This window comes from Puntigrus tetrazona, chromosome 11 (assembly GCF_018831695.1).
Source record: "Puntigrus tetrazona isolate hp1 chromosome 11, ASM1883169v1, whole genome shotgun sequence".
NCBI lineage: Eukaryota > Metazoa > Chordata > Actinopteri > Cypriniformes > Cyprinidae > Puntigrus > Puntigrus tetrazona.
This window is the reverse complement of record NC_056709.1, coordinates 7,332,619-7,460,680: the sequence shown is the minus strand read 5'-3', so window position 1 is coordinate 7,460,680 and position 128,062 is coordinate 7,332,619. Positions and strand designations below refer to the sequence as shown.

The 128,062-nt window shown below is 35.8% G+C and overlaps 1 protein-coding gene across 5 annotated transcripts; it reads left to right on the top strand.

Annotated features, from left to right (window-relative positions):
• The first annotated feature begins 24,209 nt into the window (after positions 1–24,209).
• On the top strand, positions 24,210–92,309 carry LOC122354401 (ephrin type-A receptor 8-like). Of its 5 annotated transcripts, none has more exons than XM_043252562.1 (17): positions 24,210–24,346; positions 44,021–44,085; positions 62,627–63,290; positions 78,593–78,748; positions 79,761–80,225; positions 80,725–80,849; positions 81,631–81,793; positions 83,002–83,098; positions 84,252–84,319; positions 84,503–84,628; positions 85,012–85,197; positions 86,101–86,162; positions 86,275–86,484; positions 86,569–86,718; positions 87,587–87,777; positions 88,307–88,462; positions 90,639–92,309. In XM_043252562.1, the coding sequence occupies exons 1-17, from the start codon at positions 24,259–24,261 to the stop codon at positions 90,751–90,753; spliced, it is 3,087 nt and encodes a 1,028-aa protein (XP_043108497.1). In that variant the 5' UTR covers positions 24,210–24,258; the 3' UTR covers positions 90,754–92,309. The 5 variants fall into 5 exon arrangements, 3 of the variants coding, with proteins under 3 accessions (XP_043108497.1, XP_043108496.1, XP_043108495.1); XM_043252561.1 differs by having other exon boundaries at positions 83,002–83,107; XM_043252560.1 differs by having other exon boundaries at positions 83,002–83,119.
• The last annotated feature ends 35,753 nt before the right edge of the window (positions 92,310–128,062 follow it).

The following is a 128,062-nucleotide window of genomic DNA, read 5'->3' as shown; positions in this document are numbered from 1 at the left end:
TTACACCTCTCTTTATCTCCCAGCTCAGCTCACAATTCCATTCGCATCAAGTTCCAAGACACTGGGTGCACTTATCGAACTCAGCCTGGGCTCAGCACCTGCCTACTTCACTCATTTTTAGAATCACCATCCACCTCCAGAAGCCTGAGATCTACTTCTTGCTTATGAATGATCGACGCCTTGTAGTACCATCTGAGAAGGTCAATCACTTTCCAGAACGTTTTCATTCCACAGCTCTGCCTCAATTTTTTTGAGGAATGCTGCCAGTTAAATAGGGCTGCTCCTTATAACTAACACAATAGCAGAGGTATTGGTATTTTCCTCACTTTTTCAAATACTATTTTTTTAATGCTTTGCTTCAAAATACACATTTTAATGTATGATTGTGCTTAAAAAAACCTACCTATTATGATAACTTCAAATATGACTAGACATTGACCTTGGAAATTAATAATATATACCAAGTATGAAACAAACTTTTTGAGTATTTTTCATAGCCCTTCGCATTTTTACCTTTAATTCAGTGTTTCAATGCGTTGTTTGCCATTTGGCACAGTTTATCTCTGTGGTAATAAACTTTTTGTAAGTGTGTAAATACTGTGCAGGATCTCATTTTTTTGTTTTATTTTGTTTTATACTCTTCTTCTCACACACCTATGTTTCATTTCAAGGTGTATTTGAGTTTCAATAAATTTACTAGTTTATATGAATGAAAAAAGTGTTTAAAATAAATCCTTCACCCATTTTTCAATGCTTGTATATGAATTAATAATAAATGATAATATACAATATATATGTATTTTAGACAAACTTTTTTCTGTAGTTGAAATACCAGGAATAAGACAGTAAACTGAGTTCATTTTGATTTAACGATTGACCTAATAATGGCGTTGGAGTTTGTCCTCTTCTATCTAAACAGAAACGCAGTTTTAGCATATCATCTACGTCTAACTTCCTTCTCCAGCCTTCAAGCGTGTGCAGTAACATCGTCACCTATTCAATTTCCAGTCGGTTACTTTTGGCGTGTAGCACACCTCACTGAGGTTTTGTGTTGCTTCTCCTTTGGTAGAAAGCCCGGCCCGGACTCCTATCTTCCCAGCATTAGAGCTGGGAACAGAGATAAGCTGCTCTAAAGCAAGCCTTGAGACAGATCGTCAGAGCTGCTCGTTATTGTGTGAAAGATTAAGACACCCATCCTCAGATTCAACACAGAAGCTTTCCATTTGCAATAACTCTGCTGCGACCAGGGCCCCCTTTCTCACTTTACCATTTCAGCATTTGAGAAAAGTTCTGATTATAGCTGCCCGGGTTTTCTTTATCTTTTTATTTCTGCAGCATGGGATAGAGGAAAGAAAGGTCCTAATAATTGCAACTGGGCCGCTTTAATTATATACCAGGACGTTTGGTAGAGAATTCATAACATGCCTCGGTCTTTTCAAAGTTTTCAACCCAATAAAAACAAGGATTCCTGTTTAATTGTTTTCCGAGTGTGAGAAAGCGTGTTCAGCTAACCATCAGTTCGCTATATCCTTCTACAGCGCAAAATGCAATTTGAACCTCAAGATACAGAACAGATATTCCAGAAATGGTCAATTTTATTCCTTTCAACCTCGAATGTCTTGATCTCTCACTGCATTTAGAAATCATAAGATGATGATATCCAAGCTCTCTTAACTTTCCCACCTGAGTACGCCATACAATTACTCAACCACGAGTACTGCATCTAAGCTTCCTTCTCTCCACAACAGACCGTAATCTAATGTTCGCGTACACCAGCTTATGGGCCAGCAATGGCTGATCATATCCTGCTGCTCCATCTGCCAAATGATGCTGTGCATCGACATTCCTGCCCCAAAGATTGTGGGGCATTATTCTGTCTTTCAATGTTTACATTGCATAGCAGTATTTATGGTAGCAGCGCGGCGTCTCAGATCAGCGATTTTGTATTTGACTCCCATTCAGTTGCTTTGCTAAGATGTTTCGTCAGCTTCTGTGTTTTGGAAGATTGTACTTAAGTTACTTTGCTCCACAGAAGTTATAGGTGATTTTTGAGACAATTAAAATGATTATTATTTAGCATGTATTTAATAAGTCTTCTGGTTTCTTTTACAGGTCATAATAGTTCATATAAAGCAGTTTAGTGATGTTACGTTATTATGCATCATCACAACACTGGTTCTTGGATGTTTCGTAACATGTACCAAGTTTTAATACTTGATATTTTAAAGAGTTTGAGTAAATCCAGAAGAACATAGTTTGTTCTATTCTTTTAGTATTCATTTATTTTAGAATGTGTGCTTGTTAAAAGTGGCATGTTTCCATGGTATCTTTATTTTGTGCTGTTATCATTTGCATGTAAAAAAAAAAAAATCAATAGAGATTCTTGAATCAAGATTCTTATATTTAAAGCATCTCCTTTGAGGTCCAAGGAAGATATAGCAACAATGGTTTGGAACAAAATAATAATTTATTGATAATAATTTGGAATAATTGATTTTGCATTATTTTAGTCATTTCTCAAACATATCTTGAATCGAGTCAATATCTGGATACATTATTGTTTTTAATCCTGCATTTAACTCTAATTTTAATTGATATTTTTAAATGAGAATATACAAAATTAAGTGCAAAAGGTTACAGTATTCAGTATTTTCAAAATCTTCTCGCTTTTTATGAGAATGTTTTACATTTTGTCAAATTAACTTCTCATGCTGTTTTTCATACTAATTATTCATATTTGTATGAAACTTTTGTACTTTTCATGAAATATTAACAAATATTAACAATATGAACATGAAAATACAAAAACTTTTGTTGAATTTAATGTCTGTTATGCAGTGTATTCTATTTACATATGCTGTTGTCAGCAATATTAAAAATTATTTCTATTTTTTTGTTTTATCTTCTGCCATATTCATTTTATTTTAGTCTATAGTCTAATTTCAGTCGGTGAACATAAGCGTAATCACAAGGGTGAAATATATAAAGCTAATACTCCAAATACAGTAATATATAATATTAATATTTGCCTGTAAATCCTGTAACCGCTGTCTGTGTTTCAGTATTTTTTCTCTCTCTCACCCTTCATAGACAAACATTTTTGCCAATTTATTTTTGTCGCTGAGATTCTACAGATCCCTCCCTTCCTGGTTTGAACCTGCGGCGTTTGAATTCTGAGTCCTGAGGTTTTAACCAATAAGCCTCACTTGACCGCAGCGTCCGTTGAGGCTACGCCTCTTACGACAACCCCAGTTGGAGTCTAATGAGTATTAACCGCGGCAATGCAAATAATTGAGAATGATGGGCCATCTAGGGCATGCTTCAAAGGCTTTTCGCGTGTGATTTTGGAGGATGGCGCTTTAGGGCGCTCGAGATGGATATCACACGGATGAGTCTACGCATCTGTCTCAGCTCGCCAGCTAGCGCCAACCGTGTTTCTCAGAAAATCGCCCTGCAACAAGCTCAGCTGCATCCCGACCTGCATTATTGCCACCGAGGAGGAGAAACAATGTTTTCTCAACCAGCGTATTGTTTTTGGACTGGTGTGCATGCTAAAGATCGAACTACGCGTGCGTCAGAGACCAGATTTGAAGGAAACAAATATAAGCAAAGTGTTCTTTCCCGAAGTTCCTCTAGCATGGTGCTCCGACCCGTCCGGCATAAACACGTGAAATCTTTCCATTGGACCCTTCAGACGCGTTCCACTAGACCTGTCATGTGAAAGACTCCTCAAATATTCCCGTAACCGAGAAAGGGGTTGTCTTGCTCCGGTGCTGAGGCTATTCTACAGTTCATGGGCACGTCATGACACTGTATCTGAGGTTCTCATTTCCCTCTCACATAAAAGCAAGCGCTGCGGTAGCGTCAATAGTAGGTCAGTCAGGGAAAGCTGTCTGCTCGAGGCGAAAGTCGGCAGCTCCTTCAGACCACAGCTGCCCAGAGCGCCGGCGAGGAAATGGCAGCCCCCAGGCAGCAGCGCCTGAAACTGAATCACGCCAATGAAGGCGGCTGTAGAGAAGAAGACATATATATCAGACGACCGAGGATGTTTAAAGAAACAAGCCCGGATAAGATATGACCCGATTACGCCTGTATCGGACGTGGCGAGATTTTACTTAACACTGAAAAATCCTTTGAGTCGGTGATGGTCAAGGAAGTAGAATTAAGAACTCAGATTCACACCATGACTAAAAGAAAAAAAAAGCAGGATCCTAGAGAAGGAAAGATGTATGGCATGAAGTTGCGAGGAAAGTTAACTTGGAGAGAAATGGCATTACTGCCAGAGTTGCTCAAAGGAAGTTTTATTTTAAAGAGTAGATGCTGAGATTTAATAATAGGCACGATAAAGCTACCAAAGTGACAGGTTAGATCTTAATGCGGAGTTGTTAGTACGTATTTTTGTTTATGTGGATAGAAACGAGGCTGTGAGAGCACGGACTGCATAAATCCATAAATGTATGGAGTTTTTGTCTGCTAATAGACTTAGAAGAGATGCTTGAACTGAGCGATCTGTTGGCTAAGAATCAGTAGAAGTCATTGAACACATTTACTTCTATCCATCAAAGCCTCATTTTTAGTATTAAAACACACTAACATATAAATTATGCGAACAGTTCTCACTATTAACTTATTAGCATGTCTATTATTAATATATTGTCCTATATTCTATATGGCCATATTTAACCTCCCTAATCCTGCCCTAGAGTGGCAAATTAGGAGGTTGAGATTTTAAAGATTTTAAAATAATTTGATTTTAAAGTAAAGTGTGACCAATCTTATTGCGAAGACAAAGGTCTATAGCATAGGTTCAATGTAAAAAAAGGTTTTGCCTGGAAATTTAATTGTAGGTTTTACAGATTTAACATAGCGTGCAAAAGAAAAAGAAAGACTGAAATAATATACTGAAGTCAGTTTGATCACCTTAAAACACAGACTGGAATCAGATAGAAAGAAGGCAAGCCTACACATAATATGGAAATTTTATATAAATAAATAAATATTACAATGCATTTCTGTAGCCATGGCTGATTTAAAAAAAAAAAATAGAAATCGTCAGCTCTTGAAATGGGTTAGTTCAGACATTACCTGAGAATAAGGAGTGCACTCATTTAAAGGCGTAGATTCACCTAAAATGAATGCGTAGATTCAGTGGAGTAATGCCGTTGAACTACATTTATGGAAGATAAACTATTTGCTAAAATAATCATGGCGTTAACAACAATGCTGAAACACAATGTGCTACTGTTAGGAAACACTCGTTTTCTTGGAGAATCATCCATTGTCAATCATTTTGTGAGGAAAATAAAACCTTATGATAACTGTTGTGCGTCTCTGATCAACATACTGAGGTGTTTTGTTACTGAATCCACGTTTTAAAATAAATTAAAGTAAATCGTTGATTTAGTGAGATCATTCATACACGGACAGTTGCTTCATTTCTGAATGAATCAGCCCGTTTGAAGAATCGATTGAATCAATGATTCACTTATTAAGATAAGGGATTTGCCACCACCTCACAGACACGTTTAGTTTTATAATTAGAGTATCTCTACTTTTTAATATAATTCATAGAAATTACATAGAAATTGTTGATATAACCACCTCTTAAAATATATGCGAATTCCTGTGAGGATTGGGCGGATATTTCCAGCTGCTTTTAATGTATTAATTTTTATCTAAACAAACACAGCGATAACTATTATCTTTAAAGATATCTTTGTCTTTAATCAGCGCGTGATGTGCATAATAATTGATTAAATTAATTTGAGATTCATTTGATTAATCAGCACATTGAGTAACTAAATAATAAAAAAATCGGCAGCAACAGCCCTATTTAAAAACATTAAAAATACCCTACCTGATGGTCACAGCAAAGACATAACATCAACAAATAGGGCATAACAAATGCTATTTAAAAAAAGGGTCAAAATACAAAAAAATAAATAAATGTTTGTCATATTCTTTTTGGGATCCAAAATATTTAAAAGCTAACCAATCAGAGCTACATTTCCCAAAAAGCATCATAAGCCTAAGTACATCATAGCCTTTAAAAACCAATGGAGCTTGCAATGCTACTTTTGGGAAACGCAGCCCAGAGACTCCCTGTTCTCTTTGCCCACCAGCAGACCCAACTTTTTGTATGAAGGGGAGCTCAATCACCCCTAGCCGAATCCGAAAGCGTTTTTGCCTCTAGTTGCCATGGCAGCATCGCATCAAAACCATTTTGTGTTCAGCTGACCACGAAAATCAATGTGAAAAGTTGCTTCTCTAGCTCCTTCCCTACCCGACAGTGCATCATATCGCCGCCTCCATAAAAAGTTCTTTTCATTTACAGGTGATGAAGCGAAGGGAAAAATAAAGAACGGCGACAGCTCTAAATCCGATTGCAGCAGACGTCAAATCTCAGCCTTAAGTATTTATCACCACAAATACCGATGCCAAGTGATTTCAACAAATAGCTCTTTGTCATATGCCCACATTATCCTTGCCAGCGTTGTAAAATCCTGGCGTACTACATCATGGATTCCCCTTTACTCAACTCAAGCCACTTTTACTCCCTTTATTCACCTCCTGTACCCATTTTTATATATAAATTTCCCTCTCCTCTTTAGTTTTATATATTTCCCCATCTTTTCCTCCACGTTAATAGCCTTTAACATGGTACAGTGCTGCCCTGGTAACAAAGAGAAGCTTCCTCAAGCCATTAATCACGATGACAAGTCCTTTGTTGTCAGTTAGCAGCTGTGCGCGGAGAACATTACTCTTCTATTCTGGCCCGCGGTGCCGAGTCAGCCCGCTCTGCTCTTCTTTTCATGAGGAATCAGGAAACTGGAGGGTCCAACCCCTGCTCGCTTATCAGCTGCTAATTGAACTCCCAGCTGTTAAGAAAATGGTCCCTGTGTGTATTTTCAGCCGAGTTTTGGCAGATATGGCAGCCTGGAGTGAACTCGGGAATGTCTGCCAGCCGCGCTAGTTTCTAAAGGTTAATAATTTGTTTTGATGAAGGATGATGGCAAACTTTGAGTCGTGTGAAACAGTGTTTTAAATGACCGGCCCTCTGAGAATTCCCTGCGTGTCAACATCTCAACTTCATTTTTAGCTCTGGGGCTGTTTAGCAAAGCTCTTTGCCACGATAGTTATAGCTGTAGGCGTTAAAAACGCTGGTCTGTGTAACAGCTGTTATTTACTCGCCTGTTGGCTGGTGATTTTATTTGAGGTAGCGAGCATTGCAGGTTTTAATTGCCAATTTTTGTATCTATACCTAATTTAGTTCCCCCTTCTACAAAATTGCATGTGTGGGATATTCGTTGCATTAAGCCACCAAAAGACCAAAAATTATTTTATGTCCTAATATTAGACATTTTATGTCCATGAAATTTATTTATTTACTTAAAGAAATTAAGTAATTAAGGAGCCATTATAGAGTTATTTCACCCAAAATTTAATTTCTGTCATAAATGATTCCCCTTAAGTTTTTTCAAACCGATAAAACCTTCGTTCATATTCAGAACACAAAAGAAGATGTTTTTATGAAATCCAAGAGCCTGACCCGCATTGACACCAACGCACCTGAGGCGTTCTGTTCTTGTAAATTTAAAGTTGAATTTAAGGTTTTAATAACGTTCCTACTAACTTTCTGGGCCTATAATGTGTCAGTTGCATTGCTGTCTATACAGCGACAGAAAGCTGAACAAAGTAAAAAAAAAAAAAAACTATACTTTCAAATAATCAAAAGTGACAGTGGAGACATTTATTCTCATAAATAAATTTTCTGACACTGTGCTAATGGAAAAACTGATAGCATTTTAGTCTGTTCTGTTTAGTGAAATTGTTGCTTTTGTATGCATTGTGAATTATTGGTAAAAAAAAATTAAATTATAAAATATTTCTTTTACAATTTTTTTGTAAGGCCATGATAATCACAGTGAATGTCATTTGTGTAATGACATTTCCTTAAAGCACTGCCTATTGTATATTATTTAACAGAAAACATTTTCTATATACACTTGATGATTTTTGAATGGACATTTTTCTCAATTTACCCCCATCCGGAAGGGTAAATTAATTTCCGACTCTAGCTGAGGAACGAACAACCACCTTACTGTGTTGTAAAAGCGAAAGCAAATTCTAGCTAGTTTGCAGTGAACTCAAATTGACCGCCGAGTGTTTCACCACCCAAAGTGCAGCGCTCTAATTGGCGTGACATGCGGTTAGCGCTCAGGTTTCCTCCTACCCGCCATCAAACAGGCATGAAAAATAACCCCTAATGTGCAACAGAGCAACAAAACCAGCACGGCTATGTATAAACATGACTCACATTGCTGTTGTTTTTGTCCTAACCACTGTTGTTGTGAAGATTAGGTCTGTGAAAAGCACCGCGCGGCATTAGCCCGCTACGCGCTAACTGTTGTCGTACTGCCAAAAGCCTGGAGTCAACGCGTGTCTCTGGAGCTGTGTTTGGAGCCGAGCGCCTCCAGATGAACTTTCCCTCACCCTGCCTCCCACAACTGCTGCGACTGCCACTAGCTCGCTTACAGGCCTCCTCTGAAAGTGACAAAAAGCCTCTGCTGTGCCGTGACGGGCCTTGTTCTGTCTGTCTCCTTGTCCACCCCCATTTCCCATTCCCACTGTTTCCCTCACAAGATGGGAAGCATAAGTGTGTGCGCGTGTGTGTGTTTAAGACAGCGAGAGAGAGAATGAGAGAGAGCAGGGTGTCTCTGTCAGCTCAGCAGAAATCCCTCCCTAATGAAGTCCTTCCTGTCACCTATAGTGTCTGTTTACTTTGTTCTTCCTTTATTTTGCATAATATATGTGCATATAGGCTTGTTTGAGCGTGCATTTGAGTGTGTCTCGGCTCCAGCCATATGTGACTGAGATAACAAGTTCCACAAATTAATGATGCTGTCGTAAACAGATTTTTGGAGCCATGCTAAGTTCATATCATATAGTCTGCGTGTTTGGCTTCCTGAATATTGCATTATGTTAAGAAATATTTTGTGAATTTTTAGGCTGATGCTTGATCAGGTTTTTGTACCCCAAGAGGAAATCCTGGCGGTGCACCCTGTGGTTATGGTCACGAATGACACCTGATGATTTTTTTACTTTCGTTGGGGGAGGGACAGAGTTATAGTGAAAAAAATGTCATGGAGATTGACTTGGAACCCACTAGAACACTCTAGCACCTGCATATCAACACCCTAAAAACACTCAGAACACATTAGCAACCACTTAGTATTGACATGAAATCATCATAGAAATAGCAAAACTGCACACAGAAACCACTCTGAACACATTAGCAACTGCATAATAATTGTCTTAAAAACACTCAGTTAAGCATATTAATTACACGGAAATGCATCAGTGACCTCAGAACAGCACCCAGGAATGTTTAGAACATCTTAGCAACTGCACAGCAACACCCTAATAGACACTTAGCACCTTAGCAACCACATAGCAATGACATGAAAACTATTTAGAACACCTTAGCAACTGCATAGCAACATCCTAATAGACCCTTAGCACCTTAGCAACCACATAGCAATGACATGAAAAAACTATTTAGAACACCTTAGCAACTGCATAGCAACACACCTAATAGACCCTTAGCACCTTAGCAACCACATAGCAATGACATGAAAACTATTTAGAATACCTTAGCAACTGCATAGCAGCATCCTGATAAACACTCAGATCAATGTTTTCATTCCATTTGGAACACTTTAGCAACTGTTATAGCAACACATTAATAAACATTTAGAACACCTTAGTAACCACATAGAAATACCATGAAAACATTCCGAATAATTGAATGCCTCAGAACCCATTTTGAACATCTTAGCAACTGCATAGCATCGCCATGATATCCATTTAGAACACATTTGCAACTGCATAGCAACATTCTAATAAACACTCAATTTTTTTTTCATAGCAACACCTTGGAAACCATTTGGAACACCTTAGCAACTGCATAGCAACCACACTTGAGTATTGTGGTTGGCAACTTTTTGCGTGGCAAACATCACTGACATTTCCATCAGAAATTGCAAAGCTGTTCTTGTGGAGGCTACCGCTGCTAACGACATAGGCAACAAGTGACTAATTAACTCAGACAACACAAACATCATGCCTCCCTGTCTGCTTCATTAGCTTGACTCATTATTGAAGAGTTCACATGCTTAAGATCCTCTCTTGGGCTTTGGAGAGCCGTAATCGATAGGAAACAAGTCGGATAACCTCACATACCCCCTTGAACGGCTGAAACATGAACTGTGTTTCAGAACATGTTGATGCTTCTAATATCTCTGATATATAAGTAAATTTCTCAATTTTGACTCATGAGTCAAAATGGCAAGATATGAATCTGTCGTGACCTTTTTTCTCATTTAAACCTTTTTAGTTCAAACCTTCACGAGGTTGCCAGATTGAGGACGTGCAAAATGAATAAGCGCAGGTCACAGAAAAAGTGATGAGCCTTAAATTGTAAGTTGATGGGTTGATTTATTAATATTTCAATGTTTTTTCTTGTTTGTTTTGTTTTTAGATACGCTGTAAAAAAATATATAACGTTCTGGTAAAAAAAAAAAAAAAAAAAAAAAAGGCAGCTGTGTTCTACCTTAAAATATAACATTTTAGGCTTTACAATTTTAACTTAAATTTACAGTTAAATACCGTAATTTCATTGACTGATATAATCTGTTTTGTACTATTGAAATACACTGGTACTGATAACTGCCAAATACAGGTGGTCATGAGAAAGTCACATGATCAACCAAAGCCCATTAAAACAGTTTTTAATGAGTAACATGCATAGAAGGTGCTCATTTCATTAAACTGAAATATGCAATAAACTTTAATTTAACAACATTACATGCAACATACAACCCTAATAAACGTAACTGACCAGAAAAACTATGAAAAACAATGATTTTAAAACCAAATTTTAAATGCAATGCAGGGTATTAAATTTTTTCCCCAGTACATTTTACAGGAATTTACGGTTAACGATTAAACAGGTTTTTATATACCATTACAGTTTTTTTCTGTTAAAATCGCTGTAATTTTTTTACAGTGCAGTCATGCAGTCTTTAGGTCCTTTACGATCTGCTATCTCTGATCTCTAGTTTACACTGTTTCCCGATAACTGGCAACCCAGGGCCACAACGCACTATTGAAGTGGATCAATCCGATTAGATAAACTGACACTAGGCGTATAGACCAAAACAAAAACAGACATTTCGAAACGTATCGCTCGTTTTAAAGTCGAATAACTGTCTGTAGCGTAGTTTTTTCACAGAAACCAGCATGTGCGCTAAGCATGTTTCCAAAATAATCCTTTCATACAAATACGCACATCACAAGTTAGCTTTTTTTGAGAAGAATATATATCTGGCCTCGGAGTTAACTCTTTGCTCACTGGTTACGGGCTTTAGCATGCAGCGCTAGTTCTTCTTTATTCCCAAAAGAACCGAAAGTTTCCAAGTTAACTTAATCTGAATAACTAGTTAAACTATAAGTGTGGTTCTGTCCTAAAAAAGCTAATTGAAACTGTCTTTCTTAACCTGGATGAATGAATATGAAAGCTGTGTGTCATCTCGGAGTGATTAATCATAATTAGGAAGCTATTTAGTGGTCATACTTCAAGTCTCTGCCTCTGATAAAGTGATAATTAACCCCTAATCATCTTCTCTCTCAAGGAGCATCACCTTTATTATGACAAATATGAGGAAGTGGACAACTGGGATTACATCCAAAAAACAAAACATAAAAAAAACAAACAGCAGAAGGTAAGAGAATTAATAGTACCATATGAGCAGAGTCCGAAATGATATTTTAACTGCAAAATATAGTTTTGTCAGCATTGCCGCCACATTAGTGCCTAATAGAGCAGGTTAACCATATATCACATAAATATATAAAAATGTTATTATAAAAAGTAGTGTTGCTAAACAGTTCATTGCAATTGTGTCAAAAATTAAAGTTTTTGTTCACATAATGTGTGTGTACTCTGTATATTTTAAATACATACACATGCCTGTATATTTAAGAAAAATATTGTTTATATATTAAATGCATTCATTTATAAATAATAATAAAAAATAATTCTATGAATATAAATATATTTATGTAAATACTGTACTGTTTATATACACACACAGTATAATTTATATTTTGTGATTAATTGCGATTAATTGTTTGACAGCACTAAAAAGTTGTAAAGTACTTCATATTTATATAATATAATATTGACAGTAAATGCAAAAAGGTTATTAAAATGTTAATTGTTAAATGCGTGTATATGTGCTTCATTAGCAATGAATAAGCACTATTAATCACATCCAAAATAAATGTTTTTGTACTGTGCATATTTATTATGAATATATAAATACACACAAAGAAAGAAAAATATATTACGTTTATATATTTAATCAATTTATATATTATAAAAATCACATGTACATTTTTATTTTATTTTTAAAAATATACTGCATATGTGGGTCTTTATATACATATAGGTGCACACACATATATAAACGTAAACTTTTATTTTGAAAGCGATTAATCACGATTATTATTAATAATTAATCATATCTTATATTATCTTTAAATTACAAGCCGTTTTAAAATACATACACCTGCATTCGTCAAAACACCGTATCCTTTTTGAACAAAGATTGATTTGTGACAAAAAAATATATACTACATTAATCTGAACCTGTTTATAAATTGTTCAAACTCATGGAGTAAAAAGAAATATGCTTTTGTAGACGCGTTAGGCTCTTGGGTGTTAATTTTGAACCCCTTGCCTGAAAGTCTTCAGCGGCTCCGAATATTCAATTCCCAGGTGTGTCAGCCGAATCCAGGAGGGAGCAGACGAGCACACATGACTACACCGTATTTACAGTTTGTGAGGATTCTTCCCGAGTGCAGTGTCACGTTCAATAGAGCCGCCAGCTAATTTTCACAGTCTATGAGGAGGACGACCACATTAATCACTACTTTGAATTTTGAATCTGGCACTTTCACGCAAGGCGGCTTTCCATGCCTTTGAGGGAGATAAGGCAATCTTTCACCATCTCTAATAGATGGGGGGAAAAAAAAAAAAAAAAAAGAGAGAGGATGAAGCGGATCGAAAAAAGAGGGCGAGGAGTTTGTTCACCCTTGATTTGATCCAATCAGCCTAGCGGACCATTCATTTACAAAATAGCCAAAAATGTATATTACCCATAAAAGCAACCTTAAGTGCTTCGACGGACTCGCCGGAGAACGACTCTATGCAAATGTGCAAGACAATAAGATAAAAAAAAAAAAATTACATAAGAGAAAATCTCTGAACTCGGAGAGATAAGCCACTTTCTGACTTTCCCACTGACGGCTTATAGCCGAAAAGAGAGAGAGGGACTCATTTGCTGTGATGTTTATTCTCATTTCAGCAACAAAAAGTTTCTCTTTTATAACCGGAACGTACAGTGAGAATACTCATTAATATGCATCAAAGAGAAAACGTAATAAAGCCGCGGAATAAATTCAGCTTATTTTCATAGACAGGTACGAGCAAGCCTTCTGCAAACAGTTTAGGTGGAATTAAAGCGGCGTGCATTGTGTTTTTTAATAATCTGGTTTTAAAAAGATAGATCATGTAGCATTTTTGGGGCCTTTTAATTGCTTTTTGAAATAAAAGACTGGTAAAAGGTTATTTGCCATGCACGGAATAAAAATTAACCACAGTGAATCATGTGGTGGATCTTTTTCAGATGAAGCGAAGTTTGAAGAAGTTCTGAAGCGTTAAAGAATTCATTCTTTATCGAAAAACAAAGACTCGGGCCAAGATTCGTTTCTGACTGAAATGAGCTGAAGACAACATAATAAGATCGGCGGGCGGTAACCTGTCATAACCGTCGACGCACTTCATGCTTGGCCTCTAATGTGAGATGCTAGAGGTGTGTGATTTTTGCACAGGGCTAAACTTTGAATGTCACATTGATCGCGCTTGCTGATTCGGCTGTCAGGGTTGTAATTAATGTCGTTTTAGATGTTCTCAAACTGTCATCGCCGGTAAAAGTACAGATGTTCTGCATTGGATCTGTGACTTGCGGTGTATTTTTTACCACAGCGCCATTTATCTTTTAAAGGGCAGTTGACAGTCATATTAGCATTTTATGTTACGCACGTTGATGCTTGAGTTATGAAAAGTGGAGAATTGAGGTTTTGTAAATGGGGATTAAAAGATACTGCTTATGTAGAGCATATCATTAAAGAAACAATATAAATCAGATAGATTAAACTAAGCAGTATAAAAAAGAATAACAAGAAAAAGTACTTTTTTAACATGTCTTTTGCTGTAAATACTCGCATTGAAGAGTATATTGGTATTGCTTATGTATAGCAAATTATATAAAATTACTCATTGATAAGTAAAAAACGTAAAAATATATTACAAATATAGTGATAACAGAAAATATAGTGACCTTTTTTTTCTTGTAAATACACAAATAATATATTTTAATAGTAAAATTTCGTATTCAGCAGTGTATTAATGTCTTTGAAATATTGCTCATGTTCAGCAAATTATAAAAAACAGATTAAACAAATATTTTTATTAAACAATAATGACTTCTAGTTACATAATTTAAAATATGACATTTTTAAATGCATTATATTGTAAATACAAATGTTGAAGAGTATATTAATACTGCTTATATATAGCAAAAAAGAAAATGAATGACTAGTAAATAAATATCTAAAAATATATAAAATATATACTGATGAAATAATAATGACTTCTCTTATAATGGGTTACATCGGTTTTTATTTTTAACGCACAAATTCAATATTTTAATAGGAAATTAACAAATTGTGTCTTTAAAATATTGATATATACAGGAAAGTATAAAACTTACATAAACGCTGTAATTAAATAAATTATTTAAAAAGTAATGTAGCAAAATTAAACAATAATGACGCTCTAATCAATTCAATATTTTAAAGCATGACTGTATTTTCGTGTTTATCTGAGCAGGATCTTAGGGCCGTGCACAGATCTTTTGAGGGGCATGTGCTGTAACTGAAAACTGCTTTCAAGTGCTTAATGCCACAAATAATAGTCTCTTAAAAAAACCTTGAAAAAACCTTTTTATTTCATATCAATAACAATCATAATAACAATACAGATAATGTACAGAAGATTTCCAGGGTTTCTTTAAACCTAATTACAACAGCTATCTTCTGTGAGCCGTGTTTATGACTTCACTGTGATCCACTGCTCTCTATCTAAAGTTCAATAACTATATTACGTTGCAAGTTAAAGCACTGGGTTGAGTATTTGTGAAATATAATTTTAATAACTACGTCCAGCACAGTTCCAGTCAAAATAGAAGATTATGAGAAACTACAGCATACCTGGCAAAAACTCGATTCTGGACATTCTGGAGGACCATGAATGTTTTGTTTTGTTTTGTTTTACTTCAGTTCATTCTGTCGAGATAAAGGGGGTGGAGTTATGAGGTTTGCTGACAGTCTGAGCGGATTCAATTTTTAGTCAAGATTCAAGATTTTAGTCGTAAACTCCATGTAATATGTTTCATTGGCTAAATGTTTGGAGATCGAAAACAGAAAGACAGACACAAAAGGTGATTAATAGCATTGATTTGAAGGAGAAAAAAACACCACCAGCAAAAAGGGCCCCATCTGTGCACGTTCCTCCATCTTTGTTGGTTTTAGCTGGTTTAATCTGGTCTCCAGCTTGATCATTTGAGAACTGTGAAACCCTTGGAGAAACTTTAGCTAACAAACATCCTTGACCAGTTCAGGAGATCACACAGGACCAGCTTAAACCAGCCTAGGTTTACGTGATAATATAAACTAAAGAGCGCTTTTTTGAAATATGTGGTTTTCTCATGTTTTCAACAAACAATCTGTCTTTTCCCAGCACTGAAATGAACTAAACTAAGAGACTCACACAGTAAACCAACTTATTCATTTCTTTGTTAAAGCCATTTTGCAAAAACGTGACTGAGCTTTCGTTATTTTTCCCCTAACATTGCATGTCTAGCACTAGCTTGTTTTGTGTGTCGTAGCGAATTCTGGTGATTTTTGTACCTTCGTCATGGTTAGCAGAGCTGCAGGGTTTCCCAATGTGATTAGCTTAAAATTGGCTCTGAATCCCGGCATGGAGAAAGTGATTTGCTGGTGCGTTTGAAGTTGGCGGCAATTTTAGGAAGCCTTTGAGTGGCTGTTTGAACTGCATTTGACCCGTCCGTTCCATCCTTTCAGTGTTTGGTCTGGCGTTCGGGTGGTGTTTGATTAAAACTTCACATTAGCCTTTGATGAGAACAGGCTTCTTCTTTGTTGCGCACGCTCCATCTGGAGCTCCGGCAACCATACGGCTGCCATCTTCATTGTGACATGCTCACATGCCCTCCAGCCACTATAAGAGGGAGAGTTCGGCCAAAAATGACAAAAACTTACTCTAATTCTAAACCCTTGTGAAGTGTCATTTTTTTTACTTTTTTTTGCATTATTGTTGTCATTACATCTTTTTTAAGGAAAGGAATGTTTCAGAATATGCCCCGCCTCTCCTCTTTACTTTATATTTACTATTTTGTTTTTTACATTTTGCAATACTACTACTACTGTTAATATATATAATAATAATCATTTTATTTTATATTGAGTTTAGTATCAGATTTATCCTGGACCAGCTCTAAATATAATATATGGTTTGTATATATGGTTAAATATTTTACTTACCCCCACTTTAAGTCACTATATTAATAATAATAATAATAATAATAATAATAATATAATAATAGTTTAGATAATGTATTTTCATATTTAATATATAGTATTTTTTTGTAATATATAGTATCTTTTGTTTCAAGACATTTTAAAGATTACGATTATTACATATAATATAATACAGTAATCTATTTTTTGTATTAAAAAAGTATATGAATGCTCTTTTATGTGCAGTTATGACTGGAACTTTCAAACTTCAAAAAAGCTGAATAAAAGTCCATATAAGTCTTATGGTTATATGGTGGTTATAATAATTTAATTTAATTTAATTTAATTTAATTTAATTTAATTTAATTTAATTTTATTTAATTTTATTTAATTTTATTTTATTTTATTTTATTTTATTTTGTATATTCATTTTCAAGTTTACAAACCTAGGATAGTCCTTTTCAAGTTTACAAACACCAGAAAAATCTTTGAAAAGTGTTTGCCTGCAAGGTTGTTTCAGAAAAAAGAGCTAAGAGATGATGTAATGGCAAATAAAAGAGAACAACAAGTCCTGCCAAAAACAGATGACGTAAGACAACAACGCATGCCATGATGCGTTAACACACAGCAGCATTTTGTTAATACAATATTTTTTCGTAAACTGCATTAATCATATCTGTTTTCTAGACATGAGCGTGATTCATCGCAATACTAATGACATTTATTAGGTTTTCTCCATAAAGAGGTGAATCCATTAAACTACAGGCGCGTGCTGCTGCAGGTTTATATATAGCTCCGTGTAGTGACCCGCGCCATCTGCCGCCACACAGTGCCACAAAATGGCAGGCCGCGGGGAAGCCAGGCATCCGCCCGAGCGTCCATCACTCTCCCCGGCAGTGCCTCTCGTGCTGCAGCGTGCTGGAGTTTATCAGACGTCCCGAATCACAGCGCATCAGGAGGCGGGACGTTTGACTGCTTGCTGCTTGAAACAAAGTCTTCATTTTAGTGGGTGAATTTTGCCAAGTCTACAGTAGGAGTTGCTAGAGTAGGCCCGTGTGAAACGATACACCAACCATGTAAATAAGATATTAGATTCTCTTTAGTAAAGAATTTTCATTTTCAAGTTCATTTCTTAAGTTCATTACAGTCGGCATAAAATGTAAAGTCACCCTTCCTCTTTTCTCACTGCATGCTGTTGATCTTTCTGTGAAATGTCCGTTTAACAAACATTTTTTGGCCTTGTCATTTTTAATCAGCCTGTCATAAATTGATCTTCTGGTTAAATTATCGTCCATTCAAGCAACAACCTGCCCTACATTGTTTTTATTATCATCTATTGGTGCATCACAGATTTTTCACGTAAAATGATTTTTTTTTCACCCTCGCTCCAAACCTGTCTTATGTTGAATGTCATAAAAGAAGACATTTTGCTGGTAATCAAACAGTTTCTGGTCCCCTTTGCACTTCCATAGTATTTTTTCTCTACTATGGAAGTCAATGGGACCAAAAACTTTTTGGTTCTTTGACATATTATTAATATATAAGTTAATGAGTTATGGAAAACTTAATATTAAAATATACGTATATGTGCTGTGAAAATCTTTTTGTATTTTGTATATGTATAACACACATGCCTGTATACATTTCAGAAAAATTAAGTATATATTTTAAATATATTTATTTATAATATAAATTATATTAATAGAAATATATATGTGTAAATGCATTTTTATATATTATGCAAACAGAAACTTTCATTTTGTACGCGATGAATCATTTAACAGCGCTGCATACATACGTATATACAGTATATATTATACAGACGTTAGTTTTGAAGATTTATTATCTGACAAGGAAACTGCAGTAGCCTTATGAAGAAGAAGAAACTCCATGTTGTGGCGGTGTGTTGATGAGAGACGTTTCTCCACACGATCCGTCAGCGTGTGATCGCTTTCTTCTTTCTCTGTTCTCCTCAGTTCCTTCTCACAGAAGCACAGTGTTTCTTCCACAAAATACCACTTGTCGTATGTTATTTTGATCATGCCTTAATGATGTCCCATTGACAATTTCTCAGGGAACAAAACGCTGCACTCAAGAGAAATTAAATATTCTTGATTTTAATGAGAGGTTTTGCTTATGAGCTGTGAGACGTATGGTTTACGCTGATTGCGAGCTCTATCGCATTATCTCTCGCTCCCTCTCTCTTTCTCTCCGAGAATCCCTGTCACATGTGCCTTGTTTATGTTCAGCAGCTGAAATGGAACAAAATGGCGGTTTTATTTTTAACTTTATTTGCTTTGAACATGAAATGGCAATGAACCGGCATATGTGCACATCTGTGTTTTTATTAAAAATGTTTCCTGCCTGGTCTCATGGCATAAATGTACCTGGGTACATTTATTTCCCAGTATCCAAAATAAACGAACACTGGAGACAGTAAAACTCTGATGCCTTTTTGCACGAATGTGCAGGGTTTCAATAAAGCACGGTTACTTGAAGGTTATCACGTTATGGCTACAAAACAATATTAACATGCTTGGATTTGAAAAGCGATGTTTTTGACGGTTAGTCTGAGCGCAGAGATGTACTCGAGAGTCGAGGAGCTTTGGTTCGAATCCCGTGTAACGACGGTTCGACAAAACGGAAGTTGAAAAGACACGGCTGCATCGACAAATGCCTGCTATGGGGTTGGTTTAGGGTCGGGTTTGATGCAGCGGTCCACGGATATTTCAATTCCGACCAGCCGCGATACATAAAAACGTGCCGGGGTTCACGTATTGAAAAGAGTTGCTTGTTTTTTTGACACTCGGAAGTCATGCAAATGATGTTTAACCTCAGTTATCGCTCACGTAAGCATTGGCGTAGGAAAATACGTATTTATATATCAAACGACCGCTGAACTCATTCATAATGCGGTGAACGTTAAAGCAGCTTTGATGTTGAAATGTAGTTATAAGCTTTAACCGTGGGATTGTTCTTGTGGCATGCCTTAAGTTTTTAGGGAGCATCATTTGCGTGGGTGTTTCTCCGCGTCTGGTGAAAGGCGAACAGCTGTAAAGCTCAGATGCCGGGCCGCTCTCGTCTCCTCCTGAGGATTAGTAACTGAAGTGCTAAAGAAGCCTCTGCTGGTAAAAACGCTAACACCAGTGCGTCTGAAAGCACACCGCTGAGGAAATGAAATCATTTTGCGCGCCTCTGTTAATCTGAACACTATCTGGATATTCTAGGTGCTAAACGCATGAAGGAATGCATTTGAAAGTATGAAATCAATCCGTATGGTTTAGTCACCCGTCCTTAAAACGTTCTAGCCTCTTTTCCACGCCGTGGAGACACAATAGATGTTTTTGGCCTTAAAATAGGCATGTATAGAGGAAGAAGCCATAAACACTGCAAAAAGGATTGTTCCTTGTTAGAGCTTTGGCTCGGAAGATAGCGCATTATGTAATAATGTTGTTCGCAATTTTTTTTTTTATTTTGGTCACAATACGCAGTTTTAAATGGAAGCATGCACCCATTTAAAAGCTCGGGGTCGGTAATATTTATAAAAAGGAAGTCACTTATGTTCACCAAGTCTGCATTCATTCGAACAAGAATATTGTTAAATATTTTATAATGTAAAATAATAGTTTTCTATTTTACTGTATTTTAAATTGTATTTATTCCTGTGATGAAAAGCTGCATTTACAGCATCATAACTCCAGTCTTCCTTGTCACAGGATCCTTCAGAAATCGCTCTACTATGATGATCTGCTGCTCGAGAAGCCTTTTCTTTGTTTAAAAAACAGCATTTGTCAGTTTTTCTATTAAAGTAAAAAAGTCGCTTTTGATCAAATTGCATCCTTGTTAAATAAAATGTTTTTCTTTCAAAGCTTTTAACTGATACTGTACATCGAAAAACGTGCTTTCTGTAAATCCATATTTTGTAACAACAATAACAATTACCACCTCGACTCATGTATATTAATTACCTTATGTGACATTTCCTCGGTAGTTGTACTGCGTTTTGCTACAGAACTACTTAACCGGTGCCGCTCACTGCATATCGCAGACATAACCATCTGCTTTAAAGTTGATGTTTTACACGCTCAGCTATTTTTCCTTGTTTCCAAGCAACACAACACTTTTATAATGTATTTGCGAAGGTTTATTGTCTGCCAGGCAAAGATATTTGAAGCCAGATTGCTAAAAATTAACGTCAAACCACACCTTAAAACAACATGATTTGAGAAATCTCGATCTCTGCAGCACAGATGTTTAATACTTTGAGTTACATATTTATTCGAATAATTCTGGAATAGTTAATGCACATTTGAACAAAATTGACTCATCCTCGGGCGATCCAAGATCGATGAGTTTGTTTGCTGTTGAGAAATTGAGCGTCATATCACTCGCTCACCGACGGATCCTCTGCAGTCAATGGCTGCCGTCGGAATGAGAATCTGTTTTAACTATTAAAAACATCTAAATTATGAGTTTGTTTATAGCAGACACGGCTTTTCACAAGTCGTGTGGATCACTGCTGTGTTTTTGTCAGCCATCTGGACTCTCATTCTGACGGCACCCATTCACTTCGGAGGATCCATTGGTGAGCGAGTGATATGATGCTGCTTTCTGCAAATCTGTTTCAATGAAGAGACTTACTTACGTACATTTTTAGCGATTTTTGGGTAAACGATTCAATAACTGAGCAGTAATAGCATTTGAACAACATATAAGCTCTAAATTGGCCTGCAGTTATAAACAGAGGCTCATAGACTCATCCAAATGTCTTGGCCCTCTTGCACGTAGGCATCTTGCTCACAGGAGGGGCTGAACAGCGCTAGCTGTGACCCAGCACAACATCTTCCCTGTGTTCTCAGCCCGAGCAGGAAAGACATTGGCAGGCAAAACGCAGACCCTCGCTTTGACTCCGAATCCCCCCAGTGTCTCTCCTTCCCTCTTCCTCTCATCTTCTGTCAGTTTCTCCCGCCCAGCTGCAGAGCCAGAGATGGAGCTAGACAGATTTGCGGTAGCAATGTTTTACTTCAAACTTTTGTTAATGGCATTTGACAAACATGTTATAACGCTTATTATATAGCAAATCGTTCCAGTTCGGGGTAGAAGAGCTGTATAGTTCTCTATGGAATACCTGAGCATTCATTGGTCGCATATTTTTATATGATGACTGCTGGTCCGGTGAAAGATTTTTAAGCTTCATATCTCTCATGTGACTCATGCGCTTTCTTTTTTCGTAGTGAAATAATTTGGTAACACTTTACAATAGGGCAAAAACCGATTCCCAAATGATAAAGCGTGCAAGGAGAGATGACCGATAGGACGATGGCGAATCTTTTGCAGATCCTAATTTATTAATATTAACATTATTATTATTTTTTTTATATGCTTTTCAAAGCAAAAGCTTTATAAAAATAGTTAACGCGCTGTAAACACAAACAAACAATGAAGGATTGTGTTTTGCTAACTAATATTAACAAATAGTGTGTACAAATGAAGTCGGTATGCAATGCATGCTGATCCAATAACACTGCTAATAACTCAAATCAATATGTATGTTTTTTGTAGTGGAGTCAGCAGGTTGTTACTGCAAAAAAAAGCTATCATATTGATTCCAACATATGCAAAATATTCTATAAAAGTGTGTGGTAACACTTTGTTTCTGGTTACACCTGTTAGTTGCCGATTAGCAATTTATTAGTGCTAATTAATCATTTATTCTAAAGTGTTCTACATCTCTAATCCTACCCAATAACTAAACTTAATAACTACCTTACTAACTGTTAATAAGCAGCAAATTAGTCAACAAGTTAACAAACGCTACCAAATGTGTCCAAATTTGTCATAATTAATATATTTCGACAATTCAATAAATCGTGAAACCATGATTTTTGGGGTTTTAATGACTTAATCAAAAAAGATACCAATTTTCTGTACAATCCATACTGCGTATAAACAATCAAACTTATTTGTTGACTTTTCCTTTGCATTTAAGAAAGTCAGCTACATGCATGACGTGACGTATACTGCAACTTAGCATAATGTGTGAAAATATCTTTCTACGGCTAAAAGGTTTGTGCATTTCGGCAGAAATCGTTTACCGCAAAATGCGATGCAGTTTCGGCTGAGTGATACTAGCAGAAAAGAAGTGTTCTGTAGTGAGAAATTGAGATTTTTTTTATGGATTAAGTTGAATCAATGTCAGCAAAGCAAATGGTGACTCCAGTTTGGAGGTTGAGGTCTAACTGAATCAGATATTGCCTTGAGAAATGCTCTGAGAAGAGATGAAGCTGCAAGCCAATACGCAGACATCATTTTATCTGCACCTGAAGCACTTAATCAGAAAATCCATCAGACGACGGCGACGGAGGTGGCCTCTTGTTCATAAATAATAACACTCTGATTCGAAATTAAACGTCCTGCTTTTTTATTTGAGGGAGGAAGGATATGTTTATAAACACGTCCGATACGCGGCTTCAGTTTGAGATTGTAAAGATTCTGATAAAGTTGTACCATTATTTGCAGCGCTATCACTTAGTAATCCAGTACTGTTGAGCATTAAATAAATATAATAGCACTGTGTTTTAGGAGATTTTTTTAGAAAGAGTTGTACAGAAGATCCCATTTGAGAGAAATATTACACAGGAAATAATCCAGATATTGGAAATACTGATAAATAATAAATGTGTGTGTGTGTGTGTGCGTGTGTGTATGTGTGTGTGTGTGTGTGTATATATATATATATATATATATATATATATATATATATATATATATATATATATATATATAATACTAAATAGTATTTGGTTCTATCATTTGCTCCTTTATAATCAGATTAGATTGTAAAATGTGTTTTAGAAGTGGGTCTAACTGAATTATTTAGCATTATTGACAGTGCTATGTTTCAAGGAAAACATATGCGAGGACACAAAATAAAGCAAAATAAAGGTAAAAAAATGCCCCTTAGTACGGAAATTATTATTATTTTTTTTTTTGTAAACGATTTTTTTAAGCATTAAAAAGAAAACAACCCTATATATATATATATATATATATATATATATATATATATATATATATATATATATATATATATGTGTGTGTGTGTGTGTGTGTGTGTGTGTGTGTGTGTGTGTGTGATTTAATTATATTTAAATCATATTTAAATATAAATAAATAAATAAAACATATGTCAATTGGGAAATGTGGCCAGAGATGAGACATCGGAGGTATGCTGGATGCAAAGCTCCCTATTTGTATATTCCAAAGCCTGCCTTCCGATTGGCTGCTCTCTTTGACAGGCAGCGCTGGACACGCCCCCACGCTGCGCCTGGTAGTGTTGCATGTGCACAAGTGCGGGCAGGCAGTTTTGAAAGCAGTTCCTGATAGAGACTGCCGCTCCGATTCTACACTGGCAGAGAACGAGAGAGAGAGAGAGAGCGAGCGAGGGGAGAGGGGAGAGCGAGCGAGAGAGAGACAGAGGGGAGAGAGAGGGAGAGAGAGAGCTTTCTCCCCGTGCGCCGGGTCCACATTTGCACGATGGCATCAGATCCAGGGCTGCTGCCCCTCTTAGTGTGGACTATATCAATGCAGGTTCTGAGCTCCAGAGGAACGTCTAATAACGAAGGTGAGTGTGGATGCGCGGGCGCGCGCGCGCGCGTGTGTGTGTGTGTGAGCATTCATGATATGGATGGAATTGATGTTGCCTTGCTTTCAGGTGACAGGGTGATGCACGTAGGGAGACCGGGGCTCGGGGAAGTTGTCACAAGCCAACTATGTGATTTTGAGCGTAAAGTTAACCAAATGTGCTCCATCTAGCAAGGAGGTCTTGGATTGTGACAGTTTGCAATCTGCGCTTTAAAACGAAATTCATTTTTCGTCATATTCTCACAAATGCTGTAAAAACAACACAAACGCGCGTTAAAATAAAAGCCAGCTATAAAACAAACATAGATTTGAATTGTGCTTTTTAGGACCAGGCTATTTGTCATAAGTATCTTAATTGGGGCAGGTTGTCCTAAGTTGGTGAAAAATGTTGCAATAGTTTAATACACTCAAGTTTTGCACAATATGCATCGAATTCCACTGGTAAGGTAGATTTTCATCGTGACAATATGGTCTGCACGGTGTGACAACATGCCCCGCTATCACCAAAGGTGAATCTGTGTCCGGCAAAGTGCTTTTCGTGCGTAAAAACATTGACTGAATTGAATCAAAGCGTGACAACTAGCCCCGGTCTCTTTTTTTCCTAGCGATACTCGGCGATCAGGTATTCGTATGCATCGGCGCAAAAGCTAGGAAAACTTTATTCTGGTCCTTGCGAAGCGCGCGGTGGCGCGGAGGTGAGCCGTGTGTGGGCTCGAGCTGTTGCTGCGCCTGCTCGGGTCTGTCGTCGTGCCGGGCTCGTCGGGGCGATAACGTGCTCAAAGAGAGCGTTTCTGATCCTTGTTAGGGTTGCTGACAGAAGTCTGCCGTCGCGTCGCGCGCTACGCGTCATTCTCAATGGCAGTAACCTGGACTTTTGAGCGTTCAAATGCCCGAAAGAGCCTGTATATTAGATTGTGGGTTAATGATGCGCAGCGCATCATATCTAAGATTGGATCATCGCTTGAATTGTTCTCTTGCACGCGCACGCACACACACACACACACACACACACACACACACACACACAGTTGTGCGGTTGTTACCTCATTAACTAGTTTCTTTTAAAAATGAACAATCCCGTGTGTTTGTCTAGAGCTGAGGTTACTTCAGTAATTCATTATATTAACGAGCATCACAGTGTGCTAATCGAGCGTTACTCTCATTTTCTGGTTTCATACAGTTACTTTTTAAATGATTTAACAATGGCTTTACAGTCTGATGATGTCATCATGTTAATCTCGTGCGTAATTGTCGGTGTTTGTTCATAAAATGCGCATTTACCTTAACCTTATCAGCATACTGACAGTATCCATGTGTACATATTGACATTGATCTATTTAATGAATCTAATTTATCATAACATATATATATATATATATATATATATATATATATATATATATATATATATATATATATATATATATTCCAAGTAATATTTTGAATACATTAATATTAGCTTTTTATATTATATAAATATAATATATGTATATAATTACAAATATTACAAATATAATATATCCTATAAATTCTATGGAATTAATTTTCTGTGAACCTGTCTCTGAATCAGATTCATCTTCAAGTTTCATCAAACGAAACCAATTATTTTACTTAAAACAGATTATTTCTGCTTATTTCTATTAATTCTTATTATTTCTTTATTTGATTTCTTTACAAATGTACGTTTACATATTTATTTGGTTTATTATGAAATAAAATACATTATATATATATATATATATATATATATATATATATATATATATATATATATATATATATAAATATATCCAAAATATAGCATAATATAGCAAATATAGCCAAGTAATCTTACAAATCCTTATGTTCTATTCTATTCTATTCTATTCTATTCTATTCTATTCTATTTTTGTTTACTCAGATTCAGATTCATTAATAGCAGTATATATCTAAATTAGTTCAATTAATATATAAAGTGTTTTAGTTGTTGGTAATAATAATGTATTTAATGAATTTTATTTATTATGAAACATATTAAAAAATAAAATGCACTACAAATATATGAGTAATTCTATTCTATTCTATTCTATTCTATTCTATTCTATTCTATTCTATTCTATTCTATTCTGTAGAATATAATGAGAGATCTCAAAGTCTCAAAGAATCAGAAGCAGTTATACCTCTCCAGATATTTTGTTGTGATCAGAAAATACATCTTTTTTTTTCCAAACTAATAACTATGTTTTAAATATCCATCCACAGCCTCGCTGTCTACCATTATCAAAAACCCCAGGCTGCGGAATAATGCACTCGTCAGCGGTCAGTTTCTGTTTTATTCGTCGCATCGTATTTGTTTACTACGAGGACAGGAGAGCGTTTTGACCTCGTGACCTTATCCAGCCTGTGGATACGTGACTGTTTTCCCCTGTTTCCAGCCGTAGCATGTTTTTCGATCTCGGGGAGATGGGTTCGCGTGCGGCGGAGGCTGCAGCTTGACACGGATGTTCCGCTCAGACACACTAAGTGAACACACGGTTTGCGTGATATTTCTGCCTCTCCAGTCACTGTCACAAACGGTTCAATACAGCGTAAAGACCGCTGAGGTGAAAGAGAGCTAGAGAGGCGGGCTGAAAAACACTCCTGACGAGAGAATGGAGGAGAACGGGGGGCCGGCTGGCACGCAGGAAAATTCTCACAGACATGAATCCAACGCATAAAGGATATTTAATATCAAGGTTTTGGGTCTTTAAAGGAACTGGCTTCCAAAACGAACCCTCCTTGAGGAATCACCGTCGAAGTAGTCGCGTGACAACCAGCCCCGGTCTTCCCTGTGCAGCACAAAAACAAATAAACCTTTCAATTTCACCTTTAATTTAACACCCCGTGCTTTCAAAGAAATGTAAGTCTGAACGAGTCGCGGTGACAAAAGAAAACAAGGCGCCTATTTTGAGCTCTCAATTGATGAGACGCATGTTTGAAATTCAAAATAACTGTGTTGTTTAATGCTATGCTGCTCGGTGCATTACCGCTGATGTATTTGGTGTTTTGCCGAATTGTTCCATTAACCTGCACAAAAGTCCTTTGAAAATCCCTGTCGAGAAGCATTTTTGCCTGCCCTATAAAGCACTGTAGCCTTTGTGGAGTGCATAAAGCATCCAAGTGATTTTTCTCCGTCGTGATTGCTGTGCATATTCTTATTAAAGACCAATCGCTAAAACCCAATGCATGTTTTGTCATTATTTAAAAGGGCGTAAGAAAATATTGACATCGAATGCACCGAGAGGGATTATAAAAGAGTCATTTTACTTTTACTTTTTATTCCTTTTTGTTGTCATCCAATGAAAGATGCCTATAATAGATTTGAATCATTTTATAGTTTCAGCTTAGATCCGGGGGTTTGACTGATGAACCGACCGGTTTAAACTTATGTGGAAAGACATTAACGGAGTAAGATATACTCAATTAATTTCATGCTTCTGTTGATCGGACGAAAAATAACGGTTTGACAAAAACTTTCGTTAAGTGCCTTCTTGTCTGGAGTTTGGTTCTCCGCTGTGTAATTTTCTAGATTGGCCCTTAATCCAGAACATCATTGGAATACTTATCAGTGGATCTGTGCAATCCATATTAGAAACCAAATCAATTTTACTCAGACAGTTTCTCCGAGACCCTTTGCATGGTGATAAATGAATGAAATCTTATTTGAAGATTGACTTTTTCCCCCTACGTGATTGGCACCTTTCTGATTAGAAAAGATTAGCGTGAATGTTGTTTTGTCAAATATTCGTGCTCCGCTCCGCTCTGATGATTTTACAGCACACTCCGGTGTTCAACATCCACCTTTTCGGGTTTCTGGGGCTTTGCAGACGTAGGGAAACCTCAAGATCTGCATCGGAAACGCTTTAGTGTAGAATCTACTCTTAAATGCGTTAAAGAAAGTTTCATGAAATGGAATTATTGCTTCGTTCATCCGAGTCCATACCCTGAGACGATTAGAATCTTAATAAAAGATTATTTCAATATTATATGTTTAACTGTTTACTTTTTTCAGTGCACATGAGCTACTCTTTTTTTCTAACTCCTGCTCTAGAAAATAGTTGCATTTATTTTGGTTGGAACTGCGTCCAATCATATATTTAAGAGAACATTATCAGCAAACATAACAGATTCATTTACATTTTTCATTTTGCATGCATATACACAAATGCATATATAACAAGTAATTCAACATAAAGAGAAAAATAAAAATAAGTGCTCAAACGTCATTGAAATAGTTCTATCATGTTGTTTTAGCAGCATCGAGATACTATTATTATTCATATTAATATATTCAGTCTGTTCATATTTTCAAAATAGTAAAAAAAAGATATAAAGTAAAAATATAATCTATCGATAAATAACTGCTTCATGCTTCAGAGTTTGTAGAGCGATTAATTAGAAGATGAGCCGTGGTCATGCAATTATGAGCTCGAACCCAGAGAAAGTATGTTCTCGTAAAACGTATATGCCCTATAAATCATATTTTTTGCACGATTTTTGTAACAGGTAGGTTTAGGGGTGAGTGAGGTGTCATTTGTATGAATGAATGTGTTTTAATCACAGTGAGATCGGTGTAAAAAGTCCACACTCTACATTCTGATTGGTAATGATCTGTAATTTCACGACACTGTGATTATCTTTACGCCTGCTAGAGGTCGCTTACCTTTAAAACGTGCAAGTCTTACTTAGGTTGTTTTTCGTAGGACGACAGGCTCGTGTATACATTAATGTGGATCAAAACCTTTCATCAAAGTTGTCCTAAAACCAAAACAATACCTGTTCTTGTCTTAGAACAACTTTGAACAAAAACTAAAAAAAAAAAAAAAAAAAAAAAAATATATATATATATATATATATATATATATATATATATATATATATATATATATATATATATATATATATATTTTTTTTAGTTATATAATAACATTGAATATATTATAGTTGGCTAAATATCATATTTCAGAAGTTATAGTCATGTTTTTTTATTGTAATAAAACTAATTTGACAATTTTGTAGAACAAAAAAAACCCCAAATAGTGTACAGTGTATTAGTTGCACTCAGTTGTAGTTGCACTTAGATTTAAGTATGATTGACTTAAGCGAAAAGCCTTCAAGTGCGGCAAACAAAACTGCTGATTTCCCAGAATTCAACAGAGCATTCTGCTTTATATTTTGTACTTGTGCGGCATGCGATCTAAATTCTACACGCTTGCATTTCTGCATGTAAGTTACATCAAAGCTTCCATTCCTTTAAAAGAAGGAAGAAAAGCCACTGTTGAAGTGTGACAGTGGAAAAAAAAGAAGATCCCAAAGCAAATCCTTATCTTCCCACGAAGGAAACAATAATTCCTGAACAAGACTGTCAAATCCCTTTGGTCTCTTTATATCCACGCGGGAGGCCGAGGAAAGAGACGGCAGTCCTGCTCTGTAATTGGGGTCTCAGCATCACAGGGTTCATGCACGATTTCAGGTGGGTTACGCACAATTTCCCCGATGCGTCCTGCTGTTTTGAGGCCTTCGCTTTTGCAGGACGCGTTCGCTCTGATCTGTTTAGCGTTTTTTCACAGAGCATCTTGCGTTGATAAAATGACAGGAATGCAGCGTGTGAGACGCATTATGATTTCTTACATGTCCGTCCTCGGCGTCGAGACGGAAAAACCTGCGTGTGGCTCTCTCCGTCTTGGGACTCTGATATCGATTGCGGGCCGTTTGTGACTTTGATAAGTGGGAATTCGGCAATGGGTGAGAGACACCGGGCTTTTCATGGGAGGCTGTAGTGCCTCAGCGTCTGACTGATAACACAAAAGGCTGTGGGTTCAGTTCCCAGAGGAGCACAAGAGGGACACTGAGATCCTGTACAGATTTTCACTGCGTATCTTTTTCTTGCTCAGCCTTGGTTTTGGTTGCTGCTGCACCAAAGTTTGGGGACAGGCATTTTAAAGCAGTGAATTGTAATTGTAAAAAAAAAAGTATTTCAAGTATCGTGGCTTGTAAAAGAAAAAAATATCTCAATTGTTTTAACTTTAATAATACTTCTCAACTGTTTTAACTTGATGATTCTTGAACAGCAAATCAGAATATTAGAATGATTTCTGAAGGATCATGTGACACTGAAGAGTAATGATGCTAAAAAATTATTTTATTTTAACAATATATTACAATAGAAAACCATTATTTTATGCTTTAATATCATTTTAAAAAAATACTGCTTTGACTGTATTTTGATCATATCCTTGGTTAGAATATATTTAATGTTATATATGTATATATATATATATATATATATATATATATATATAGATTATTCCTGATTTATTGATTTGTCATTTCTACCTCACCATCAGTATTACTTTTTGTGGAGAGTTTTTCCCGATTCCTCATGAAAATACATTTTAACACGAGATATAAAAAGAGACATATTATAGAATTGAGCAAAAGAAAATAAATGCATAAAAAAATAAAGCTATATTTATATGTACCAAAGGGACACCGTCATGTTATTATTTTACAAATTTGCGCACATCTATTATCATTTGTTATTATTAATATTTTTAATACAATAAGTCATAAAACTACGACAAACATGAAGTTAAGGAAATTATAAAGATTCTCATGATGTTTTATAGATTGCCTTTTATTCTGTACACTTTCTCATTGTCCATCGTGCTACAGGATTCTGGGATGCTTTTTAGTCAACACTTTTTATTTTAAAGGTAATTATGCAGCTGGTTGCCGGGAACTCACTGTATGTTTACATTTATCAAATTTATTGGCAGCAATTTGTTCAAATATAAATGAACATTAAACAAACAAATCTTTATCTTTACAGCCTCATGCAATGCGTTCTGGAAATCAGACATTTTCTCCTTTTCCAAGAAACCCTGTGGTTGTTATCTTATTTATTTTTTCCTGAAATATTTAAAAAATATATATTTATGTTTGTGCAAATTGTTGCCAGTAAATAACACACATTTAAATTTACAGTAAGTTACTGGCAACCAGCTTCCAGTAATACCGTAATTTCTACAGGCAGCTTTTTCTTCAATATTCACCCCGGCCTTTTCGCTTTACATTTATAACGATTAGGCAGTTTACGCTTATCCACAACATTTGTGAAGACCAGCTTTTAAGCATAGTTTAATTTCACAAGTAACCGAAGTGTAACTCAACCCCTGGCTGGTAATGTATGTTAGTTCTCTTTATGTGACTTGTACGTATGTTACTGTATATTGTGTATTGTACAGTACATACTGACTTAAAGTTCACCATCCATTCAGGATCTTGCTTTTGCTGAAACGTTTGTCTAAGGCTCAATGTTATCTGTGCCCCGTCAAACAATAGAGCATCTTTATCAGACTGTCTGGGTTTGCAGTTGCTGAACTTGTGCTACAAGGATTTCCAGATCAATACGGCGCTCGTGTTTAGCAGCAGCCAGGGCTCCAGTTCGCCAAACAACGAGACGACTCCAGTTCGTAGACTCGATTCACAGAAACAAGTTGCTGATTGTGATTTTGCATTCGTCCCCGACCCTGTAATGAAATGAGGTCCGTCAGATTTTGTACAAGCCCGAAAGAGACCAACATGCCTGACGGGAGAAAGAAAGAGCCCACTTTGCTGCTGTTTTTTAGCAGGAAGGGAAGGCGATAGAGCGCGTGAGAACGAAAAGGAGATAGATGGCGTTTCGGCGCGGTGGAAAATGGAGTGGCCCACAGCAGACATAAACGAATGCCCGTGTTGAACTTTATGGCAGTGCTTGTGCCGTGACAATCTACGGCCCCCAGCCGGAGGGCCCGTTTCTGTCACGCTGACCAGATGCACCTCGGCCTCTCCGCGTGATGGAGAGCCCAAACTCCTCGGAGTGCCTGTGCCGCAGGAGCCCTCAAACAGCGATTCTTCACCCTGCAGAGACGCTTCCTCGAACGAGAGATCAGCCCGCTCTTCGATGAAGGAACTAATCTGGTTTGAAGTAATTGGATTAGTTTGAGTCCCAAACATTTATTAAACCGACAGTCGCCATTAATTGTGCCAAACCAGGATTAGGCTTTATCTGAGCAGACACCTTTTAAAGTTTTGTGGGGTTTTTTTGGCCAGAATCTCATTGTTACACGTTTTTATTTTGATTTTAGTTTTAATTATTGCTTGAAGAATGCATTTCGTGTGATGTACAGTGTAGAGTTTACAGAATGTGCAGTGACTTACAAATAACACGAATGCAGTATTAGTGCACGTGTTTTATTTTGTTTGTTGCGTTACATTTATTGTACGATCAAGGTTTTATGCAAGAAAAGTCAGAGAGAGAAAAAACAAGACAATAACGCACACACATATACAGTATATGAAGAATCTGTTTGCAAAAATGTTTTTTTGATTGTGCATTTCATTGTTTAAAAAGCAGCTACATAAAATATTACTATTATTGTTAAAATATTATTGTTATATATACGAGCTCATGATAGTGTTAAAATTGGTATGTCACAAACACCACACAGACAAACATATATAATATATATATATATATATATATATATATATATATATATATATATATATATATATATATATATATATATATATATATATACAAAGAGAGAGAGAAAGTAAAATAGATAAAGATAAATACAAAGTATATAGAAAATAGTATGACCTCAAGAAAACAATGGTGAATAAAATGTTGCTGATTGTTGTTTAAAATGATAATATTCTGTAACTTTTTCTTTTTGACATTTACAATGTTGACATTATCTTATATTTTAATTCCAAAAGTGTATCATACCACGAGAGATCAACATGAATACAAATATTTAACTTCTAAAAACTAATTTCTAAGCAAATTTTTCTTTTCTTTTCATCATCTCTGACGCATCTATACAGATTTGCAGATGCACAAAATGAGATTTGAGTATAAATGCGGATTTATTGTGACATCGGGACCCAGTTAGTCTTTTTTGGGGGGCTCTTCAGGTGCTCTCTGCTGTCTGAGATTGAATTGGGGAATATTTTCAGTCGGGAAGATTGGTCTGTGTTCCACCTCGCTCCGCGTCACGACGCCAAACAGTGTGATGCAGCGTTCCTGAAACTCTCTCTGATCCTCGGTGATGGATTTCTCCCTCTCTTTTCACGGTGGAAATGTATTTTAAACCTCATAATCTGCACATAAATCAAAGGTTTAACCTAATTCAGCGATGGGGTGAACGCGGTGGAAGTCTACGGTGAGACCTCCGCAACCGACGCTCTGCGCTCCGCAATATCGACGCCTCGCGCGTTCATCACGTTAAAAAGTGACGAATAAATTCATCATTTAAGGCGAGCGCAGATGCTACAGAAGGTAGAAAAATTAATAAAGATTATTTGAAGGAGAGAAGAGCCGCAAACGGAGCTCATTCTGAGGGAAAAGATTTATTTAATATCTCTTTCAACCCGTTGCATCAGCACACAACAAGTTTTTTAGGCTGCGGCCCAGATTATTGGAGAAATTATGTAGCTTGTGCTCTAAAGGTTTAATAGAGGTCTGAGTGAGGCTCGAGATTTCTCACGTTAAATCATCTGTTTTCGGAAACCACGCGTTTTTTCCGAGGCCTTACACTTACGGAAAATCAAGTTATAGTTCGGTGATGAAGGAAACAATGTCTTCTTGCCGAGCGCGTGTCGTTTATTTTTAGACGTTTTATTATTACGTCGTAATGTCATATCGGTGGTTTCGAAATCCATTGGCCATTTTCAGTCGAGCGTGTCTTGTCATTTCACACACAGACGTGTCGCTCTATCAGCGAGCGATCATTTAGTATCTGCTCTATTGTACTGGACTTATTTCCATTAAATGCTATCAGAGTGTATAGATTCACCTCAGTGCTTCCGATGAATGGCAGCCCGGCGCTAAAGCCTTTTACATGGATTAAAATATGTCTATCTGTGACTGTCAAAAAAGACTTATCGCTGTTCATCTGAGAAAGACTCGTGTCGCGACTTATCCTGACGTAATGCTATATGAGAACGCATCGCTGTGAAGGATTTACTGATTTAGTCAAATTATTTTGTCTGAGGTGTTGAATGCGAACCCGAATCGGGCTTGTGTTTGGAAGTTTGGAGTTTGAAGACATTTATGAGCGGTGAGACGCCACAGGCCCGTGAAAGAGCGTAAAGATGATCTTTCTGTGACTTTGAGGCGTATCTTTTAGAAACAGAAGCTATAACCGAACTCTCCCTCATAGTTTTACCGTTTTTGAATCCATTCAGGCGATCTCCTGGTCATTGGATCACTGAAACCATATAGATCAGTAGCGTTACGTTCAAAAATGACCAAAGAGTTTCAATATTTTTCCTATTTAAAACTTGACTCTTCTGGAATGAGGGTATAGTTCCTAGTCATATCAGCCTAGATCTGGTCTTGTTACACGATGCAACTACAGAAGAGTGCCGCTTTTAAATTAAACTGTAGTTGTTTTCACAAGTCAAGCACATGTGTAACGGAAGTGTGATTTATTTATATAATACAGTATAAAGCTGATGAAACTGTAAAAAGTTGGTACTGTGATATTTCCATAAAATCGAAGACTTGACTTTATCCTCAGTTTGTGATTTTTGCTGCTTGTTGTTCTGTTACTTGAAGCCATTTTATTTTATTTACATGTAAAAAGCTTTTTTCTGTCTTTTATCATTTATTTGGTTTTGTTTCATTTGTAATTTTAATTTAAATAAAAAAAGGTCTTCTAGTTTTTTATCACAAGAACCTCTATTTATTTCTATCTTCCATAGTTACCGTTTTAATTTATTTTACATTTACTAAGATTGTATTTTTTATTTTTTTTTATTTTAAGATATTTATTTCAAAATTTAACTATGTTTTTATTGGTTATATGTTATAATGCTACAGTAAAAAAAAAACCCCTGTGAATTCCATGCATTAACTTTTCAGATTGGACGTTTTTTCTTTGAAATGACTGTTTCTTCTTAGTTAGTCTCAGAGCTATGGTGTTTAGTGCTTGTGTAAATGACACTGAGCACCTTCTATATATATATTAATGTGTGAAAGCTGCTTGTGATGGGCTTTGGTTCATCATGTGACTTTCTCATCATCACCTGCGTTTGGTTATCAGTGTATTTTAAAGGTACAAAACGTTTCAGTACGCCAGTAGGTTGGTATATGAGCAACATGTCAGTTACGGTATTTAACTGTCAATTTAATTTACAACCCTAAAACCGAAAATGTTGCTGCCATGTTTTTTATGGTAGAATTTTATAGAAGATAAAATAAATAGAGGTTCTTCAGAGTAAAATTATAGAATAACGATAGCATCATTTTTTACTGCCATTGTTATAGAAATGTGTAGTATAAATAGTATGCTGAATAAAAATGAAAAATGAAAAAATTGGCGTGTTTATGCTATGCGGTGGGTAGGGTTTTAGGGGTATCATATGCTAAAACTGCATTATATGCATGCCAATAATTTATTATCACATGCATCTTTCATCTGTAGATTATATACACTCCAAAAATGTGGAATTTAGACTATACATATATACTAAAATAATTGTTTTCCATAAAAATACCACAAGTTCTAATTTTTATTTGGCGTACTATTTATACCCGTTTTCATGAGACCGTGCTCGTCTGTACCATTAAAACCCCTTTAAACCACAGTGAACATTAATCCCCAGCTCATCACCGCTACTAACTAACTGGAGTGATACCGACTGAACTGTGCTCCACATAATAGCTCTGCTGTGCTTTACCTCGTCCCAAAATAGCTTTGCAGGTCTTTCCGTCCCTCCAGCAAACAAGTGCGCAAACACTCCTCAGGGACCGTCCGGTTTTGACGCCGCACGGCCGTTTGTGGCACCGTGTCCTCCGGGGAGAGCGACGGAGCCTGCGCTAGTGCATCTTCAGGTCTGCCTTCACCTCAGGCCGAGGAGAACACGAAGAACATGCTGGCATAAACCGATCCGTCAGATTAATTGAAGTGTGAGGAGAACAGACTGACTTGTGTCGTACAGCGGGGGAATTTATCTCAGTTTCTGAACACAATCAACAATTCATCACAGTTCACCGAAGTAGCGCTGCGACTAAAACCTGACAAATAGCAGCGCTCTAATGACCGCTTCCTCAATGGTTTTCGGCTGAGGGCCTCTTCGGGAAAGATCACGAAACGGGTTCTCGGCGATTTCTCGGCTTCAGATGATTCGCAGAAAGCGGCGCTGCTTTAAATGCGCGCGCGTCGCGTCGCTCGCAGACTCCCCGCAGCAGGCCTGCGTCAAGTGCGAGGGTGTTTAGACGTCCTACCTTTGTTGTTTTCCTTCTGAAGTGTTGAAAGGATGTGTCATTTCAAACGGAGCGAGATGGCCAGTTTTCCGGCTGAGAAACAAAAGCGCTGGCACATAGTCGCTGTGTGAAATTCGAAGTCAACTTAATTATAATGGAAAACAATATTTGTCAGATCGGCTTCCTGGTGCTAACGTGAAATTTGCCTTAATCATCATGCTGAGAGGATAGATGAAAGCAGCGGCCCGCTTAAGATGGGTACGTCCGTTTAGTTCGGGTACAAATCGGGTTTTTCTCCAGCTTCTGAATGCTTACTTTAGGCTATTTGATATTTCATCCCTGATTGATAATTAGATACCCGATGAACGGTTTATATTTTTATGATCTTTAGTGTTTTATTCATGGAGAAATATGTACCGTTTTATTTTTATGCTTTTATTTTATTGATCAGCTGAACCAGTTTGGTAAGTAGTCAGGGTTTCCTGAACACCGTAAACAAACAAACAAACAAACAAACAGAACTTACATTTAGTTGTTGTCTTAAATTTGTAAGTGTAGTAAACTTGGTTGTAGTCATTTCAACTCAAATTACACTGAAAAATTAATTAATTAATTAATTAGTTAATTTAATTTAATGTAAAATAAAAAGCTGATCATTCACTGTTTAGGCTACAGTGAATTTTTACTTCAATACTTGGTTTCTTCATTTTCATTTTTTTTGTTTAGTTTTTTAAAGGAATGTTTTATTAATTTAATTAATTTATTATTATTATTATTATTTTTTTTTTTATTATTATTTTTTTACTTTTTTTTTTTTAACTTTTTATACTTGGAAAATCTGTTACATTCCTAATAAGGATTTTGTATTTATATATACACAATAAACACACACACATATATTATGCAAAACCTTTTGGATATATGATTAATCACGATTAATCGTTTGACAGCTGTAATTTTAATTCGTCTCTTATTGTTGTTATTTGTTCTATTTGCGAACACTTGAATATTGTATTTTATCTGTGATGTTTCCTGCGAAACATATCTCAATTCATTAAATATCGCAAATGTATTAACTTTTTATAGTGAATTCGATTTTGCCGTGGCGCTAAAATATGTATTCTTCCTTTGTTTTCTATGGTACTAAAATTTATATTTTGAAAAATGACATTTCCCCAGCGTTAGTACATCATGACAAACCATAACAGTGTAGTCCTGAGAATGAATTTTATTTATAGGGAATTGATTAGAAGCGGGATGCGGTTTTAAATAACTAAGCTCAGATAAAAGTGACCATTGTTTTTGTGAACACGGCCAATTAGAAAGGAAGAAATAATGATATTTTTCACACGTTATCCCCAAGAAGGGCTAAAACTACATCTTTGTTTGTTTGTGAGGACTTTGCTGTTACATGTGTTCCTTTCATAGAGTAGAAGAGCAAAGGAGGAAGATACAGATCAGTGATTTGACTGATCAGAACGAAATCAATCAGCTGTGGAATTACAGCCATATGGACGTCCTGCCTATCAAAAGTCATCTGAAAACCTTCATCGGTACGGCAAAACTACATCTGTTGATGTTGCTCCATCTGGAACAGACGCAGAAGGAACAGATAGTTGTTTCGAAATTTTGCTCATCTTATTTATCCGCCTTTTTATTTGAAGAAAGAACGGACTGAAATTTACCAGATACTTCTAAATAACTTGAGTCATGAGTTATGTATCAAAGTTTAATGTCGAGCATTAAACTTTGTTCAAATCCCTAACCTTAAACGATAATATTAGCGATTAGCACACATTAATAAACGCACTGCCCTACTCTGAGCATTTGAAAATGTGCTTCGGGTAATGAAATATTCAAAAGAAAACAAACTAACGCAGGTATGCGTTGTAGAATCCTCCTCCGTTTGCATTATTCACACCTCTGTTCATTAAAAATACATTCCATACTAATGATAAACATAACGTTCCTGTTCCCATCAGGACGGCATGCTGTACATATTCCTGACTCATTAGAAAAAGCTTTACATTTCGCTCCCAAAGTGCATTGTGCTCGGTCGTTCTGAGACTGCGGCGGTGCATTTTTTGAACTCGGCAAGACGAATGCTTCACCCTGTGTCGTGTTAGACACCGTAATTTCTCTGTCAGTGACCCCGAGCGTTCGCCTCTCCATCAATCCTCAGGTCTGATAGACGCTTCCGCCTGAAAAGCCAGAAGAAGCGAAAATTGAGAACAGTTTTCGGAGTGTAAAAGGAAAAAGATGGAAAAGTTAACCGCTGCCTGCGGGACGTCTCCGTTTGCGAATGACCACAACTGTAAACTTATTTCACAACAGGTCTGTGACTTTTCTGCTTTTGATGGATAGACTCTTTAAAATTATATTTTCTGAGGGGGCAAAAGATTAAAAATTGTTTTAAAGAGTGGACCCCTAATTCCCCCGGAGAGATGCTTTTGTTGAGGAAAGGCATTTGTCACCGCTGACAGGCATCTCCATGTGTAATTGTCACAAGGGCTTTCTGAAATTGGCTGTGGTAAACAGCAGGACATTGATATTAGTATTGGCGAAGCTATCAGGGTGGTCTAAAATACCTGCAGAAATACCTTTACCCAGATATGCATTGTGATAAATCTGTCAGTATGAGGAAAACGACCTCTGATTGGCTGATTGCGCCACAAAAACACGAATGTGAACGGCACTTTTCGCCCTCTTTCGCTTTGCCTGGACTGAGAAAGTCTGCTGGATGACACGTAACGCATAAAATATTATACTAAACTGAATATTAAACAAAAATTCTCTTTAGATATGAAGTGTGCATGTTCTGCATCTCTCTGTGTGAATGATCGGCGTGGTTTATGAAAGTCATTTCATGAGCATTTTACCATTTCAATAGAGAAAAATCATAACATTTATACACAGCCAGAATAAAACTTCACTCATTTGACGTTTGTCAAGGCCTATCCAATGGGACCAATATACAGATACATTAAATACAGTTATTTTTTATAACAGAATAAAAATGTCCTTTCATTAGCATTCTACTGTTTAATATGAGAAAACTACCAACATATCACATACATGCAAGTTTTTCATGGCAACCTGTCAAAATAAAAGTTTGGTTTAGTGAGAAGAAACTGTGTCAGAAATATATTAGTATATGTCTCAGTGTAACAGCAATGCACTGCTACTACTTTTTAATTTTCACAGTAAACCTTCGTTGTGCAGCACTTAGTTTGCTAAAAAAAATGCAAGGGTTTAATTTTCGTTTGATTAGGGTAAATAAAATAGTTTTATGTCTTCATCTGATTACCAGAAAAAACATTTTATAGGGCCCTTTTATTTTAAAAAAATTGTATACAAAAAATAAATAAATAAAAGTTTAAAATACAGGCACGCTCTTTATTTCTTTCTATTAATTCACCACACTGAAACAGAGTTGTAAACTATTATTTTTTTTCGGCGCTGTCCTCGGAAAATCACTCATAACGGTTAGAATAGTACGGCAAATACAGCACTTTCCTCAAACATTCAAACTAATCTTTTTTTTTTTTTTTTTTTGTGAATATGAGACTGAGCTAAGATTGATCTGAAGAACGAATGCTGGATCAGATACAGATAATCACCCACTCATATGAACTACATCGCATGCATGCATTAAAATAACTGCCTGCTATCTTTGACCATTAATATTAATTAACACATATTAATGGCGTTTTATATACATTTCGTAGTCGGATTCCTTTTTTTGAACATTATCGATCATCGTATTTTAATTACAAAGTCATGTTAGACAGACCAAGTGGTTAGGTGATTCTAGCACTATGTTGTGTAGTCATACATTTTTTTTTATTTTTTTGTATTGTCCCTTATCAATGCAATGCCATCACAAAATGACAAGGATTTATGGCGATCTCGTCCCACTTTATAAATCCCATTTTGTCTATAATACTTCGGAGGTGACTCCATATATATTTATAGAGTTTGCATTACGAACCAGCTTGCTGAAAAAAAACACAGATTCACAAAATTCGAACGGGAGTGTGTTTGATTGCTATGTTAGATTGCTTGGCCGTAAAGCTGCATGTGCATAAAGCGGACTGACAAAAAAAAAGCAAGGTTTTGTCATGCTATACTGCAACACGCACACATATATACAGGAACTTGTCACCCTCGGTGCTAGTCTGTGACAAAAAGCCCCGGAACGTAGTTAACTTGCACGGTGTCATTGCCAGTGCACTTCCAGCGTATGAAACATGTTGACATGCAGATGCTAGAGCTTCTGTCCTGTAGTGTGCACTTGGCATCGCTATTTTGAAAGCAGCTGTGCTACTGTCACACTACAGATAAGTGTTAAGTTACTAGCGGCGCTGCTTTTAGTTAGCACCGGTTTCTAGGAAGGAGCCAGAGAGCGAGAGGGAAGGAAACCAAGAAGGAGAGAGTGAGAGAGGCCATCTGTTCCTACTTTCTGACCCGGTGCTCTCATCAGAAAGAGCCTCTCCAAATTAGAAGTCCAATCACAAGTGCAGTAATACTGCTGATTACAGCCTGCGAGCGGAGGACAGACAGGGAGAGATCAGATAGAGCTAAAATAAGTAGAAAAATAACCGAAGCGATGACATTTAGAAGAAACTTAAGAAGAAAAAATGCACAGAAATCCTGTTAATGAACAGAATACGGAAGGTTCCTAAGAGGAATGCAGTGCTTTTATGTGAAAAACACAGGAAGGAGAGCTCACCCGGGGACTGATGTGCACAGGTGATTCTTCTGTGAGCATCGACGATGCATGCTCATGCATTCAGTTCCTTTTGTAAAGGCAGAGAAAATGATAAATGGGGAAAGTTCACCTAAAAATGAGCTCATTTACTCATTTACTCCCCCTCATGTCAGTCCAAACCTGTATGACTTTCTAGTATGTCAGCAAAAACAATACAGGTCATATTGACTTCTGTAGTACTTTTAATTAATTTATTTTTAACGCCAATGGGTACTTAATCTATTTGTTTTCTAGTTTTCTTCAACATATTTCATAATGATTGTGTGTGCGTGCGTGTGTGTGTGTATGCAAGTTTTGCCAACTTGCCCCCCTGAACAATTCTAGCTTTCAGATTTTTAACACCGCTCAGAACCGAATGTGAAACGAAATGAACGTATGACATTAAGGGATTTCAAAATATATTTACATTTACATTTATTGATTTATTAGATTTAGACTTACAAATGAGCACAACAGAAGCAATCGAACCAACAAAAGTTATTTTTATGTATTTTAATGTCTTCAAATATTTAATTTCATATAAAATATAATACATTCATTTAATTTTCTAAATAAATAAATATAAAACATATTTATATATATATATATTTTGGCATTTTATATACATTTTTGTATTTATGAAAAATGTAGAAGTTTATATATATATATATATATATATATATATATATATATATATATATATATATATATATATACACACACACACACACACACACACACACACACACACACATATATATATATATATATATATATATGTATATATAAGATATATATAAATACATAATTTGTGAATGTATTTTTATAAGCTTAAGTTATCAAGCATCAACTTGCTGACTTTGAGTATTTGAGTATTGCTTGGCTCATAACAATTTCGAAGCTTCATGGTTTTTTAAACTATAGCCGTTTTTTCTCAAATACGGATCAATCCGTTACGCGTGTTTCACTGCATAACGACAGACCCAGCGGTAGTCAGATCCCTGGTCTGTGGAAATGTCTCTTGACGGCTGTCTGGATGCATTCGATGACATATTCCCGTTGTCAAGCAGTTGTGCTGTATTGTGAAAGCTTAACATTAAACCTAAAAAAAACAGCTCTCGGTTCAACCCGAACCCGATCGCAGTGATAACCGAATCGTGACCTCCGCGACATTGTCCACAAAATAGATCCTCGTGTTTCAACCACGTATAGGCATAATGAGTGCAATGTGAAGGTAACGGCAAGCTTGATTTGTTGTTTTGTGGCACCTATGGGACGCCGAAGCCGGTTTGCGTTATCTGTTACCCGCTACCCGACACGCGTCTATGTGGCAGCTGGCATTTTTCCAAATCGAAGGTGACTCCTTGTTTACCCATTTCCAACTAGACGGGCGCGCTGCATGTAAAGCGGCATTCAGGGTCTCTGGGCTTATGGGGGGGTAGAACGGGGTCAGGTGGTAGGCTCGCTCCGGCTCCGGCTCCTCCTCGAGCGCAGATGGGCGCATCTGTCGCAGCTTCACCGCTCCGAGTGCGGCGCCGCCAGCTCAGGGCCAGACGCACAGCACCTCCCGCGTTTCCCAGATGGATGGGAGCAGGAAAACACAGTTGACCGTGTTGATCCGTGAGAGAAATCTAGCACGATTTGGCCCTCGGCTGCAGTCGGCGGAAAAAAAAATGCTTGTTTTGCCGTGACCTTGGTTCGTACCGAAAAACAGGCTATAGGTGTCTGGTTATCAATAAAGCCGCGGGACGGCCCGCTGCATATGCCAATGATACGCCTTTACATGCTTCATCATGCTACGTTTGGGCCTCTGTATCATCCACGCTGCAAGAAATCATTGTCTTAATTGATATTTTGTCTTATTGAATTTTTTTTTTTTTTATTGTAGTCAATTTTATTTAAACCAAAACGAGACAAACCTATTTAGGAAAAACTATACCCCATTGAATCTCACCGTGAAGTGACGTTTTAGTGCACTTCCTGCTAATATGTAAAATAAATGAATTAAATGCGTGCAGTTTCAAATGATTAGTGCAAACTGTCACACGTTTGTGCTTTGAGGAGATGATAACTGCATTAAAACGCCAAAATGAAAGGCTAGTAAAGTGTGTTAACGTAAAGATTTTTGGTACACGTTATCTTTAGGGTGTCTAGTTTTAATATATGCATACGCCAATATTTATTTTTGTTGATTGTGGTCATAGAATGAGTAGACGTGTTGAACAGTGGGATAACAGTGAATTTTAAGCATACAATATAAATCCATTTGCAGTTGCTAAAAAAAATGTTGATATGACAAAATATTGCACTGAATTAAAAATTCAAATATTACTAAAAAATTACAATATTGATGGTGTAATACTGGTAGCATTAATATAAAATGTTTATATAAAATAAACAATAAAGCAAAAAAAACTATATGCATTTTTAGCTGCTCAAGTCATTTTTATAAAATTGCTTATCACAGTTAAATGGAACAACAAAGTAAAAAAATAAGTAATCAGTGTGAATGAGTATCAAAATGAACTCAGATGAGCATCATTTTAATATAATTGGATGCGTTTCCAGACAATCTAGTTCCAGTAATCATGATGAAAGGTGTAACGTGTTTTATGTTCAATTCACAGTGAATCTCCTGGACACAACCAAAACGTCAGGAGACTGGGGCTGGCTCACATATCCTTCACACGGGGTAAGGAACACGTGCTTCTTTATTACCGTTTGTGTGTTTTTTCACTTTGAATGAACTCGCTCTTTCACCTCGAGCTGAATCCCGAATCGGCTTCCTTAATCATTTTCATTTTCGTTTGTTTGCCTTCGCCCATTTTTCTCTGACACAAAACCTGCGCTCTGTTGCGCGGTTTGCAAGTGTTTGTCCGATGAGTAGGGATGTTATGAGAGCTGTCTTGTTGGCAGTGTTAGAGCCGGTGGCACCGAAATGACATAAAGTAGCTTTTAAGTCAGCACGAAATCAAAAATGACCCGTTTACGTTCTCGGTTCACATTACTGGCCTTATTGTGAACAGCTGGTGCGTATTATTACTAAGAAGAAGAATAAATACCCATTTCAAAAGTCCTTGTAACTGTTCATCAAAATCGATAATTTGATTCACCTGTGAAACGGGTTAAATTGGGCCAGATTGTGTTTATTAATATGTGTACGTGCATAAAAAATATGTATAAAAATATTTTTCAGTTCAGTTTTTTTTTTTGTGTGTGTTTTACAATTTCAGATATATTTTATATTTAATTATTATTTTTTTATATATGTATTTTTTATGTGTATATTTATGTGTGTATCTTTCATTTGAACTCTCTTAAAATAGTGTTTTTATATTAAAAACATTATATTTTATATTAAAGTTTTGAGTCTGTACTTTTTTGCTGGAAAAAAAAATTTGTTTTTTTTTCTTCAAAGGATAGACAGTATAAGATTGAATTTAGTTTCTTGTTTTGTTTATTTTCATTTAATCGTATTTAATCTAATTTAATTTCATTATAATGTTAAAAATAAACACTAATACATTTCTAGTAATAAAAAAAAATACTAATAAATCCCTCCCCAAGAAAATCCATTTATCCATAAATAAATATATAAATATATTTACGGACACACACATTTCCATAGATTTTTTAGCTTTAAATTTTTTTTTAGGTATTTGTCATATTAGGAAAGTAAAAGTATTTGCCAAAAACGTATCATATCGTGTTGACTGCGTATGTTAATTTTCCAAAAGGTTTGAAAGGTTTTTAGAATATTGTATATTTTAACATGAAATATATTCAAGACTCATTCCATATGCCAATAAAAAAACACCTGATTGCTGCCATATGCTTTGTTCTCACACACATGCACTTACACACACACACACACACACACACACACACACACACACACACACACACACACACAAACACTTTCCCTAATCCCAAACTTTTCTGTCTCACTCGTCCCTTTGACACATTATTCAACCACTCTAAGCCGTACCATAAAAGAGAAAGAGAGAGAGACGGAGGTGTGTGTGTGTGTGTGTGAGTGTGTGTGTGTGGGTGAGGAGAGGACAGAGCAGAAGAAGAAAAAAGCAAGGCGATGTTCAGAGTTGGGTGCATTTGCATATTCTAATGGAGAAAATGATGCATGGGGTATTGAATTAGCGGCGCACGAAGTGATCTAAGCGTTTAACTGTCACAATTAGCGCGGGTGGCTGTCAGAGGCTGACGGCGGTGTGATGTCCCTCGGAGCGAGGCGACACGTCGCTGATGTAACAGTCCCTCCATTATCGACTCACATGTTTAACGGCGGAGGAACTCGAGTCAGTTACTCAAGTCAAAGCCGGAGAGTCTTTCAACTGGAAATCAAAAGGTTTATAATCATCTGTATTTAGTGCTTGTCGTGTGTCGTTGACGGTAATCTGGAGATTGTTTTGGGCTGTTTAAGTGTTTCTTGATATCCCTCCTTCACTGACTCTGTTGGGCCGTCATAGGAGGTGAAAACATTTGATCACTTAGAAAAGCTTACTAACCAAAAGTTTTGTCTCTAACAATTAGCGGATTTTTTTTTTTTAAATTTATTAAAAAGTAAATGTTTTTATTACAAATTATGTTCTTTATGTTCATTTATTTTATTTTATTTTTTATTAAACTAGCACTTTTTATTAATTAAATTAATACTTTATTAAAGCATGAATTATGAAATGTGCAATTTAATATAATTTTATTGTATTTTTTTATTTATTTATTTTAAGAAAGTAACACTTTTATTTAATTTTATTTTTATTGATCTACTGTTAAATTAATTTAAGGTAACATTATTTTATTTTATTTCATTAATTTTTTTTTTTTTACCAAAGTTATAATCAGGGGTTAAAAAATTGCTTTTTATTAATTAAATCTATACTTTTAATCAAAGGATAAATTCTGCAACCTATAATTTAACCTAATTTTATTTTGTTATCTTTTATTTTAGAGCAGTTATAGTCAGGTTTCAAAGAACGACTATTTATTTATTTATTTTAACAAATTAATACTTTTATTATAAGGATAGTGTATTGAAAAACTAGTGTTTAATGAATGAATTAATTCAATAAAAGTGAACATTATTATATTTTGTTTTAGTTAGGGGGTTCAGAAATATCAAAAGGTATTGAGTCAGTAATTAATTTTTTTTTGGAATTCTTTATAGACAATTATTATGTAAATGCATATGCAATTAAAATGACTGATTTATATGAAAACTGGTGCTAAGAATTAATCTTAACATAAATAGCAATTCAAATATATTTTGTACTGTTAAATTGTGATAATTCTTCACAGTAATTCTGGTTTTGGATCAATAAATGGAGCCTTAGATGGAGCTTAAGATGCTTTTCGTTTACTTTCTCAATAGTGTATGTTTCTATAATTATTTACAGGTATGGTTAAGAATGTAATGTTAAGAAGTCAGTCTAAATGTACAACGTTGCGGTAGCTTATAAAGTTACCGGCAACTAATTTTACAGCAATTTGAAACTCGGTAGGTGTTCAGTCACTTTCCTCCGTGAGAAAGAAAGCGCGAGACAGAGACAGAGAGAGAGAGAGAGAGAGAGAGAGAGAGAGAGAGAGAGAGAGAGAGAGAGAGAGAGAGAGAGAGAGTTTGTGAATGACCATACAGTCACGAAGGCGCTCAAATGAAATGGATTTCCTCCTGTACGGAGAGCACATGTACTACGACCCGAACGCTAGAAAACGGGACATACATAATTCACCGAAGTGCGCCTGCGACGCGAGTCAACAAGCCGTACCGCGGTAAAACTGCCAGATAACGAGCATCCCCGTTTGCATTTGCCCTCTAATTACTGTTTGTTAAATGTATTCTCGGCGAATAACGCGAGCTATTTACTTGAACTTTGCCACCTTTTTCCATTCGCATCCACTCAATCACTTAAACGGCGAAGGCCTGGAACGGCGATTAAACCGTCTCTTGCGGGAAGCAGGCAGTTATTTCTTCTTCTCTCGACTGTAAAAATCATTTCCGCAAATAGATTATGTTAGCGTGTGTATTCGCACCGGCACAGCGAACACCTCCTCCCCAATTATTACTTGACAGCTCGCTAAAATTAGTGGCGTACTTTAACAGCTCGGCATTAGTTAGTGTACCTGTCTGATGTGACTGCGGCGGTCCCCGCTGAAATGAGCCCCGACAAATGCATCTCATTTACAAGCCGCAGCGCCCGGGATACACGCTTGCTTCTCTAATAGCTGTACTTTACTTCTTTTTTTTTTTTTTACGCATGCGTTCAACTTCAGATCTGTTGACTCCAAACACAAAGTCAGCAAAGAGCGAGGATAAATAACAAATGAAAGCTCTTTAATATCTCAGTTCTCGTTAGCTGGACGGCGGCGAGATTAAGTGGAGAGCCTTGCTGAGTTTTAGCTCTAGAAGATGAATTCGCACGAGCGGTTTCAGAGAAAAAATTAAACGGCCGCAGCTTCGCTTCGTGTGGGGAGCTCGGGATTTAGATTCTGGCAAATTATTCAAATATAACAAATTATAATTGTATTAATTTTCAGAGGTTTTATTCTATCTATCTATCTATCTATCTATCTATCTATCTATCTATCTATCTATCTATCTATCTATCTATCTATCTATCTATCTATCCATGCATCCATCTATCATCTATCTATCTATCTATCTATCTATCTATCTATCTATCTATCTATCTATCTATCCATCCACCCATCCATCCATCCAACCATCTATCTTCTATCTATCTATCTATCTATATATATATTAGCAAAGTTGTAATTAAGGGTCAACTTAAAAAGTAATGTTTTATATGTAGGAAATCATATTAAGATCACTTTGGTGTCTTAGCAAATTAGAAATAAGCATCTCCATTAGTTTGGTTTAATCTCGTAATTTCTTTTAAGTAAATCATTTTTTAAAAACATCCAACAGCAATTTCATATTAAAATATCCTAGATAATTTATTCTGGAAAGAATGTAATGATATGTTTAAGGATTTGTTCCTGATCTAAATTATAATCTAATGATAATTTCCCAAATAATTTAGTCTGCATAGAATTTCATAAAATAGTATAAGTATATATATATATATATATATATATATATATATATATATATATATATATATATATATTTTTTTTTTTTTTTTAAATATTAAAAAAATATTTAAAATATTTAAAATTAGTCTTCCAAAAATTTTATGAGGAAAATTCATAGGGCAATATAACTTGGAAAAAAAAAATACTCCAAAATTATTCATGACGAATGAATCATAGTGAGTTGTCTAACTTTTAACTAACCATTAACACACACACACACACACACACACACACATATATATATGAATGAATGATCTGAGATTGTTTTATACGTCTATGTTTATGTCACTTTCACTGGTCTATAGTCAACAGTTGTCTCCTTTGTTTCTGCTCGTTGAAACACACATGTAGAGATCTCCACTGAGTCTTCTGAGCAACATCCGAGCGATACATGATTCCCCCAAGACCTGACAGACAGTTCCTCTTGTCGGTCCGAACAAAATGCCGGCGCATGCCGATCACGTAGATGGTAAATACAGTTTGTTTGGTAGTCACAGGCCTGACCCTCGTGTTAAAGCGCTACGCCGCTGTCTGCTAGCATCGCTATTGATGGATTAAATACTTCAGCCTGCATTGTGCCTCTGATTCCAATTTACAGAAGGACTTGCTGCATAGACACTTTCTTCTACATCCATTCGTCTTTTTCCAGGATTGGCCACTTCCATTTCCTTAAAATTCAGTCTTCTTCTGAATGCTACGTGACTCCGGCGAAGTGCGCCGTGCCTCACAATGCGTGTTACCGTCAGGGACAAAAAGAGCAGAGCACAAAGAGATTGCACTTTCCATTTGACTTTTTTTCTTTTTGCGCTCGTGTGCTTGTGACGTATTCGCCGTCGCCTCGCCGCGTGTGTCTCGTGGGTTCGATGATAAAACGTTTTCCGTGGCAGATTGTGTCTCGCGAGGAGGACTTCTGTAACTCCGGGTCGCTTCGCACACTCGTTGAGCACAGCTAGAAGTAAATGTAGCATATGGTTAAAGCAAATCTGTCGTGTGTCTCATCGTGTAAGTTGGAGTTGATGCTTGTTTGGACTTGATTAGAGTCTCGGAGGCCAAAATGAAGTTCGCTTTCTCTGGCGTATTACGCTAAATGATGTCTCGAACCGCTAATTCGTAAGCAGGTCTTTGACTATCATGTACTGAAAGCTTTATCTCACTTGTGATGGTAACTAATGCCATGTTGTGTTCTCTCTGACAGCTGTTCAGTACGTTACATTTATATCTGCGTCTTGGCTCTTGGGAGATCTGGAAGCTTGTCACATCTTGTTTTTTAGTGGGCCATGTATCAACGCAGTTTTAGTGGATTAATGTTCTAGAAATAATTTTACTAATGAAGATTGCCATTAAATACGTTAATGGCTTTGTAGCTCCTGATAGACATCCAACAAGATAAAGGTGTTTCCAGTTAGAAAATCATACATGCAGTTTATTTATTAATTAATTAATTAATTTATTTATTTGGCAAAATATTAAATATATTTTAATAAAGCAAAATTATATATATTTATATTTGTAATTTATATATTTAAATAACAACAATAATTTATATTGTTGAAAAGTTTTTAATCTGTACAACATAAGCTATTTTTGTTTTTTCTTTATTTAATATACACATTTTGTAAATGTATGTAACGATATCAAAATACACAATGCATAAATAAAAACCTAAATATATATTTTAATAATTTGGTATTTAATATTTATAAAAATGTTGGGTTTTTTTACACATTTATTTTTCTTTTTTAATAGACACATTTAAATAAAATCGATTAATAATGCATACATTATTATATGATTTAAATATAATTTAATACAATGTTAATATTTAAATAATATCGATTTGCATAATTTAGATATTAACCAAAGAAAAAATAGTGGTTTACTGAAAAAGTTGCTTTTTAAATACATTCAGTTATAGTTAAAAATATTTCAGTTCTAAACACAACATAACCCAAACCTAAATTTAATTTGGACTTTGGCATATATATATAACGCGCACATGTTTGGCGTGCATGTAATACACAGTTTTCACATGCTTATGATATGAAATGTTGTTGGTGTGCATATGATATACACTGTTATCATTTTTATTTGGCGTACTGTTTATACACACATTCTGAAATCTGTGTATCGTTACACCCCTAATACACATAAATTAAACAAAGAAAAAATGTTAATTAAATTTAAATTAATTTTTTATATTACAGAAATATTATATATTATATATAATTCTTTTTAACAATTACATACAACTAATTTGTTGAGATTTTGTTTAAATATAGATTAAATACATGCAGTATATATAGGGTTTTGATAGCTTGCGCTACCCCTTCTTAAATGAATTATTGCGTATCTTTTAATGCGCTTTTGTGTGCGCACAAGTCTTTTGTACACGTTAGTATGAATGAAAAATGAGAATGGGCTGCATTCTCAGCAGTAACCTGACAAAAGGAATAAAAGCCATCTCAAACTCCGGCCCGGGGAGATGGATTAAAATTGGATTAAACCAGCACCTTGACTATGAAATCCATCACGTTCCCTCATGCAAGCAGGAGGCTTATGGAAGTTTGTGCGAGCATAAAGCAGAAAGGAGTGATGAGGAGCTGACATGGACTGAAAAGTGAAGAATCTGCGCTCTTTTTTTAAACCTCCTCTTGTGTGTGCAGCTGACACCTGTTGCATGCGTGTATAACCCTGGGTTTAACATGGATCAGGCGAAAAAAGTTATGTCATAAATAAAAAATATAGTAAAAAAGGTCACGCAATATGAGGGCGTTCTTTGTGGTTAGCGGGCGGTTCTGGCTGGCTGCTAGGGAGTTTTGAGTGGTTGTCAAGGGGTTGCTAGGGAGTTTTGCTCTGGTCTACTATGAGACTATTTAGAAATATTTAAAATTGGGATTTCATTTATGTTTATTCAGGGGTTGCCAGATTATTCTGTCTGGTTGTTGCTCGTGTGTTCTGTGTGGTTGACAAAATGGTACCTGATCGTTGCTATGGCGTACTGTTATAATATTTATAAACAGTATTTTTATATATTCAGTGGTTGCCAGGTCGTTCTTGCTGGTTTTCAGGGTGTTTCTATGTAGTTAGTGTACAAACGTTTTCAGTTTTTCACATTTTTGAAAATCTTTTTATTATTTATTTCAGTTATAGTTTAAGCAATTTTACAGTTTGGTTTTATTTTTTATAATTAAAGTTTAAGAAATGTTTAAGTTGTAAAGAATTAGCTTATTTATAGCTATTTCGTTATGTCATTTTTGTAATATTTTTTGCATGCATATTTGTCATTTTTTTATTTGCATCCATTTCAGTTTTAATTTAAATAATCTTAGTGCCTATTTTTACTTCAGTAAAAAAATAATTAAAAAGTCATGTTGCCAAGATAACATTTCTTATTTTTTGTGATGATCAAGTTAATGCTTTTCGATCCGTTATTCGTATTTTACTGTATTTGGACTTTATTTCAACAACAGCACTAGCTGGGTGGGTTGTGCATCCTTCCCAAATGAATCGAGGATGCCTTTTAAATTCCAGTTGATTTCCAGAATTCTAACTCACATGGAATTGATTCCTAGCAGACGTAATGCAAAAAAAACTAAGTAAACTGAAATTCAGCTCTATTCGTCGAGATAGATAGATAGATAGATAGATAGATAGATAGATAGATAGATAGATAGATAGATAGATAGATAGATAGATAGATAGATGCTTGCCTTTTCCAACATCATCTCAGCCGCTAGGTCAATCAAAGTCTTAAATATTTAATCAAGGCTTACTTACATAAATGTGGTGCTAACGATAGATGCCCGATGCTGGGTTTGTCTCTGAATGCATTGTTATGGATCCTCACTGCAGTCAGCCGGCCCTGAATCATTTATGGCCTTCATGAACTCATAGTGAGATGTCTTTTTACAGTCCAATTGAAGCTGGCAGTGAGACGGCTGACCCCGGGCCGACCCCTGGCAGATATCTCAGCCTTCCGCGCATTCCTGCAGGCCTCCAGCCGCCATCGGCTGTCACTAAGCCAAATCAGTCAGGCCTTGACAGCTGCTGTCCGATGACTTCATTATGCTCCTATCTGGCTCATGTTTGCCGTGACACGTCTATTGACACCCACCTCCTTTTTTCGCCCACCCACCACAATCGATAGCAGTGATAAGGCAGACGGAGACGATGACAAATGGACTCTGAGAGGGAGATGATATGGATGTATCCAGATGTCCGCCCACTCCCCCGTTAACGCCAAACACGTCTCCAGATGTCACCGCGCGCTGTCGCATGGATGCGCAGCATTACTTAGGGAGTGAATGCAGCACCTGAATGCCGTCCGAGCGGCCACGCTGTCATAGACGTGCAATGATTGCATCACGCTGTATTCACGTCAAGACTGCTTCGCGAAGGGCTGAGAAACACCCTCGGGTGCCGCACAGCAAACTTAATGCATTAAAAGTGAATAAACGAATGTTGGGTAAATACGTGACCAGCATTCAAACGAAGCAAGCAATAAACTTTAGACCGAAATTGAGAAATTGTAACACATTGTAACACACCTACATTTAAAACTCCAGAATTAACAGTAAATAGCATATTAAAAGTACCCAGGTTGCAATGCGCTCTATTATTTCGTGTGTGTGTGTGTGTAGGTATGTGCAATAGGCATATGCAGGTATGAAATTTCCATGTTGCGATTAATTGTTAACGCTTTTATCACGATGTAGAAATTTTGTGGTAGAAAGTGTTGTCATATTACAGTATAACAGATTTAATAAATTTTTCTTATAGCAAAAAAATAACATTTAAAAACAATAAAGCAATGCGCAAAAAATTAAACGCTTAAAGCGCAAAAGAATTAAAAGACCAATAGGTAATATATTACGACGCAGCCTTCCGTTCGAGAGGCATCCATAGATAAGCTTTATTGAACTGAAACAGGAATCGATTCCCTTGATGGGATCGATTCCAAACTTTGGAATCGATCCCATCAAGGGGAATCGATTCCTCATTCAGAGCCTTTTTCGGTTCAAATCTTATCTACGGATTCCCAAGATTCCCAACGCCTCGGAATCGATTCCCGGCCTTATCCACAATCCCGCACGTTTGACTATCTGCGAACCCTGCGGCCCCGAGCGAACCTACAGTATGGTGAATGACATCAAGTGGACCGTTCCAAGATGGCGGATGCATTTACGTGCATGGAGCGGTCGAATGGGGCGTCTATATACTGTATATTTGACATGAATCAGATACCAGCAAGCCATCATTCAAAATCATCTTTATTTTTTATTTTTTTAAACATCAGTTTTTTCTGGTCCTCGAATCCGATTGGATGAGAGGAGTGATACTGGTATTTCTTACATCGAGTGTCATGACAGATGTAGTTGTAAATGTAGTTTTACATCTAACATCTAATTGAAAACTTGTTTTTGTTTTTGGAGATGTGAGCTCCAGGCTCTTGAATCACAGGTGGTCTTTACTAAAGGGAGGTATTGCTTAAGGGTCTGTATTACCTTATATTGGAGAAAGTGTAACGATCAACTTGGATCACACGTGCCTTGATAACCAATCATAGCCTTAACCTCATCGAATTTCAGTCAGAATTGTGTGACGCTCGCAGTAATTTTACTGGAAAATATCTAAGACTTTTCTGCATTTTATACAGATGTTTAATTTGCATTTTGAAGTCTAGATTTTTCTAAATGTACTGTATCCTTTCTAAACGCGCGTCTGTGAGGTTCTGATAGTTTTGATAGTTTGATGGTGGTTCTCAGTTGCTTTTGGAGTAATTACGTTGAAAAAAAAATGTCTACTTATCTAGCTGGAACAGCTTCATCTTAATAAGAAGAGCAGGATGTCCTCTCTCTCTCTCTCTCTCTCTCTCTCTCTCTCTCTCTCCCCTTCTGTCTGCTCAGGAACACAGGAGCTTGAATAAATACTGATATTTCATCACCTCTGAAGCAGTGAAGAGAAAGCAAAGGTCTTGAGCAAATATTTCGTAGGGTCCAGAAGGTTGGCAGATTTTTGGTGTCAAGAAAATGTGTTTGTACAAGAGCATTATATCAGTGGTCAGTAAAGACGTCTGCTCAGAGGAAAAATTTTATTGCTTTTTCATAGCACTGGAGGCTTTCTGCAGTTCCGTATAAAACAATAGATCAAAATGTGCTGAAAACGTACTCACCCTCAGGACATCCAAGACGTAAATGAGGTGGTTTCTTCATCAGAAATGATTTGGAAAAATGTAGCACAAATGGATGCTCTGCAGTGAATGGGTGCCGCCAGAATGAAAGTCCGAACAGCCGATAGAAAAACATCACAATAATCTACAAGTAACCCGCATGGATGTCTTTAAACCATTGCTTCCAGGTAAAAAAACAAGTTATTTATTTATAATGCAGCTTTATTCAGGGAATCAGGTGAAATCAGAGAAATATTCAACAAAAATATTCAAAACTGCTTTAAACAGATATGTTGGTGGATTATGATGTCAATGGAAAATGGTAAGCATTATTGTTATTCATGGGCCGAGTTTAATATTAAAGTTTAATCTTTAAATGCCTTAATGATTTATTTTCATTGATTATTTTCATGATTTATCAGCTGTTAAATCATGAAAATAATCAATGCATCCTGCAATAATCCTGCGGAGGATCCTTTGGTGAGCAGGTGATGGAATTAATTTAAGGTACAACGAATAGACGTGCGATGTGAATATATAGCTCTAAAATAAATGTGGATTCAATGATTTAATGTTTGCTCAAATATGAGTTGTTTGAATTCACAACGAGACTTTTGATCGCAAATCTTTGCAAATTTTTATTTGCTCGTTTGTATATTGATGTTTCAGTAGGGCAGCCATTCTCTATCCGTTCCAAGCCTTTAACGGTTGCCGTACTCTCGCTGGGCTCGTTTTATTGGACTCTGCTCTGAAGCGCCGAACACATGTTAACAGGGGATGACAGGGGGAGATGTTGTTAACCCACAGGGCCGTGGATGGAGCATAACTCCGCGTGCGAGCGCGAGGCCGACATACGCAATTAACAGACGCGCTTCACAAAGGTTACCGCCGACAAAGGCTGTATTCCAATCATCAGGCAGAGATTTCAATTCAAATCAAGATTTCTCACACTTGAGCGAATCGGGATTACGAGATGAAGCGTCTGCCTTGATGCTACGTGATTGTGTCACTGCAAATACCAGCCCAGCATGCCCAGTTGTTCTGTGCTGCTTTTGTCAAACCAGATTCAAAGGGTTTTTTTTTTTTTTTATCCTCTGCTAATCTTAAATTGGATCACCGAGAACTGAGACAGGACTTTTCCCTGCCAGTATAGCATTTATGGCTTTTCACACTATTCTTCTCCTACTGTTTCAAAACTGGTCATTTTGAAGAGGGTCTAACCTGCTTTATGAACTAGGTTATAAAAACTGTATACAGTTCAACTTTACACTAATTAAATATTAGCGCATATTGTTCTTATACGGTTTTTGAATTAAGAGTTATTTTATGTTTTTGATAACACCAATTCTATTTCTTACTATTTTCAGGATAGTTTGATGAATGGAAAGTTAATCAAATTTTTATTTTATTTATTTATTTACTTTTGCAATATGTTACTAACATTGTAAATGTATTTTGTGTCACATTTAATCAGTTTAATTCTTGCTTGTTCAATAAAAGGATAAGTTGATTGATCGGTCATATTTACCCCATACTATTCAACGGTAGGCTATCACAGTTTCCGTATAAAAGCTGCAAAATATATTTAACTTTGAATAAATTAGAAATCACTATTTGCATCAGAATACACTACTACTTCCATTTTTACCAGCATAATGTTGCGGCTTAAAGGGATAGTTCGCAATTTGCTTATTTCAAGCGATTTCAGATCATGAATGGTTTTATATGTAGAGTACACATATGTTGGTACTTTGAAACTCATTGACTTTCAGCATATGGACAAAACGCTAAAAAAAAAGTCAAATGTCCTCACTGTGGAAAGAAGAGAGGTTGAGCAGATAAAATAAACTGAAATTGGGGGTGAACTGTGTCTTTAAGAGAACCTTGGCACTTTCCTGTTAGTGTTATTTGCACATTATTTTGGGAAAATGCTTATTGCAGATTTGTACAGAAGCGGAGGGAACAAGTGCCGTTTTGTGTGTATTTTTGGTGACATCTTCCGTGAATGGCTCTTGGGATGTGTTTCAGAAGCGCTGCATGTATGTTTGCAGCTGTTTGTTTTGTTTTGTGCCACGCTCATTCCAAGAACAACGGCGCGGGTTCTGAATGGATGCATTCAGGAGGACGATCTCCCCTGGTTCTGCACTGACGGGCTTGATGTGTCCCATAAAATTTCACCAAAATGAAAAATGAGACACTAAAATATTTTATTTAAAGACGCTAAAAGTGAGTTAATGAGGGCCCCTGCATAAACAGAGCCAACGTGGACCCAAAGAGACTATCACTCACTAAAACAATTACTTTATTTAAATTAAGTTATTATAATATTGTGTATTAACATTTCAAACATTAATTCGATTTATTTTGAATTGACGAAGAATTTCAGATTATTATAATTTATGTATTATGTTATAATTAATTTTTTGGAACGTTCGAAATAAAATGTTCTTATTATAATAAAACTTTTTCTTATTTTAAATTAATAATGAGTTTATTATATAATAAAGCTGTATTAATTTAATAAACGTTTATTGCCCATTATTATTACCTGATTACATCAAGAAAGTGAAGTTAATGGAGATCAATAAAACAATAATTCATTTAATTATATTATATTCTAATTATATTAGATATTAAAATTTAATTAAGGATTGTTATTGTATTTATGTACGTTATTGTATTTTGTTTTATTATCATATATTAACATGTTTATATCTTCTGTAAAGCTGTCAGCAAGCTGTAAATAATTCATTTAAATTCTATTTATAATGTAATTATTTAATAAACAAAAGTTGCATTAATAATATACAGTTAAACACATTTTATGTATCAATTTAAAAACATCACATGAATTTATAATGACTATATTATTATCAGTTATGGTTTTGTTTTGTAATTCTTATAAAAAAATCTTTTTAAAAAGTGCTTCAATAAAGAGTTTCTCATTGAATAAAAGTTTCTAGTTTTCCATGATCTGTGAAGCCATGGATCCGCATTAGAAATAATACCTTTTATATCGATATGGAGATTATGTAGATTAGTTCAATTTACATAAAAAGTGTCTATTAGATGAAAAATATCTGAGCAGAAGGATTTTCGTCGCGGCTCGTTGTACCGTCGCTTTGATTCATTTCAATGGTTTTTTCTCATTGATCGCCTAATATGTGATGTAGCTAAAACAAAACGCAGACTTTTATCGGAGACCTCATGAAAGAACTAAACGAATTACTGGCAGCCCTCGAGCCAACCTGCAAAGCGTTAGATTTGAACAGACTCTCTAATCTAATCATTAGTGCAAGGACAAATTAAATTTAACCGCTAAAGACTCAAAGTGGGAGGCTGGTTACGGCGTTCGCTCGAATCCAACATTTTAATTACCGCATCGGGCTTCTTGTAGTTTCCCCATGGGAAGCGCGGGCCGAGGTGAGGCCAGGGAAGCGAGGAAATCTGCTGCTTCGGAGGATGTTCTTGTGAGGAGAGGCCAAGTTCACGGTGGCCGAGCTCAAGGCTCCTCTGAGGTCAGCGTTTTCCCTTTCAATTAGGCCGGCCGTGTCCGTAATGTATTCAGAGGAGGAGATCTAGCCAAGGCCAGCGGGAGCTGAATGATAGAGCGCTGGCTCTGCTGTGACGGCCTTAAACTTGGGCTTTTCCCATCACTGTTTGGAAGTTAGCAGTGAAAAGATTTGGCGGACCGCTTTATGACTGATAAAAAACAGGAATAAGGGATTTTTACGTTTTTAATGAAATAAGAACAGGTTAAATGTAACAGAACAAAAAACGTAATAATAATAATAATAATAATAATAATAATAATAATAAAATAAAAAATGTGCATCTATATCGAATAAAATAAAATAAAATATTTCTAGTTTATGAAATACTTTATTTCTTTTTTCAGTTTTCTTTTTGTAATTTCAGTACTTCTTTTTCTGTTTGGCAATAACTAATTTATATTTTTTATTTTAATTTATATTTTATTTGTATAAAATTATATATATATATGTGTGTATATATATATATATATATATATATATATATATATATATATATATATATATGTATATATATATATATATATATATATATATATATATATATGTATATATATATATATATGTGTATATATATGTATGTGTATATATATATATGTATGTATATATATATATATATATATATATATATATATATATATATATATATATATATATATATATATATATATATATATATATATATAATAATTTTTTTTTTTTTTTGGATGATGAAGCCCTCACTTGTAGTATCTGTTCTGTCAGACACATTCCAGTCTTGTTTACATGTCGCCCTGTTGTTTATCTCGTTGTATATCATGTACGAGTGTGTAATAATATACACAGAGGAGAAAATAGATGTGAGATTAGCCTTGAAAGAGTATCAGGCTAATAACAGAACAAGGCTCTCCACAGGACACAAAACCATAACAACATAACGCTTTGTGATGCTAAAGCCATAAGTGCACAAATGCAGATGTGAAACCTTTCATGCTAAGCAACATGCATTGCAGCAGTATTATTTCAGTATTTTTATATCATTTTATAATATTTATTATTTTGATTGAGTGTTTGTTGGATTGTTAAAAAATATATATATTTTCTGTTATTATTTTATTTTCTGTCGTTTTTTTTTATTTATTTTATTTCAGTTAAACAATTGGCCATTTTCAGTATGTGCAAGTATTTATATTTACATTTCAGTTATATGTGTTATGTCAATTTTATAATAATTCTAATGACAATTTTATGTTTTATTTTGTGTATTGAGTACTTTTATTTTAAATCAATTTTTGCAGATTTATGGTAAATAAATCTGTGAGAGGCAGAGCTTTACTGTTAAAAATACAGTAGTAACATTTAAAAAACACGAATCATCTGTCACATAGACAGTACTGAGAATTTTTTTTTTCTTTTCACTGTAAATAAAATGGCTCGCTCTTATTTTGTCATTTCCAAAAACTTTACATTTAATAGGATTTAACCTGTGCGTGCAACATTCAAGTTGCTAGCTATTTAGCCATTTAGTTGTACCCTTTGAACTAATCCAGAGACCTAACCACAGAAGATGTCAGTTTATACTAATAGAGACTTTATCATATTGTTTGTACGTCATTATACAACGACGTTCGTTATTGAGAGTTCTTCCGCTAGTAATTAGCAGTGAATGTTCAACGCTGGGCGGCGGAGCTCCAGAGATGAAAGCTTTTTCTCGCGAGGATCTCTACGCGGACCACCGGATGTCTTTCACAGAGCTCCTAGCCTTCATGAGCAGGTCCAGAGAGAAGAGCTAGTTGGCCACAGACAGCTCTATCACGGAGGAGAGAACACGCGCTTCCCTTAAGATGGACTGCTGTTGTTCTTGACCGTCTACCAGAAATCCCCTCAGTGTTCAGGCTGAAAAAAGTTGTATAGCATATTTTATCAATGTTTCTAGAAGTCTTGAGGAACCCAGATTTTAATTATTTATCTTCAGTGTCGAGGAAGCTGCTTTAGGAGCGGCAAAGTCATGTATTTATTTCAAGCAGGGACAGAGTTTAGTTTTGCTGCCGGTTTGAGTCTGTTTATCCTGTGAAGTGGTATATTTTTCTTATAAATTATTTTTTGTTTAATTTTGTATTTACATTTATTATTATTATTTCAACCACAGATCCAAACACTATCTATGTATATATATATATATATATATATATATATATATATATATATATATATATATATATATATATATATATATATATACTTTTATTCTTTTTATTTATTTATAAAATTTATAAATATATTTATTTAGCTAAAAATATTTAGTAACATGGTGCTGTTTTTGACTCTATATTTTAGTATAATATTATAATTTCTTATTTTAGTTTTTTAGTGTATATATATATATATATATATATATATATATATATATATATATATATATATATATATATATATATATATATATATATATATATATATATGCTTTATTTGTTTTAGTACTTTATATTAAACTTATTTTCCCATTTGGTAGGTAAGTTATTGTTTTTAATAAAATCATTAGATTTTTTCCAAATATTTTGATAAATGCGGTTTATTAGCTTTGCATTTCCTGTTGTGTACTCCGTATACTACTGTATTGATTTTTTTACAGTATTTAGTGTCAATGTGATTGTGAGTTTAATTTTGCCACCCAAGATTTATTTGTTCAATAACCCTTATTGTTTCTGAACCAAAACTATGCAGCTCTTTATAAGTTAGTTATAGACTTATAATATTTTGAGCTTCATCGTAGTTATTTTAAAGTAAAGTTTAAAACTCTATTTGCACAAAAAAAATATGATAATGATAACAAATCATAACGTGATAACCACATGCTACGTGGGCTGTGTTAAGCTAACCAGGATTTGTCATAGCACTTTTTATTATATATAGTATTTTATCACATTTTTATTTTGGTTTTGATTGCTATTGTCGTCCTCATAAAAGTGTCTGCTAAACGACTAAATGTAAATGTAAGTAACAGACTGTGTTTTGGGTTTCAGCTCATGCTGAAAAGTGTAGTTAAATTAGTAGCAACAACCTTTAGGTAGTTATTTTACAATATTGTTTCTTGGTTTGTTGTTCCGTGACCAGTACAGTGGACGGTCGCGGACGGCTTCATTCACATTGATCAGCATTTCCATTTTTTGCTTCAGGCTCATGATATGAATCTTTAAGTTCATTTGCAACTCATAATAAAATATTTATTCATGCCTGATTATTTGCATTGCATAAGAAACTGCTTAAACCGCACAAAACCACCCATGAATAACGAGGGATTCTGAACGTTATTAAGGAAACGCAGGCCACATTCATCATGAAATTAATCTTATGCACCGCAATGCATATGTAAACGCTTTAAAGAAGCTCTCGTGCACGTTGCTCTGAAAAGTGATATGCTGCTGAAATAATAATGGAGTGATTTATAAGAATCTTCACAGTGTAAATATGTAAATCCACAAATAAGATCTCTATTGCATTAAAGAGGTGTTTGCAACAGCACATTTTGAGCGTGTAGGTTCACTTTTTTCACTTTTTCACTGGCTTTATTGTATTTTAGTGTATTGTATTTTATATTTTATATGAAAATATTTTATATTAGATAGATAGATAGATAGATAGATAGATAGATAGATAGATAGATAGATAGATAGACAGATAGATAGACAGATAGATAGATAGATAGATAGATAGATAGATAGATAGATAGATAGATAGATAGATAGATAGATAGATAGATAGATAGATAGATAGATAGATAGATAGATAGATAGATAGATAGATAGATAGACAGACAGATAGATAGACATTAAACTTTTAGATAGATAGATAGATAGTGTGTGTGTGTGTGTGTGATAGATAGATAGATAGACAGATATACACACACACACACTTTTATGTTGTCACACACACACACACACTCACACACACACACACACACACACACACACACACATTATTATATTTTCATTGTTGTTATCTGTTCAGGTGATCTCAACATAGCGACTACTTTTTCCCCATAAATGATTGCATTAGATATTAAATAAAAATATTTATTAAATAAAAATCATTTATTGATTACATTTCATATATTTATTTATATGATATTATTACATATATTATACTATAGTCAATTATGTGCTATTATACTACAATATAAATTTTTTCTATTTTTATTCAAAGTTTTAGTAATTTTATTTAGTGCTTTTGCCATTTTTATTATTTTTATTATTATTTTAAGTCATTTGGGAATGAAAAACGGAAATGCTGCAATGCAAGCTAGCTAAAAATAAAATACTTTTTCTGTTATTTAAATCTGTTATTTTAATGATGGTTTTTTTTTTTTGCACCGTTTTTATTTTTAGTTAGAGAGATAACAACCTTGATTCTCGTTCTGTCTTTGCCAGTGGGATGCGATCAATGAAATGGACGAGTATTTCAGCCCCATCCACACGTACCAGGTGTGTAATGTCATGAGCCCGAGTCAAAACAACTGGCTCAGGACCAACTGGATCCAGCGGGACGGCGCGCGGCGGATCTACATCGAGATCAAGTTCACGCTGCGAGACTGCAACAGCATGCCAGGCGTGCTCGGCACCTGCAAAGAGACCTTTAACCTCTACTACTACGAGACCGACCGAGACGTCGGCACCACCATCTGGGAGAGTCAGTTCTCCAAGATCGACACCATCGCGGCGGACGAGAGTTTCACCAACGTGGACCTGGGCGTCAGGAGACTCAAGCTGAACACTGAGATCCGCGGCGTCGGGCCGCTCAGCAAACGCGGCTTCTACTTGGCTTTCCAGGATATAGGAGCCTGCATCGCTATCGTGTCCGTACGAGTCTATTACAAGCGCTGCACGGGAATGGCTCGCAACCTGGCCGTCTTCACGGACGTGGTCACGGGGGCCGACTCGTCCTCGCTGGTGGAGGTCAGAGGTCAGTGTGTGGACCACGCGGAGGAGAGGGACACTCCTAAGATGTACTGCAGCGCTGAGGGAGAGTGGCTCGTTCCGATCGGACGATGTGTGTGCAGCGCCGGCTTCGAGGAGCACAGAGACAACTGCATTGGTGAGTGACAGCATTATTCTGCACGCATTTTGAATACGTCGGAGAACTGGATTTTTTACACCAATCCAGTCAATTGTATTCTGGTAACTAGATGTGCCTTTAGTCTCTTTTTCCGTTTTTTTTTTTGTTAGGATATGAGGATGTATGGCGTTGTTGAGGATGTTTCATGTGTATATTTATTGTTAAAATAAACCGTTTTTATATAATTCTATAATATAGTCTAAAATATGTGTATACAGTTTTAGTTATTTTAGGTGAATTTAATTTACTTTAAATAATTTTGAACCTAAAGAATATTATATTACATTAAAAATGTACTACACACACATACACATGTACATAATATATATATATATATATATATATATATATATATATATATATATATATATATATATATCCTTGAAGCACTGACTCCAGCTACAGTCCACTCTTTGTGAATCTCCCCCACATTTTTGATTTTCAAAATCCAGGGTCCGGTTATCCCAATTGCTTGTACACTTTTTTTCTACCACATCTTTTCCTTCCCTTCCCCTCTCTATTAATGTGTTTGGACACAGAGCCCCGTGAACAGCCAGCCTCTTTTGCAATGACCTTTTGTGTCTTGCCCTCCTTGTGCAAGGTGTCAATGGTCGTCTTTTGGACAACTGTCAAGTCAGCAGTCTTCCCCGTGATCGTGCAGCCCACAGAACCAGGCTGAGAGACCATTTAAAGGCCTTTGCAGGTGTTTAGAGTTCCTTAGAGTGTGACACCAGGTGTCTTCAATATCGAACCTTTTCACAATATTCTAATTTTGTGAGATACTGAATTTGGAGTTTTCGTTAGTTGTCAGTTATGATCTTCAAAATGAAAAGAAATAAACATTTGAAATATATCAGTCTGTGTGTAATGAATGAATATAATATAGTGTCACTTTTTGAATGGAATTAGTGAAATAAATAAACTTGTTGATGATATTCTAATTATATGACCAGCACATGTATGTATATACTGTATATACATACATATATATTTTTGACTATTATCTATTTACCAGAGTTCTCATTGCCCCGGAATGAGCATCCACTCTATATTTTATGGGACACGTGACCAAAATGGTGGAATTATTAGTAATTCAATTTCCGTCATGTTGCCCGTACCGCGGCGTTCTGTTTTGACCGTATTACTCAAGCCGTCACAAACTCATAGTTTGTCAGGTAATTTTCTGCTCGATCTGTGGCTAATAGCACTCACGGCAATCCATTTCCTTTTTCCTCTGCCTCCTTTCTAAAGTGCTGGCACTGTCTGCGCGTGTCAGTAAAGGTTAAGTGTCTGAGCCGCAGAGTCAGGCTTTCGGTGTCTAAACTGGGTCGCTGTGCTAATTCTCTGCTAGCGCGGCCTCCTCTAGTCACGCACATCTCAGGGACAAACCCGGACAAACTGGGCTCTTGGACAACGAGAAACAAACAAAAAAAAAAGCCTGGTTTTCCGCTCTCGAAGCTTTAAGCGCAGACCACCGTGGAAGGATTGCATGCCGTCGCGATAGAAAATGTCAAAAGGCTTCCCGTTTTCTTTGACCGAGAGCCGAGCGATGGGCTTTAAGTGCCGATCAAAACTGAGCGCTAGCTTCACGTCTCTCTCCTGTCAGCTTCATTTTGGGTTTCCAGAGGCTGCAGTTGCTCCCGGGCCTTCCGGTCCGGCGTGAAAATGTAGGGAAAATATCTATTTCAGAGGAGATGAGATAGTTCATGCTCATTGGGGTAGCAGGAGCCTTGTCAAATCCACTCCATTTGGGAACTTGATTTAACCTACTTAGATTCAAGGGAGAGTGTCTTCCCCACATGTTCGGCCGCCGCTGAGGGCTAACTTATTCATGAGCACTTGTAAACAGGCTTCTATGCAAAACAATTGTGTTTGGAGGGCCGCGATGATGTTGTGCTGGGGTTAACAGTCAGAAAATGCTTTGGGCTCCGGAGGTTTTAGGTCATATTGACAGTACCTGTTCTTGTTCAGTTTCTGTGGCAGAGATCGTATGTGATTACTGCGCTGGAAAAAATTAACATGATTTTAACAGTAGAAAACTGTGAAAATGCTACGGTTAAAAGGGTTAGCGGTACAAGACAAAACAGATTTCAGTGCTTTAATAGGTTGGTATATTAACATTATATCAGTCAATGGAATTATGGTATTCAACTGTAAATTTAACTTAAAACCTAAAATGTTGTTACCGCAAATTTTACCGTATTTGTTACCGAATTTCGACAACTGCCATTTTTTACCATAAATGTAATTTTCAGCAGCTGTGGCTTGTGGCCAGATTTATTTATTTTCCAAAGGCTTTAAAATACAAAAGTATTTAAAATAATATTTCGTATTTCACATACGTTTTGTGTGTGTGTGTATATATATATATATATATATATATATATATATATATATATATATATATATATATATATATATATATATATATATATATAAAACAATTAAAAACATTGTTTGCATAATATATGTGTGTATATTGTGTATATTTATTTTTTATATATAAATACACATGTATATATTTCAGAAAAAATATGTCATGATTATATATATATATATATAAAATATTATTTATAATATATATATATATGAATATAAATGTAGACATGTCTATATTTTCAAAATATATACTGTATGGTTGCGTATTTATATAAACATAGTAAATATGCACAACACACACAGATGTATTATGAAAACAAAAACTTTTTTTTTGGATTTGATTAATAGCGATTTATTAAGAATGAGACAATAAAATATGTAAACATTTAAAATATGAATAATATGAATGGTTTTATTATATGTTTAACGTTAAAATAGTAATATATAATGTATAAAAAGTATGTATATACGTTATATATACTGGAGAAATTGCATTGCATGTTTGCACTGCGTTAGTTATATCGCTGTATGATGTCGATTACCTCCAAAACATTACTCATGTAATTTTGAATAAAAGTATTGTTGTAGTAGTGTTGGACATTGTTGCATGTTTTAGCGTTAACTGTACTCTAAAGAAATTGCGAGGGCACAAAGTGAAGCTTAACAAGAACGCCGTACTTTACCCAAGACGAAATAGCGTTTCTTTATTCAGAAAGTCTCCAAGTTCAGAATTGTTTATTGAAGTCTTTTGTTCGTCGCTGAGTGTTATAAAAAGCGTACAAGTCTGACTTCTTAACATTTCCTGACATTAGATGATTTCAAAGCCAATCAAAAGCTACCGTACGTCGTTGAAGAGGCCAGCTTTTCACAATCCAAGCCACCAATTTCCACTTTTCATGCTCTCGCAGATTATAATTATAAACTCCTCCGTACGATCCAGCGTGTGCTCCAGTGATTGTTAGGCATCTCTCTGGCTTTCATGAGGCGATGGATCGGCAGCCCGCTGGCGTAAGGGAAATTCACAACGCTTTAGTCTGTCACTCTTAGATAATGATATTTATTTCCTGACAGTGTACAATCGGATGAAAAGGAAATAAAGAGAGCTGTAGCGTTTTAATGTGTGCATGTATACATACATATATTGCATTAGATATGTCTAAAAGCAGTCCAATCAGTTTATGGAGCACGCAGAATCGAATATGTCACACAGACACTTAATAGACATCTAGCTGTATGTTAGGTCTCACAGACATGACAACCAGGTGAAAATATGATGCTATTTGGGAGATTTGGCTTTGCACATACTGTAATTTATTTGCATGTGTCATCTGTGTTGTTGTAGGCCTCTGTTCGCTGTTACGCTCATCTCACAGATGGGTTTTGTGCTGCGCAAGTGTTTGATATAACTTTCTGAAGTCGAGGGAAGGATATTAATGTTTGTTTTGTTTTTTTTAAAAGTCTGTTTACATATTTTTTTAAGGAGTTGAGAAGGACGCCATCTGTGCTCATGCGGTATAATCAGCCCGCCTTATAAAAGTATTAACAGGAAGACTTGTCACAACATTAAAAAGACATTTGCTAAGGTGTTTATATGTATATATATATATATATATATATATATATATATATATATATATATATGTATGTATGATGTATATATATATATAGGCTGAGAACAGAGGTACATTTACAGAACTCAAGAAAACAAAGATACTGCTCAAGGATTTTCACAATACAAGATGTTTAGATGTTCTTGAAAGAGTATTTCAAGTTTAAAAAAATGTTGAATATACACATTACAAACTTTTTTTTTTTTTTTTTGATGCAATTAAAACTTTTATTTTGGATGCAATTAAACAGCACTTACTGTGTAATATATATATATATATATATATATATATATATATATATATATATATATATATATATATATATATATAAAATACAGTTATTTGAAATAATATTTCTTTAAAAAAATTAATGTTTATATTAGAAATGCAAAAATGGTTATCATGAGGTGATAAAACCCTTTGAACTGTAGTTTACATAGATTATTCTTTTATTATAAAGTTTATACAGATACATTTTTGTCATCCTCTTATCTAATAACTAGAAAGCTAATCTAAAAACTACTAAGTCTTGTTGTACTGGTCTTGCAGAAATCACCTGGTCCTGACATTTTACATTGATCGCATTACACTGCTTGCTGTCGTGGTGAAAGCATTGTGTTAAACCTTTTATTTTTTCCCTCCATTTTCTAGATAGCGGCAGTCGGCAACACGCCACAGAACTTATACTGAACCCGGGAACGTGTCTATATGTCTGCCGGCTCGTAGTTAAAATCCAACACCCAAGCAGCAATTTACCGTTTCATTTGAGCCACATTATATGTCAAATAAAGCAAAACAATAGCAGCCAACAACACACTGGTGGCCCCCGATAACAAAAGCAGATACCGCGGCTGCGAATGGAAAGAATGAGGATTTGCGAGAGGGGGCGGAGTGCTAGGGTGGCCGACTAATTAGCCTTTTTTTGTGTCTTAGCTGGGCGTGCATTGTGTACAGCGTGAGGGTTTTCTGGCCAACGTATTACACAGGGATTAAATGAGGAAACGGGGGGCTCCAGTGGACAATATTAAAGCCCCGCACGCAACTATGCCATTGTGGCGACGGCGTTTAATCTGTCAGACCACCACGCAGACGGGCGGACGGAGGACTGCTGCTGGAGGAAAGGGCTTTCTCCCGATAAAGGAATGAATTTTATCTCAGCGAGACGGGGCTACACCGTGTCACTCAAAATCTCGGCCCCCTCCCCGACCATCAATATTGGCGCATGCATCAGAAATAGTTGGCAAACAAAAGCAGGCGCCCGTCCATATTTTGTATTGTAATTTATAGAGCTCTGTGTATTCAACACTCACGTGTTTGCTAATGTAATGACGCCGAAGGGACTCGAACGACAGCGTGGCGTTGATAATGATGGGAAATTATTAAACGCGTTATGCAATCAGATTTTTCGATCGCGGTTTTCTTTATTTTTCCGCTGGTAATTTAAACCGATCTCTGCACACGCCGAACACAGGCCTGCCTTCGCAAACCAAAAACTCGGCGTCTTATTAGCCTATTCGCATCGCCATTGTTCTCACGCAACGAACGGGCCATGTGATAAAAATCCACAAAGCCTGTAGCATCACAGCAACTTCATAAGACGGTTCAAGTCTGCGTAAAGACTGGAGAACAAGAGAAGCGCGCTCGGCTCTGGTAATTGCCGCACACAAAACATCAGAGTTTCTCATTCAGATGGCTTCTTTTTTTGTCAGAGGCTCCGTAAACGCCTCGCTCCGAGCGCTTCAATTAGACACGCTTAGATAGGTGACAGCAATTCAATCAAACAATTAGCAGCCATTTAATGCTCATTAACAGAGATGCGTTTGTCTCGTTTGACGCGGCTGCACGATATCTCCAAAGAAAATAGCTGTTGTAGGCTGACCGCAGCACAATATCGACATGAACACCTGTTGAAAAACACATTTTGAAAGTGTTATTCCCATCAGATATTAAATGTGAAAAATTAGACTCGCTACAGTGATGGTCAACGGTTTTCTTCTTTTGCTTTCTTGTAATTTTTCGCTTTTTTTTAACAAATGTTACAAATAATAGTGCGCGTGTGTGTATGTAGCTTACCAAATACTGTTTATATATTGTGTTCATTTAAAATACAAATAAAAGTTTGCATGTAGGTCATTTTCACAAATACAGCGTAAAAAAATTACAGTAGGCTATTGTTTTTTTTTTTACCTGAAAACAAAGTAAACATTTGAGAGCGTTGGGAATGTAACTGTATGGAAATTGCTTATCACGATTATAGTGACCAAAATGATCGTGGTTATCATTATTATCGCGGCATTGTTAAAATGCGATGGAGATGTTCAAAAAGTACACATAAATCACTTTTTTGTTTTTATATTTAAAAATCAACATCACTAAAGCAGTGACACTTGACTGACAACTATTTAATAGCTTGTTCAAATATCTAATATAAATATAAAAAGTTTAATAAAAAATGTAAACCTTGCAATCCAGCCTTTAAATAAAGTCAAGGGTTATTAATAAATGATAATACGCATTTTATGAATTACAGCTGAATTGCAGCTTCTTCCGTAAAACTGCACAAATAAAGCTGCACTGCGATTAAGAACACTTTTAAGAACACTAAAACTGGACGGTTTATTCTGGACGGTATTTATTTATCATGAGTTGTTAAAATTGCGGTAATGGAATACGGTTTTAATGATAATTAAAATATGAAACGGTAACCGTGACGAATTTTATCTAACTAGACAAAATTTAATTTGTAAATATATTTATATTAGATGTATAATTTATATATTGTATTAGATATTTATTAAAACATATTTACTTTATCTTTTGCCATCAAAATAGTACTGTCAGGATTTACTAAAGATAAAGATGTGTGGTGAAGAATTAGTGGCGAAACGGGAATCTACAGGAGAAGAGTGTTCAAATTAATCATGCAAGGTGATTTAGTAACGTTTGCGCTCGTCAAATTCTCAATATTTATATCTATAGAGTATGTGTGTCTGTGTTCTGTGTTAGAAAATCACCCTTAGTATTTTTCCCTCCAGTCATTTGCCCTGTTTAGTAACTCCGGCCCATAAAAATGTTGTATTTTGTACTTAAAGTATATTAAATTAGAAACAAATGCAAAATATTTCGAGTTTTGGACCCCGCTGTTCATATTTAATGAATATAAATCATTATTCTTTCTCTTCTAATATGAAGAAAAAAATGTAATATTATCGCAAGATGTAATAAAAGCTATTTAAATCAACTGAGTGACTAGTTTTGCTAAGCCTATTGCACCAGAAATGGAGATAAATGCTCTTTACGCTCTGTGCCAACTGGGGCGACATCTAATCATGGACTCGCTTTGCTACATAGCTTACGCACCTCCGAAGCCGCTAAAATTAATGCCAGCCCGTGAAGTTTTTAATATCTGCGCTGAGGTCCCTTCTTCCACCAGGATTTGTTAACGCGGTGCCATGTTTCATTTCTGCCTATTAGTGCATGTGAGAGACGTTTAAGAACATAATTAAAGTGGGACGCCCCTGTGGGAGCGTTCAGGTAGATTAAACGACTTCATTAGCTTTACGCTACAGCAAGTGCGCGATGTAGCCACCGGACAGAAGCAGTGGTCCGAGGCACGGGGGCTTCCCTGCTGGGAGTCGACTGTCAGGGATCGCACGGAGCGTGCAGATGCATCTCGTTAGACCGCCGAACAAATCATTAACTTGATCCTGGCTGGTTGAGATATCTTTGAAAACTTTTGAAACCGTTTTGGACTAGTTTATGGCATTTTAGATGGACAGCGCTGGGTTGTTCGGTATTTAAATAAACACTAAGGTGGTCTGATTTAAAGGGCTAGTTCACCCCAAAAATAGTTTTTTTATTTTATTTAATAGTGTATTTTGCTGCACTTACGAAAGCATTTACGAAAGCTATTTTTTTTTTTTTTGCACTGATATTTGACTGACTGTTGAAGGTATTTTCTGATTTAAAGAGTAATTAAAAATATTAATAATCCCTTCTGTCAAAACTCTAGAATGTAAATAAAAGAAGATATATATATATATATATATATATATATATATATATATATATATATATATATATATATATATATATAGATTTTTTTATTGCAATTATCAATTAATCAAGTCATTTTTATTAATAAACAAATAAAAATTTAATAATTTGCTTGCTAATTTACTTGACAATCCACTCTTTCTCAGGCCATACAAGATGATGTTCATTCATTACATCATTTGTTCATTAAAAAATCATGTGCAGTGAATGGGTGCCGTGAGAGTCCAAACAGCAAAAACAAAAAATTCTCAACAATCAACAAGTAATCCACACGACTCCAGTTAATGTCTTAATTAAGTGTTTAAAAGAAACGAAAGTTTGTAACTTACGAACCTTACAAACTTGTCTGAATCAGGAGAGAAATATGCTCAGATATGTTAATGTCTTGGATGGCCATTTTTTCATTTTTGAGCAAACTATTCATATAAGAATGAATCGAAAGCATGCCTTTTACTAGTCTTTTTAGCTCGTCCGGGTTTTTTTTTCTTTAGTTAGCAGCAAGTCTGTTAAATGTTCAGAAACACATTTCAAAGCAAGTTCTGTTATTTAAATTCTGTTCAGTTCATTTATTCAAGTCTTTTTCCGTATCACGGGAATAAGAGTCTATCTGCGCGATCGCGAGGATTCTCCAAGTCAATAAAGTCACCGGCCGCGTTTCTCCTTCTACTGTTAATGACTCTTCAAGGTCGCCCCCAATTTAGACAAGTTGGTCTCCATCTATCAAGCACTTAGAAACAGGCACCACTTTTCTTGAGTAAATTGATCTGATAGCAATTACCCTCATGCGCTTGGAAAGTTTAAGATGAGATCTTTGGAGGACACAGCCTAACCACAACTACAGACAATAAGATTAAGGGCCAAAATAGAAAAGAGAAGCAAAATTGGATGCACGTCCACACAGACCCGCACACACACACACATATATATATATATATATATATATATATATATATATATATATATATATATATATATATATATATATATATGTATATTAATGCAAGTATTTGAGAGTAAACTAGATAATAGACTCCTCTGCCCTCGTGCTCTGTGCCACACGGTGTAGTTAATATCAGATTGCGAGCCACAAACAATTAACTCCTTACGGCCCTCTTATATATCCATTAAAAGCCTCCCTCTGGGATAAACAGACATTTTTACACATGGCCGGTTTCGAATTAGGCTGCTTTCTTCAGGCCAGCACAAGCCATTTTCGTAAATTAAGATATGCTTGTGTGTCAAAGGTATATGGTTATTTTGTGCATAGGGGGTTGTATTTGTGGGCTTTATAACTCATGCACTTCTTCTTCTTATAGCTTTGGGATCAATTAAAGGGAAAGTTCAATGAAAACTTTAGCCCTTATTTAGCCCCATATTACCCCAAACCTGCATTAATGTGTTGCATATACTAAAAGAGATATATATATTTAAATATATATATATATATATATATATATATATATATATATATATATATATATATTTTTTTTTTTATTTTATATATATATATAATATAATTATATAAATATATATTATATATATTTATATATTTATATATATTTTTTATGAATAAAACATAAAAAGATTTCTAGATTTCTACTTCTCCTTTAGTTACATTTTCTGTAATTATTTGTGAAATTTACAAACAGTTTGTAAGTTTACATTTTGACTATTTGACTATTAAAATATACATTTTCTATTTTCAAAAAATGCATTTGGTTCATTTAAAATTTTAATTTAACTTAATTTAATTTAATTTTGAACCCAATTCACTTTTGAAAAAAATTAATTTTAAATGGTCAATTTTTTTATGGTTAATTGTGAAATTACATTTATTTAGTTAAAATGTATGAACAATTAATAAATTATGGATAGCTATGGCATAAGCGATATCGAGTTTATAAAAATGTGATTTATTAATGATAAATATTTGAGCCCGGTTCCATTCAGATATTCCATTCAGACAAATATGCATCAGAATAAGTTCATTAGTTTATGTTAAACTGTCTAATCCAAATGGGTATGCACATTTGAATGCACAAATATTACATTTAGGCCTAAAAGTGTGTGAATGTTGTGGTCTCTGTGCTGTTATTAAAACACCATGAAAATAATATGCGGTCAGAATTGACAAAATGTTTATTTTTTTTGGGTGCGCTGTGCCTTTAAATCCAGAGAGGAGTTATTTAACAAAACCGCAGACGTTATGACGACTAAAGTATAATTATGACTGAAGTCTAATACGCAGGTAAATCCTTGTATTGTAATGCAAAATATGATCCGCGCTGTTTGAAATCAAAGGCCTGTCTATTTAATGACTATCAAAAGGTCATGTCTGTATTCGCTGTTATTGTGCTCTTGGTTCTGCTCGAATTTCATGCATGAATTGGCATTTTGATAGTCAAAGCCGAAGCTTGAAGGGCCAAACGATCGCGAGCAATTCATCGTCTCCCCTTCTTATCCGTCCTTATTTATTTCTTTATTTATTTTTACCCTCTGGTTGTTCGATCTCGAGACTCGCTCCCTTGTGGTTTGAGGGCCAGGCGGCATTAGGTCTTATCGTGGCCGCACGGCTTCAGGATCTGGACGGTGTCAGTCATGCTCCGTATCGCTGCTGCTGCTGCTGCTGGGATTTTTGCCCGGGGACGGATTGGCCGACTCCAAATGTCACTAACCTTGATTAATGTCACCCCTAAAAGTACTGTCACAAAAAAAACGGCAGAAGCTTATGCTTTATGATTTGAGGGAAATAAGCTACCTGGTCTCATGGCGTGAACGTACCTCGTAATGCAGCTTCCTCTTCAGTCCATCCGGAAAGGAAACATGATGGCAAAAACAGGTTTCGTGGTAAAAGCTCCGGAGAGAATTGATTTTTAATGATAACATTCAAGCGCTTTAAGGATTTCGGTCTTGACACGAGCATGAGCTTGATGTGCCTCAGAGGAGGCGTGAGATGTAATGAATTCGGTTTATTCTGAACGTTTTCAAGTCAATTCAATTATGTTTTTGCTTGTATTTGCATGGTGCCATTCAAAAGTTTGTGTATTTTTTTTTTTACTTTTATTCAGCAGGGATGGAATAATCTAAAGTTACGGTAAATGCATTTATAGTATTACAAAAATACTACTACTACTTAATAATAATAATAATAATAATAATAATAATAATAATAATAATAATAATAATGATAATAATTAATAATAAAATAATAAATCCTGTTCTTTCGAACTTTCTATTCATTCAAATTATTTTGTAATTTATTAATTTATTTTTTAACAAAAATATAACTGTTTTCAACATTGATAACAAATAAGACATTTCTATTATAGCATATTAGAACTGTTTTCAGCACTGATAATAAATAAGACATTTCTATTAGCTTATTAGACTGATTTCTGAAGGAAATGTGACACTGAAGACTGAATGCAGATTCTGTGAATAGGCAGGGTTAACGTTACAGTTAATCTTCAAAAAAAAGCATATACATAAACCAATATAATATCAACTTTTTTAGAGCAGTCAATTCAGGAAAATAAAATCAGTCATATCTGTATGTGTTTGAAAGTATTAAGATGTAATCGTTTTTGCGATTATAAACATTTTCATAAATTACCGTAGTTTAATTACACATTTTAAAACGTAACAGATTGCGTTACATTTATATGTTAAATAATTTGCATAATTCCGTAACGTGTTCTAGTTACATTTAAGTACATTCAAAAACAGTTATTTTAAATCGTAATATTTTACAATAGCATTTTTGATTAAATAAATGCAGCTTAGTTGAGTGCAGATACCTGAAAGGGAACCAGAAGAAAGACATTTATTATTGTAATCAATGTTTACAGAATTATTTTCATTATATTTGGAATGACAAAGTCTTTTTGTTCCATATTGTGTCTTTAGGTGTGTAAAATAAAATCATAAATATTACTTTTAGGAGAAAATGAATGGAAAAATATATTCAAATCACTTGGAAAGACAGGTCATCGTTATTCTCAACATCATTCATAAACTCAATAATATACGACCGCCTCGTTCATCAGCTGCTACTGTGGTTGTGATTGGTTATCCAATATACAGTAACTGTTTAATTGGGTCAAAAACTACATTATGAAGTTATGGCTTATTGGACTTAATGACAATGCACTTTTGTTCGGCCTGTTGGGGATTTAGCTATTATGTCATGATAAAACGACACAGCAGAAGTGTTTGCGTTGTATATTAGAGGCTGAATGGGAACATCTGTTTTGCGGCTCTCGCAGGAAACGATCATTACAGTAACAGTACAGGCCTCCGTGCACCTTTAAAACGGTCCACCTCTGTGTCGTACTTGAGGCCGGTCCAGATCTAAAACAGGACAGCGAACGAGACACATGCTGGATGCGTCTGGACCCTGAGCAATCAGTAACCCCTTCAGTGGAGAGCGGGACGTTTACAAGCACGTGCGTTTGGAGGACCTGTGATGGAGTGCCCCATTTCCAGTTATGATTTCACTGACAGAATCATTCATCACTCAGACAATCCTCCCCGCTCATTAGCAGCTGTTGTTTGGCTCCCGAAAGGGTTCAGAGCTGTTTGTGAGCACGGAGAGCATTTCCGTGTGTGTTTTCGAGGACAGCCTCTGCGGGGTCTCTTAAAGAAACAGTTTGCGCAAATTAAAATCCTGCCGTTATTTATTCACCCTCATGCCACTGCTTTTGTGTTTTACAGAAGAGGGAAAGTTTGACACGGTGAACTGTGCCTTTAAGAGTTCTGAGGGTCAAATATTTGACCTGTCAGCTTTAAATTTGGAAATTCTGGTCATATTTATACATAATCTTTTGCACAGCACCACATACGTCTTGCAATCATCGGCAGTCATTGTTATTATTAAATATATTGTTGTTGTGTTCAGTGATTTACATTTTTTTGGACAAAAATGTAAATGCATTGTATTTATTTTACTTCGGCAGTGTAATAGTGGACATGTAAATGCATATTAGCAAATATATTATATTAAATTGCATTATATTGTGATTTATAGAACTGTAAGTCTAAATTGCAGCTGTATAATATTGTTTGACCTTTATTTTATTAATAATAATTATTTAATAATAAATATAATGTGAACAATAAGTAAATATTGTAAAAGTTTTATTTACAAGTTTCAGTTGTTATATTATATTATATTATATTATATTATATTTATATACCAACTGATCTTAGTTGTAATCTGATACAATACGTCTCTTTCAGTCTTATGATTATTTTCAAATATCTTTAATTATTGTTTAAAAAGAAAAAGTCAAAAAAGTCTTTTCAAAATTGTCACATTTTAGCCAAATTTAAATTTTTATGGTGGCATTTTTAATGTAATTGTTTTCATGTTTTCATATTATATTAGATTACTTTACATGATATTGTTTTTCTAACATGAAACCTAACCCAGTAGTTCACTATTAATTTTATTATGATTTCATGTTGAATAACTTACTGCGAAAAGGCACCTATTCATGATAATTTAGTTGAGAGTGTGAGTGCTAAATATATATATATATTTTTTTTTATGTCTATGCTTGAATTATCTTGTTCCTTCCGCACCTTGCATATAGCCTGGTCTTAAAAAACACCTTAGCGGTGATTCTTTTCAACCATATTTATTTAACCATCTACGCAAAGAGTAAAAATCAAGGTCAGCATACAATGGCTGTAAATATTCATTAAAATTCATTGTAATGCAAATGTGGATGCAAGGAGAGCGGCGCTCTGACAGGTGCTGACAAACCAAACAGTGTGCCAGTGTGCAAAAAAAAAACCTCCCAGAAAACACAGCAGCCCTAATGTAGTGGATGTAAACACCGCCGGATAAAGAGCACCAGAGTCTCTCACCCCTCGTGTTTTTTTCACCCTTATCTGCTTTGAAAAGAGAGTTACTAAGTAGAAAGAGTCTTAGAAGCAGGATTTCAGCCCAAACAGAAAAGGTCACCAAAGTTCATCATGATTAAGTCACGTCTGTCTGTTGGTGTGTATGTCGAATGCGCGCTTCTGATTGCGTTGCCAGAGGTATTCTGTCAAAAACTTCAAAGTGCATAGACGTCACTGTACTCCATGAGCGTACGGCCCCAATGTTTATCGTGACCTGCTTTTCAACTCAGGAGCTTTTCAAAAAAACATCAAGGGAGGGAAGGATTAATCGGATCAAGCCAAAAGAAAAAAACAGACAAGGATAAATACTGCAAGAAGGAATACTTTTTGGACTCCCTGGGGTTTCTGTCAGTGGAGATAAAGAACTTGCTATCACTCTTATGTTAATTCTCGATTCTTTCCCTCCCCCAAAGCTCAGATTCCTCACCCATGTACTTGTTGTCCTCACTTGAACATTCGTTTTGCAAACTGCGAACCGCCGGATTTGAGAGCGGCTGCTTGTCGCGCTGCTTGTTCACACAACCTGTTGCGTTTCGGTTCGATCAAATAATGCTTAAAATGAACCAAAATGCTACAGGATGTTCAATGAGGAAATAAAAAGGAAGCGAAGGTATATAAAGGAGGAAACCCGTTTCCCCAAATGAATAAAAATAGTAAAAAGCAACTTTTATAACTTTTTATTTTACAATTTAGTTTATTTCTTATCATTTTCAGCTTAACTAGTTTATATCCAACCTATGGCGATCCGTACACATTTGACAAGATTTGTTAAATCGTGCATATTTTACGAGTTCCATAATTCGCATAAATTTATACAGATGACCAACCTGTAACCCCGCCCCTAAATCTCTGTGGTCAGTGTGTGGTCGCACGAATTAGCCACCTCATAAAATGTGTTTGAACTAGTCGTGAGATACCGTTGTTTTATCTCACAGTTTTGAAGAGTGAAGCTTTCAGTGAACCGTTGTTAATGGGAAAAAACATTTTTATTTACTCATTTATTTTTAGTGTCAAAACTTTTTCATAATCTAAAGAAGCCCCTTTTTTTGTAAAGAACTCCATTTTATTGTCTTCTCAATTTCTTCCAGCATCGTTGATTTACTTTTTTTGTAAAGGTTGTTTTTTCTTTGTAAACACTGGCCCAGGTTGCCATTGCTTGTGTGATCACGTAATGCGTAAGGTCGAGCTAGTGCGACATTAGTGGTTAAAAATGATATTAATTGTTACTTTTTTAAAAAATGACTTCACTTGATAAGACCATTAATCCTCATCTAGGAGCATGTAGAGCTGCGCTGAAGCTTAAACTCTTTTTTTTTGTGTTTCTTTTAGCATGTGAGGTGGGTTTCTACAAGCCTGTGGCAGGAGATCAGCTCTGTGGGAAATGTCCACTCCACAGTCACTCTGAGACACGAGCAGCTCTAACCTGCCCATGTGATGCCAACTTCTATCGTTCCTCTACAGATCCATCTGCTTCTCCCTGCACAAGTGAGTCTTCATGTTTGCAAATCATTAGATCAAAAAAAAATCTTTTGACTTTTATTTCTTTAGATACCATGGCCTGGAAAAGTATTTGAAAATCCATGTCTGGACACCGATGCTTAATAAATAAACATTTGAAAGGCTGCAAGATTTTTGCTCTTCATTAGCTGTGCTTTATATATTTTTGAGTCTCAAGGTATTTTAATCAGCTGGTGTTTTGTTGGTTTTTAGTGGATGTACCAGGTGTATATTATTTTATTAAATTTTCTACTTCTTCTTTTTTTTTTATTTTAATACATTATATAGATATTTTTATACATAATTAGGATCAGCATACCTGATCAAAGTAATAATGAAAAAACTAAATGAAATAGATAAGATAAAATTAAGTAGAATTAAATGTTTTCTTATTTTTATTTAATTTATTTTTAATTTGAAAATAAAATTCCTGATCAAAGAAACACAATGGAATAAATAGATCATATAGATTAAGTAGCATAAAAGTATTTTATCTCATTTTAGTTTGTAGTTTATTTTATACATTATATAAAAACTTTTTTTAAACTATTTTTATGTATCCATTTTATAAATGTCTTATATTATATATAAATAATTTTTATCAGTATCCTGGATCAAAGACATAAAATTAAAATAAATATATGATATAAAATTAAGTAGAATTGGTATTTATTTATTTATTTTTTTTTCTTATTTACTTGAACTTTATATTTTACAGAAAAGGTGTGTGTTGGGGGTTTATAGTATTTTTTAAACTACTTTAAGATTCCAAATGCTTTCTGGTACTAAAAATCTAACTTTTTTTTCCCTTTCCTTTTTTTTTACTTTTAATGAGTGGAGAAATCGTAAGGCAAGATTACTTGTTGAAGCGGGGTCGTGTGCTTACTGAAGTGCGAATTCAATCATTCTCTTTTGATCAGCTAGCCTGATAACCACCAATTCCCTCAACTTTACTAATTAACCTATAATTAAGAACTGTCTAACTTCACCCTCCCCGCAGGACCTCCGTCAGCTCCGGTAAATATCATCTCATCTGTGAACGGCACCTCGGTCAGTCTGGAGTGGGTTCCACCTCTGGACACGGGAGGCCGCAGTGATGTCATCTATGACGTCCTTTGCCAGAAGTGTGACAAAGACGGGGCGCAGTGTGAGGACTGTCGGGTGGGTACCGGAGGGGGTAACGGGGTGGGAAATGCCAATGGGGGAGCTGCAGACACCAACGGAGCCGTTACCGGGACAGTTGGAGGAGGAGGAATCATGAATGGGGTGGTCGTGTCCCGGACAGGAGCGTCCCTGGTGCGCTTTATCCCTCAGCAGACAGGACTTACAGAACCATGGGTGACGGTGCTGAATCTCGCCGCTCATAGTAACTACACTTTTCGTATTGTCGCTCTAAATGGAGTCACGCACCTGAGCAACGAGCTGCCACAGTCTGTGACGGTCAATATCACCACAAACCAGGCAGGTAGGAAACACTACTGGGTCATTAAAGTTTGATTGCATTAATTATTCCCATCATTCCTAAAACACTGTTGCTTGAAAATCAAAGTCTTACTAGCCTATGGGCTTAGCCTAGGCTTGAGCTAACTCACCTAGTCAAAACCTAGCCGACTAGTCCACGGTGCCTTTTGAATGTTGGTTAGAATCCAATTTAAAAAGGTACAGTTTAGGCACCAGCCCTAACCAAACTAGGCAAACTAGTCTAGTTGATCATCTAAACGTAATATGCTAATCTTAAACACGTTAACTTTACCAGCAAGGACACTTAATCAACCACTTCTAACTAGCTTGAACCAGCTAATAAAGATAAATAACCAGTTCTGATCAGCTAGAAGCTAGCAGAATGTGTTTTCCAGCAAGAAAAATACAGTAGTTTTATTGTTCCTCATATAACGATAAATATCATTGTTGTAGAATGAATCTGCTGTCGTACTAAAGGGCCCGTCATGTCTTTGTTTCCACAGCTCCGTCTCAAGTGATGGCCATCCGACAAGAAAACGCCAGTCAAAACAGCGTCACTCTTTTCTGGCACGAACCAGCGCAACCCAACGGAGTCATATTAGAATATGACATTAAATATTACGAAAAGGTAATTTCTTTATCTTAGTGATTACACTCCAGGTCCCAAAAGAGGGATATTTATTCATTACCTGAGGTCTCATCACCGAATGGCTTAACCGCTTAATGAAGGGTCAAATTTTATAGACCAGCCCGGAGTCAAATATCTCAGTTTAACCACTCGGTTTATTGGCAGCTCAGGCTAATTGAAAGGAAATTACCAACCAATAGTGCTCTCAGACTGATTTGGCGAGATTATTTAAAGTGACATTGAAGGCAAACACAGTGAGCCCTGCCAAACACTGGAGGGAAGTTAATTGTCGCGTGAGCTGGGAGCTTTGCTGCCTAATGGCGCAAAAGAGATCTCAGCTGTGACAGAGAATTAGTATACAGTGCCTAGTCAACAATGCCGCTATGTAAATATGATTTACGTGCATTCCCTGTTTGCCAAGCCGCTGCCCCTGTGCTGATTCCAGGGGGATGGTGCTTAACAAAGACCACGCTGTGGTTTTTGATGGATATACGGCTCTGGCGGACTCCTTAGGGGACAGAGGAGAATCAAAGGCTTTTTAACAAAGCGAAATGCTTCGGAGGGGACAGAGTTCACGGACACAGTGGGGTGAAGCGGAGAATGCTAACAGATTAGCGAGCACTTTAGTGTAATCGGTCTGGTCCTCCAGCTTTGGTCTCAAAACAATGTTTTTTCTCTGGTCCTGGTGTGAACTGTCCGTTTTTGTTTATATATTAATGGATTCGGTGACTGGTTAAATAGAATCATGACCGGTCATTGACTTATTGGCCTGCTTTCACAGGACAACGAGCAGCAAAGTTATGCTACTCTGAAGTCAAAGAACACTAGCGCTAAAGTGTCAGGTCTGAAGCCCGGCACAAGCTACATCTTCCAGATTCGGGCCAGAACCTCGGCGGGCTGTGGGAGATTCAGCCAGTCTGTGGAGATACAGACCGGCAAAGCAAGTGAGTGTTAAATTATTACTAGTGCTACGGACGTTATTAATACTTAAATAATTGTTGAGCAGACACGGGCATGAGAAAACAGAAGATTATAATTCTTTATTTATGTTTATGTATATTTTATATGTATGAATCCATCTGTATATATAATTTGAAAAGTGTTTATTTATTAATTTAATAATTATTATGTTTATTATTTTAATGGATAAACCTGACACATTAAAACGTGAAATATTCAGTTACAAAGATTGATTTATAATCCAATCTGAGTCAAATTCTGCTGAAATTGACACACAATCAAATTAAATTTAAATAATTTTATTTTGGTACATTTAATCTCTTACTAACAGCATATAATTTCTTTCTTTGTGTTGTACATATTTATATTTCTTATTTAATATATTTTAATGTTTTAATCTTAGCTAAAAATCTCTTCCATCTTTTTTGGACCCTTTAACTCTATTCTAATTCTATCCTTAAAACAAAAAAAACAAAAAAACTAATCTTTTTGTATTGTGTTTTTTTTTATTATTATGCAATTAAAAAAGCAAAAAGGCCTCTAACACTAGCTTGCTCTATTGTTTTTCTGTTCTATATTATTTTATTTATTATAGAATTTAAAAAAACTTGCTACATTTTCGGTGTTAAATTACCTGAGTCTCGTTATAACACTTGCATATCATATATCATTCCTCTTTTGTTCATTTTGATTGCTTCCATTGTCCTTCATTTTAATTCACTTTGAATAAATGCCTAAATAAATATACATTTATTAACATACCAGTTAATTAATATTTGAATATTATTTTTAAATAATATATACATTATAAATATATTTTAAAATTTAATTTTGGCATGAATATATATTGCAGGAATTAGCTTTATATAATATGTTTTATATAATATCAGACTTTTATTTATAATTTGACAATTATATGGTATGTTTGTGTTAAAATAATCCATGTTCTATAGCTATATGGCACCAAATATATATATATATATATATATATATATATATATATATATATTAATATATATATATATAGTCACCAAAAATGATCTAAAAAATAAAAATGTATACATTATAACCACAGTTTGTGTATGCATGATGTACACGCCGTTTCTGGCTGAAAGAGAATACTGGAGATTGAGTGATTGAGTGTTTAATGAAATGTTTGTGTTGATATTTGGGTTCTGTTTTTCTTCTCCAGCTCCCCTGCGAAATACCAACATGACGATTATCTGGATCTGCATGGCTTCGGTAACGGGACTGGTGACATTTCTGGCCGTTGTCATCTGCAGAAAACGGCAAGAGGAGTACTTTGAATTGTCTGCATTCATTTTCCCTGCTATATTCTGTTACATATGTTAAAGGGACAGTTCATCTAAAAAATACATACTGTCATCGTTTACTCACTCTCACGTCTTCCAAACCTGTATGACTTCCTTTCTTTATTTCGTTCTATCTGTGACTGAATCACTGAACGAAGCAAATGATTCATTAAAATGAATGATTTGACTCAAAGGAATGATTCATTCACAAATAAAACATCTGTACTTCTTTCATAAGTGCACAAAGAACAGTGTGGTGGATGTTTGGATACATTTTTTCTGTTATGCTTTTTCAGAAAGCATACAGGTTTAGAACAATATGAGTATGAGTACAATTATCATTTTGGGGTGAATCGTTCATTTAAGAGAATATTCTTGCCAGATTGCCATCCTGAAATAATCCCGTTCAAACACCTGTATATATATATACAAAAGGGGCTATATTTAGGGGCACGCACACCATGAAACGCATACCTAACAATGGAAACTTGATTTTGGACTAATAACACTGTCGTATATAGCACAGAAATAAAAATCCCATTCATTTTCTCCTTATAAAAAGAAAGTGTTGCAAAATATAACGTAATCCAAAGCAATAAGTTTGAATAGTCTGTTCTAATGTATTTCATAGTTTTGTTTCATACCGTAATTTCTGATTTAATCCTTCCTTTTATCATTTAAAACGCTTTTTTTGCTTCAAAACAAATGTTCGGTATGATTCATCTCAGAGCTGCTTGATTTGCATCATGACTTGAACTCTCCATTGAAGAAGTTTCTGGAGTCTCTGTGGAGAAAATGAATGTAAAAACACCGAAAAGCGGGTGGTTTCTGTGGCTCTTTTGCTTTTTGAGGACAGCAACTTAAAGTTTGTGTTAAATAATTAATTTGAATATACATTATATAATGACTGACTTCAATGAACGGACACTTTCTCGGTTTGTTTGATATCTATAAGACACAGAGGACGTTTGTTATTCGCATGTGAAGTGAAAATGTCTTGAAGTACTTTGTTAAGTAAGCATCGAGTTAATTAAGTTTTACGTGCTTTATCATTAGCATGTGGGCTGTATATCACAAGGCCCTTTAAAACACACAATATTTCTGTTTCTTCTTCTTGTTTGCGTTACAGACGTTGTGGGTACAGCAAAGCTTTCCAGGACTCAGACGAGGAGAAAATGCACTACCAAAATGGCCACGGTACGAGAGACACTCTTTTCCCCCATGATTTCTCTTTTAATGAATTTTAGGCAGGAAACTATTGCTTTTTTGGTCCAATATCTTGCTGTAGCTGCTGTCTGGGCCCTTCAGAGATTGTGGCTGTGGCTGAAAATTGCTTTCATGCTGCAATATGTGACCAAATGCTAATTCTGTTTATTCTAGTATCATTTCCAGAAGCCAGATTTTATATTGATCCGCACACATATGAGGACCCCTGCCAGGCTGTCCACGAATTTGCCAGAGAAATTGAAGCGTCCAGGATCAAAATAGAGAAAATCATCGGTTCAGGTACAGCTGTCCTCGGTGATTGCGTGAAATACACCTGGACATCTGGGGAATACATGAGAAATGCTTGGAGCAAGATCGACACAATATAAAGTTCTGCTCAAAGAATATGCAAGATGCTTAGCAATTCTATCTGAATAACCATGAAAGAAAACTAGCTTCTTCTTCAGGGCAGTGCTCAAAAAAACTGTTTTAACATTTCTAATCTTTATCTTAAAAATGCTACACATCTCTTGAGAGCCACTGTGTTTAAACGTAACGTTTTAGCATTAGAGCGGTCAGATGTCTTCGCGGATTTCATTGTGAAGGTTGAAAGTGTTTGAATCTAAACCTTTCCACGACTGGACACTGTCCAGTGTCTAATCTTCTTTTCTGGCACACTTCAGGAGAGTTTGGGGAAGTGTGTTATGGCCGGATGAAGCTCCCTGGGAAACGTGATATCCCAGTCGCTCTGAAGACTCTTAAAGCCGGCTACACCGAGAAACAGAGGAGAGATTTCCTGGGAGAAGCCAGCATCATGGCACAGTTCGACCACCCCAACGTCATCCACCTGGAGGGAGTTGTTACCCGCAGTAAGCACTTTACAAGACTATCAGTGAAGTGCACTTATTATACATATTCTGCATGATTATATTCTACATTCCTAATTCTACTTAAACGACCTTACTGTTAATGAGCAGCAAATTGAGATAGAATTGAGCCTAAAAATAAAGTGTGACCAAAATCTAGAATATAATTTGTAAACTAACTTATTTGTTTTTATTATTGATTCAATTATATTGATAAAATTAAGACAATGGATTTTACCATTTTTAAATTAAATTATATATATATATAAAATTATGTATAATTATTAAACTATAAAATAATACATAAATAATCTACAAATAAAAACATACTATTTAATATACGTTTTAGTTTACATTTTATAAAATGTATTATATATGAATAAAAAAACAAAGATGAAATAATGTGATTTTAAATGCATATATATATATATATATATATATATATATATATATATATATATATATATATATATACATTGTATAACTGCTATTTTTATTAAAGTTTCTTATAATATTTTATATGTGTGTTTGTTTAAAATATTAAATATTATATTTCTTCTGCACATATATGTATTTCTGAATAATGTTTTAAAAAATATATTCATTCTTACAAACACAAGCCAATTTATCTGCGTGTTTTTGTTTCTTTATCCATTTCGGAAGTAGTGCCCCTTGAAGTTGATGTAGACCACTTCACCCCACGCTGGGGTCCTGATGACCCAGTCAGGGTTTATTTAACGATAACAATCGGATAGACGTACATCACCACTTCACCCACTAAATAATTCACCCTCGGTTGGGTAAAAAGAAAAGAACACTCACAGTTCTGTTTCTCTTCACTCACACTTGCATCACTTCTCCAATCTCTTGACATCTTTTTCTTGTTCTTTTGCATTCTCTACCAAGGCAAACCGGTAATGATCATCACAGAGTACATGGAGAACGGCTCTTTGGACTCTTTCCTGAGGGTATGTAAACATGTTTGTGTTTGTACTTGTCGTTTTCGGTAGAATCTCCCTGCGAACTGAAGCTAAACATCACAGATTTCTCTCACTCTTCTCTCTTTTCTCCTCGAAACAGAGACATGACGGTCAGTTCACCATCATTCAGCTGGTTGGGATTCTGCGTGGCATAGCAGCTGGCATGACTTACTTGGCTGATCTGGGGTATGTCCACCGAGACTTGGCCGCCAGGAACGTTCTGGTCAACAGTAATCTGGTGTGCAAGATTTCAGACTTCGGTCTGTCGCGAGTGCTGGAGGACGACCCTGACGCAGCCTACACCACCAGCGTGAGTTTGTGGACATGCTCTACAGCGCTCGGTTGTGTTTTCAGATGAGCTGTTTACTCTTTTACCGTCTTCGTTGGATTTTAGGGAGGGAAGATCCCGATCCGCTGGACCGCGCCGGAGGCCATCGCCTATCGGAAGTTCTCCTCTTCCAGTGACGTATGGAGTTACGGAGTGGTGATGTGGGAAGTGATGTCATATGGAGAACGGCCATATTGGAACTTGACCAACAGAGATGTGGGTCCAAACTATTGGCTGCATATATCTTCAGAATATAACACAGAGTTATTATCCCAGTTTTGAACTTAAATATTTTAGGCCACTAAAACATTTTTTAAATATTAAAAATGATAAAATGTTAACTTCAGGCAAAAAAACTAAATTATAAAATGAAACAAATTTAATGAAAATGTAAAAGAAGAACTAGCAAAAAATAGCAGATACAGATTTTTTTACATTTTAACTACAATTAAAAAAAAATATTATTATTATTATTATTATTATACAGAAATAAAAATACAAATCCAAAACATTAACGTAATAGCATCTAAGTTACTAAAATAAACCACTTAATAAACCAAGAAAAAGTATTTAGAAATAAGTAAATTTATCTTTTATGTTTTGAAAAAAATAAAAATGTAAGTAAATTAAAAAGCAATTATTGTTAATATTGTTTAAAATTCTATTTATGTTCTAATATATCCTCAGTTCCAACTCTTTTCTGTCCAATCATAATACAGGTGATATATATATATATATAGTTGCTTTTGACTACTACCAGTTAACCAGTTACATGTGTAAACAAAACTGAATTAAACACATAACATGTTTTAAGGGAAATGTGCATATTGTGATTATAAGATAACAACGTAGTATACTGCTGTTTCTCAATAATCCCTGCACAGCACCGAATGCTGCTCATATTATTTATTGTTTTTTAACAGGTAGTGTTTAGTGTACTTTGCAATATGCAGCAAACAGTGTAGTAATATTTCATTACAAACATAGAGAAACATCAGTCACAGTAGAATCATTAAGGCAAGACAATCGGACAAATCACTGCAATTCCCCAACTTTTAATCCAATTTGATTGTTTTTTCCACAGGTGATCAAGTCCGTAGAGGAGGGCTACCGGCTCCCGGCCCCCATGGGCTGCCCCGGAGCCCTCCACACCCTAATGCTGGACTGCTGGCAGAAAGACCGCAACGAAAGGCCCAGATTCTGCCAGATTGTCACGGTCCTGGACAAGCTGATCCGGAACCCCGAGAACCTCAAGTCAATGGACACATTGTGCAGGTGAGCGGCCAGCAATCGATACGGATTTGCCCGACAAATGCACTTTGTCTGCGTCAGATATGATCCGTTTTAAAAGTCTCGCGAAGTTGCCGAGAAAGTTTCATCCGAGTGCCTGGGAATACGGCGGCCCGCTTTAAGACGCAAGTGTACATTTTCCAATAAGCTCATCTCAAATAGATGTGTTCGCTGTTAAATAAAAGACCTCTGCGCTATATTGACATTGATCCGCCCGAGAACCGAAAAAAGAACGCTTCTGCTTTCACAATTGGACTTGTATAAATTGCTCAGCTCGGAGCGCATGTCCTGTCAAGTTGCCGGTGCATATCCAGATGCGCTGATGGGAAGAAATAGGGATTTCATCCCTGTATTAATCTAACCAAACCGGCCAAATCTGCAGCCAACCCCCCACCACCCCCCACTTTCCCACCTTCTCTATCATTTTAACTCATATTGATTTTCTGCCCACGCTCGCCGCATTTCAAAGGTACATCTCGTACGCGCCTCCTCATTCCCCCTGCTCTCATTTCAGACTAAACAGTCCTTTGATGAACAGAAGTATTCCTGATTTCACCAGCTGCAGATCTGTGGACGAGTGGTTGGACACCATTAAGATGGGCCGTTATAAGGACCGCTTTGCCGCAGGAGGGTATCTGACTCTAGGACATGTGATGAGCATGAAACAACAGTGAGTTGATTGAGTTCTTGCTCTGTAACACGATGGAGCGCTCCAGTTTGCTAATGCAGAAATGAAGCCTTGAGATGCATCATCGCAGGGTTCCAGCTGGATTTTAGCACAGAGGTAGATGGAGGACCGATTGGAGGTGGCTTCAAGCCTTTGATTGGTCATCACCTCCTCAAGTTAGATGATCAATGAGCATTAGATGCAGTTTCAGGACTGTGTGTCCATTGTCTGTCCAATGGGTCAGTCAATGCTATACCTCTTTTATTGGATTTGTAGACATTGCAGCCTTTCTCTGACCTCTGCTCTCGATTTGATTTGTTCCAGATGTAAAACATTAATAGCATATATATTTATACATATTTAAACTCATATAGGGTCATTTCTTCCTACTTTTTTCAAAAGTATTTCCTACTAAGTCTTCTATAGCCATTTGAAAGCTTTATGTGAGTAGAAAAAAACCTGGTAATTCGTAGTGTTGTTACTGGTATCTAATACTAAATAAAAATAAAATACCATGTAACTTTAACCTAGTGAAAAATGAAAATGAAAACTTATATGTTGCCTTGGCAACTAATTGAAAATAGAGTTGAGAATAACGTTAAAAAAAAGGCGAAATAAATCTTTTTAAAATAAATAAAGATAAATAAATAAAATGTAATTAAAAATATTAATACGATATTTAAAAAATACAAGAATTTAAAAAAAACACTAAACACTGATTTGTACCAATTAAATGAATTTTGATTCTATTTTTCCATATAGAGGGGTGAGAACCAGAAAGCTGTGACATTTTGTGTGAAATGGAGATATATTTCAAATGAAAGCTCTTTATGAGCTCTTTCTACTGGCAAAATGTATAAAGTGTACAAATTTTTGATATAAACGGTTAAAATCAGTATGCAAAATCATAATTAAAAAATAATGTTTTGTTGGTTTTGGTAAAATGTCACTTTTCTGGCTCTCACCTCTCAGTATTTTCTCTTCTATTTCCTTAACTGTGTCTTTTTCCCTGGTGCTCAGTTTAAGACCAAATGTCTCGTTTTATTCAACAAAATGCAGCTAGCTTTTTGGAAATCGTGTTGTTAGAGTTTCTTTATTAGATGATTAAATCAGCCATAATGTCTTCAGGGTTTATGTCGTGCATAAAACACATTCCTCCTTGACCAGCTGCAGCCGGGCTGTTTGCAAATCATTTGTTTGTTTCAAATGTTTTTAATGGATCTTTTAACATAAAAAGCTTATAATTAGAGCTGCACAGTTAATTGCATAATTAATCATGTGTATGGTTACGATAGCCGTGATTAACTGATCTTGAAAAAGGTCAATTACAGCAGTAGAAATGTTTGTGTAGCGTTTAACGGATCGTTTCCGTAACTATGGAAGATTCTTTCTGCCTAAAAATAAAAAGAGAATTGCAAACTTTATAAAGGCCAAACCGCAATATGTAAAATTGTGAAATATAAACTTTTTAGAAAGAGTATTTTGAGACAAAAATTTACAAATACTTTTTTTGCAATAAAAAAGCAGAAATCGTAGAAAGTTAGAATGATGTGTTTATATCACGCAATTCAAATCTTTACGTATTAGTTATTTTTATTTATTTATTTATTTATTTATTATTATTATTATTATTATTATTACTTGTAGTGAATTTCTTGCAAATTTAAATTCTTGCAAAACCATATTATTTTTCTTGCATTTCTTGCTTTCAGAATTGCAGTAAAATATCTTGGAATTGTAAGATAAAAATAGCAAATGCCTCTTTTATATTTTATTCTGTGACAAATAAATAAATAAATAAATAATAATTAACAAATGTAGATTCAGATGTGCTGTCGCTCAATTCAGATTTTTTTATTGTGAATTTAGACATCTGTGATAAAAGTAAATACCATATATATATATATATATATATATATATATATATATATATATATATATATATATATATATATATATATAAAACAGTCTTCAACAGGCAACGCACACATCTGCTTAAAATGTATTTTTATCCCACAAACAATAAGCATGCTTTAAGTTCACTAAAGACATCGTTTTGGATGTTTACATTCATAATGCATTCAATAAATCAAATATAATAATCACCGTTATGAGGGAAATAAACCCTGATCTCCAACACCGGCATCTAATCCCGTTTCTTTGTCCACTTCCATCTCAGCGACATCCAGAGGCTGGGAGTCACATTAATGGGCCATCAGAAGAAGATCATGACCAGCGTCCAGATGATGAGAGCCCAGGTACTGAACCAGAGCGTGCCGTCGGTGCACATATAATCATGGACCTCGTCAGAACACAAGTACATGTTGATCTGATACGTGTTTGGGTCTTGTGTATGTACTTCGAACGACTGTCCCTTCCCAAACTGAAAGCTGGACTATAGTTCCTGGGATAAAGATGGAGTTTTTCTTCTTCTGCGGGACTTTCTGCAATTATCCCTTTTCTCTTTTACTTTCTTTTGTAAATGTTTGGACCGCCTTAAATGACACGCTATTTAAATATTGTTGTACATGGATAAAGATTTTATGAATTCTAGAGTCATGAATATGTAAAGAGTGGACCTAATCGTGAATATCAAAAAGATGGAAATGAATATGCATCGCGTACAAGTTTCGTCACACCCACCGCAGCAGCAGCACCGCGGCACGGATGAAACTTCACGAGTGCCTCGAGTGCCGAGACATGACGCCGAATAAAGGACGAAACAATGAGACGCCACCGGAGAATACGCGTTAGGCTACGAGCATATAATCAACGGCAAACCGAGACCCTCGAGAGGAAACGTTCGGGCTCCTGACAAAAGCTGCGGAGCGCACAAGAATACGGACAAACGCTGAATTAGTCTCTGTTTCGTCTCTGCGGTCATAAAAAGGGAAAAAGGCAATTATGTATGTCATGTGTTTGATTAAACACTCTGAAACTCAACCTGCTGTTATTTATTGCGTGCAGAACGGCGGCAGATCCCCCCGGAAATGGGAGGAATAAATATGAGTAAACGATGGTCTGAGGAAAACGTTTCCTTGAAATCTGTCTGAAATGGAATCTGTGCCGCCGGATTCAGAGTTCGGGCCAGTTTTTAAATATTTATCCGTAACCCTAAGAAATTCATTGAGCATTTTCAGCGTTTGGGCTCTTTTTGCATCAAATGAAGCAGCGGTTTTGTGAAAACGAACACGTTAAAGATACGGGAATGAACTTGCGTCACGCTAAAAGGCGTATCGCATATAATTGTGTGGATGTTGAAATGGTTGGACTAATTTAAAGTCAACATGAAATCGGAACTAACCCTGTTTATTTCCCTAGATGTTGCTGGTCTTGTTACGAAAGACTCTTTGGATGCATGTTTTTGTCATTTTCCTCAGATATTCTCTGCTTCCTTCACCAGCTGGAAGGACGTTCTCCTCCAACCACTTTTTCTTGATTCTTTGGAAGCTTGTTTGCACCATAGAAAAATAAATACATTTGCATTTAAATTTCTATCTCACTATTTTGAGGTTGTTGTTTTTTCACGAGCCTGAGTTTGCAACTGATCGTTCCGACAGAATTGTGGTAAAAACTCAAAAAGATTATGAAATTCCCTTTTAAATTTCCTTTTCACAGAAGTAAAATGGGTTTTCGATGCCATTTCATGTTGACTTTACAAAAACACTGGACCTCATTTCATTTTTGAAAACAGGGTATTGTATGTTAATCTTTTTATTTATTAAATTATAATTATTCAGTTTTAATTATTAAATGACCTAATTGTGCATTTGTTTGTAAAGCAAAGAATAATAGAGTTAGTTTTCCATTAATCATTTATGTAAATATGAATAAAAGGTTTTTTTTTTTCGCTCTCTCTCTATCTTTGTTTCTTTGGGGGGGCAAATATCTATATCCGAACATGACTGCAAATAAAAAACACTACTATATTGTAATAAATGTAACCAATCAGAGAGGACATTTAAATGTGATGTCATCATTATCAATATCATCTTTTAAAATGCGCCCATTCAGAATAATCTGTCATACAGTATTTTATCTCAAATCAATTTTTCAATCAATTTTCTCAAATCAGTTTTAATTATTTATTATTTTTTCCATCGTGAGAAATTTGATTTGTGTTTGATTTTTGATCAAATTAATTTTTTATTATTATTATTATCAATTATCCGTATGGTATTAATAATTTTTAAAAAAACTGCACACAATGTTTTTAATTCATGAATGTGAATTATCAATTAAAATAATTATGCATCCCTCAAAAAATCTTTTTTAAGTATGCTTTTTTTCACACGTGGTGCATTTTGACCCTTCTTGCCGGTTTTTGTGGCATTTACTCACACATGTATTTGGTGGAACATTATCACGCATTATCAGCTGTACAGTATGTGCGTATTCCGTCCCATCTCTCCGGGTCTGAACCGCAAGCCGACAGCACTTCAGTGACAGCAGAGCAATTGCTTTTAATGTCCGCTGGGCTTTAGCGCTTTCCTCTGAGAGGTTTCTTCATTACTTTAACATAAAGCTGTGAATTTAATGTCTTAAAAGTGAATCATGACTACGCCGCATATATCAAGACGCTGTCAGCTTGCATCGTCACATTATGAATGCCGGTACCTACGTGGAGACAAAATATTAGCTACTGTTTTTGTCTGTGTTTGCCTTTGCCAAGAGTATAAGTTGCCCATTTGGATGGTTCTCTGCACACTGAAAGCGCTCATGCGCAAATGTCACCTTGAAGCGGATTATACCCAGAATTCATTTCAGGTGAATGATCACATTTACAGAACCTGTACATGCACAACAACCAGTCATTACACTGCAAACCCAGTTTGAGAATTTAGGTTAAAAAGAAAAACAAAAAAAAGGGTGAATGTCACTTTGTGCCATTTATCTAACAAAGTTTTAGAAATACACCGAATGGAACGCAGTATGCCAATACGGTTTTAAATGTAAGTGTTGAATATTAGCAACACTTGAAAATACTACTATTTTTTCATTACATTTAACTCCATTTAAATAATGAAATTAAATGAAATACTATTTTGTCTTGTTTTCCAATGCAAATATCTCAAGATCCTTAAAATCAAGATACACTTACTCGAGAAGCTGCATGAAATGAGAAGCCTTGTTTTCTAAAAACTGGTCAAAATCAATTTGTGATTGCAAAAGAGCAAATACCTGCCAACGACAATCAGCTTAATCCAAAGAAAAAACTGATTTGCATTCCGAACTGACACATTTAATCGAAACCTGATTTAAACTTATGTTCGATTTCTCAAAAAACAAATGCGACTTTTGCATCTCAGCTAAATATGTCTTAGATATTTGTAGTTGAAAACAAAACACGGTTGAAGATATTCTTTCTTTGATTTAAGATATATTTCTTTTTTTTTAAGCACAGCTAGCTTGTAATTGAAAATAGCAATAGGTGTGTTGCTAAAGAGTTAATCCACCCCAAAATGAAAATGTTGTCATTTATCTGTCCCTTACATGCTGTTTCAAACCTATAAAGTCTTTGTTTGTCTTCAGAACACTATTATGGATGAAAAGCGAGACTGTCCCATTGACTGCCGAGTAATGAACGCTGTCAAGGTCCAGAAATGTGTGAAAGACACTGTCAAAAATAGTCCATCTGCCATCTGTGGTCTAATCTGTATTTCATGAAGCAACGAGAATACTTTTTGTATGCAGAGAAAATAAAAAAGAAGACGTTTTTCCACCCGGTTTTCATCCAAAATATCTTAAATAGTGTTCTGAATGACGAATGAAGCTTTCACGGGTTTGGAGCGACATGGGGTTAAGTGATTCGTGGCATAATTTTCATTTTGCGGAGTAAACCTTTAAACGTGGAACTGGAGACTTTGTGGTCCCAATTGTGAACTAAAAAAACAACACGTATTCGGCATTTAGCGCTTAGACTTTCAAGCATTTTAAAGTCTGACTTACGTGTCCAAGTATTAAGAAACAAACTGTCAAACACTGAACCGATTTGCACTTCCCACAGACAGCTAAAGTGACTTTCTTCTGCAGTTAGATGTCAAATAGTCTGTCCCACAAAACTCTTAGATGAGACGAGTTCAATTCAAAGACAGCCTCGTTTCACAGCCTCAGCCCGTCGGAGATAACACGGTTCGCTGTTGCGGATGCGTGTTGTGAAGGCGTACGAAACTTGTCCTCCATCACTTTCTCATTCCCGTTGAGTGAGCACCCTCAAATAGGACACCGGGAGGTCACAAAACAAGCTGCCGCCCTCCTACGCAACGTAATGCCAATTATTAGAATCAGATTATTCCACAGAAGACTTCTGACTAAAAATCAAGGCACCTTACAGCTGGGATTTTACAGATCGCACAAACATTTAATTTTAGTGTAGCCGACAAAAGTTAAAATGTGCGTCTGAACGCTTGAGGGAGTGCAAAAATATTGGAAAAAATATATATATTGTTAGAAAATAAATTAAGACTTTCCAATAAGGTTGCATTTGTTAACATGAAATAAGAATTAAAAAAAAAATCATTAATTGCATCAATAGTGCCAATACATTATTAAAATCCAAAGTTTTAATATTAATGGACCTGAACTAACAATAAAAAGTATTTTAACTAACATTAAAAAAATGACTGTACGTTAGCAATTAGCAGTATTATTGGAATTAATTAATTGATATTAATAATAAATCTTATTGCAAAGCAGCACAACTGTTGTGATATAATGTAAAAGTAATGTTTCATAAGCACCAAATCGGAATGATTTCTTTTTTTATTAGATTTTTTTAAGTAACAGAAGTTAAACCAAAAATAAACCAAAGATGATAAATATACATGAACAAACAAACAATAAATAAAAAAATAAACTCAACACTATCCCTACTGATAAACACTAATAAGAATAACTTCTGAAGGATTATGTGACACTGAAGATTGAAATAATGATGCAGAAAATTCGGCTTTGACTTCACAAATATACATTTTTTTAACAATATTTTAAAATCTGAACAAAGAAGGCAATGGAGTACGAAAAAATGAGCCGTATGGCATGTTTAATCATCCTTGACCACCTATAAATTAAACGATATACAAAAAATAAAATAATAAAGCAGAAACGTTCGGATGCCAAGTTATAAAAGCAATCCTGATGTCGGAAATTAGGATGCAAAGCATATTCGATATTAATTTGGACACTGTAAACAACCACATAAATGACTTTTGTCACCAACCGGGTTTAAGACAAATACATTTCGATGTGAATGTCCACAACCATCCAAAGGAACAAAATGCAAACAGCAGTGTTGTTGTTTCCCAAACACTTGCTATACGTGCAATTTATACAGACTCTTCGATTAAACATTCATGAGCGCCTTGAACGTTGGTAGCGCTCGCGCCGGGTTCGTTTTTGGTCTCAGTGAACGCATTGGAAAAGAAAAATAACTACATTTGAGTCCGCATGACCCACTTTGCAAAACGGAAAAGGTGAATTTGCGGCAGCCATAAACGTCGGGGCTAACAAAAAGAGAGATTGCGAATAAGCCGAAAAGAAAATAATGAAACATTTACGTGCTGCAAACATATTCTGCGTGCTTCTTTGAACTGGTACTGTATGTAAGCGGCTCTTAATTAGCCTAATGAATCTCATGACTGTAGCATGAGTCGTAACACTCTCATACTTCCGTGCATAAAGAATTAAAGAGATTCGCGGCGAGCGACCCAATTACCTGAACAAGTCGAATGAGGATTTCCCTACCCCGAGAGCAGATATTCATAAGTTACTAATAAAATGTAATAGTGCCCTCATTAGCATATATGCAAATCGGCATCATTTCAATGCAAAACCTTTACTCCGCTGGCCTCGGCGTGCACCCTAACCACTCAAACTTTCTCTTTGATGTTATAAGCAAAGTCTGTCACCGATGATCCTTATTTGCATGAATCTGATACAATCCATGCCGTGCAAATTATCACGCCCCCGGAGATATCAACCAGACAGAAGAGAAATTAAGCTCTAATTCCGTAGATAAGATATTTTAAGGGGCCGAGAAAACGCATATGGTACGGGCTGAATGCTGAATCAGGCGGTTCCGTGGTGTTGTTGGCCCGGATTAAACCTTGTTAGTCACAGAGAGGCCTGACCGCCGATTCAACTTCACGGAGCTTATTACCGAAAAAAAGATTCGCACAATAGAGCTCAAAGTGTTTCCGTCAGTTCTCAGATTCACTGCGGGCGGAATTTTCTGGAGGGCTAATTCAATGAGCAATGAACGCATTCCGGTGTCGTCGTTACCCCGGGAGATTGTTTTGAACGCTAAAATAAAATGGCGTCATCAATTATTTATCGTCCTTGTGGGTATTGTCTAAATGCAAAGCACAAATAACAAACTGGCTCAGTAGTCGATTCAAAAGACAGCGTAAAAAAAAAACTTAAACTTAATTATTTTATTCATTCCAGCGTGGTCAGAAACTGTGCTTTTATCATCTTAAATCAATCTAAGTACTCTTATTGTAGCCTACGTATTGTACATGGGCTAATTGCTCTTAAGTCTTAAAAAAAAGCCTCAAACCTATGTCACCGTTTTTCTTTTTACGTAAAGGCTGTATATATAGTCTTTCTATTCAAATAACTGGCGGTATTGGGTATAATATACAGTATGTTTGTGTAATACAATACAATTGTTTGTGTAATATTGCTTGTACTCGATCTATATCTATCTATCCATATATCTATCTATCTAGGGTGATATTTGACCCACAGTTTTTAAAAATTCAGTTTGGACACTTGACCACAACAATTTATGCGTAAACCCTACCAACATCCCCTTCGGTTGCATCTTTTGTCCTCCGAGGACGTGTGTTTTGAAAGCAGTGTGACTATTTGAAAAGTTTGGAGCTGTCCTAGTTAACGCACAGATCTTGCCTGTGGTTTGTTTTCCCAGCATGCCGTAGCTCCCCCACCGTTGTAGTACAAGGGGGCGGCAGCATGTTTGCAGGTGCAGCGATGGGTACGTTACCCCAGACGGAGCGTCTGTCGATTCCTTCCAACATTTGTGAAATTCAGATCCACGGACGTGACCTAAAAGTTTCAGACTTTCAAAAATCAAACACGAACATGAGATTCGTACACTTTTTGAGTCAATTGGACGTTTTTCAGAACCAGGACCGCAAAACCAGTCATGAGTGTACATTTTTCAAAACTGAAATCTATGCATCCTCTGAAAGCTAAGTAAATAAGCTTTCCAACGTTGTATGGTTTGGTGGGACAGCACGATATTAGAGATACAACTATCTGAAAATCTGGAATCTGAGGGTGCGAAAAAAAGTCTTAATACCAGAAATTAAGATTTAATATATTTATTGTAGGATATTTACAAAATATCTTCATAGAACACGATTTATACTTAATATCCTATTGAATATACAATGTATTTTTGCTATTGCTACAAATATACCTCAGCGACTTAATAAGTCCATGCAGTGTCACACATTCTTGCCGTTGCTATACCATTTCTAAGGTGTTCTAACGATTTCCCTGTCAGACTTTTAACATGTTTTACTTTGATTTGATTGCTTATAAAAGTGCCTCTTTAAATAATTCTTAGCGAAAGTAATATGTTATCGACAAAACTATCATATGCAAATATGTTTGTTCCTCAATCGAATGACCCAAATGATAGATGTAAATTTACACATTGCTGTAGTTATGGACATAAAGAAGGCAAGTGAGAGTTGCTGGCGAAATTTCACACCTGTATCTCCGTGCATGTTTGTGTGGACAATAACTAAGCAAGACTGATTACCGGTCTGATTACTCTATGCAAATTCCACTAATGTCCATGCCAAAAATACATTTTAGGGAATCAGCACGTTTCAATCCGGCTCTCATTAAGAACTCCAATGAGGAAGAGAGATGAAAAAAAAAAATGCACGTGTGGAAATGGAACAGAGAATTTATGTGCATTGATCTCCAAACCCCTGGAGCCTCAGCCGTGCCCTAGCCTGATTTTCTCCCCCGGTCCGTCCTCTGGGTGCCCGTGTTCGCTGGCTGAACTTCTCACCGCTGGTCTAACGCTCTCCCGTGTGCAACCTACAGGCCAGCGCATTTCCTCACGGGTGTTGAGCATCAGCGCTTTGTGTCTGATAACATCTTCGCCTGTTTGAAGAGAAAGAAAAGTTCAGCACTTTGGATGAAAGAGAACCGCTTCTGTCCTTACGCGAATGCGTCCTTCAGTCAAATTAGCAACACGCTGTGTAACCCTAAAACTTTCTCACCTTCAAAACCTGAAAATGTCCTTAAGATAGACGACCGGGGAGGCAAAATAAATTAGGCGACATGGTAGCATGTACTGACGTGTATGTTCAGTTATATTCCATACTGCATATATTAGAACACCGTAGACCTATATAGAAGAACAGGAGTCCCCCTGTCATGTAAATAATGCACTTGAACTATCCTTAAGATTTGAAGTAATGTTTTAGCTTTCAATAAAACTTAACTGGGTTTTTATGGTTTCTTAAAAAAGTATTTGGACACAATATATGGTTGCTAGGGTGTTTTGAGTGGTTAATAAGGTGTTACTAAGTTGATACATATTCTTTTAACATGTCTGTAACTTCGAATTCGTACAACCGCACTAATACGATTTTGTACGATATGTCTAAAACCCCAATGATGGGTTGGTTTAGTGGCGGGGTTAGGTGGAGGTCATTCGTTACAAATTCAAATTAATTGTGAAATACGTACAAGTAAAAAAAAATGCATTAATTTGTTTGACCCACCTCGTAAAATACGTGCAAATTGCCATGAGATTGGATGCTATATTAGACGCTATTTACACTAAGTGAAAAAAGCAATGGATTCTGTTTACACTTTTATACAATTGAAAATAGTAGCTTTTTTTAATATGCTATTTACACTATACAGCTGTACAATCTATTTACACTACGTTAAATACCAATTATTCTATTTTGTGTATTTGGTGTAATGCAATGTGTTTATAAAATTTAAGTTTCAAAAGACATTATTTTCGACATACTGTACATTATTATTTGTACTCTAAGCCCCTCCTTCCCAAAAGGACGATTTGTACAAAGCCTGTGACCGTGTCTGCATTCGTGTTTGAAGAAACAACAAACAACAAGCATTACTCTACACTACTCAAAACTCGCATTTGAATAGTAAGTAGCAGGTAAATTGCTTCAAGGTTGTGAGTCAGAAGCACCAGACTGTCCTTGCAGAGTTAGAATGTGATCTGAAATTTGAAAATGAAGAATGTTTTTTTTTTAATATTTTTATATAGTTATTTGCACTTAGTGTACATATAAAGGCATTCGTATCCGATAAAGGCATTCAGTTGCATTATATAAAATTATTTGTAATTATTTTTTTTTTTTATTCAGCTATATATAAACTTAAAATTATAAATAAATCTGTAAATAAAGTAAATACTATCTTTCTACTTTTAAATTTCATGTTTAACTTTTATGCAATTAGTTGTGAAATTTTCTAACAATTTCTGAGTGAAAATTATTTCTACAACCGAATTATCAGTACATTTTCTAAAACGTTAAAAATATATTTATTTACTTGTATATAATCTGAAAAATATAGTTTAACACTACAACAAATTATTATATTGGTATTATTTTCGGTTTTCAGACCTGAATCAGACACAGTCGTATAGTTATAATTGAAAACCTGTCCCAAAACCCACCAGTTTGTTTGCAGATCTCTAATTAGAAAAACACAGATGGAGGACTGATTAACTTCGGATTTTGTGTCAAAAATGAATCCAGGTGGAGGTCAGAGATTGGAGTTTGTTCCTCATGCATGGTCTGTTTTTCTTTTAAACCTGATTCAATCTGAGTCACGCAGACTGAGGCGCAGCAGCAAGGCCTCATGGGCCGCTCCTTCTCCGAGACTGCCGGAGCTGCACGCACATTCAGACCGTGCCGGTTTTGCACGGAAACCAGCAAGTGTCATCTCTCGATCACCTGGTCTTTCCGTCCAGCCTCACTAATTCCCTGCTCTGACCTCCACCAACTCACAATAGAGAAAACATGACTATTTTTCAGCATCATATAGAGGGCCTGTCCTTGCATGTTGTGTCGCATGTGAAGCATGTTTGTATCCGTGTGCCTGAGCGTGTGAGCAGTGGAAGGGAAAGCGGCTCGTTTCATTAGCCGTGATGTTTCATTCATGAGAGAGCCTTTCGCTCAGCCTCCACACCGCAAGACTCAGAGTCACGAAACGAGCTGCACATGCAAACGGGCATGAATTCAGACACACAACAATTTGATCCATGACAGCTTTCTGTTTCCGGCTTTGCTGATGTTATTAGACCAGAGCGTCGTCTGTTATTTTCCTTTACTGCTCATAGAACATATGAAAAGAGCACCCATCAGTATTAGCATTATAAACATGTTTATTACTATAAACACAGATACAATTTATTCACGTGGTAAACAGGATTCTTAGCTACCACAATTTTCACGTCTTTGAAAAAGATGATTTGAATTGTAACCATCCAAAACAGAACATCATTATTATTACTAAATCAGTTAAAAACCGTAAGCAAAATATAACAAATTATTGTTATACACAAAACACATTAGAAAAATTTTGAAATCAGTGTGTCATGACCTTTAAAGTAGTTGCTAATGATGATTTATTTTACAGTGTACGATCTTTCAACTCAAATAAACCTTTCTGTCAAGATGCATTTTTTTGGTAACTGTAAAATTTAGCATTTTAATCTTTATACAAAGCTTTATGCAATGTCACAGTCTATATATAAGTCTAAATGTCACGGTCTTGGCATTGATGTTTCCACGAGAAACCTTTAACATCTCTTTTATACCCCCCCCCCAAAAAAACTAACAAAAAAACCTTCTATGTTCTTCTGTGGCATCGCTCCCCCCTATTTACGAACTATTAGGCTACTTTGAAAAAAGTGTATATTTAAGTACTGACCTGGCAACCCTAAAAGTGAACACATCCAACTTTTTCTGGCCAACAATCTAAGTTCCAGATGTTGTTTGTCATTTGCTTTCTTTAAGCTGCGACTTAAAATGATGAGAAAGTCACCAAGAGAGAATAAGAGAAACAATTTCAGCAGTGCCACATCTGCGTAGTACGGCTAAATTGAAGAGGCTACGTGAATGCGCCATTTGATTTGATTGCTTATGTAGATAGAGCTGGCAGAACGTTCCCTCTGAGCCTGTTCGCACAGATTTGAGGCAGAAGTAATTCCTGTCTGTGTCTACGGCACTCGGAGGTAGACAGAAATGCATTACTCATGCTGCACCTTATCAACTAAAAGAGTTTGGCTATTGGTGCACAATTAGAAGTGCTAATCCTTTACTTAAAAAAGAGTAGAGAAACACTGGGTGAGTGGGCTCTGGCTGTCTCAACTTTGCCTGAGTTTTTTAACGTTTTTATTTGTGCAATGAAACGAATGCAAGTCATACACTGGGAACGCCCATAAAAATGATATTTGTGATTTTGTTCGAAAAAACATTAACATTTAGAAAGCTAAATGCTTTTAAGTGAAAAGGCATAATGGGGTTTTGTGGTTGAAGATAACCCAATGGTCGTAGGTTCAAAAATCTGTTTATTTCATATTGGTTTATCATAATCTGAAATCAAGGTCAAAACAGTAATATAATGACATGAGCGAGCATTTATTTTATTCTGATGTATTATATGATCATTAAGTGAGCAGTAAGTTTCAGATCCTACAAAGTCGACGGCGGGAATGTATTTTAGGGCACTTGCCTGACAAATATTAGCGTGCGGTGAAGAAGACACACTGGAGTCGACTGCTGAGAACAACAGATGTCACTGCCTGAGACGTCCTTGAAATGACACCAGGATTACTAAATTAATTTGCTCCGATTTGCCCTGTTCAGGGGTGAACCAATTAGTAACAGAGTTATTTAAAATGCAACTTATTGACCTTTGCCCTCTTGCACTATGACCCCGAATGTCCATTAGGCACGGTGAGTTTATGCTGTCGTTAGAGATACACGTATTTTTAAAAAATGATTCACTCTATAAAAAATTATACATTTGATCATAATGTGTTGTAAAAATGGAAATGTAAAAATCAATATGAAAAGCTGTCAACTTTTGTAATCTTATCCACCTACCTGAGCATTTAAAGTCAATATAAATTATTTACAACCCATTTCACTTCAATAATGTTCCATTTGTCAGTAAAAATAAATAAACTGTGGGGTAGCACTTAATATTTTATTTATTTATTTTCCTTATGCAAGAACAGATTTGATAATACCAAGTGTTTTCCATATTGCTTTTTTGTGGCAAATTATACTGTATGTAGAGTATATGCCTAATATATGTTATTAACAGCATGGCTTTAATATATATATATATATATATATATATATATATATATATATATATATATATATATATATATATATATATATATATATATATATGAACTAGAATATACAGATCAACCAAAATATAGTTTCAGAGACACATTTTTGTCTTGGAAAAAGAACTTTTGATATATTATTTGATCCATATTATGAAGACGGACCATAAATATGGTCCATCTTGATTTTATTTCGAATTTAATCTCATTTATAACAGCCTACAGTTCATACATATCTCATGTGCATTATAATGTTGAATACATCAAACAAGATTTACCGATCGCATTCACCCCTCACCCCATTCTTCTTCCAAACATTTCCCCTATCTTTTCCACTATTCTCTGATGCAAAATAAGACATTCATTTGATGAAACAGGCTTATTATTGCATTAAATATACAAGGCCTGATTAATCACTCGGTTTATTGAAGTGTTACCTGCACATCCTGCCCTCATTTGCATCCTTGTGCCCTTGCTAGGATGCCACTGCTTTGGCTGCTGCCCAGCACACGCTTAGTTTGGCAAAAGTCTGGAGCTCCTCCAGCGCCTCCGTACGGCTGGCAGGCGGGCGGCCCCTGGGAGTCGGGATTGTGTGATAACACTTTGAAATGATAGTTTAGCCCAGGAGAGCACTTGACACGCAATATCTTCCCCGCTCCGATCGCCAGGCAAAGCAAGCTCAGAGCAGGGTAAACATCGGCTCAGGGCGTAGACACGCGGCGAGATCCAGAGCAAAGAGCGCTCATCACACGCCGAGATGCGGGAAGGCATCCGGTCCACCGCACAATTACCACTCTGTCCATCACGGGTCTCATCACCGGAGGCTTTTCTCACCCGCCGCAGACGCATTTATTCTCCTCTTGGCCTGTCTGTGTATTCAGGCTCGACAGCTGCAAATAGACAACAGGTAATGTATTGACAGTCTAATAAAGAGTGTTGGCACTGGATATAAATCACGCAGTGCTGCATGTTTATTTGTGGGGGCGACTCTCACCTCTTTGTCATATTAATAGTTATACAGATGAGACGAAGAAGGTGTCAGGGGAAGGACGAAAGGTACACCGGCACTGAGAAAACAACCAGTTGTGTTTTAGCGCTGTTTTCTTTCTGTCTCGTGAACAAGTCGAGCTGTCGCTTTGGCTAGACAATGACTGTTAAGCCCAAAATATACTCAACTGATGGGTCACAAGCTGTTTTTCAGTCTGAAATGGGTCATAGACAGCTGGGGAAAACAATGCTCTATATATATATATATATATATATATATATATATATATATATATATATATATATATATATATATAATAAAATCTCTACATTACTGTTATAAAGTCTGTTTATTTGATTAAAAACAATGTGAAAAAAACTATGGTGGCTAAGGAGTGCACAAGACAGCAAAATGAGTTCTTTGCGTTGTGTTGTAGCAATTTTATTGTTTCGTCGAAGATTGTGTTATGCACTGCTAGGCAACCATAAAACCAGTAATATTTCTGAAGCAATGTTACAATTTCAAATAACTGTTTTCTATTTGAGTGTATTGTAAAATGCAATTTATTCCTGGAACGAAATACTGAATTTTCCAGTCTTCAAATTACTCCAGTCTTCAGTGTCACATGATCCTTCAGAAATCATTCCAATATGCTGATTCGCTGTTCAAAAAAAAAAACTTTTTATGTTTATCGTATTTATTTTTTTAATTGTGATGCTTTTTTTTAGAATTCTTTGATGTAAAAAAGTCAAACACAGTATCTATTTGAAATGTATATCTCTTATAGAGTGAGGAACAAATCTGTGGGTCCAATTAAACTCCAATTTTTAAATGAATCTGTCTGTTTTTAAATGAATCTGTTGAACCTACATTAGTCTAGTCAATCAATGCAGGTGCCATGTGCAGTAAAGAGCAGTAAATAGGGTTCATCTGCACTGATGATAAATATTGCTTGAAGTTTAAATTGTTTAAATTTAAATAAACAATTGAAACTGTAATAGATTTGAGTTGAGAATCAAATCTGCACCGCTAGCATGTTTACAGCTATCAGTCCAGTTTTATGGCATGCATGTAAACTCCTACAGAATGCACATTAAGTATGAACAACATCACTGTGCACAAGCACTGGCCATAAAATATTAAACCATTAATTGCTTGTTGTTACGTTACTTTTAGACGTGGGTAACAAACTTGTGTGCGTCAAACGTGATTTTATAAATATACAGAGATATCTCATTTACTTGCAACTATTTGCTATAAACTAAAACCTTTAATAAAATATTCATTATAATCAACGCCTCAAGCCTTGTCAAATCCACTTAATAGTTCTTACGGCCAGCAGTGATGCTAAACTGACGACTGTTTCTTTCAGCAATTGAATATAGATTGCATATTAAGTCTGTCAGAAGACAGGACAGAAAAAAAAAAAACTGATTTCATGTTAAGTATACTATACATGCTTATGGTAGGAAAACATATGCATTATTAAACGGCTAGCACTTCGAGCACCGTCACAGAATAATCTTGTGCAGATTAAACTTTCAGTGTGAACTTTCCCAAATGTTTTATTGGAGGAGGGTCTGTCTGAGACTTCAGTCGACCTTCACAGCACAGAAAACACCACAGCAGCGCTGAGGGTGGACTGAAAGTGTTTGACAGCTTACATTTAAGGAGATCACAGCAACCTTGGCTGTGTGCAATCATCACACCAAGGACTTCACTGCTCCAGAATCCATACAAAGTATAGAAACAACTCAAAAGAGCGGCCAGAATATTTTAAAGAAAGTATATGAAGTATATACCAATACATTAGAACCGATCATATTCACTGAATTAGAATCTCACTGAGATGAATGGGAATGCTAACAGATAGCTAGAATACAATAAAATCAATGTTGAAAGAACCAAACTATCCTAGTCGTGAGGGAAAACCTTGTTTTTATTCGTTTATCAGCATTCAAATCTCACCGTTACGACTTTATTTTCCTCGCAAATGCAAGTTTGCGCCTCATGATTCAGACTTTTCTTTTTAGAATTGGGAGTTTTCATGTTAACTAGCAACTGTAAGCGAGCTAACATCTCCATACATAGACAGAATTGTGAGAAAAAAGAAAACCGAGCTTGAAGAAAAATGCTGATTAAAAAGTCGTAATTACCTTTCGAGTTTTTATACAACACATTCCCCACTCGACACGTATTTCCGCTCGCTCAAGTTCCCTTAGGCGTCACTTTTTAGCATTTAGCGCAATTTTTGGACGTGCAGGGTCCTCCGTTGCTTTAAATAAGAAACCTTTGGTGTCAATACGGCGACACGAGATACAGAGAATTGTATTACAGTTTTTCTCAATTGCTTTGGCTCAATTCTCGAATGAAATTTTAATTTTTCAAAACAATAAGTTCAGATCTCTAAACAATTAGCTTCTTGTTCACATCAGATTAGAATTTCTTATTGATTTGAGCAAATTGCAAATGCTTTGGCACATGTGCGCAAACAGTAAGTACAATTGTCTGCATTTTTGCACAAAAATTATTTGCATATGGCTTGTTGATCAAAACTGATCAGACGATTCTCACTTTAACTGTCAAACTCTTCATAACTTTTCAATCCTTTTTCATTGTGTAAGCCATCACACTCAAAACGATCCATTCAGTTATGAAAAGTTAGTATACATACATGTATATTCTATAAATATCTGTCATTGACATTGTTTGTAATGTCTGATATTTGGCTAATGACCTCTAATTGCAACACAATTTGAATCAACCAATCAACCAATTAATTCAACCATGTAACCCATCAAGTTTGGGAGCATATATATGTAGATTGCCTACAGCACAATCACTACCAGTTTTTTTTTTTGGAAAATGGAGGACTTCCACCGAACCAACATTGTTAGGGAGTGGTTTGCTGCACATGAAAGAATAACTGTGGAGTTCCTTCCACCGTACTCTCCATTCCTAAATCCAATAGAAGAGTTTTTTTCAGCATGGAGGTGGAAAGTATATGATCACAGACCACAAGATCAGATGTCTCTGTTGAATGCCATGAATGCTGCATGTGAGGACGTCACAGCTGATCATTGCAGGGGATGGGTACAGCATTCAAGGAGATTTTTTTCCCAGGTGCATTGCAATGGAAAACATCAGATGTGATGCTGATGAAAATCTTTGGCCTGACCAACAAGAGCGACAGGATGTCCACCAAGAATAATTTTTTTTTCTTCTTCTCATGGGTGTTATTTTGCATTTGTGGTAACATAAGACATCTGAAATGTACAGTAATTGGACGAGCAAGATTTCCGATTACATGTAGTGCATTACAAAAATAAATGTACTGTATAAATACAAATGTTCATATACTTTTTTTTATCTATGTACTATTGACTGTTCTCAACAAATATCAGTTTTGTTTTTTTTTTTGTTTGTTTTACTAAAACCTTAATTTCCATGGTTGAGTGCCATGGTGAAAAAACAGCTAAACATTTTGACCAGCGTGGCTCACACAATGACAAAAATACTTTATATTTTGGTGGCCTTGGCCAAATGACTGACAAGATAACTAGGTTTTGAAGCATGAATGAAAAGTTTTGGGTGACTAACTACATTTTGCAGACATGCAATAGAGTTCTGAAGTTCCAGCAAACAGTTTTGACATTTGCACTAACAGTTTAGAGAAAGTTAAGACTGTTTTGAAAAATGTGCCAAAGCAATTGAGAAAAACTGTAAATTACATATTGGGTAATGATATTGCTATTGGTGTGATTTTTCAATGTAAACAGTCAAAAGAGTTTTATTTATATTACATTTGTGAGCACGTAACCCAACCCCTTCCACTTAAACCTACCATTTTCCAATAAAACACAAGACATAACAGGTAAATACAACTGCCATCATTTTTTATTCAAAAAGGATTAATATTCCAAGTCTTCCGAGGCAAAGGGATTGATCTGTGAGTGGAATAGATGCTAGCTATCACCGTCTCTGTCTTAGCATGCAACACGACTTGTTTGCAATGCTTTTATGCTGCTTAATATGGTCAGTTTTTGCAAGAAATACCTGTGGCTGCACTTATATTATCTTGTGCGTGTTTTATATCGTTCAGAAGTGGCAATATAAAATATTCATTATATAAAAAAAGCCTAGATGTTCGCCTGACCAGTAGCAGATTGGAAGGGAATTTATTTGAAACCGTTTGGAAACAGCAAGCATTTTAAGATTACACAAAATTACACCTTTCTTTTAAAAAAAGCTCAGGTAGGAAACCCATTATTTTGAAAAGTCCAGCCAATAACAGTTATGTTGACACCTCTGACAGCTTATTAGCAGCATAACAATGATTTGGAGTATATCTGAGGTGGATTTGCCATAATTAGATTGTCTCTCTCTCACCCTCCTAGCTGCACTCTTTCATTTGAGTGAAAGATACGCATTTTCACTTGTTCCTCTTCAGCCCATAAATATGTTATTAATGAGCGAATAATTTTTTATGGCATGTCATGATAGCAATAAATGACAGAATATTTGCCAGAATTAGTTACTGCCAGGAACGCTTGCGGCCAGATGGCTGGTGTTTCTAACAAAAAAAAAGAAAAAAAAGGAAATGCAAGAATTAAAGATAGAGATGAAACATTTTTTAGCTCCTGTACGTTATGTTTGTTAATTACCCAAAAATGAAAAATATGGCTTATTTTACTCACCCCAAAGCCATCTTAGGTGTGTATGATTTTCTTCTTTAAGACGAACACAGTCTGAGTTTTGAAAAACTGTATCCTGGCTCTTCCAAGCTTTTTAACAGGACAGTGCTCATTATTTTGAAGCTCCGTAAAACGGATATAAAAACCCATCGATCAGCTTTAGAGGCAGTGTTAATTTATTCATAGCCTTCTGACTAAAATGCCATTTACTTTTGGTTATATTTTAGTTGTCTGAATTATTTTTAGCTTTAGTCGGACTAAATATCATTTCATTTTAGCCGACTAAATCTACAGTAAATTTGTTCAGCTAAAATTGAATGCACTTAATGCATTTATTACGAATTTTTCTAAAATTCCAAACTCTTTATGACGTTAGGGTTATATCACGAAAGACACTGATTTAACTGTGGTGACACACAACATGCCATTATGTTAAATGTAACCACTTCTCATAAAGAACACGGTTTTCTTTTTAATTAAATACCAATGGTTATATAGGCTACTTGTTTACAACTTGTTTACCATATTATTCATTATTTCAAACGGACATATATTTATTTATATAAATGCATTCAGATACATCTTTAGGACTAATAAGTACTGAGTGATTCAATCGAGAGCAGTGAGTGCTTTTACTTTTGTTGCTTGATTAACATCAGGGACTTGAACAATAGCAGCTAAACTAAACTGCCATCCCTTAAAAATCGAATTTACGGATGCACTGAAACCCGTTCTCCCTACCGTTCACGTTCACTTAAGGCGAAATATTACGTGAATGGTTCACAAAACGGACAATTCGACATCATTTTCTGTGTAAATCTCCTTTCTAGAGTACTGGCACACTGTGTGTACATGCTTCATTGTCTGCGCTCAGAAACCGGACTAAATTGAGTTCTCTCATGCATCAAATTTATCCACATGCCTGCTCTTCTCTTACTCCCGCATAGTGAGATTTTTGAAGAAGACGTGTAGCAAGTGTAGGTCTGCTTATGTCCTGCAGGATAGTTAAATAGGCTACTATATATTGGAGTGTAAGTAACGCACCTAACCTCTAAACCGCGCAGCAGATTCGTTCTGAATGATTCGTCCCTCCCTAACATTTTCATCTCGCTTTTATTCGCTGACGAAAACGTCAATAGATTTTCGTTATAGTTTTTGTCATTTAGAATTAACCACGCCTTCATCCTTCATCTTCTATCCCCAGCAGAAAGACTAGTCACCGTAAACAGTAAAGCCCGTAAAGTAAAGTTCATTCAAACGTTGTCGCTTCAAACGACAGATTTACGGCAAAATACTTGAACTCTCATTCGTCACAGATTGCGACGTGTCGTAATTCTGGTTAGGCGCGTGAGTTCACCGTCACTTTACTTTCGTTAACGTTACTGCTTTTGTATATTTGCAATAAATAAATGATTGTAATTGCATTTATGTCTCTGTCGTGTTTTTTATATGCCGTACAGAGATAGTTATGTTTAGGTTTAGAGGTAGGAGTGGGATTAGCAACTGTAAAAATGTTGTTAAATGCTATGTTGTTACGAAAATGGTTATTTTCCTGCATATTTAGCTCAATTGTGTTTTATATCCTTTTATTTCAGATATAAAATGGGTAGGTTTAGGTTTGGGGGTAGGTTAAATCTTAATCGCTTTTTGACTAAACGGTGAAACTGATACGAATATCTTAATTATATGAAAGATGTTTACGTTTTTTACCAAAAAATACGTTGCGTTTTGTCCGTTTTAGCCATCAGTATAAATATATATCTATGTATGAATACGTAAATGTTACTTATTAATACCTACATGAAAACATGAGGCTGTGGTGTCACGCGATAACATTTCCTCTCACTTCTCAATAATTAGCAGAGCTCTTGATATCTGCACATTACAGCCAACAGCGTTTTAATTATCCTTCATTAAAATATGACAGTGTGTTCTCATTGGTATTTATAAGTATTTAGCACACAGTACAATTGAATTAGGGGCTTAAATGTATGCTGTTACATTTTAAAATATAAATGTGAAAGAAAATTGTGACTGAGGTTCGAGCACAAGATTCCTTAATTCCTGCTCAAACCGTTTCCAGAGGATTCATAAAGTGGCACTACTGCATGAAAATAGATTTATGTTTCAGATGCTGTCAAAACATGGTAATTTTATTTTATGATTCTATCTAAATAGTATAAATTATAATACTGTTTGGATTAAATGTTGCTTTTGGTAACTGAGTTAAAAATTTTTTAGGGTAATTTGGTAATTGAAATAAAATATAAATATGATGTAAAAAAAAATTTAACTAAAAATGTTTGGCAGATAACTGAATTTAAAAATTGCTAAAAAAAATTAAACTGACATAAAATAATTAACACAACAAAATTGCTAAAATTGAAATGAAAATATTAAAAGCTACGACTTTTTCCTCAATAAATTCTTAATTTGCTGCTCATTAATAGTTAGTGCCGTAGTTGTTTAGTTAGGGATGTAGAATAAGGTCATGTAGAATAAAGCATTAATACGTGCTTAATTATCACTAATAAATGGCTAATATTCTATGCTAATAAACAACTAATAGGTGTAACCGTAAAATAAAGTGTCAACAAAACTTTTTCAAACAATATATGGTGTTAACAGTATAACAACAGCAACAAAGGCAACATAATTGTTGCCAATATTATTTATAATCTGGACCTTTCTCTCACAGTATGTAGTCTATGATAACTACGTCCACCCTTTTGGCATTGTACAGCTGTGTTATTGTTTAGTTTTTTCTCCTAATTTCTAGAGGACCACAAAATGACATAATCCCGTATCCATAAACCAGCTGTCCCAAGATCACGCGAAACTTCCTGGCACTCAAGTTCGGTCCATTTGCATTTGACACGTGCCTCTTTTTAACCGTACGCGCTGGGGTATGTAATGAGAGGCGGCTGTGTGAATGGCTGATTGTCTCCCAGAGCTGATGTTTTCCGCTGGGAGGGCAGGAGGTGAAAATCCCATTGCTGTTACACCTGAGGCAGCTGGTTAAACCCCTTCAGCTGTGGAAGTTACGACGCCGCCTCCTCCGACAGGAGCAAACTCCTGATTGAGCTGCGCTTTTGTGCCCCGTCATTATCGTTAAGTAAGCTGCTGTCTCCCTGCCTAATGAAGACTGAGATCATTCAAGCAGGACATTATGAATAAGGTAATCAAAACTGAAGCGTCGCCCCCTCTAAAATGATTTCACGAACGGGTCACATTTATTTATGGATATGAATATGGCAAATTAACAAGTGCGTGTGTTAATTTTGTCTCATAATTGTCCTTTTATTGTGAGTTGCCTCCGTTTACAGATCCTTGAACAGACTCTGAAGATGACTTAAAGTTGATTAGTGCTTGTTAGAAAAGCTACATCTTCATACCTCCTTTAGATTCCCTTATCTTGTCTCCTATTGTTTTCTAATTGTCGTTATGCGTCCTTATCACTGATAATATACTCGTTCACTCCGTTAAATCAAACCGATGCTTTCGGATACACCTGCTGGCCACAAATCAACATAATGTGGCGATGAGCGCATACAAGCCTAGAATTCATAATTGAATAATGCACAATCTAATGCAACATTCAACTCAGATATGGCAACCCTGACTGGAGTTGAAATTCTATTTAATTCTTTGCATGCATTAGTAAATGTAGGTGTGCCTAACCTCACCAGACGTTCTTTACAACAGTGCATCTAGAGCAGGACAGCATTCAAGGCATATAAAAAATTAACCAACCTGGTCTCATAAAAATATGTACCTCAGTGCACTTTTTGTGCAATGCTGTGTTTATGTGGCTTACTGCACGTTTCGCTGCAGTTTCAAGGAGAAATGCCCACTGAGTGTTGATAAAGCACAGGTTCAATACATGAACCCCAGCACTTTTTTATATACGTTGCTATAGGTACATATTCCTGTGTTTTTATTACGTTGCTTCAGGTGCATATCACGACGGTTCTCCAATGTCTGTCGCCAAAAGCTAATATCGTTTCGGAAATATGCCCTACATCAAATCCAACCTTAAACCTACCTAAAAGTGTTAACAAATGCAAAACTGAAAAGGGTTTTTCAAAATGCTTGGCCCTCCTAGTAAGACTGATTTGGTTTAAAGGAGATTAAAAAATGAGGAGTAGGTGGAATTTTGTAGGGATTTCTGTCCAAACACTATGTAAAAGTGGATTTTGCATGACAGGTGCCTATTAAAGTCAGCTAGTCATCAAAGATTAACCCGATTTTCCTCAGTGAACTTAATGGAATTAATCATTTATCAACAATCTAAAACACCTAAGAAGCAGATAAAAGTACACTGGCATGTATTTATTGCATGAACTAGCCAGAAATCAGTAGCACAACATATAATGAGCATAAGAGTATAAATATAGTGAGGCCAGTTCCTTTATTTTTGCTGTAGACTGAAAACATTTGGGTTTGGCATCAAAAGAAGAAGAAGAATCTGGATCTGACAAACAAATTAGAAGATATCACCTTTTGTTAGAACCCACCCATTTTTCATGTGAGCAAAAGTGTAACAGATAGAGTTAACATAGGTTCAAGTAATATTTAGTTGCAAATCCTTTGCTTTCAAGCCTGTGACACACTGACATCAGCAAACTTTTCATTCTTCTTTTCCGACGCTTTTCCAGGCTTTCAGCACAGCCTCTTTGAGTTGTTGTTTGTTTTGGGGGTTACCTCTTTCAGTCTCATCTTTAGCAGGTAGGAGGCATGCTCTATAGGGTTTAAGTCTGGAGATCGACTCGGCCAGTCTAAGACCTTCCACTTCTTGCCCCTGATCAACTCCTTTGTTGTTTGAAACTGAGCGTAGACATTCAGTTCTAATTAATGTTTGAATGATCGTTGTGACGGGAAGCACCTGGGCAACATAATACGGCATAATAATAAAGGTTCCAATTTTTTTTTGTTCCTCACATTAAAAATTGGTTGGTTCAAACAAAGGCAGCTGTCTTCTAAGCTGTGCGTCAGATTCAGATGTAAATACCTGGAAACAAAAGCAAACTTGTAAATCTTGTCTGATATTCATCATTGATGTCAAACACAAATGTTTTTAGTCTACAGCAAAAATAAAAGAATTGGCCTCACTGTCACAACACCTTTGGAGTGGAGTATACAGTACACATACATATATAATATGAACAAAAACTTTTATTTTGGATTCAATTAATCACAATTATTGACAGCACTAATATATATATATATATATATATATATATATATATATGATATATAAAATAATTGAATAAATTTGTCACAAAGCTATGCAAGCTGTAAGATCAAGTTTGCATATGCATATTTCCAATCACATACTCAGCTCTTTAGAATTTCATTTAAATAAATGAAATGAAATTAAGTTTAAATAGTGGTCACAGAGCTTTGCATTCAACAAATGGCTTTTCCCAGGTGTTGGTCGATAAAAGAACATGCTCATAAAAACATATTTTCAAAGCCATGCTAATGGTTTGGACCCTAGAGGTTTTTCGCTGTGTAGTTTTCTCAATGTCACAATAAAAGAAGCTCAAGCTCCCTGCTTGGTTTGAGTCCGAGTCAGGGGTCAAGTGTTTGAAGTGGAAAGCCATGTGAAAATCTCTATTGTATGTAGAAGGGCGAAGCGGACTGACAGTCTTTAACAGTTAGCAGAGTTGGTTCAAGGTCTCTCCTTGACATCCGAGAACTGAACAATCAGTTTTTTTGTTGTTTTTTTTCTCACAAAAACTAATAGAAGAACAGCACAACTCTTTCTCTGTCTTGTTCTTACAAGAGTAATGCTATATTAACTTGCCAGATATCTACAAGTTTAAGAACATTCAAATTTTCGATGTACTTTAGTTGAATTCAATCTTATTTTTGTATATTTTACATGCATATCATTTAATCATGTAGTGTGGTATACACTACTTTATATAGGTATAAACGAAATAATTATAAAACTTTAAAATGACCTAAAGTGTAAAAAGAAGTAACCTTACTAAAATTGAAAACACATTTGAAGATGCACAGTGCAATATGGCCTTTTAAAATGCTTGGGAGAGAAAGAAACCAGTCTAGTCAGACTATTTTGGCATATAGATTATGGCGTGCAAAAACAGTCTAACCTCTGAAATTAAGGTGACTGACTCGAAGATATTCATTGATGTTTATAATATTCCTTATGCGCAGTGAAGCTCGTGTCCCTGGAATTGACTTCTCAAAAACAGATTAGTGTGGGTTGACTGCTTCGGAAAATTGCTGACCTTTCCCACCTTGTAGCAACTAACACAGTTCTGTCACTGTAACATCTGAAGTGGCCAATAAAGTTTAATCGTCCAAACATTCATTCTTCCATTAACAAAGTGCAGAGCTGCTTCTAATGGAGTGAGGGTCAGGACTCTCTGCTTGTGTCTCCGCAAGAGCTTACTTCAACACGATGATGCAAATACACACACGCGCGCGCTCGCTTTTGTGAATTGTGGGGACATTCCATAGGCGTAATGGTTTTTATACCGTGCAGACTGTGTGCGCTATTGTCCTACACCAACCCCAAACCTACCCCTTGCAGGAGACTACGGATTTTAGGTTTTCAAAAAAAAATACTCACTTGAAAAGTGCTCAAAGGAAACTTTAAGCATTTATAGATTTTCTTAAAACTTTTATGGTATCACTATCCTTGTGGGGACATTTGGTCAACATATAGTATATAACAGGTACACACACATATGGTTACAGCTGTTGATTAAACTTATTAACATTTAAGTTCGTTTATAAAATGCCAGCAACAGCAATTTCATCTATTTTTACATTCATTTACAATAGATATTTATGTCAAACAGTATTGTTCAGTAGTTGTACTGTCATAGTTTTACCTGTATTCGATGATGTAAAAAAGTCTACTAAAACAATTCTGAACGGATGAACACTGCAACAATAATACCTTAGCAATGCTACTAAGGTATTCTTTGGCCAGTATGACCATACGTAACAAAAAGAGCTTGATAAATCACATTATAGCAGTTGTAGTTTTTGGTGTGTGCTAAAAAAAGGTGGAACGCAGAAGAGCTGAGGTAAGCGCTGAGTTATGTGTATATCACGTTTTTATTGGTTGGTCTGTAAACGTGAATCACAGCAGCCAACACATGGCAGTGGCCATCTTTGAAACTTTTCCGCTGTATAGGACCGCACATTAGGAGCCAGGATCACAAAAATCACCACGATTATTTCACACTGTCAATCTTTCATCTGGGACGGCTGAAAATCACTAATAACCATTAATGGCTGATAATAACCATTTCTCTGAATAATGTTTCTGACTACATTATATATATATATATATATATATATATATATATATATATATATATATATATATATATATATATATATATATTTTAAAACAAAACAAAAGCAGAAATACAGTGTTTAGAAATATTAAAATACAGCACATAGAATACTGAAAATATAGAATATAGACTAAAGGCTAATTCAAAATATGAATAACATATAAATAATACCAAAGTAACACCGCGCTAAGACCTTTCTGGCCTTTTACAAAAGCAGCAATGCAATCAACACCACATGATAAAGTGATTTTATGACGGTTTAGTGCTTTTTTTGTACGGTAACAGCACTTTTCTCCATTCTCCTCATACATATTATCCCCTTTTCTCATATAATTACTGTTCTGGCTTCCTGAAAATTCTCCCTCCCTGCACTCCTCTCCATTTCCCTTTCCATAATCAGAGTGCCGTTCAACAATCCATCCTCTGGTCTGAAGGAGGTCTGGGTTGGCCGAGGCTGCGATGGAAACAGTGATTATCTCAGTGGGACGCCCTCTTAGAGCGAGTCAGTCCAGGCCCTTGGTGACCCGTGCAGCCCTTCTCTCTCCGTTTGGAGGGCAGCTGAAGTCAATCTCCATTTGAGGACGTGGAAATTACGGACGAAGGAAGACGCGCTTCAAATTTACTCGCGTTTTCCGAGGTTGATGTGTCCCCGCTGCAGACTCTCCTTTCATCTCTGGCGCGCAACTTTTAGAGTCTGTTTGAGTGATGATGAGTGGCAGGTCGTGATGGACGGAGGAGAATAAACACCGGTTGAGATGCGGGGCGGTTCTTGCGGTGTGTTTGGAGGTGAGAGAAAGTGGTTTGGATAAGTTTAGCGTTGGCAGGCTGCCTTTAGGGCAGAGCTGTGATCAAAGACTAGACGGCAGGTCAGGAAGAAAAAACAAAGCTCGGAGCGCTGAAGTCGAAGATGCAGTTAGGAGAACAGACAGACTGAGATGTTAAGAGGATGGGGTCATCTGGAGGCCACGGAGATCAGGTGTAGTTTAGTAAACAAAAGTCGTTAATGTAATAGTATCTCAGTATGGAGAGCTGATTGGAAGGCTTTATATAAATGGGTCTAGGTTACTCAGAAACTGTAAAGACAACAGCAAAATAAAACATCTCAATAAAATACAAGGCAATAATTAATCTTGATTAATCTCATCCTAATTAATGTATAAGTTTATATATATGTGTATTCTTATGTGTATTATATATATATATAAATATACATATATATAAATATATATATATATATATATATATATATGTATGTGTATATATATATATATATATATATATATATATATATATATATATACATATATATATATATATATATATATATATATATATATATATATATATATGTGTGTGTGTATATATATATATATATATATATATATATATATATATATATATATATATATATATATATATATATATATATATATATATTATTATTGTTAATAACATAGTTTAAAAACTACTTCTCACAAGCGAGGTAGGAACAACGACGTTTCTGAAAAAAAAAATTATGTAAAGTTACGTAAGACATTGCTGCGAACACCGTGAAGAGACTCTAGTCCACAACCTCTGTGCGTTATTTTCTAAGAATTCAATAGGCCAAGTCAATTATTTCTTACTTAATCTTTGCCCAGCAACCATTAAATAAATGAATGAACATAATAAATTAGTTTATTAATGAAAAAAATTTTGCTTTTTAAGATCTTTAACCACTGAGTCGCATCTGATTCAATAAACATCCAAAGTTTTCTGAAGTTCATGTTTCTTTGGTCAAGATATATATATATATATATATATATATATATATATATATATATATATATATATATATATATATATATATATCTGACTCAGTGTGGGACAGAATTGTCCTTTTTCAGTGTAAAGTGCCTTGCAGAGCAACCATCTGGTATGAAGACCTCGTCATTTCAAGACACAGCGGGCTGTTTGTTAAAGCTGCACTTTGTAAGATGAATTATGATATAATATATTCAAAACACCTGTGGTGCTATGGAATAACTAGATAATTGAGGGCAAAGAACAGAACTACATCCGTCGCCGTCCCACACTTATCACTATGAATTATTATTCATAGCATGAGATATTCAGTGGAGTTGACTGATTCGGGTCTGATAATGTCTTTCCTTTTTGGAATAATCATTTCTTGACCTTTTATCGTTCGTTAAATTTAGAAAATACACCTGCCGAAAAGTTACAGTTGTTTTACTGATTTGTGACTAGTGCTCACAAAGATTAGTGATCAATACACATCACTCAGATAGCGACTGGTCATAAATAAAAAAATAAAAATAGGTGGAAAGGCTGTTTGAAATCAACTTCATGACAGTTAGATGCATTATTGTGATTGGTTACAGATCCAACTTAAAGGGACAGTTCACCCAAAAATGAAAATCACGTGTATGCAGTGGTGCTCAGCAGATGATGAAGGATGTAGGTATAGTGTAAGCGCCGGTGAGAATATGCTGATCTTACAAGAACTAAGTTTTGTTTACAGCAAATGAAAACCAGTCTCCTCTCGGACCACTTTTTATGATGGATGGATGCTCTTTTTTTAGTACCTCTATTGTACTATTGAATATCAAAATCAATTCAGTGCCAGTATAAAGCTTGGAAGAGCCGGGATGTATTTTTAAGTATAACTTAAGACCTATATAGCATGGGGTAAAATTAAATTTTTTGGGTGAACTATCCCTTTAAAAAGTGCAAAACGGTAAGAGAAAGTATACCTGCATATGTATTGTTTGTTTGTTTACAGATTTAAATACATTTTCTGTTGTCTTTGAAAGGTTAGCTATTTGTTTCTGTTGTCAAACCCCAATATTCTGAGATTTTTATTTATTTATTTATTTATTGCACTTATTGTTGAAAATGCATATAAATAAAGTATTTAAAATAGTGGTATCAAACGATGAATCGCATTGAAAACAATTTTTAATATATTAAATACATTTATTTGTGTGCATATATATATATATATATATATATATATATATATATATATATATATATATATATATATATATATATATATACATACATACATATAAGCAAACAAAAAGTTTATTATCATTTGATGGCTCTACTTTTAACTTTTACAAAAAAAAGTAATTTTAAAAATTTGATTTAAAAACATTTAATTTCATAACCTAAAAAAAGGAAATGAAAAAACAAAAGAAAATGTAAAATATTACATAACTTATAGTGTATGTATATAGTAGAATGACAGATAGCTAGATAGAGGCCATGCAGTCTTTTGAGTCCTGATGGTAGGTCCAGCATCTAAAAAAAAAAAATAAAGCTAAAAAAGCTAGGTGCTAATGAGTGTGTAGCTGCAGTTGCTTTGCTGCATCAGTCACACACACATCTGAGAAGTGTTCAGACAGACAGTCAGGTGGGTTGATCCTGGGGTCCGGAGGGAGCACAGGTATACGGATATGACTCCAACTCACCGTGACGCCTCCCGTACAATAAGATACAACAAAAACCCCCGCAATCAAACAATGACCATTGTTCATATTGATATGTAAATATAATATCCTTGTGCGCCTCTAACACAAATGTCACATTCTCAGCTCAGACCCGGCGACTGCACTGTGCTCTCTTCTGTGATCGCTGTGTGAATGCCATATTGTCTGAGCGTTTCTGTTTCTGTGCATCTTTGTGAACAGAGCTGGAACTAGCCGGGTCACGTAGACCAGCCTCAGCCCGAACCAGCTGTCAGCTGTGGGGTTTGGCTCCAGCTGCCGTGAGCCGTTCTGGGCCCGAGCTGCAGGGGTTTTTCTGCCGATAGCTCCTGGAAGCCGCAGTCAGCTCTCACAGATGCCTAACTAGGATCTCGCCGTGCATTGTCTTTCTCCCATTTGGGTGATGTCTGCGCTGCATGTTAATTACGAATGTTTATTTTCATCTCCGAGCAATGTATAATTATGTTTTTTTTTTTTTCCCCTGTTTGTATTGCACTTGCTATTGTGGACAAGATGTTTGACTATTTGACAGTTATTAGAAATGATTGGCAAGTCATTTTAATGAAAAGTCACGTCTTCACTGAACTGAATGAGGCAGATGTTTCAAGCCACTCAGCCCAGAAACTTCAAGATTTTTTTTTTTTCTTTTCCGAAATATGAGCTAATCTCATGTCCAAACATGTTTGGGCTATACTGATATCTCCTAAAAGGGAAAATATATAATGTACATTTTGCATGAAGAAAGTTTTAAGTATGTTTTTATTTATTTTTGACTTTTTTTGGTAATTTTTAGTAGTGATCTCAGTAATGATTTTTATTATAATCTTATTAAAATACAAATAACACGACTGTGATGCAATATTGGTAATTAAAATCAACATATAATAAAGGCAACATAAATGTGTAGGCTTAGAAATGCTGATAAATAAAAATGAAATATCTTTTTTTTATAAGAGAATGAAAATAGAGCAGAACTCTGACCTTGTTCTTTAACCTTGTCAAAAGTTATTGAAGCATTCTAAATATATATATATATATATATATATATATATATATATATATATATATATATATATATATATATATATATATATATACATAAAATCATACATTTTTTAGATCTTCAATGGTTGCGGCATGAAAGAATTAAAACCATAATTTGATTTTGCATTTATAGCATTTTTAGAGTGAAGTTCACCAATATTTGTCCATGTTTAAAAATATCAATTAATGTGGCCCTCTAGAAATCAAAGAAAGGAAATCCATTCAAGACATTTCTTTCACGCAGGCTGATAATATTGGCTTTGAAACTTCTAACTCAGAATCCAATTATGGAGAAGCAGTCCGCACAGTTCAGAGGCGCGACAAACTTATCATCGTGCACTTTTTTCCGTTTTCAGACAGGCCTGCTGATATAAAGAAATATACAGAGCAGATACAGTCCTGAGACCCTGGCCCTGCTTTGTTTACACCTGTTCCTGGTTTTTAACACAGCATGACAGGCATCCCGCCAGGAAATTAGCTAAAGATAAACGCCTCAGCAAGCAGGTGAGCCATTTCTCTCCGGACTGCTTGATTAATGAAGCCCGCGCTGAGATGGAGCACAAAACCAACAGCTCCAAAACAAAAAAAAACACATAATAACAGGAAACGTCATTTAAGAGCAGGATTCGTTCAGACGCGGCGGTGAAATATAGTTCCTGTTTTTCAACAGATGCCTGCTGGGGGGGGAAAGAGTGAGGAAACGGTACAAGATTTTTAAATAATTTCAGCAGCTATGGGATTTACATCCTCAAATGAATTTGTATTTATTTCTTTTTAATTGGCTCTCTGTAATTGAAATAATAGTTATAAATAAATAATCACTTATAATAAATATGATCTATGTCTCTTTATTAATTAACACTATATGTATATAAATATCAAATATTGTTTAGGAGGAAAATTGTTGGTTGTGATGGAAATGATGTTTGATAATGATAATGATAATTATTGACGTAATACAGTATATTGATTTAACTCCTTGTTTAAATTTATGAATATAATTCACATTTTTATGATGCATTTATTATACTTTTATGTTACAAATTCTTGTCTAGGGCATGTTTCCAAGATAGTGACCTTAATGTAGCATCACATCACTTGTTCACCAATGGATCCTCTGCAGTGAATGGGTGCCGTCCAAACACCGTCTCCCGTCTACCAATTAACGTCAATCTGACCGAAATGCGAATTCTCAGGAGAGAAATACTCACAGATCAAGCGCTGTTTGCAAAAGACAAACTAATAGACTGTAGTGGTGTGGATTATTGTGATGTTTAGACTGTCATTCTGACGGCACCCATTCGCTGCAGAGGATCAAATCTCTTCTAGTGAAGAAACAAAGTCATCTACACGGCCTAAGTGTGAGCACATTTGCAGAACGTATAAAAGAATATAATGTTATGACAATATTAATATCCTGGGATAAAAAAATTGATGCTTTTGAACACATTAGTGCTTAATATCTTTGGGTTATTATAGACAGTATAACCACGATTCGAAAAACAGTTCAAATCCATGTAAAAGGAAGTTTAAACGGGTCAACAAAATTTTTTAGATATGTAGTTTTGCATTTGTTAACACTATCAGGTAGGTTTATGCTTGGATTTGGTGTAAGGCGTATTTCCAACATGACAGAGCAGTGACTTTTAGCAACAGTCCACGGGTATTTCAATTCTGAACCGGCCGAAATACTTACCTACATCAACATAACAAAAACGCGCCAGGGCCCACATACTGAACCCGTGTTTAATTCAAATGTGACGAAACTGCAATGCTTTCAAACATCTCACGCGCCGGATCCACTGACGCAATACTACAAATAAACATTCAAGACACATCCATGACATGCGTGTGTTCAGGCACGAGGGATTATGGGGGGAAAACTTTGCAATATTTCAATCCAAAGCCATCCAACTGCAATCATTTCTCCTTCTGCTTTAAGAAGCGAGCATGCTCCTCTCCAGTGAGTTTTGAGTTAGCTGCGCACAGCTGTTTACCATGCGATTACCGCCGCAGACGTCCCCTCCGTCCTGTTTCTTGTCAGTCCGTGCACACGTGTACGCAGGAAACAGCATCTGTTATGTTGTTGTAGCTAGAAAGGCTTTGAGACGCTTACCTGATCGATACGGCCTTATTGCAGATTGTGACCCTCCTCGCTGTTTTCCACGCCGGCCGGGTTGAACTCTGAACTCTCCTTGCTCTTTTCCCATGCTCCTTTCGCACGTGCACCATAAGCTTTAAATCTACTTGAAAAAGAAGCACTGATTAATTAAGACTGAAAGGTACGAGTTTAAGGTCTCAGTTACTATAAGCGTAGGCCGCTGTTTCCTCGATTAACAGCAATAACAAACCGGTTGGCATTGCCGTTTGTTAAAACCGTATTTGTAATTACTAATTTATCAATTATTTTGATAACTATAAATGCACTTTTTTTTTGCATACAGTTGTTCGGCTCTGAAATCTATTGCACTAGATTCTTTTTAAGGCATCATAACCACATTCAGACAAGTTTGGGGTTAGTAAAGGAATTAATATAAAAGTAAATACTCATTCAGCATCGATGCATAAAATTGTTTTCCGTTTAGCGCAAAGATTTTTTGATTGTTAAAGGATTTTCTGTTGGTTCTGCTGACTTTGAACCACATTTAAATCAAATGTATGAAAAATACACACAATTTCAAAACCTAGTCTGCTGTCTTTCTGTCTACCGCCTACATAGATCTGTCCAGTAAAGACATATAAGGATTTGTATTTCAAATAAATGCTGTTCTTTTGAACATATTATTCATTAAAGAATCCTGAATAAAATGCAGTTTCTGCATAAGTATTTAGCTATTCTAATTAAATAGTAATTTTACATATTTCAAAATATTGCTGTTTTCACTGTGTTTTTTTATCAAATAAATGCAGCATATGAGATATTTTAAAAAACATAATCAAATAAAACAAAAAAACACGCATTGTGACAGGTTCAGTGAAATCATTTTAAATTACATTAATATACAGTTTAGCATTTTAGTATAGAGACTAATTATCTTATTCACTTATTATTATTATTATTATTAACCTGTTGCTTATACCTAATATTAACACATTGGCTGTTTCTTAGTACTAAAAAACACACGTTCTGCATGACCGTGTCTAAATACCTAAACTTAACAACTACCTACTAACTATTAAAAAGCAGTAAATTAGGAGTTTGAGGCAAAAGTCATTATTAATGGTTTGGTAATAGTGAGAATTGGATCTGACTAAATATACTTCCAGTACATTTCATTCAACATTACCATAAAAAACCAAAAATAAAAATCCAGTATTGTACGATTTCTAGAGCATTTCAAATAAGACACTTGAAAGGTTCCAATTCAGTTATGATGTTGTTTCTAACTCCCCTAAAGTTAAACAGATGATTTTTACAGTTTTTTGAATCCGTTCAGCCGATCTCATAGTCTGGCACTAGCACTTTCGGCTGTAGCTTAGCATGGATTGATTCTGATTAGCATTGATTCTGATTAGACCATTAGCATCACGCACAAAAAAGGCTAGAGAGTTTTGATATTTTTCCTATTCAAAACTTGCCTCTTTTATAGTTACATAGTGAACTAAGATGCAGATACGATGATATTACGGAGCGCCTGAAAATGCCAGGGGCTACTTCCAGGCTCTGCGTAATATCATTGCGCCTGCTGCAACCAGTGCGGCAAATAGTACTTGATTATTACTCCAGAATGAGAGCATAGTTCCTAGCCATATCGGCCTAGAAATTTGTACATTTTCATTTTCCTTTGGCATTAGTGCATGATTTAACTATAGAAGAGTCAAATGTTTAATTTTTCTTAAGAGTCTAATGGTGCTAATGGTCTAATCAGGTGGTGCTAATGGTCTAATTTATGGATCTATGCTAAGCTAAGCAAAATGCGGTATCGCCAGACCTGGAGATCAGCTAAATTAATTCAAAAACAGTAAAACTTGACTCTATAACCATAGTGGAGATGGAAAATGAGGGCATTTTTTTTTTAAAAATGGCGTGTTCCTTTAAAAAGCAGCTTCCTATGTAGACGGGGACAGCTCACCATGTTTTGGAATTAATTCACATCTAAACACTCTTGCAGAATATTGAAGGAAGCACATCGGATGACGCTGGCAATAATTCAGTGCCTTAAAATGTCGCTCTGGCCATTTGTTGAACAACAGCAGCAGAATTCTGGGTGCGTCATGTCAAAACAATCCACAAATGCAAATAGAAGAAATCTTAAATGAGCAATGTAGGCCTTTAGCGATTAATCTCTGCGACAGACACTCGGTGACCCATTTCTGCCTCAGCCGTGTGGCACGCTGCCTCTCTTGACTGGCAGCGACTCAAAAGTCCTCCTACCCACTCATGACTCATAAAGGATGAGAGGAAGAGGAGGCAGAAGTCTGACAGCCTCATTTTCAACCTCACCTGCTTTAAAGAGTTACGCTCCCTTTACACCGATGCGAAGCCGAGTTCACGACTCCGTCTGTAGCGCCTCAGGTTGCGATTCGCACCGGGGAGGCTGACTCCAGATCAGCGTTAAAGACGCTCTCCACCGGGAGCTCGGTTTTGAAGGAGAAAGTGTGACGAAACGAGCCCCGCGGGCTTTAAACTCCCGGTTTTTCGGGATGTTTGCGGACGCCGTGGGGTCCATTTTTTTTTTCTTTTTTTGCGTTTCACACATACAGTTGTCCAAACACAATGTTAATGACGCAAAGCCGGGGTCATGCGGGTGTCACAGACACGCCGTCAGCTCCGAACTCAGACGCGTCTCGCCGAGATCCGAGGACGACAGCGCTAATAGGATTTCCAGCGCCTTCCGTTTAGCGTAAAGATTTTCTGTTTTGAGTGGGTGAGTGTGTGAGGCCAGACACACAAGCGTTGATTGTTAAAGGATTTTCTGTTGGTTCTGCTGCGTTCAAATCAAAATGATGAAAAATACACACGATTTCAAAACCTAGTCTGCTGTCTTTCTGTCTGCTGCCTACATAGACAGCTGCCTTCTAAGACAGCGTCCTGAGCTAAATGGACTGGAGTGAGTGATCTATCTATCTATCTATCTATCTACCTATCTATCTATCTATCTATCTATCTATCTATCTATCTATCTATCTATCTATCTATCTATCTACCTACCTACCTACCTACCTACCTATCTATCTATCTATCTATCTATCTACCTACCTACCTATCTATCTATCTATCTATCTATCTATCTATCTATCTATCTATCTATCTATCTATCTATCTATCTATCTATCTACCTACCTACCTACCTACCTATCTATCTATCTATCTATCTATCTATCTATCTATCTATCTACCTACCTACCTACCTACCTATCCTATCTATCTATCTATCTATCTATCTATCTATCTATCTATCTATCTATCTATCTATCTATCTACCTACCTACCTACCTACCTACCTACCTACCTACCTACCTACCTACCTACCTATCCATCCATCCATCCATCCATCCATCCATCCATCCATCCATCCATCCATCCATCCATCCATCTATCTATCTATCTATCTATCTATCTATCGTGGTAAGCGTTCAACATGTCTCTTGATTTATGAGAATGCATGTTGCGATGGCCTTCACTGAAATGCTGCCATTAATACAGCACTTATACATCATCCTGTATACATTCATATAGCAAAATAATGTAACTCGCAGACTTTCGGAGCAGATCAATAGAAACAATTCAAGACGGTCGCATTTTCTGAAGAGATACTTCCCCATGGGAGTTTGCTATGCGGTTACTAAGGTGATATCAGGTTGTGATAAGCTTGCTAGGATGTTATGCAAGCCTTGTGATTTGAGGATAATAAATTGACATTGTTAGTGCTACAGACTTACTTAAACTATTTTAGTCTGTAGCACTAACAATGTCAATTTATTATTTGCGGTTAGGATCACTAACCATAAACATAAAGGGGGAAAACAGCCTGATAGAGTTTAATCAGTAACGTAACACATTAGATCGTTACGAGCTTGGAAAACATCATTTTAAAGCACCATCAGATAGCAATAAATAACTTCCGCCCATCTATTCCTTGTTCTTTCATCTTTTTGATAACAGACAGCAATTATTGAAACATCTCCGCATCATCCATAGCCCGTATTTCATAAGCATCGCCTGCTTTATGAGAGCAGAGTAATGAAATGCTTAATTAAACACTCATCTCAAGCCATTTGTCAAAATGAGCATCTGCAGTCTGTCAGACTGACTCCCGCTGTAAAATGACTGTGACCTGCAGCGTCCTCTTTGTGTTCTCGGCTTTGGGAAATGGGGCATTTTAAAGGTTCACCTCCGCAGACTGCGCTAACTCGCTCGAGCCGACACTAAAAATTACTACTGTCATTTTCAGGAGACAGGCTCGAAACGTTTCTTTTTGCCGGCCTGTAATCAGCCGGTTGCGGTGAAGAATGGTGTAGATGTAGGAAAATGCTGCCCCTCGGAGGACAGTTCTAGAGACTGAAATTATTTGCAATGTAATATTGTAATGTAAAACACAACGTAATGGATAACATAATGCAACTCCACACACACACACACACGTGCTAGCAAATTCAGTGTGAGCGAAGTCTTACATCCGCTTCCGAAAAACATCACTATATCTGAAAAATGAGCTGTCGAGAAAAACAAAAACAATAACCCAAAAAGCCATGTTTATTCGAGTCAATGCAGAAAAATACACAAAATTTTAGCTTATAACACTTTAGAATCAAATATAACACTTTATAAGCATCAGTTCTCACTATTAAGCAAATATGCATATTACCAGCATATTAGATGTTTAATAATACACATGTTCAGTGATTAAAAGAGCGGAAGTTTTAAAAACGAAATATTAAAAATTGTGTATTATTGGAATCACGGATAGGATTTCCAGCTCCAGTGCGATGTGAAAAAAAAGGGAACGGAAAAGGTATGTTACTGGGAACATTTCAACGAATGCGACTGAAATATATTCACATTCATCAGTGAGATCTTTAACGCGATGCATGCAGGGGAAAATGATAATCGCGTATTAATTGCCTATAATTAATGTTGCTCTTGTCACTAATGCGGCTAATGTCATCTATTAGTCCCATAACGGAACGCTAGCAGGAATTCATTCATTCACTGGCTGGATATCTTTCTCGGGGAAGTCGACGCTGAAGTCGGGCCCTACAGCGCGCTGGCGTAATGAAGCTGTGTTACGCTGCTGACTGGCTGTAGGCGACAGAAAAGCCAAACACTCATTCAGTCATTACTCTTAACAGGAGGGGGTATTCTCTCTGATGGATTGGCAACAACACAAACCAAAGGAAAAGCAGGGAAAAAACGAGCAGAGTTCAAGCATGGTTAATGTCTTTGCAGCAAACACTATACTTTCAAGTCAGACTCCCCGCTGCCGCCGTAATTTTGAGATCCATTTTCAAGAAACAAGAAAACACTTGAATGTCAAACATACAAAATGGATTATGGACCACTGGTTATCATTTGATTTTGATAAGGCTTTTTGTTTACTGATGGAGTAAGTGAAGTGAATGCACAACACCTTGATTCATTGATCTTAAATGGTCTGTTTAAAATCTGTTGACTGACACATCTCGGAGGAAATGGACTGGTTTCATC

Coding starts and splice junctions, on each gene's coding strand:
- LOC122354401 (XM_043252560.1), top strand. CDS start 24,259: ATGGCATCAGATCCAGGGCTGCTGCCCCTCTTAGTGTGGACTATATCA. Junction 80,850..81,630: donor ACATTAAATATTACGAAAAG/GTAATTTCTTTA, acceptor CTGCTTTCACAG/GACAACGAGCAGCAAAGTTA. Junction 83,120..84,251: donor CAAGAGGAGTACTTTGAATT/GTCTGCATTCAT, acceptor TTTGCGTTACAG/ACGTTGTGGGTACAGCAAAG.